This window comes from Ursus arctos, unplaced genomic scaffold, assembly GCF_023065955.2.
Source record: "Ursus arctos isolate Adak ecotype North America unplaced genomic scaffold, UrsArc2.0 scaffold_19, whole genome shotgun sequence".
NCBI classification, from domain to species: domain Eukaryota; kingdom Metazoa; phylum Chordata; class Mammalia; order Carnivora; family Ursidae; genus Ursus; species Ursus arctos.
The window spans coordinates 14,614,958-14,753,337 of NW_026622863.1; the positions used below are offsets into that span (position 1 = coordinate 14,614,958).

Below are 138,380 nucleotides of genomic sequence, written 5' to 3' on the forward strand. Positions count from 1 at the left end.
AACGATAAAGTTAATGTAGTAAAATATTTTTGTGACCTAAGGACAAGAAAGGACTTCTCAAACAAAAAATCATAAGCACAAAACATCAGAACAAAAGCTGGTAAGTTTAATTACTTCAAAATTAAAGTCTTCTGTTCCATGGAAGACACCAGAGGCAACGTTAGAAGGCATGGGACAGGAGGGGGGAAGGTATTTGCAACACCTGAAACCAGGGATTAACATCTGGAAGCCCTGAAAATCAAAACAAGGATACTTCCCTAATAGAGAAAAATGGGCTGGGGTTTCGAATGGCAATTTCAGAGAAGAAACTATCTAAACCTAACGAGCTAGCCCATGAAGACACATTTAAAATCATCAGTGATCACAGAGTCGCCCTTTAAGATGACAGGGGGACCTCACTGTACCCTCATTGTATGAAACTGGCCAAGGGCCAAGGATAGGAAGCTAGATAAATGTCAACTGCTGGGTGGGGGGCAAGGGTACAAGGCTCTCTCGGGCCTTGTGGAAGCCGGGGAGAGTGTAGGTTTTGTGGCCTGGAGAAAAATGGGGTGCTGTCCCTCATTTAGCAATCCTACTCCTGGTTCTTTACCCGCGAGGAACACTCCTACAGGTCTAGCAGGGACACGGCTGATGATGTGTGTGGCGTTATCTGTAGTAGACAAGAAGAGGTTGGTGGCAAAGAGGGTTGGGGTGGGGTCTCTCATTGGGAGAATAGAGCGGATCCCTATTGTGGACACACAGCACCATGGATGGGTCTAAAAACACTTTTCTCAGTGAGAACAGAAGAGACAGAGGAGATATTAACCCCGTATCATGGACATGAGTTAACAGCAGCATGCAAAACAGTGCTCATTTTGGGGGAAAAAATGGATCAGAAGGGGAGCTTACGAAGATCAGAGAATGAGATTGGGTGTAGGGATAAAAGGGAGTAAATAAATACACAGAAGAAATGAGATCAGCCTGACACACCACCCGTTTACCTTTCCCTCCTCCTCGCTCACCCTCAGCCCAGGCAAAGTCCCCAGAAGTAATTGCAGGACATGCTGCCCCCATGACCTTTCCCTCAGTGTAATTTATCCTTCACACTGTATTTTTCATGACTGAGTAATATTCTGGCCGGAATTTAAAATCATTACTTATTGTTGAGAATTGAGGTGATTGCTCTGTCTCCCCCAAGTAGCAGCAACTGACCAACTTAGGATGGTGTTTCTCCAAACCCCCCCCCCCCGCCGTACCCCACAGGGCTGCTTTATGACATTCATGGGCCCTTCCTCCAATAGCAAAAAAGTAAAAATATCTGTTTTGACTGCATTGGTACGAAGACGAATATAAGCTGGGGTGGACTCGTAATTATGTACTTATCATTAGTCTATTCATTTATTTCTTCTGAATTTGAAAGATTAAAATTAATTTCCATGGGCCACTAACCTTCTGGATAAGTTTTCCTGTCTCGTGAATTATAGATGAAATCAGAGGCCCAGTCTGGACGAGAACCCAAGACTCGGTTAGGCAGCCTGGTACCGTCCACCATGATAAGCAGACATGCTAGGACCCACACTGGTTTCCATCTGTCTTGATGAAGGCCACGTGGACCATGCACGGGGCAGAGGTCCCCAGGCTGTCCTGGTAAGTGCTTAACAACAAGTTCACTGGTCTGGGGGGGGGGGGGGCGGAGCCCTGGTCTATAACATTTGCCTATTTTATTTTATTTTATTTTATTTTATTTTATTTCATTTTTAAGTAGGCTCTATGTCTACTGTGGAGCCCAATGTGGGGCTTGAACTCACAACCCTGAGATCAAGACCCGAGCTGAGAGCAAGAGCCAGACCCCCAACCAACTGAGCCACCCCGGCACCCCAACATTTACCAATTTTAAGTTAATGACATGACTACACTGAAGAGAAGCTGGGAAGAAATTCAGAGCAGCTCGCCGTTATATAACATTTCCATTATACAGGTAAAGTAGTCGTAAGAACATACGTGCTAGTAAAACGTAGTCCAATAGTCAAAAAGGGACGAGTTTTAATTACCTTTGCTTTTAACATCATCTATTTATTTATGTTTTTATAATTTAGTGTATAATCATGGCAGTTTGTCAACTGGCTTGCAAACATTTCCGAAATTTTAACAATCAGCTCTTGCGAGTTGGCACAAACTGCCTCCAGCCTGTCACTTGCTAAGGGACCTACCACAGAGGGTCTTCTGGGCCCAGACCTGGACTGTGACAGAAGACTACATTTCCCAGAAGCCTCCTTTCCCAGAACCACCCTCCACTTGGAAAGCTGTTACCATGGAGATGGGCTAACAGATGACACTGGCTGTCCTCAGAGGGGTGAGAAGGGAGCAGAGGAGCTGAGGTAGCTGGTGGCAGGGTAAGAAGTAGGGTGGAGGTGGGAAGGGGGCTTTTTCTGCTTGAGGGTTTCCAGCCCTGATCTTTCTGGGGATGGAGTGGGGGGGGGCGTGGGGGGTTTGCTACCAAGGAGGGGAGCAGAAAAGGGCCTGTGGGGTGAGGAGGGCCTCTGGGCAGGGCTGCCCTCCCCAAACTGGCCTGTAGCGGACAGGGCAGCCTGGCGTGGGGAATATGTGTGGCAGGTTCTGGCCTGTCTCAGTGCCTGTCACAGCTCTAACCCCCTGCTGCCTACAGACACCTTGGCCTTCTCTCCACTTCCTTCTTTACTTACCTCTCCACCCCCACCCATTCCTTATGTCAGTAGGCCCTGAAGTGTGTGGTTTTCAGAGCCAGAAATATACGGGCTCAAACCCCAGATCTGCTACTAACTAGCTCTGTGACCTTAGGGCTGCACTTAACCTCTCTAGGTCTCCATTTGCTCCTCTGCAAAGTGGGTACCAAAGCAGTGAGTGCCTCTTAGAGTCTGTAATGGAAAAACTCAGTTCGATGTCCTGTCTCCTTTACTTCTCACACGGGACAATTCAGCCCTGACACTTCTGGTCACCAAATGTGTGGGGGGTTCTCCCTACACCGAGCCATGCTCTGCGCGCTCCATCCTGTGGACCCACGTGGGCTTGGCCTGACAGGCTGTGTCACCCCCGCACACCTGCCGCTCGTCCAGGGGCCTGGTGGCGGCTTGCCCTCGCCTTCTCGGTGCCTGGGCTCCAAGTCTGGTGATGTTACCTTTCTTTCCTTCCTTTTCTCTCTAATCCCCACCACATTCGCATCACTTGCCACAAAGAGAAGATACTGTTGAAAGTAAAATAAATAAAGCAGCATTGGTAAGTTTGGGCCACCTGCTCCGGCCCTGACCACAATTTTCAACCTGCAGCCTGCTCTGTCTTTGTCTTAGAGGGAGATCTGCAAAGGTTAGAAAGGTGTTACAGACGTGCTGGCACCAAGCAAGCCTTTCTCCTTGATGGAAGGGAAGTTTAAGAGGGGCTCGCTTCCCCCCTCTAAATCACCTCCCAGAGACACAGGTGGTCTTGGTGGCAGGAGTGGGCCATTCTGAGTGCATCTATCCCTCCCACGGGGACTATCTCTAGACAGCCAGAGACGTGCCAGGATGGAAGTCCTGAAGGAGAAAGTGGAGGAGGAGGAGGAGGCCGAGCGGGAAGAGGCAGCTGAGAGGGGCAAGAAGATGATGAGGCCTGTGGAGATGCGGAGGGAGGAACCGCCCATGACGCAGGAGATGCTCAGAGACCTGGAGAAGAAGCTGTCAGAGATTGAGATCGTCATCCCGGAGCAGCCCTCGTGCGTGTCGGGGTGGGGGCTCTGGGCCTGGCAGCCCTGGCGAGGGTCAGACCAGGGCCGGGCAAAAGAAGAGCCAGACGGGGTAGGGGCTCTAGGGTTGGGAGGCAGGACCAGATGTAGAGGGAAGCAGATACAAGTGAGGGCTCTGCTTTCCACCTGCCTGGTCCTAGTCCCCTCTCTGCCCCTCATGAGCTGTGTGACCCTGGGCAAGTCACTCAGCCTCTCTGGGCCTCCGTTTCCTTCTCTATTTAAAATTGCGCATGATAATGATATCCCTTCTGGGCAGTTGTGAGGATGACACGAGGAAGGGATAGAGCCAACTATGGTGGGCAGATGGCCGGCTCCCTGTGGGCCAGGCCTAGCTTCACATGGTCTAATGCCTCCCCTCTTGTGGGCACAGGATCATTACCAAGGACACTATCGACATCTCCAAGCTCCCCCTCTCCTACCAAAGCAACACGCTCAAGGAGGAACACTTGCTGGAGGTAGCAGACAACTTCGCCCGTCAGTACAGCCACCTGTGCCCGGACCGCGTGCCCCTCTTCCTGCACCCGCTGAATGAGTGCGGAGTGCCGGTAAGGCCGGGTTTTGGAGGGAAGGGCAGAGGCTGGAGAGCGGAGGGCGGAGGGAGGTGAGCCAAAGCTCCCGGGTCAGAGCTTATATCTGGGGACAGTATAAACTCGAATGCCAGCGGGCCCCAGCAGCCTCGATGTGAATCACCCCAGGGGGCTTGTGCTGGCCAGGAGACCCCACACCCAACTAAAGGGCCGCTGGACCACTGGTGCGGTCTCCAACCCCAGACACCAGCTCTGTCCCAGGAAGGGCAGAGAAATAAGATGAAATGGACCAGGACCTCCTGGCCTCCTTCCTTCCAGCCCTGTGACCCAGGCATGTCCTGAGTCTTTCCCGGCCTCATTTCTCCGTCAGTAGATGGAATGGCAGAGGATGAACACAAAGGTTGCAAAACAGCAGCCCATGGAATGACAGGGTCTCACTGACTGTTTTATTTGGTCCACGTGGTGATTTTTAACATTTGTATGAGTCGCCAGCATGTGGAACTCAGTGATTCCCATACAGATCCCTGCTCCCTGCTTCTCTTGAGCTGGTAATCCTGGGCATGCATTTCCCCTGCTGAGTCATGGGATAGCCTGTGCTGGCAGGCCCTCCTCACATCTACAGGAAGACCCCAGAGGTGCCGTTTGGGACCCCAATCACGGGCCCCGGGGGGACAGCAGCCCCTCGAGGGCCCTGGCAGCACTAGTTCCCCCACACTGGCTGGTGGTCGAGAGCCAGACAGACCAGCGCTGCTACTGCCTGTCAACCTGAGCACGTCAGCTCGCCTCCCAGAGCCTCAGTTTCCCCACCTGCCAGTGGTCTGGCAGCTCTCAGTGGGGCACAAGCGTATTCTACATCTGAGCTGGAAGGGCGTTGAGGGACCCCTTTCTCCAACTTCTGAGGCACTGAGGGGAGCCTCAGAGGAAGCGTAGAGAGCCTTCCCCACTCCCTCCCCACCCAGGGTTCCAGCTTCCGGGGAGCGCAGGCCTCCCCCAGGTCAAATGCGCTCTCTGGGGCCTGTGGTCTCTCCCCTTGCAGAAGTTCGTCAGCACAACCATCCGGCCCACGCTGATGCCCTACCCCGAGCTCTACAACTGGGACAGCTGTGCCCAGTTTGTCTCAGACTTCCTCTCCATGGTGCCCCTGCCTGACCCCCTCCAGCCGGTAAGTGCCACCCCACGCTGCACTCTTAGGCCCTTGAGGCTTAGGATGGGAAGCCAGGGAGAAGGAGACTCAGTGAGGTCAGGCCACGGCCCATAGTCTATCTGGTCTGAGTCCCTCAGAGCTCACCCCCACCCCGGGGTGGGGTGGGGAAATGGGCCCAGAGAGGGATGGCCATTTGCCTGAGGTCACACAGCAAGCCTGGTCTCCTGGCTCCTACCTCTGCACCTCCTTCTGCCTTCAGAGTCTTCCTTTCAAGACTTCAGGAGATGGGGAAAAGAGAGAGGGGGAGGGCCCTGCTGCCCGTGACCCCCAGCCCCATCTTTGGACTTCTGTCCAGCTCAGTCTGTTTCCCAACTGAGAATGGAGGGAGCGAGGCAGAAAGGGCTAGGTACACAGTGGAGAACCGAGAAAGGGAAGAGAAGGAAAGATCAGAAGAAAAGGTGAGGAGAACTTTGGGATAAAAGCCATTAAATGACCGATCAGAGAGCATTAGACCAGAAGCTTCCATCATCCAGAGGGTCTTTCCCATCAGGAAGTCCACAGCCACTTAAAATTACAGGCAAATGTGGATTGCACTTTCTACACACCGGTCCGGCCGTGGCTTCCATCCCATTCTCAGCAGGCTCCCCAACCTGACAGCAGGGAAGCCCGAGTGGAGGTGGGGGGATCCAGCCTGCTCACTGGCCCAGCTGCTGGCCGTATGGAGGACAGGTCGGGAGGGTGGGTGGAGGGCTGAGGGGCCGGCTGTGCTGACCAGTCCTCTGCGGCCAGCCCTCGCACCTGTACTCCTCGACCACGGTGCTCAAGCACCAGAAGGGGAACTGCTTCGACTTCAGCACGCTGCTCTGCTCCATGCTCATCGGCGCCGGCTACGATGCCTACTGCGTCAACGGCTACGGCTCGCAGGACCTGTGTCACATGGACCTGACGCGGGACGTGTGCCCGCTCACCATGAAGCACAAGGAGGTACGAGGGGTTCGTGCCGCCCTGGGCGTCACGCAAGATGCGCTCTCCCTAACGCAGTGCGCCTCCACGGCTCCCGGCCCCTCCCCGGCCCCTCCCGGCCCTACCCCGGCCATGCACCAGGCAGCTGCCCACCGCCCCGCAGTCCATTTCAGCCGCGGTCGGTCTGTCCCTGGCACCTAGAACACACAGCCCAGTTCTCCAAACCGCTGTCCCCTCTTCCCTTGTCAAAACTCACTTTCAGCTACTGTTCCCCACGGGGTCAACTCTGTGACTGCTGCACGGTTTCTGTCTTACTCTCAGTCTCCCCCAGGTTTACCGGTCACGCGTGATTAAATTCACCCAGCCGCTTGCATGTAATGTAAAACCAGATAAAGCACAGAAGTTTTTGTTTGCTCTTTTTTCCCTCCACCCCCTCAATTCAAAAGGCCCCCCTTTTAAAATAGATTTTATTTATTTATTTATTTGAGAGAGAGAGTGGGGGGAGGGGCAGAGGGAGAGAGAGAATCCCAAACGGACTCCCCACTGAGCACAGAGCCTGATGTGAGGCTTGATCAGGACCCTGAGATCATGACCTGGGCCAAAAACAAGATTCGGAGGCTTAACCCCCCCAGGCGCCCCCTCAAAAGGCCCCTTTTTATTTATTTATTTATTTTTTTGTCTTTATTTTTTTATAATAATTTTTTATTATATTATGTTAGTCACCATACAGTACATCCCTAGTTTTTGATGTAAAGTTCCATGATTCATTACTTGTGTATAAGGGCCCCTTTTTAAATTTAAATTTAAAATTATCGCCAACCCTCCAGCAGGTGGTGGTCCTGGTTTTCTCTCTGCTGACAGCCCCCAAATGGCCAGAGGCTGCTGTGGACACAGGAAACACTTTTTTAAAAAAAGATTTCATTTATTCATTTGAGAGAGAGAAAAAGAGCTCATAAGCAGGGGGAGAGGCAGAGGGAGAGAGAGAAGCAGACTCCCCACTGAGCTGGGGCTCGATCCCAGGACCTGGAGATCATGACCTGAGCCGAAGGCAGATGCTTAACCATCTGAGCCACCAGGCGCCCCAAGAAACACTCGTAAATGAATTTAATTTTAGGAATCAAAAAGCATCTTTTTGCATTTGAGAAACAGCTACAATACAGACAAAATGCTGTTCGTGGACTGGACTGACTCCAGGACTCTGATCAGAGCCAAGTCCCTGGGCGTGTCTGCTGCTTACAGCCGGTGACCCAGGGGCCTAGGGCGTCAGCAGGATGCGGGTGCAACTGCGTCACACCGGGGCGGGCACCCGGGGGGGCCCTGGCGCAGGTGCTCTGGTGGAGGGAGGCACCAGGTGGGAGTCTTGCTCCCTCAGGTCTGCCTCCCCTGGGAAGACGGAACAAAAGCCTCTTACTTTTGGCTGCACAGTCCTGTGAGCTCACATAGGGACCTCTTGCCTCTGCCAAAATGCTAATAATTAAAATGATATAATCTCCACTAGATGCCGAGAGCTTTCGGGTTTATAAACCACTGTCATGTCCATTGACTTGGTTTCTCCTCCCAATAGCATTGCGTGGTGGTATTATCACGCCTATTTTACAGACGAGTAAGTAGAGATGAACAGAGAGTTGGGACCATGTGGCCAAAGCCGCCCGGCTGGTCAGTGGAGACCCAGGGTCCTCGGCCCCACCGGGCTGACTCTAAGCTTTGGCGATTCACCATTTCCCCTCCCGCTGTCACAGGCCCCCGTGACATCTGCAGCCTCTGAGGTGTTCTACCCCGGACACTTTTCTTGCCACCTAACACACATTCGTACGACATGCACGCACGCACGCACGGGGGCTTCCTTCTCCTTCCTAGCCCAGCAGACTCTAAGTCAGCATGTGAACCCTGCGGTGACAGAATCTGCAAAATCCACCCCCCCGACATTTCGCCCGCTTTCTATGTCAGATCCAGATCGTAGTCAGGAAGGGCCGTGGGGGCGAAAGGACGGCGAGAAAATCGCACCCCCTGATCTCTGCGGGGCCTGGCACCTCACATGGCCATTTTCCTGCCTTTGCTTCTCAGAACAAGCCTGGGGAGAAGGTTCTTACTGTTCCCGTCGTCCCACTCTACAGAAGGGCCTGAAGTTAGGGATGGGGGAGCTGAGGCACCTGCATTTGGGGCCAGAAAGCCTGTCGGGGACTGGGGAGGTGGTGGTTCCAGAGCGGCTGTGACCTCCCGGTCCGAGGGGCGGATGATGCAGGGCGGCTGATCCTTCTTCTCTCCTCGGGGGACAGGTGGTCCAGGAGGAAGAAAAGGTACCACCTAAGAAGTACACCATTAAACCACCCAGAGACCTGAACAGCAGGTTCGAGCAGGAGCAGGAGATGAAGAAGCAGGAGGAGCTCCAAGGGGAAGAGGAGAGGCGGCGGAAGGAGGAGGAACAACGCCTCCTGGTGGGTCCGCATCCCTAGCCCCTGTGCTCCGCCCTCCAGGAGAGGCTGCTAGCGACTGAGAGCTGACACAGGTCGGGGAGGGGATGTGTTCATGGGCCCCAGGTCCAAATCCGCTCCTCCGTGCCCTGCCATCCCCCACCTCTGCCCAGCGACGTAGGAATCGCTCACTGGTGGTCAGCCAGCTTCTGCGATGGATTTCTAATATCAGAGAGCTCTGCTGCCTGAGGCCACCCATTCATTCTATGCTGCGCTCTGATACTCTCCTGGTTCCAGACTCTTTCCCTAAAGACCTACCTGCAAACACTCCCCATCCATCCTCCTTGCTCTTCATCCTCCCATCCATCCTCCCATCCATCCTCCCAGCTCTCCTTTCATCCATCCATACTCTCATCTCTCCCCTACTCCCACTCTTTTCCTCCCTCCCTCCCCTTCTTTTCCTTCCATGTAGTATTTGCTGAGGGTCTCCTCTCGTCCAGGCTCTGTGGATGCAGTAATGAACATGACACAGTCACCCTTCCTCCAGAGGGAAGCAGACAAGGAAGCCACACAGTGCCCCTACCTTCCTTTGGATGAAATCTCACCCAGAATCGCAATGCAGAAAGCCAGTAAATGCCAGACACCCTAGGGCTCCAAAGGGCCCAGTTTGTAAACTACAGATAAACTCAGACTCTCCTATTGGATCTGTAAGAAACAGGCTCAGAAGTGGGGTGATGTCCTCAAGGTTATGCAGCCAGCCAAAGCTGCACTCTGGACCAGAACTCAGCTCTCCCGCTGGTTCCCCAGCCCTGGGGAGATGTTTGGGCCCCTGACACCCCCTTTTCTACCCATCGGCCCATGCTCACCCACCTTTCCTGTACAGGAGGTAGAGAAAGCAAAGACTGACCCCCTGCATGGCCTACGGGTGCACTCCTGGGTCTTGGTGCTGTCAGGGAAGCGTGAGGTGCCTGAGAGCTTTTACATTGACCCGTTCACGGCGCGCAGCTACAGCACCCAGGATGACCACTTCCTGGGCATCGAGAGCCTCTGGAACCATAAGAACTATTGGGTCAACATGCAGGACTGTTGGAACGGCTGCAAGGTACTGGGCCCGGGCCGGGGCAGGCGTGACAGGCAGTTCTGGGGTGGGGGTGGGGTGGGGGTGACCTGTGCGGCGAGCTGGCTGCCACAGTGTTCCAGACTTTCCCCAGAGCTGAGTGCCCATAGCCCACTCCTTTGTCCATACATAACCTTTCTAATATGGTTAGTGTCTCTCTTTTGATGTGTGTATCCTTATAAAATGTGGATTGTTAGTTTGTATGAATGATTTTTTAAAAAACAATGTATTGAAGTGCAACATATGTTCAGAAAAGGGCACTCATCCTAAGCGTACAGTTCAGCGAGTTCCCACAAATCTATATAAGCATATGCACATACGTACACGTGTGTGTTTGTGGGTACATATGTATAAAGCTCGGTGCCACTTAACATAAGTTAGAAACACAGGCACACATTTAGGGGAGGGTCATAACGACACAAGAGGGCTCTCTGGAGTGTGGGCAATGTGTTATTGCTTGGGCTGGGCGCAGGGAACCAGGCTGTGTCCAGTTTATGGAAATTCATTGAGCCCTACGCCTGAGCTCAGGTAGGCTGGACAAAAAACAGGTGGGAGCCCCACCCCACAGAAGAGAAATTCCCACCAGCTGCCTGTGCCACTCCTCGTGGGCCTGCCTCGTTCCCTTCTCCCCGGTACGGGTGAAAGCCGTGAGGCGGCCCTTGCTCAGACCCACCGTTTCCCTGTCCCGTAAAAGCCTGCCAGCTTGCACCTGCTCCGAGCACGCCTTAGGACGCCCCGCCGACAGTGCAGGATAACCTCCACATCCAGGCCTGTCCCAGGCCGGAGAGTTGCCCAGTGTCACGGAGAGCAACAGCGGGATTTCTTCATGGGGAGTCTGGACGATGGGGAGGGCCTTGGTTTCCCTGCTGAAAGGAGGAGGATGGGCGTGGACTCTCAGAGGCTGCCGGGAGCCGACATGCGACCCCTCTGAGACCCTGGCCCCGGTCCCTCCTCTGCTGTGGCTGCAGCTGCTCCCCACCATCCTGTGGAACAGGAGGGGGCATGCCGGCTGCGGGGTGCGCTCAGCTGATCCTTCCCCCATCAGGACTTGGTCTTTGACCTGGGAGACCCCGTGCGGTGGGAGTACCTGCTCTTGGGGACTGATAAGGCTCCCCTGTCTGTGGCCGAGGAAGAGGACGACACGATGAATGATGATGATAATGATGATGTGGAGAACCTGGTGGGTCTCAGAGGCGTGGGCCTGGGCGGAGGGATGGGGCTTCCTACCCTGTCTTGCTTTAGGCCAACGTGGCCAATGTCCCCACCACAAGTATGTGTTTTTTGGAGGGGGGGGATGGGCCAGAGAGACCGAGTGTAGATTCCCCAAAGCAGAGGGGCCTGGACCATGCTCTCATTTTATAAATGGGCAAACTAAGACCCAGATGGGTCCACTGACCTGCCCAGGACCCCCCAGTGCGGTAGGGAAAGGCTGGGACTTTCAACTGGGTCTCCTGGCTCACATACAGTCCACCCTGATCGGTGGTTGCCCTGTTTCTGTAAAGAGCATGTCCCCAGCAATAGGGGTGATAAGACCTTGACCACAAGCCCTGGGCTCACTTCCAGGCCTTCCTGCATAGCCCCCATGATCGCCCTCACGTGCTTCCAGGCCTTTCTTGTCCGTCCTATCAGCCTTTCATTGGCCTGGGGCCTTCCCCCGCAGCATCAGCATCCTTCTCCCACCTCCTAGTCGGGGGCCCTTCTAGGCAGGTCTCCATGAGGACCTGTGCCTGGGGGTCAGGGGCCCAGAGACCTTAGCTCTTGGCTGTGACATCTTGGGCAAATTTCCCAACCATGGAGAGCTTCAGTGTCATCATCTGTGGGTAAAATGGGGGTGTGGGGGTCAGTTATACCCGCAGTAACAGGACTAGGGGTATTAGGTGGCGGGAGTTTCCATAACAGAGCATCGCACACTGAGGGACTAAACAGCAACTGATTTTCTCATAGTTCTGGAGCCTGGAGGTCCAAGATCGAGGTGTCAGCATGTTGGCTTCTTCTGAGGCCCCTCTCCTTGGCTTGTAGATGGCTGTCCTCTCTCTGCGTCTTCACATGGTCTTTCTGTGTCAAGGACACCAGTCACACTGGATTATGGCCCACCCTAATGACCTCATTTTAACTTAACTACCTCTTGAAAGATCCTATCTCCAAATATAGTCACCTTCTGAGGTGCTGGGGGTCAGGACATGATTAGGGGGACACAACTCAACCCATCACAGTAACACTCCCATGGCCCTAAGTGCCAGTAGGCACTTAACCTGAATTAGCAGGTGCTTAACCTGAATTAACTTGTCCAAATCTTTACAACCCCCTGGTGAGGTGGGTGGTAGCGTTATCGTTTATGATTATCATCATCCCGTTTTCAGATGGGAAGAGTTACACGCAGGGGGGTTAAGTAACCTAACGGCCAGTGAGTGGCCAAGCTGGGGCTTGAGACTGAGATCTGACAGTCTGGCTCCTAAGTCTGGGTTCTGAACAGTGACTCTGTTCTATATCCTTCGGACAGCTTGGGAATAAAATGAGACCATTGCTATGAGGAGCTTGATACAGGGTCCTCATCTCTGGAGACCAGAGAGCCTCCCTGGCAGTAAATCTTGGGGCACAGGCGCCCCCTGCTGGCCTCCAGCTGTGAGCAATGTTTGTGGAACAGTTTTCAATTGGGAAACCGTCTTCGAGTTTCTGGGGTTACCTAGCTGGAGGACCGTTTGTGTAAACCAGGCCTTATTCTACAGATGGGGAAACTAAGGCTCAAAAAGGAAAACAAAAACAAAAACAGCAGCTAGGCAGTATCTCAAGTGGTTTATATACGTTCTATCAGTTAATCCTCCCCTGGGGTCTGGTTAACAGTGAGGAAACAGGCTCAGAGCGGCCAGGACCCCTAGCTGGTGTGGGCTGGGTCCCAGAGGCTGGGGCTTGGGTCCACCTGACTCCAGAAGCCCCTCGCTTAAGGAAGGACCTGTGGCTGTGCCTGGTGCCCACGCTGGCTGACCAAAGTTTGGGCACGCAGGGCAGGGGATTGCTGTCCTAGTTGGGTGGGTGAAGGGAGGGCTCCTGAGCCACCTCCTCTTCCCCTCTACCAGGTCAGAACTGCTTGTGACCTCTGGCTCCCCTGGGGGAGCTGAAAGCCACTGTGGCTTGGCCCGGGTTGTGGGGGTGGGGGGCAAGACAGAGGCTCTGCCTCTAGCTTCTGCTTCAAGGCCCAGCCCTGACCAGAGCCTGCCCCCCACCCCCCCACTTCTCCCAACAGGGCAAGGAGGATGAGGATAAGAGTTTCGACATGCCTTCCTCCTGGGTGGAGCAGATCGAGATCTCCCCGGAAGGTAGAGGAGCGTTTGTGTTCACCCACTTCCCCAGGGCCAGTTCAGGGGGAGCCAGCAGAAGCTGCCCCAGCCCCTCATTTCCACCCCTCCTGCCTTCTGTTGCACCCTGGTCGGAGCAGTGACTCTGTTCCACCTCCTTCCTGCCTCATGTACTCAGCTGTGTGGCCTAGGGCCCGACACCAGTCTGGCGTGCAGGAGGGGCCTTGGTTAACCTGTGCTGGGTGATGGAGTGTGCGTAACAAAGGACGGAGGACCAGGACACAGTCGTTTCCCTCCCTCAGCCACCCCGCCAGGAGGAGGCCAGGCAGCATAGTACCCAGACGGCACAGGGGAGTGGAGGTGTCAGGACCAGGGAGGAGCGGGCAGAGAAAGCAGCAGGGCAGGGACGCTGGAGTTCCACACCAACCTCTACTGGCTGTTGAGGGTGCTGTCTGGGAGTGCCCAGGCCCGCAGGGAGGGCAAAGGCTATTCCAACAGAATGGGAAGGGCTGGAGAGGGCATTATGGGAACCAGGGGAGGAGCACCCAGTCCAGCCCCCTGGCTCGGGGCTGGGAGTAGGTGGACAGGAAGGGCTTCCAGGAGGAGGAGGAGGAGTCCTCTGAGCTAAGTTTTGAGGGATCCGAAGTCAGCCCAGTAAGGGCAGGAGGGGATGGTGTTTCCGGCAGGCAGAGAGAGCTGCGCGGACAGAGGCCTGGCCGTGAGTGAGTGGCCCGGTTGGCCCGGCTCCTGTGGTCAGGCTCAAACCTGAGAACTGCTGCGGGGCGGGAGCTACCCGCTCACTACTTCCCTCTGCCGCCCTGGAGCGGGCTTGGAGCCTGGAGTTTAGCTCAGTGACCGGAGGAGTGGCTGGGTGGGGTTGGCCCTCCCACCACCCCCCCCCCCATCTGGGGAGGAGGGACCCCAGCCCACTCTGCATCTGCAGCGTTCGAGACCCGCTGCCCAAATGGGAAGAAGGTGATCCAGTACAAGAGGGCGAAGCTGGAGAAGTGGGCCCCGTATCTCAACAGCAACGGCCTCGTGTGCCGCCTCACCACCTACGAGGACTTGGAGTGTAAGGCGGGCAGCCCCGGCTGCGGGGGCAGGAGAGCTGGGTTCCCCAGCACTCTGTGTGACCTTGGGCACGTCACTGCCAGTCTCTTGGTGTGAGTGTGGGCCCCGCTGGCCTCTGTGTGCCGGGAAGGGGGGGGGACGGAGACTGGGGGAGTCTGCCTGGCTGCAGCAAGCACCGATGGGGCCCCGCAGGTACCATGACTTTGGAGATAAAGGAGTGGTTCCAGAACCGGGAGGACACGCTACAGCTGAGACACATCAACAAGAGCACAGGCCTGAATATTGACTACTTCAAGCCGGGCCATCCCCAGGCTCTGCGTGGTGAGCGGACCCCACTGCCAGGCCGGCTGGACCCCAGGGTGTGGCAAGCAACAGAACCCGTCCCTGCCTCCCTAAGCAAATCAGATGTGTGGAAGGTGAGGGGAAGTGCAGAAGATCCAGGGAAATGTGACAAATGTCCCTCCAGGAAAGTAAAAAACCAGGGCCACCTGCCTATTCTGTGGTTAGGGCTGGGCACACAGTGGGGGCCACATTTCCAAGGGGTCAGAATGCTGAGCAACAAAACCAACAACTGTCCCCACAAGGGCAATGCAGACGGCGGGATTGTGGCCATGAGCCCAAGAGGCTGGGAAGTGAGGGAAGGACATGCCTTTAGAATCAACAGCCTTAACCAAGGATGCACAAAAGAAAAACATAGTGTCAATATATACCTAAAAAAATGATCCATCTCGGTGGTTGAAATAAAAGGAAAGGAAGGAAGGAAGGAAGGAAGGAAGGAAGGAAGGAAGGAAGGAAGGAAATCAATAAGGGGCTGTCTCACAAGCCTCATGTTGCAAAGATGACAAAAATGGTCCCACCAGGCATGAGCAAAGCAGTAGACAGTTGCTTCCTGTCACTGCTGGTAGGACAGCAAATTGGTGCAACTTTTCTGGAAAGCAGTTGGGCAAAATAATAATAGCTTTAAAATATGTATGCTTTGGGGCTCCTGGGTGGCTCAGGTCATGATCCCAGAGTCGCGGGATCAAGCCCCACATCAGGTTCCCTGCTCAGCGGAGAGTCTGCTTCTCCCTCTGCCCCTCACCCTGCTTGTGCTCTCCCTCTCTCTCTCTCTCTCAAATAAATAAATAAAATCTTTAAAAAAATATGTACACTTTTTGACCAGCAGTGCTACTGCTGAGAATTCGTCCTGAGCAAATACTGGGCACGAATTCCAAAAATGCATACTGCAGATGTTCACCACAGTGTTGTTTATAATACCAGAAATAACCTAAACACCAGGAGTGGGGCATTGGTTACATAACTCATGCTCACCCATGAGCATTCACGGACATGCCTTTTCCCTGGGGCCTGGGGTCGGGCTCTGCAGCCAGGGGCCAGTGCGCCTGGTCTCACCCCGCTGACGCCCGGGACCCCGCCTCCCACCGCAGTGCACGCGTACAAGTCCATGCAACCTGAGATGGACCGCGTCATGGAGTTTTACGAAACAGCCCGTGTGGACGGCCTGATAAAGCGGGAGGAGACGCCCAAGACAATGACGGAGTACTACCGGGGACGGTCTGACTTCCTCTCCTACCGCCACGTGGATTTCGGGGACAGGGTCAAGAAGTTGGCTCTGAACAGCGCGGAGTCAAACCCCCGGCCGATGGTGGTGAGCTCTCATTGGGCCTGGGGACAGGGGTCCCGCTCTCTCCAACAGGCTAAGGTCACCCTGGGATGGGGACAGCTCCAACTTCGGAGCCGCATCTTTCCCAAGGGCCCTGTCCTGTTTTACAATCCCCAGGCTGCCTGATGCCAGGCCGTGCCCTCTGCCACTGGGCCAAGAATGTGTCGATTTCCTTACTATTCTAATAAGTGCGCGCTTAGAATGGTGTCTCTCAGATATTACCATGTGTTACTAGGTTTGGTTTGGGGAGCCTTTTCTAACTTACTTGAAATGTGTGTGTGTGTGTGCATGTGTGTGTGTGTGTGTGTGTGTCTGTGTGGAGGTAGAATCCCTGTATCACTCACTTAACGTTAAATTGTGCACTTTTTCCTCCACGTCATTACAAATGACTTGACAACTGTGTTTAATGGCTCCTGTATACCAAAGGAGCTCTTCCTAGCAGTAAGAGATGTTTAGTGATAAAGCAGGGTGCCTGGAGAGGTGGTGAGCTCCCCGTCTCTGGAGGTGAGCAGACAGATTCTCGTGGAGAGAGCTGGAGAAGAAAGGCAGCACCATACCGGGCGAGGTGGCCTGGCACCGAGAACCCCTGGGGCCACGGGAGCCACTGTCTGGCTAGGAAGGGCTGCTCCACACCAACTCCCCCAAAGACCCCAGAGCCCAGCGTCCCCGAGTGTCCTTTACTTCCGCCCTCAGGGGCACGCACAGAAATCCCCTTTCCCACCCCCCCTCCTGTGATGTGCCGGCCTCTCAGAAAATCACAGAGCGGTTCTCCCGCAACCCCGAGAAGCCTGCGGATGAGGACGTGGCGGAGCGCGTGTTCCTGATCCCGGAGGAGCGCACCCAGCTGCGCTACCACTGCCGGGACGACCACATCACGGCCTCCAGGCGCGAGTTCCTGCGGCGCACGGAGGTGGACAGCAAGGGCAACAAGATCATCATGACACCCGACATGTGTATCAATTTCGAGGTGGGCCCGGAGGGCGTGGCTGGCGGGGGGCGGGGAGGGTCCCCGCAGCTTGGGAACGCACTGGGAGGGTCACTCATGGTTCCCAGCCCGGAAGTTCGTCTCCGCTCCTGGGAAAATCAAGAGCTCCCATCTGGGGACCCTCGGCTTTGCAGCTCCTCTGAAAATCTTCCCCTTTCCCACCAAGAAAGACCACCCAGCAGGCCAAGACTACTCGTTATTGTCCTTTTCCCCCAGTCCGGGACAGAGCCGACCCCAGATCCCGGGGAACCCACACTGGAGTAGGAGAGGGTCCTACCACCTCTGCGGGGCTGGCTTTCCTCGTTTAAACCCTCACTCTCCTGGCGCATTCCTTAGTCCCTCTGGCCCCCAGTTCGTCTTCTTTTATTATCTGTGTTTTATAGATGAAGAAACTGAGGCCCAGAGAGGTTAAGCTAGTTGCATGTTGTCACACAGCTAGAAAATGGCAGGGGAAGATTTGAACCAAGCAGGCTGGCTCCAGAGTCTGCCACTGCTGCCTCTCCTTGTCACTGTGCTTGTTGCCGTCCCAGGTGGAGCCCGTGGAGCACACCAAGAAGCTTCTCTACCAGTACGAGGCCATGATGAAGCTGAAGAACGAGGAGAAGTTGTCCAGACATCAGGCCTGGGAGTCGGAGCTGGAGGTGGTCCCATGGGAGCATGGGCAGGTGGGAGGCGGCCAGGGTGGAGGGTGTCTTAACCATGCCCTCCCCCACTTCCCAATTCAGGTGCTGGAGATCCTGAAGCTTCGAGAGGAGGAGGAGGGGGCTCACACCCTGACCATCTCCATCTATGACACCAAGCGCAACGAGAAGAGCAAAGAGTATCGGGAGGCCATGGTGAGTCTTGCTCCCTGGCCCCGACCCTGGCTTTTCCTGGACGCCCCCCTCCCCCAGGCCTCCAGGGTGGTGAGGATGATTAAGGGCTGTGCCAGGAAGCCCATTATAGGGGAAGACGTTACTGACGTCATCATGGTTAGCCTTGCTGCTGAGCTGGCCATTTCTATGATGAACACCAAAGAGCACGCAGGATCCAGACCAGGTCTCCCTACCTCCAGGGGTTATGGCCAAGCCAAGGCCTCTACTGCATGGGGACAGAAGGAAAGTCCTGTACCCACCTCCACCTAGGGTTCCCCTCAAGGTCAGGACCTGGGCCCGTACCCCAGCGAGCGGACTCTGGCCACAGCCTGAGTTCTCGCGCACCTGCTGCATAGGACACCCGGGCTACACCCTCAGACTGCAAGGCCCAGCTGGGGTTTTCAAGGCCAGCTTCTAAATCCCCTACACCCACCAAGTGGAGATTTCTAAAAATAGCTTGGGGTTGGCGAGGCAGGACAGGGCATTAGATCACTGGTTCTCAGACTCCCGGGGATGGCTGCTGACCCCCATATCTCCAACCTCACTGGCCCCCATATGCCAACACAGGCCATAAGACCCGGGGTGAAAAAGGGAGGGCGTTACTAGCAGCTTTCGATGTAACATTACTATAATCGCCGTTTATTACAATTTACTGCAAGCATCTGCCGAGCTGGAGTGACGGGCTGAGGCTCAGGCAGAGAGATGTGAGTTCACGTAAGACAGAGTCGAGGGCTGTGAGGGACAGCACAGAGCTCCCCTCTGATGCCTCAGTCCCAGGGGTGCCCGGCTCCGGGACTTTACGGCCTCGTGCTGGGTCCTCACGCGCTGCTCAGAGCTGGTCGGGCAGTCTCTGCGGCCCGGCCCAGCTGAATCCCACCAACACGGCCCGCAGGAGCACGTGATGCACGAGGAGCGCCTGCGGCAGGTGGAGGCCCAGCTGGACTACCTGGCCCCGTTCCTGGCCCCTTTCCCCCCGGGCGAGAAGCTGACACACTGGCAAGCCGTGCAGGTCAGGGACGAGTGCCTCAGCGACTTCAAGCAGAGGCTCATCGACAAGGCCAACCTCATCCAGGCCCGTTTCGAGAAGGTGCAGCTGGGTTCCCCCACCCCCACCCCCGGGGTCCGAGTCCAGAAAATGGACGCAGGGCTGTCTGCTCACCATCTCCAACACTTGGGAGGGCCCGGTGAGGGGATGAGTATCATCGATGCTTAGAGTTTCCCAAAGGCGGAGCTGTCCTTCCTCGTTCTTGCTTGTTGGGCGGAAAGGTGGATGGAGGGGTGGAGGGGATGCGGGGGTGGATGGAAGGGGGTGCGTTACAGTGACTCCTAGTCCTTGTCCCTCTTCTTTCCGCTATATACCGTGCAGTTTGCGTGCATGGTCCCGCCTAATCCCCACGGCAGGCTCTACGCTGTGCACAGGGGCGTGTAATGCTCTTCATGTGCAGACAAGCTCTGGAAACTTGTTCACAAGGCTGTCTCTGTCTTGAGCCCTGCTCCTCCTGGACACACTGTCCCTCTAAATGTCTCCCCACTGGCTCCCACGCGAGACATTTTGTGGCCCCCGCCTCTGCAGCTCTGGCTTCTGGGGGTGGTGGCGGAGGGGCCAGCCCTCCTGAGGCTGTCAGGGGACCAGGGGGATTTCAGCATTTCAGCGGGCAGCCTGGGTAAGTGCCAGCCCTCTTCACACACCCCCTCCCCCGCCCCCTGCTCTAACCTCCCTGTGCCGCCCCGCAGGAGACCCAGGAGCTGCAGAAGCAGCAGCAGTGGTACCAGGAGAACCAGGTGACCTTGACGGCCGAGGACAAGGCCTGGTACCTGAGTTACTACTCTCAGGCCGTGTTCCGCATGCGCATCCTGGAGCAGCGGCTTAACCGGTGAGGGGGTGGGGAGCCGGAGAGAACCCTGGGAGGGGGGGCTGGGGCAGAGCTTCGTGAGCCCTCACCACCTCCTGTTCCTCTGTCTGATTTCAGCCACAGGGAGCTGGCCCCGCTCAAGTACCTGGCCCTGGAGGAAAAGCTCCACAAGGACCCACGCCTGGTGGAGTTCCTCGAAGTCTTCATTTGACACCCGGCATGGGGCCTCGGCCAAAGCTGCCAGAGCAAGAAACCGCCCACGGGCTGGCCCCTGTGCTCCCTACAGCCAGCACAGGACCGTCCCCTGGGGCGCCCGACCTCACTGCCACACCACCTTCCTGCAGCCCCGTCTGCTCCTGCTTCTCAGGACTTTCCTGTAAATAAATACACTTTTCTTTCCTTTATTATGTTCAATTAGCCAACATATAGTACATCATTAGTTTCTGATGTAGCGTTCAACGATTCATCAGTTGCGTATAAACACACTTTTCATTTGCAGCCCATACCTCATGTTCCACAAGTTCTGGCAGAGCCTTTTTCTCCCTCCCTTCCTTACCTATAGCCTGAGACTCCCCCCTCCCCACCCGCCTTGCCCTCTTTCAAGTGCTTCCTCTCCTCCTCTCAGTTGGAATGTTACGTCTTTGCCCACCTCTGCAGAGGGTCCCACAGCCACCTGCAAACAAGTGCTTAGATGTCGACGACGGGGCTAGGGTGGCCCAGCTGACAGAGTGACGGTGGCCGGGCCAAGGTGCATGCTCCGGAACCTGGGCTCCACATTAGACTGCAAAGAACAGCATCCCAGCTCTGTTTCTTACCAGCCACTATGTAGCCATCTGTGAAATGGGATGGCACTGCTGGTGTCTTAGATAAGACTGGTGAAGCAGAGAGGACCGGAAGTGGCACATAGAAAGCACTCAGTGTTGGGGCGCCTGGGTGGCATAGCGGTTAAGCGTCTGCCTTCGGCTCAGGGCGTGATCCCGGCGTTATGGGATCGAGCCCCGCATCAGGCTCCTCCGTTAGGAGCCTGCTTCTTCCTCTCCCACTCCCCCTGCTTGTGTTCCCTCTCTCGCTGGCTGTCTCTATCTGTGTTAAATAAATAAATAAAATCTTTAAAAAAAAAAAAAAAAAAAAAAAAAAGCACTCAGTGTTAGCTTTAAAAAATGGCCAATCAACACATGAAAGTGTCAAATTCATTAGTCACCAGGGTTATGAAATGCCACCACACACCCACTAGTAGGCATAAAATAAGAGTTGGGAGGATGAGAAGCCACTGGAACTCTCAAATAGCTTCCCCAGTGGCAGAGGCAACCTGTACAACCACTTTGGAAAACTGGCCGTATCTAGTAAAACTAAACTTTGGCTCAACGATTCTGCTCCTAGGTTCTGCTCCATCCACCCATCCGTCCACCCTCCCCCATCCATCTGTTCATCCACCCGGTGAACAAGAACGATGAACAACTCAATCAAGATGCACATATACATCCACTAAAAGGCATGTACTAGAATGTTCGTGGCAGCGGTAGTATTAGTACTAAGCTGGAAACCCAGATGCCCATCAAGAGCAGAATGGAGACATAAGTTGTGGTCTTGAGACATTTTTGGTTGTCACAACTGGTATGAGAGTGGGACTAGCATCTAGTGTGCAGAGGCCAGGCGTGCTACTAACCCCCCCGCAAACATCTACGATGCACAGGACAGCTCCCTGCAGCAAAGAATGACCCAGCCCAAAATATCAGTAACAGGTTACGAATCTCTACTTAGGCTCAGGGCACACGAATGAACTATAACCACATGGAACACATCAGATTCCTCATACGCAATATTCAAAGATCCCAGGTACAAAAAAGTACATGCTGCATGATTCCATTTATATAGAAAAAAAAAACCAGGCAAATTAATCCATGGCATCCAAACAGGTGTCGCTCTTGGGGTGTAACGGAGCACCACGGGGGCTTCTGGGATGCTAGGAATGTTCTTCTGGACCTGAGCGTGTTCAGTTTGTGAAAAACTCACATGCCTTTGGGGTCGGTGTATTACACTTCAATACGAAGGGTTTTAAAATGCTGATCCCGAATCTAATCCAGCTTTAACTTCCATTGAACAAAAAATTCAGAAGAAAAGAAACAAGCCCGAACTAAACGACACTAGCAGGAAACAGACAAAATCATAATACTGGGCAATCTACAAGGTAAAAGGCCCAATCAATCTCTTCAAAAGATCAATGTCATTTTTTTAAAAATGGGGGACTAAAACAGAATGAGCTTGGAAGAGCCAAGTGTGGTGAATCTTGTTTGTTTCCTACTTAGAAAGAAAAGCTTTATATAGCCCTTGGGGTTGACTGGGGAAATCTGAACCGGATGTTAGAGAATTGTTTTCTTTGGTGTAGGGATACGATGGTTGTGTAGGACCAGGGCCTGATTTTTAAGAGGTACGTGCTCAGTATTTCATGTCATTTAGGGTAAAATGTCTTGATGTTGACAACTTTCAAATCGCTCAGAGAAAACACCTACATGAGCAAAGAAAATATGGAAAACCTTAGCAAGTGTTGGGTTATCCACCAGGTGGACTGTGCTATTATATATCGTAAAATTCTTTCAAGTTTTCTCTATGGAGCTTTTCATTATAAAAAGTTGAGGGGAAATACAGAGTGGACAGTTTTGATCGGATTTTATTCTACTCATCTAGTCTTCTTTTGATAGCGCCCATATTCGTCTCTCGACCCACGCCCCAAAAGCACAATGTGAGGGGTGGACCCTCTGCCTCTCTCTGGCAGTGGGTGCAATTTCAGTGGAGAAACCCACAGACTTTGCTTTAACAAGGGTTCAAGTCCGACACCATTCTTTCCGGTCGTGTGGCCTATTACAAGCGCTTTAAACTAGGCCTCAGTTTCCTTATCCGTAAATGGGAACAGGAATTCCCATCTCTGAAGGTTGTAGGAGGCGTTCCGAGAGATCAGGTCGCCCAGAGCTGCAGCGAGCGGCTACCGGATAAAAGGGGAGATTCGGGGCACCAGGCCCTGAGCACCTCCTGTGGGATCCAGTCCCTCCTAAGCGGCTCCCGGGCGGCCCGGCCACGCGGGGGGCCCATGATCCGGCGGGTTACGGCCCTTCCCTAAGCCCGCCCTACCCACGAGTCCAATAAAGCCGGCCTTCCTCGGATTTCTAGTTGGTCGTCCCTTTAAGGCAGCAGCCCACTCATCCATTCACCAACGCCGCAGCCGTGGGACAGCGCTTCGGGTCTCCGCTCCCGGCTCGGACCCGGGATCAGGCACCGTCTCCCTGTAGGTCTCCTGTCCGAGCCAAAGACGAGGGGCAACGTCCTGAAACCATTGCAGCACCGCTCCCTACTGAAGGGATGAAGTAGGAACTGGGGCAGAGGGGAAAGACCTCGTCTCCGCCTCGCCCCACTCCAAGATGGAAAGTCCGCAGCTTCACTCTGCTCCTGATGGTCCCTTCCCATTGGCTACTTGGGAATTGGTTTTCCAATAAGGCGGGTGCTTATTGGTTAAATTGGGCCGGTTGCTTAAAGGGATTGGCTCAGACGTCATTGGAGGGTCGTCTGGCAATGTTTTCAACGTGATCCAAAAGGGTGAAGAAGGAAAGGGAAACTTGAGGCGGAGGAGGGACCAAGGAAATGGCAGCCCTCATTGGTTCATTAGAAGCTGAGGGGCGGCTCTTGAATTCTCCTTCCTCGTGATTAGTCCAATTCAGGAAAAGGAGGCGGGAACTTAGGAAGAGCGGCAGAAGCTCCTGTTTCGATTGGTCAAACCTGGCGGGAGGTGGAGCGCTCGCGGCGGCTGATTGGTGCTGGACGTGAGGAGGGCGGGGCTATGAGCCGGAGGTTTTGTTGTGAGGGTCGGTTGTCAAGCAGCGGCCAATCAGGGCAGGGGATGGAGGCAAGTGGGGGTCGCGCCTGGAGCAGATCCTCGGCCTCCGGAGCCTCAGCTGCAGGTGGAGTGGGCCAGGGGCCGATGAGGCGAGGGGGATTGTGGGCCTAGTACTGGGCCGAGCCAGGCGGGGCCAGGCCGGGCTGTGGCGGAGAGGGCTCCGGGCGGGGGAAAGTTGGAGCCCGTGCCCCGCGAGCTGAGAGAAGTGGGAGGATCAGGCGAGGCCGAGGGACCAGCCCCAGCCTCGGGACGGGCGAGACGGGCGGGACGGGCGTGGGGGCCGGAGGGGAAAACCGGGAAGCAGGAAGCGGAGCCGGGGGTCTGCGGGTGGCTGAGTGATGAATAGGGACACTGGAAGCAGAAGAGTGAATGAATGGGCGATACTGATAGCAGAAGGGGAAGGGGAATAAAGGGGGTCTGGTGAGGCAAGGGCCAAAGTAAGGAGCCCAGGAGACAGGATGTGCACGAATGGGGAACACAGGCGGCAAGGAGAAGGGGAATGAACGGAGGACTAGAGAGGCAGAACTGGGGAACCCAGGAGAGAGGGGGCGGAGAGGAGAGCGTTCATGGGAAAAAGGCTTGGAAAAGGGGGTAGAGGCTTCATGAGGTGGCCTTTTAGAGTTGGGGAGGCATACCGACTCATGCCCGGACTGGAGACCTAGTTCCCAGTACTGTCCTTGGGAATTGCGGGGACCAGGAGTAGTTCCCTTGCCACCAACGGAGGGATGGGACCTTCAGGGCCCTTTTTGACATTCTCCCCAGTGAAGACTCAAATGCCTGCCTCTGGAGTGCCTCTCCTGGGCCCCGAAGCTTTGCCTCTGACTCCACCCCCTTCCTATAGCGTCAGACGAAACAGTGACTCCCAGAAATCTACGTGAACTGCAGACATGTGGTCTTCCCCGCCCCACTGCGGCTGCTGCCGCACTTCAGGCAGCCAGCCTCCTGGAACAGAGCTCCTCCCATCCCATCATCCTGGCCTCTGGGAGGACCTTTCTTTCCCTGTGTTCCAAGTCACCCTGCCTGAGGTGCCCCCTCCAGACTCTCAAACCCGATTTGCAGTGCAGCTCCCGGCTCTGGTGGCTCTGGTGGGCGTCTCTCTATCCAGTAGCCTTGGTGATCTGGGGTGCTGCGGCTGTAGTGCAGAGCCCCCCGAACCCTCACCAAGTGTTTTCTGACAAGCCATCCCCTCTGTTTGTGTTCCAGCCCAGTGTTGAACTGACATGGCTCGAGCCTGACCTTCCATAATCCGGGATCCTGACGGGCACACACAGGCCGTTGCTGTGGCTGCTGTGAATGATCTAAAACCAGGAGGCAGTCCGGGGCTGAGAGAGGAGGCATTCCCTCTGCCTGGATGTGTGGGAACTCCCTGCCAACTTGATTGGCGGATCTGGGGGGGATCCACCCCCACCCCAGGAGCAAAGTGCCGTCTATTTAGTGGGTGGAGCTTCAGGTGCCAGCCAACTGAAGGATGGCCACCCCTGTGGTCACCAAGACGGCCTGGAAATTACGTGAGTGGTTTTCTTTCTTTTCCTTTCTCACCCCATTTATCCTGTTAGCTGCTTGTTGCTGGATGGCCTGAACCCCTGACTTTGTCTTCTGTTCTTGTCTCTGAGGGAGACTCCCAGCCTTGGAGTAAGATAGACCAGGATGAAAAATCATGACTTTGGCACTTCTTAGTGGGGTGACACTGGGCAGGTGACTTAACCTCTCTGAGGCTCAATTTCCTGTCTGTAAACGAGCTAATCCCACCTGCATTGTAGAGCTGCTGAGAGACCCAGGCGGGGTGGTGAACACAGAGAAGCACTTAGTGCAGTTAGGCTGATGGGCGGTACTGGGGGAGAGATGCTGAGAGGTGTTCCTGGCATTTGCAGACCTCTCATGAGTCAGGCTTCCCCCGCGAGATGGGGGCATCTTGGGGAGGGGGGGTTGGTGGTGAGAGGGTAGGCCGAGAGATGTTGGCGGCGCTCTGGAATGTCCCTGAGCACAAGCACCACCCACCCTCACATTATTCTCCACTAGCAGCTCTAAACTTTCTGATCGTAGGACCTCTTTATACTTTGAAAAATGGTTGAGGACCCCAACGAGGTTTTTGTTCATGGGGGTTATCAAAATTTACATGTTAGAAGTCAATACTCAGGTGTTTTAAAACACAGGAGTGTGAAGTCAAACATACCATTAGTGATGGTGTCATCACATGTCTTGTATCTTCCTGAAAAACCCCGTCTATGCTTGTGAGCAAACAAGAGTGTAAAAGTCAAATAGTGTCTTGGTGTTAGTATGAAAATGGTTTTGTTCTCTTGGACTCCCAGAAAGGATCCTGAGGATCCCAAGGCCCCCCAGATCATATTTTGGGAACTGCCTTACCCCCCCTATAATAACTGATTGGCGTAGATTCAGTGTGTCCAAACTGGTCACTTTCTGCTATGAGCTGTCCCTGAGCTGTTCTCAGAAGCTGGGCAAGGCTCCTCCACTTTTTAACTGTGAGAACCTGGGCAAAGCCCTTCGCTGGATGTCAGTGTCCTCATAAGTAAAATGAGAGGTTTGGGTAGTTTCAAATTGTTTCTTAGCCCTAGGGTTCTAAGAGAACCCTGTTATGGGCTCCCAAGGAGGGTACACTTTGGACAGAGTGGCTTTGTATTTATTGGGGTTATGTATTCCCTCAATAGCTCATCTTTCCTGAGCATAGAACCAGGCACTGGGGAGATAGTTGGTCGGGGTGGGGGGAGGTTGCAAAATAGATGAGGTCCCTCTGCAATGGGGATCAGAGGCTGGGGAGAGCAAGAGGCAGAAGCAGGTAACCACACCCTTCCATTTCTCCTTGTCTGATTCCAAGCTGGGACATGTACTTTGAATCAATTAACTAGATGCTGGCCGGTGGGGTAGGGGAGTGCTGTAGGCTGCCTAAATAGCACATGCAAAGGCCCTGGGGCAGGAAGCTCAGCATTTTGGAAGGGCTCAAAGGAGCCTATGGGGTGCCACACAGCAGTGGAGAGGATGTGCCACATGAGGCTGTTGGGGTCTTCGGGGGCATTTGTCCACAGGACCCTAGCCCTTCTGAGGCCTTGGCTTTATCTTAAAGGCAAAGTCAAGCCATCGAAGTCTTCAAACAAGAGGTTGATATGATCAGGCATGTTGGGCTCTGTGGACAAGTTCATGTGCATAGCAGTCTTCCTGACTATAAGCTGTCTGCAGAGCCCAAAGACAAATGACCCCTGACTCCTTATGGCTAGAGAGTCCAGCAAGGATCAGAAGGTGCTAGGCCAGCTTGGGTCTTTGAAGCCTGGTTCTCTGCTGCTTCCACTGAGGATGCAAATCCTCAACACCTCTGACCGAATGCAGTGTCGCCAGCTCTGGCTGGGACGTGGGGCCCAGGTTGTGCCCGCTGAGCTTGGGAAGCTGGCACAGGCCTGCAGCCGTCAGCTCGGCCTGCCAAGAGATGCTGTGAGGAATTGTGTTTGTTTGCACTCGAATTCGGTACCCAGGCCTGGGCCACCGGTGGACGCCTCCTCTGCCTGGTGTCCGTGGCATACCTCCCTCTTCCTGCAGCCCCTGGCCCCTCCACGGGCTTTAGTCAGGCTGGAGGACCTAGGCAGGCTGCTTAGAGGGGAGTGATCTGAGCCCCGCCAGAAGGGCCCAACCTCCAAATCCTTCTCACCCCCACGTCTGGGTCTTCAGCTAGATGCCCTGTGTCAGGACCCATCTGATCAGGCTGTAGCATGAACACAGGAACCTTCTCGCTGTCCTTCCCCACTCTCTCCCCAGTGCTGGGCCTAGAGCAAGCACCCAGGAAACATTTATATTATGAATTAAGGGCTGTCCCCGGGGGCAGTGGTCCTGAGGCCCAGAGATGGGTAGCAGTGTGCCCAAGGAGGCCTGGTGAGGTAGGGCCCAGCTGGAACTTTCCCTGGGAAGGGTGAGAGCCAGGGTGGACACCCAGGCCATATAGGTAGGTCACAAGTGGGGGGCAGTGCATGCAGGGAGTGTTTTCAGAGAAGGGGAGAAGGCGCAAGGCTTGGGAGAGAAGGTGGTTTGCCCTCTTTCTGAGTTGGCCAGTCATTAGGGCCCAAAAGAAGCTCTTGAACAGACAAGAGTCTATGGCCAAAGCCCCAGAGCACCCCAGGCACCTATCCCTACAGTGTCAGGAGGACAGAAGGCTTCATGGTTGGGATGAGAACTACGGAGGGGCTCAGCTCCCTTGGGTCTAGTGATGGGGTCCCCGAGGCCCCCACTGACGTTTGGGCCTGCAGGAGACTCTCGCCTCTGCTGGGGCTGGGCACTGCCCATCCCTGGCTTTGGCCAGGCCGGGCCCTGAAGTGGGGTGTCATCTGTGAGATCGAGCCTGGGGTCTGGCCCCCCCAGGCAGTTTTGACAGCCCCTGAGCCATGCTGTCTGACAAACAGCCTTTCTGGGCCCCGTTTCCCAATCGCCCTCCGGTCTGAAGCCCATGCCACAGAGACCCCCAGGCAGGGTGGAGGCCAGAGCTGGCGCGCAGGAGAGGCCCTCTGCTGATCGAGTGCAAGCCCTTTTCCTCAGCGTCACCCAAGCCAGCCTCCCAGTAGCCTCACGGTGTCAGCTATTAGGGGTCTTCCTTTTGCAGGGGTAGGGAGACCTATCTTTTCTCCTCCTTGCTCCCAGGAGGAGCTCACTGAGGGCCTGGCTCGGTGCCCTGGGCTGCCTCTTGGTTCCTTGCTCTCGTTTGTTCTCTTCGGAGCCCTGACGAGACCCTCCGTGGTCCGTGTCTGCCACGCCGCTGCTTCCCCAGTAGCCCGGGCCAGGGGCCCGCATGGCTGCCCACCATGGCCATGCCACCCGCCCTGTCTGGTCAGCCCTCACTCGCACCCCTCATGCGGGCCTCTCAGTCCGTTGCCTCCTGCCTCCCACCCCAAGCAGTCCACCCTCCCGTGCCTGCCGGGGTCCCCACCGTCCGCCGTCCGTGCCTTGGCCTTACTAACAACCACCGAGCCTAGCTTACAGCGTGTTCTCAGTGGCTCCTCAGCAACTCAGTGAAGCAGGCAGTGTTCTTGTCCCATTTACCAGATGAGGAACCCAGCGCTCAGAGAGGGTGAGTGACCGGTCTGAGGCCACACAGCCTGCAGTAGCAGAGCTCAGACCAGACCCTGGTCCTTGATTCTGAAGCTGTGGGCTGAAGCCCTGGGTGAGCTCACTTGGAGACAGCTTGTCTAGAGTTGACCTGAATGGTTCTCAAAGTGTGTTCCCCAAAGTGGGTTTACATGTATAGCAAGCAGCAGCAGAGAGATGCTTAGGTGGTTACATGGGTCAATATTTTTCATTTTAATAATAGTTTTTCGTTTTGTATTCTAGAAAAAGCATAATGAACATATCAGTCTTGTAACTTTATGGATTTTATTGCTTAATTATCTTTACGTAGACAGAGCTAAATACAGAAGGCAAGTCACTGTTTTAAATTGAGCAGAGGAAGCATGGTAATTTTACTAGTTGATGTGCAGAAAAAAGAGCAAACCTTGCGGCCTGCGGGTGGGACAGGAATACCCGAAGTTGGGAAATAGTCATTCCTGCCTCAGGGGCAAGGCCTGCCCTTGCAGCCAGGCTTCTGGGTCGTGCCGGGGTGTCTGGCCCCAGAGGGGAGCCAAAGCGGGTGGACCCTTCCACCTGGGCTTCGGGTGCCAGGCCCAGGGGCCTTGCTGGGCAGGGCCCGGCCCTCCTCCCCATGGCCGAGACTAGCCCTCTGACTGCCTTCTCCTCCTGTCCTTCCTTGTATAGAGGAGATTGTCGCCCACGCCAGCAATGTGTCCTCGCTGGTGCTGGGCAAGGCCTCCGGGCGGCTGCTGGCTACTGGTGGGGATGACTGCCGTGTCAACCTGTGGTCCATCAACAAACCCAACTGCATCATGGTGAGCCTCGCCGGCCGGTGGGGAACAGGACAGAGGCCCAGGGAGGGGACTGTGGGAGGGGCGGGGGCGGGGTGGGGGGCAGGTTGCTGTATGGGCTCTGCCAGGCCCAGGGCACCCAGCGGGAGGCTAGGCGGACACAGCACAGCATCCGTGCCCCCGGGATGGCTGGGACCGTGGCTGGCCCTCAGGAGTGGGGAAGTCCCCTAGTGGTGGACAGAGTTCCGGGGAACCTATATGAGAAAGCTAAAATAAGCCCATGGGCCCGAGATGGAGGCTTGCCCACGGGCCCATCCGCCCACCTGTCAGCTGCCCTTGGAGGTCGCTTTGAATCCTCCCCTGGCTGGTTCCACGGAACGGATTTGAGGGCACCTGGCTGAAGCTGGTTGGAGAGCTGGTTCTTTAATAGCACTTTCCCCCGGTCACACGACGAGTTCCTTGCCAAAACCTGTCTTCCAAAACAGCAAAATATAAAGAAGGAAAAAGTACAAAAATGAATTCTACCTATTTCCATCATCCGAAGACCACTCCAGTTGGTGTTTTGGTCTGTGTCCTTCTAGGTGCTGGTGCAGATCCGTGCACACGCGCGGGTACACGTACACGTGTGCAAACACGCTCCCACGTGCACCACATGAGCACAGAACATGTATTTTTGGAGCACTGTCTTATTCTCCTGTAGCCTGGGTTTTGAAGAGAACAATCTTTATTGTTCGCGAACATTTTCTGATGTCAACAAATACCCTTCTACTGCATGGGTTTTAATGGCTTCGTGGTGTTGCCTCGTAGGGATGCGCCGGAAGCGCTTAGCCATGCCCGTTCCCAGCATAAACGTCATTGCCAGCGATTTGGCTCTGCTCAGCCACGGAGGTGAACGTCCCCATTCCCGATCGTGGGGCAGATCTGTGATGGTTGCATTATCGGAGGGTGTGCCCTTTTTAAAAAGCTTTCAAAACATTGCCAAATTGCCCTCCAGAAATCAATGTGTATTCTCTGCAGCAGCCTAGGGACCTGCCCTCTCCCCCTTCATGACCTTGCCAGCACTGGGTATTACCATTCTTTTGATTCTTGGCCACGGAAAGGTAAAGATAAAAAGGGATGGGAAGTGATTTTTTTTTTTTTCTTTTCAGTAGAAACTTAATCACCTCAGTATCTCTGTGAGACGCAGCCAAGGGCTGCGATCCGAGCTGAGCCAGGGCCCGGGTGAAGAACAGACTTGAAATTGCTTTGTTTTGTTTCACTTTGTTTTCAGGGTTCCAATGTGTCCCGCCCCCAAAATGCCAAAGTAACACATACAGATGGAAAACAAGCCAGCAAACACTGGGCAAAACGGGCCTGAGGGGACCCCGTGCTCTCGTCCTGCTTCCTACTCTGGGGGCAGCCTGCAGGCCTCAGCCGGGGCGGGGGGAGGGAGGGCACCCCGCTGACGCACCGCGGACCCGGCGACGACGGCCTGCTCAGCCCCACGTTTAGACGTGCGCGGCCCCCTCGTGCGCGCTCGCTCCTGCCGGTCCCTATGTGTTCTGAGCACGCGCGGGCTCGTACAGCTCGGTGTCCAAGGGACACCAAGGGTAAGAAGTGAGAAGTCTGCTTTTCTCCCCTGACCCCTACATCCCTTCCTGGGGACAACCATGGCCCCTGATTACCCTGTGTCCTTCCAGAATTATTTTCTACGTTTGCGAGCAAATATGTATGTCTCTTCCCTTCTCCTTTTTTTTTTTGTTTTTTTTTTTTTCCATAAACCGTATCTATATACACCGTTCTCCACCTTTTTTCACCTAAAAGTGCCATGGAGGTTAGTCTTTATCATATTTAGATGGTCGCCTCGTTCATTTTTACAGCTGGATAGTATTGTGTTGCGAGGGTGACCGCAGCTTAGCGGACCAGCTTCCCCTGGTGGGCATGTATTCCTAGGCTTCTGGTCTTCTGTGAAAGAGATTGGCTGTGGTGAATGACCTCGGGTCTGTTCGGTTGGCCGTGTGCTCGAGCGCGTGCGGGAGAGGCTCCGGGGGGGGGGGGGGGTTCGCCGCTGGTGTACAGAGGATGTGCATTTCTAAATGTGGACAGATTTTTGCCCACTTGCCCCCCATGGAGTTTATACCCATTTATACTCCTGCCAGCGGTGGCTGGGAGTCACACAAGCTGCTTGTGACTGCCTGGCCTTTGGACAGTTCTGCTGGGGAGTGGTTCCCCCCCCACCCCCCACCCCCCGAACGTTGTCTTAACAAACAATGATGGAGTCACCGCTGAGCTTTGGGGTGACCAGTGCTGGGCGGGGAGTGACAGATGCCATGGACTTCAGATTCTGGCCTTCTCTCCAGAAAGCTGGAAATGCCAGCACCTCCCACCTCTCTCAGGGGCTGGGCCAGGACCTGGCTCAGCCCTGCTCCGGCTCTGGCCTGCACTGAGTTGGGTGACAGTTTTTTCAGTAAAGTCACTGTAGGCTCTCTCTGGGAACATGGCAGGGTCCTCCACCAGGGGCAGCCCCCGGGGACCCAGGCATTCCAGAGGGGTGAGATGTGTGCCATTGATGAGCCAGGCCTCGGTTCTGTCAGGGTCCTCCCCCAGCGAGGGGCTTGGCCAGGCAGAGTAGAGACAGAAGCAGAACCTAGATGGACGGTGGTTTGGACTCAGGGCTGGAGGGTCAGCCGCTCCCCACTCCAAGGGGCCCAGGGCCGTTTTGGCAAATGCTGCCCGCATCAGGGGCACAGAGGGCCATGGGATGGGGTTAGAGCAAGACAGGGGCCTGGCCCATGTTTAGCTCTGGAAGCCGAGGCCAAGAGACGCGGCTGCCCAGCCCGTCCGCAGGAAAGCCTAGGCGTGGCCCCACGGAGCATGGCCTCTCTGCTGAGCCACTTCTTGCTGATGCCCTTTCCAGGGAGCCAGAATGTGGGGGTTTCTCCGCACAAGGCACTGAAGCTGCTACCCTCTCTCCACAGAGCCTGACGGGTCACACGTCCCCAGTGGAGAGTGTCCGACTCAACACCCCGGAGGAGCTCATCGTGGCCGGCTCCCAGTCGGGCTCCATCCGCGTCTGGGACCTAGAAGCCGCCAAAAGTAGGCATCTGCGCTCACCTTCCCCAAATCGTGCCAGTGGCGGTGTTTTCTCAGGCTTTGCTATTGAGCTACTTCCTCCAGGAAGCCTGTCCTGACTGCATTGGGTCACTTCACCCCTTGAGCCTAGCAGCAGTGACATGCTCTTGTTGTCTGGGCGCTGACGCTCAGGAGGCACCAGGAGGGTCCAGATGGACCACTGTGGATGTGTGGGTGGGTGTCTGTGGATTCAGAGTCTGGAAGAACAACACGTGCCACCAGGGGCCACACAGGACAGGTAAACAATGGGGGGGCCTGTGGGGAGAACTGGGGAGGGGGTGCCCTGACTTGGGGGCGGCCGCCTCTTAGCCTCGGCTGTTACCTGCAGGAATGGGGCCTAGGGTGGCCAGGTCCTCTGTCTCTGAGCTTTGTTTTCGTTTGGTTTTCAACTTTATAGAAGTTATACATAGTTAAAAAGTTAAATGCGGGTCGTTCTACAGATAACCACAGTGGAAACGAGGAGCCTTCATCCCACCCCTTCCCATTCTCCAGACGCCTCAACCTTCTGTCCTTCGACCTGGTGTCTTGCTCCCTCCCCTTTCCAAAGCAGCATGGTACTATGGCAATGCCTGTCTCTTGCTGCCTTCCTCCCGTGCAAGACAAGAAGTTAGCTCTCCTGGGGCGCCCGGCTGGCTCTGTCAGTGGAGCGTGTGACTCTTGATCTCGGGGTTATGAGTTTGAGCCCCGTGTTGGGTGTGGAGATTACTTAAAAAAAATAAAATCTTAAACAACAAAGAAGTTAGTTCTCTTAGAGCTGCCAGCCCACGCTCGTCGCTCCCAGCGTTGCCCCTCTGCTCTCCTAAGTCCCCGTGTAAACGGCCAGCATTTAGAGCAGCAGGCCCGCAGGGCTGTTCCTCACAGCGGACTGTTTCTCCCGGGGTCCATAGCTGTCCTTCCTCCATCAGTGTGTGGTTTACGTCCGTGTTACTAATTCGTCCTCAGATTCCCTGCCGGAAGCCTAGGCTGCCCCCTTGAGCTACCCTCAAAGCCATCCCATAATCGGGGTGTCTCTTCTCAGAGAGTCTGTCCCCCGGGTCCCAGTGGCGGGGGAGCACCCGGGCCTGCAGCCCAGCCGGCATCTTGGGGCCGCCTTGTCTTCGGGGAGCTCTCTCGACTCTGCTGTGCCGGAGTCCGAGTTACCATCTGTCTTGGTTTTCTGTCTCTTTGCTGGAGCACAGTCTTTCACAGCTTACTGAGAAAGGGTGCGTGACAGGCACGGTTTTAGAGACCATCTGTGGCTGAAAATGACTTTTTCTACCCTGCTCCTTTCTTTACTTTTCTTTGGAGTCTGTGGGAGTCTAGATTGGAAATTGTGTTCCCTCCGAAGCTTGCAGGTGCAGCTGCGTTGCCTGTGAGGTTCCTGTTTGGTGGCTGTTGGGAGGTCCGTGCTCTCTCCTCCTGGGTCCCTCGCGTGGGACCTGCTGCTCTCGTCTCCCTGCAGGCTCGTAGGCTGTCCCAGTGTCCCGGGGTTTTGCAGTCATGACCCGCAGTCCTATGCTAGATCCTAACTGGGTTCTCTCAGTGTGTCAGCCCGTGCCTTTTGTTCCGGGCCACATGGGGAGTCTCGCCTTCCCAAAAAGGGGGGGCTCTCAGCTTTTGTGGGTGCGGCCACACGGTAGTGTGGACCCAGTGTCGCCAGCCGTACAGAGTTTTCAAGAGAAGCTTGGAATCTGGACATTGAAGTGGAAATTTCCACACACACACCCCGCCCCGTTTCTAAGTGTTGACAGCTAGTTCAACATCGTTTCCAGAACACGATGCAGCGCAGCCTGGAGAGGTCAAGCAGAGCCTGCTTGCTCGCTGCTTTTGCCAGCGTCTAGCCTGGACGTGCCAGCATGCCAGGCCGGAGGCCCTCCGCCACCCGAAGGACAGGAGAGGGAGCAGCGGCGTGGGCTTTGCTGAGGCTGCTTTTCCCGAAAGAGAGCCCCTTGCCTGGTTGAGACCCAGAGGGCTCTCCGGGCCTGTGTGCTCTCCTGCCACGACAGGACGGTGGCCGGCAGCCACGCATGCCCGCCGGCCGGGTTCTCTGCTCGAGGACGGTGCTCTGCTCGCGTAGATGGTCCTCAAGAGAGAGGTTGCCGCCGGGCCTCTCAGGGGAGCCCTGCCTGCCCGGTGATGGGTGCACGTGCCAGACAGAGCCCGGGACGTGACCCGCCGGGGCCACGTGCTTAGCGTCTCAGCGTGTGTTCCCGCTGCCTGGCTGCACGCAGGAGCCGGGGCGTTGCTGGACTCCAGGGCCTGGCGGGGAGCAAGCCCTGGCTGGCTGGGCTCCGGCCAATGGAGCAGAAAGGCTCGGGCAGAAGGTGGTTTGCTTCCTGGGATGCCTCTGCCGGGATCTGAGTCTCAGTGGATGGCAGCAGCCATTCCCCACTCACTGAGGAGCCAGGGACAGGAGAGAGAAGCCGAGGGCGCCACTTTCTCAGCCATGACTGCTTCACACACAAGGGAAACGTGAGGAGCTCCCTGAGGCGGGCAAAGAACGAAAACCGACCACGTGTGGAATTCCCGGGCCCTGGCGTCTCGGGGTTGGCTGCTCTGCAAGGAGCTCTTCCCAAACACGTGGCCCCGGCCCCGCGCCCAGGGAACCGGAATCAGTAGTGGCGGAGGCCCCGAATCCAGCTTTCAGGAAGCTTCCCGGTGATTCTGATGCAGAGCCATGTTGGCAGGGCCCCCTTATTTGACACATGGGCAAACTGGCGCCCAAGGAGGGCCCCAGAACTTGATAAAGACCCCATGGCTAGAGTGGTGGAACCCGGGACTGAAATCCTGGCGTCAAGACTCCCATCCCAGTGCTGTTCACTCTGCCTCTCGAGGGTTCAGTGATGGAACAGAAACGTGCCTGCAGCAGCCTTGGTGGGAAGAGCTGAGACCACAAGCTGACCTCCACCCCCACCCGCCACAGCTTGAGTGAAAATGAGGGGCAGCTTGGCACCCAGATGCAGAGGGGTTTCTAAAAGGGCTGTCCGCTCATCACGTGGGTTGCACTGAAAGGCAGCCCACAGTTGAGAGTTTGGGCGGAGGTCGAACAGCTATCAGCGGGGAGGGCTTGGAGGTTCCTGCACGGGGCGGACGGATCCAGGACGCCCTCCAGCCTGCAACTCCTGGATCCTGTGGCTGAGTCCGGCAGTAGGACGCCTTCCGAGGGCCCTCCCGGGACAGAAGAGCAAGGGCAGAAGTCACGCTGGAAGAATGTGGTCCTGCCTGCTTTCCACAGCGCAGTCAGAGGGCAGGGGTGGGTCAGCCCAGCCATCCCACAGGAAGGTAGCCTGCGTTTTATGAATCTGGCCCACGCAGGGGTGGAACCGGCCACGTCCTCTCGGGGCAGGGCGGGATTTTGGAAGCCTTGCTGTGGGATGCCAGGCCAGTGGGCTGGGAGGCAGGCACAGACTAGAGCAGAGCCAGCACGTGTCTGGCCCCTCTGGGCCCTGGACTTGGGCGGCACAGCGGTGCGGGAGCCCCAGCGGCGTCTGACCGCTGCAAGGTGTGGGGGAGGAGCGGCTGAGGTTTTGGCGTGGTTGAATTCGCTACTCGACAGACGTGGCGGGCACCTTGTCCCACTCTGTGAAGGATGGGAGGGTGGCTCAGGCCTGCCGCAGCGTGGCCCCAAGGAGGCTGTGTGGCTGTGGTAGGCCGTGGTCAGAGGGATGCACTTTGTCCTCGAGGCAGATAACCGCCAGAGCAGCTCACATTTCCTGCCCCTACTGTCGCAGGAGCCCTAGACAGATGAGCTCCCTTGACTCAGGTAAAGGGTCACATGGTAAAGCCTGTTTCTCGGGACTCCGATGCCTGCTCTAACTTCCGGCTGTGTGCCCTGCTGACCAGCCTGAGGCTCTTGCCTGCCTCCTGGTGCTGTTTGCAGGGGAGCTAGTGTGCTGAAGTCATTCAGGCTGTCCTCGGCACACCACACCCCCTCAGCAGCCATCCTGGGGACGAGGGAGGCGCCCGAATGGCCATGGCACTGAGTAGTGGTCATCATGGGTGCCAGAAGACCGAGAACCAGGACAGGTGCTCTGAGGCCGGAGGAGAGGAGAAGGTTCGCTTTGGGGGACGGAGGAAGCAGCTGTCATGCAGAAAGGAGTAACTAAGTGGTATTCATTGAGCACTGACCTGGTGCACGCCCATGCTAAGCACCTTCTGTCCCATTGTCTTAACTCTGATCGAGACCCATTGTGAGGCTCGGAGAGGGTAAGGGATTGCCCAGGGTCCCATAGCAAGCAAGGAGCAGAGCCTGGACCTGGACCTGGAGGGATGGAGACAGTCGTACAGTAGAGTTTATTTAAATCACTCAGTGCCTGGAGTTCAACTCTCTTGTCCCTAAAGCACTACATTCGGAGTCTGCTTGAACACCTCCTCCAGTGGAGAGCTCATTGCCTCGCAAGGCAACTGTTTCACCTGGGCTCAAGGATGACCAACCTAAGGATGGCTGGATCCCCACGCGCCTCGGCCCCCACACGTACGGGACGATCCGTTTCATTCAGACAGCCGAGTTATAGATCTTCCAAAAAGCGAGACACTTGAGGCCAGAGAGAAGAGGCGAATTCTCAGGGAATACTCTGAGATGGAAAGCCAAGGTTTGCTTGCAGGCCAGGCCGGCCACAGAGCTGCAAGCAAAACCATGAGGGAAGGGAGCTGAGGCTTCCCAGGGCAGCAGGAGGTGACTGGCCCTGGTCATGTCCTCTGTGTGTTCTCTCGGTTCGCATAGCACCTCGTCTCATCCTCGCAGCTACCCTCAAGATCCCCTTGGACAGCGGGCTGGTGTGGGCACCACGGCCACTCTAGGCACGTTGCCGTCTTTGGCACCTTTGCCCATCATTTCCCTCTGCCTAATATCCTCCCTCATCCTCCACTCACTGACGTCCTGTTTAAATACCCCCTCCTCCAAAAAGCCTTCCTGGATTTCTCTTTTTCAACCAAGCAGCTTCTCCCCCAGCATGGACCTCTCCTACCTCCCAATTCTTTTTTTTTTTTTTAAAGATTTTATTTATTTATTTGACAGAGATAGAGATAGCCAGCGAGAGAGGGAACACAGGCAGGGGGAGTGGGAGAGGAAGAAGCAGGCTCACAGTGGAGGAGCCTGACGTGGGGCTCGATCCCATAACGCCGGGATCACGCCCTGAGCCGAAGGCAGACGCTTAACCGCTGTGCCACCCAGGCGCCCCTCTACCTCCCTCTTCTGTCTCAGCTATGGCGGGATGCCCAGCAGAATATAAGCTGTCTGGCTGTCCATGAACTGAGTGCAGTAGTTTTCCAGCTCTGCTGCCTCTAGGGCAGCGCCCTTGCAAGAGCACGCTGGGACAAGCCCCAGGGCACAAGCTACAGGGGCCTTAGGTCCTGACAGAAATGGCTGTCCTCTCTCGGGACAAAAACAGGAAGGTCAGATGTTGGGGTGGCAGGACTCCCTGTTTTTAAAATCGCCGCTGCTTTGGTTCTCTGTGCAGTCACCATGGAAGCACGCGCGCATGCCCACCGCGGCCCTTCCTCTGCCGGGTGCCTGGCTTGCCCCTCACGTCCCTGTCTCTGCTCTCTTCCTTGCAGTTCTGCGTACGCTTATGGGCCACAAAGCCAACATCTGCAGCTTGGACTTCCACCCGTACGGCGAGTTCGTAGCCTCGGGCTCCCAGGACACGAACATCAAGGTGAGACGCTGTCTGTGCCCTCTGTCCCCCGCGGGGCTGGCAGCGGGCCCTGGGCCAGGTGTCCGACCTGAGGAGTGGGGCTCTGGGCGCTGGGGAAGGGCCTCTTCCCTCTGTGGCCGTGTCCACAGCCCCCGAGAGACGTGGAAACGTTCGCCAGACGTTTCTGCCCAGAATGCCCAGCTTCCACGAGCAGTTTGCAGATTCCTGTCATTTTGGGGTGCCCAGAACGCTTCTCTGCTTGTGGCCACATACCACCCTCTGACCCGGGCTCCTGGATGGGGCATGGTGAGGCCTCTGCAGCCTCAGCCCCCTGGTCGTGACCTGTCCTCACTCTGCGCCCTGCTCTTCTCCCCGCAGCTCTGGGACATCAGGAGGAAAGGCTGCGTCTTCCGATACAGGGTAAGGAAGGCGCCCTTTGTCAGTCATTCCGTGAGCACCACGCAGGTGTGGAGGCTGGGGTAGTGCCCGGACCCTGGCGGGGGCTGGAAGGGATTGCCATGCCACGTGGGGGAGAGTGTGAGAAATGCGAGTCCAGCTGAGAAGCTGGAATGTCTAGCAGAACCAGAAGCACTGGGCGGGGCGGGGGGCTCCACCTGGATCCCCGCTTTCCATGAATCCTCCCAGCGCCCTGTTTGCGGAACTGTGCTCCATGCTCTGGTTCCGTAGGCAGATAACTGGCGTCCGTAGTAAAGGGGGTTCCTGTTCATCCGTGTTTGGAAGCACTGAGCTGAAATGTAATTCTGGAGGTTTTTAGATCCTTGATGTTAAGGAAAGACCCCTAACTCCAAAAAGAGGCATAAGATACGTCACTTCCCAAACTATCTGACCGGAAATCCGGATTTCCCAGAGCATCTTGCAGCACTGGGAAGCATGCCTGCATGGGAGGTGTCCCTCTGGGACATCTCTGGCACACGGCCGTCTGGCTCTGCCTCGCCTGCTGGTCAAGGACAGGGTGGACCAGGCTGGGTGAGCTCAGGGCTCTGTCCTCTCCTCAGGGACACAGCCAGGCCGTGCGGTGCCTCCGGTTCAGCCCCGACGGGAAGTGGCTGGCGTCGGCCGCCGATGACCACACAGTGAAGGTAGCTCCTGGCCTGACCTGGGCCCGGGGCTGGGGCCTGGGGTCTGCTGAGCGCACTCAGGCCGGGTCCGCGCCTCCCACCTGATCGGGCTCGCGTATCCCAGGCCTGTCTGGAGCGGAAGGTGGCTTGGACATCAAGAGCGGGGGGAGCGGGAGTTGAGGGAGAGCGGGCAGCCGAGCTCCCGGGCCCGGTCCTGACCTCCAGCCCACCCTGCCCCAGCTCTGGGATCTGACTGCTGGCAAGATGATGTCCGAGTTCCCTGGCCACACAGGGCCTGTCAACGTGGTGGAGTTTCACCCCAATGAGTACCTCCTGGCTTCTGGCGGCTCAGACAGGTGAGGGGGAGGGGCATGGCCTGTCGCCGTCTCTCGAGTCTCTGTCCTCTGCGTGTGTCTAGCTTCCCAGTCTGTGTCTGTCCTGAGTGTTCTCTGCCCAATGATGCTATGCAGACTGACCTGACTTCCAGCCAAGCCAGGATGGGGCCCTGGTCCCATCTCTCCCCCAACCCTGGTTCCCCGGCCCCAGTGTCCTGGGCTGTCAGGGTGTGTCCAAATCCAAAGCCCATGCTCACCTCCCACCAGCCAAGTCCCTCCGCCTGCTGCGCGGGGTCAGCCCCTGGCCCAAGGCATTGCTCTTAGTGGCCACAACCCAGGGAGACAGGCGTTTGCTGAGAAGTAGGCTTCCCAGGCCACAGGCCGGTGTGGAGGCCAGCACAGGGACACTGGCTTCCCAGCACAGCCTGACTGCCTTTGCAGGACCATCCGGTTCTGGGATCTGGAGAAGTTCCAGGTGGTGAGCTGCATCGAAGGAGAGCCAGGGCCCGTCAGGTACGCAGGCAGCTGGGTGGCGGCTCTGGACCCTCCTCCCGGGCGGTTGGATGTGGGTATGGGGTATGGGCGGGCCTCTCCCATCGCCGCTCCCGCTCCCTCTGTCCGGGGCTCCCCACGGCCTCCCTGGATTTCTCGGGACCCACGGCCCACTCTCTCCTGGCCCAGGAGTGTCCTCTTCAACCCCGATGGCTGCTGTCTGTATAGCGGCTGCCAGGACTCGCTGCGCGTCTACGGCTGGGAGCCCGAGCGCTGCTTTGACGTGGTCCTAGTCAGCTGGGGCAAGGTGGCCGACCTGGCCGTCTGCAACGATCAGCTGGTGAGAGAGCCTCCACCTGCCCTTCCCCTGGCCGCCCACCGCCTCCCCCTCAGGCCCCACTCCCCCCCCCCAAGCCCTGGGGTCCTGCCCACCTATACCCCACCTCTGCCGCTTCCTGCAGATAGGCGTGGCCTTCTCCCAGAGCAACGTCTCCTCTTATGTGGTGGACCTGACGCGGGTCACCAGGACAGGCACGGTGGCCCAGGACCCCGTGCAGGACAGCCGGCCCCTGGCGCAGCAGCCAGCCCACCCCAGTGCCCCTCTTCGGCGCATCTATGAGCGGCCCAGCACAGCCTGCAGCAAGCCTCAGAGGTGGGGTGCTCAGGGCCCCAGAGGGCTCAGGAGGTGGGCGGGCACTGGGAAGGCTTTGGGGGGCCCACCCCCGGCTCACCCGGCTGGCCTCCCGTTGGCTTGGTCCCGCCCCACAGGGTGAAGCAGAATTCTGAGAGCGAGCGCCGCAGCCCCAGCAGCGAGGACGACCGGGATGAGCGGGAGTCTCGGGCCGAGATCCAGAACGCTGAGGAGTACAACGAGATCTTCCAGCCCAAGAACAGCATCAGTGAGGCCTGCCCCCTGCCCCCGACCCAGCCCGGCATCCCCACCTGTGCATGGAGGCAGACGGTGCTTTATGGGGACGGTGTCCAGGTCGTTGTGCTTCCGTGGCTGGATTCCCAGCTCATACCTGGGCCCTAGCAGAGGCGCGGGAGCCGCTCAGTGCCCCAGCCCACCCTGAGCGAAGGAAGGCCGCACCGGGGCAAGTAGATGGGAGAGGGCAGGCCTTGAGGGTTCCTGAAACCAGGAACAAGGTCGCGGGTCTGCAGCTACGTGTGCACCTGGGAACCCCCTTCCACCCGCACCACCCCCCGCCCCCAGTGCCCAGGCCAGGCCAGCGTGAGTCCCCATCCTCCTTTGCCTCTGCAGGTCGGACACCACCCCGAAGAAGTGAGCCCTTCCCGGCACCACCCGAGGACGGTGAGTTAGGGAGCAGAGCCTGGCCTCTCAGGGTCACCAGCTCCCCAGGGCTCCCCTGCCCTGGCACCATCTGCAGCCTCTCTCCCACTCGATCTCTTCCCTGTGCTCACCCAAAAGTACGTGCTGTGCTCCGGGCCCATACAAGGTGCTGGTGATGCAGCCTGAGCAAAGTGCTCCCCTCAGGAGCCCGCAGCCTGGTGAGCAGGGACGTGGCAGCCAGCTGCGTCTGCAGAGGGGACAGCGCTGTGGAGGCGAGGGCGCGCCACAGGGAGAGAGGGCCTCGGAGGGCCTGCGGGAGACAGGGGAGCTGGGAATAGCTGCAGGGGGGAAGGGGTGGGAGGAGGAGGCCAAGCCCTAGCTGGGGGTTTGGGTTTTGCTGCTGGGAGAAAACATGATCTGCTTTATGATTGGAGAAGCCAGGGTGGGGCACCCTTGTCCTGTAGACTGTCCCTCCCCTCCACCTGGCTTTCTCTTCAAGGGCCATTTTATCATTCTCCTCCTGGTGGGGTTTCCTGTGCTTCCCACTCACCGTCCTCTCACTGCCAGCCTTCCCCTTCTCCCCCCCCCCCCCGCCCCCGCCAGCACACACTCCATTCCCAGCGAGGTGATGGGGTGGCCACTCCTGGGAGCTTCCCGGGTTCCATCCACACGCAGTGCTTGACACCTGCTTGGTGCCAGACTTGTGGTTGAGTGGGTGGAAAGGGAAGGGGCAGGTCCAGCCCACACCCTCAGGCCTCCCCAGGAGTCCCCCTCACCCCCCATACACACTGGTGATGTCTCCTTCCTCAGTTGCCCCACCGGCTCCTGCTCCGTCCCCCCCAATTACAAGTGCCACCCAGAGGCCCACCACAAGCCCTCCTTCTGCCCGCCAGTCCCTTCTGGCCTGATCTGATGCAGAGGTCTTTCCCTTTTGCTTCCAGACATGGTCTCAGCCAAGGAGGCAGCCAAGCCCAGCCCAGCCATGGACTTGCAGTTCCCGGTGCCAAATGTAAGTCTAGGTGGAGAGGGCACGGTGTGCGGCTGGGAGTGGGGCCACCATCCTGAACCCAGGTTGGGGCCCTCCATGCCAGGGTGGTTAGAGAGGGTGGCCTTGGGCTGGCTCCCCACTGAGCTCCAGACTCCACTAGCTCGAGGTCCCACCCCGGCCCCCGGCTGTCACTTCCACTCCTGCGCCCAAGGCCGAGCCTGCCATCATCCCTGCCACCCGGAACGAGCCCATTGGGCTGAAGGCTTCCGACTTCCTGCCCGTGAGTGGGGACCCAGCCTGAGGGTAGGGTGGAGGCCCAGAGGCCAAGGGCGGAACTTGACCACCAGCACCTGGGCACTCGTTCCACACAGGCTGTGAAGATCCCGCAGCAGGTGGAGCTGGTCGACGAGGACGCCATGTCACAGATCCGCAAAGGCCATGACACCATGTGCGTGGTACTCACCAGCCGTCACAAGAACCTGGACACTGTGCGGGCCGTGTGGACCACGGGCGACATCAAGGCAAGCCCTTGCCCCCCAGGCTTTGGGCTGACCCCAGAAGAAAGCTGCACTAGGGCGGGCCATGGGGCTGGGTGGCCCGTCACCACACGGTAGCTGCCTCATGTCCGTTTCTGTAGTCATCATCCTCACGAGCTGCCATTAATTGGGCGCCTCTTTACGGGCCTGGCCTCACATTATTTTAGTTGCAGTCTTGTTAACAGACCCCAACAAAGCCCATCATCACGTTGCACCGGGCAGGGGCTACTCTGTCCCCGTCCCCTCTGACAGGCGCTCTGTTTGCACAGACGTCGGTGGACTCGGCTGTGGCCATCAATGACCTGTCGGTGGTAGTGGACCTCCTGAACATTGTCAACCAGAAAGCGTGAGTAGTCGTCATGGGCGGAGCTGGCCCGGTGGGTGGAGCTGGCCCGGTGGGCGGAGCCAGCTACTTAAGGGTACCTGCCACTGGTCCTCTCCCCAGCTCCCTATGGAAGCTGGACTTGTGCACCACGGTCTTGCCACAGATTGAGAAGCTTCTGCAGAGCAAGTATGAGAGGTACGTGTGGGGAAGCCATACCGGCCTCAGGGCAGGGACGGGGAGGGGCAGGAGGCTCCTCAGGGAGAATGAGGACCCCCCAGGGCCAGCGCCCCTGGGAGTGTGTGGCACCACGGTTCCTGCCAAGTTGGAGAGGCCATGGTGAAAACGAGCCCGTGCTGCCCCCGGCCCTCTGCCTACCCCGTCTTTGTGTATCTTGCTGTTTATCCTTCTATCTGGGGCTCTGTCTGTCCGCCTCTGAAGCTATGTGCAGACTGGCTGCACCTCGCTGAAGCTGATCCTGCAGCGTTTTCTGCCCCTGATCACGGACATCCTGGCGGCGCCCCCCTCTGTGGGTGTGGACATCAGCCGGGAGGAGAGGTGAGGGGCCAGTGTTGGAGTTTGGGGGTACACAGGCCTGAGGGCCCAGCCTGCTTGTTGATGGCCCCAGCCCAGAGAGGAGGTTGTGCCTGGGACAGTAGCTCGGGACCTGGGATGTGGGTGGCTGAAGCCAGGGCTCTTCGGGGCCAGGGTGGGCTGCATCCGGGGCCTCGGCCTGTCTCCCAGAGGAGGGCGGGAGTGGTGTGGCAGGAAAGGCCCTAGCACGTCGTGCGGACCTCTCTGCCCACAGGCTACACAAGTGCCGGCTCTGCTACAAGCAGCTTAAGAGCATCAGTGGCCTCGTCAAGAGCAAGTCGGGTTTGAGTGGCCGCCACGGCAGTGCCTTCCGAGAACTGCACCTGCTCATGGCCAGTTTGGACTGAGGAGCTCTCGGGCCTGGCCTCAGCCTCCACTCCTGTTCCCTGTGCGCTCCTGGGCCCGTGAGCCTCTGCCCGGCCCCCTCTGCAGCCCTGTGGCCATCCTGGAGGTGGCCGCTCTGGCCCACTGGCCACCTGCACAGCCCTGCTCTCAGACATCTTCTCCCTGGCAGTGGCTGCCCAGCTTGGCCAACTCCCGCTTCTTGGGGCAGCAAAGAGCACCCTAGGGCTGCTGCTGTAATTTATAAGGCGAATTTTATTAAATTTGTAACTATTCCCTGGTTTGTTTGCCTGGAGGGGCATTCTCTGGCCATGCGGCTCTCTCAGGCCCAGGACTGCCTGCCTGGGCCCCTCAGAGCCAGATGGCTCCCCTTCCAGGCCGGAGGCAGGGTGGCCAGCAGGGGGCAGCAGAGTGCCAGGCCTGCAGGAAGGGGCAAGTGGGAGAAGGTGGCAGCAACTCCCCCTTTCGTGGCTAGGGGAGACAGGTGAGGGGTGGGCCCCACCAGCCCATCCCTTCTGCCTCAGCCACACTCCCAGCTGTTCTATGGATGCCTGCAGGGCCAGCGACAGCTGTACACTTCCTGCTGACAGGACCTCAGCCTCGCAGGCTCGGCCACCAGAGCCCACCACCCTCTCCGACGCCCTCCAGCAGGCCTCCGAGGACAGGGCTGGAAGGGCAGTGGCCCTCGTCAGTGAGGGCTCTGACCAGCTTTCCTTCCCCGCAGGATCGCCCAGGGCTGATCCTTTCTGTTCCTGTGGCAGCAGCTGCTAGGTTTGCCGCAGTTGGCAAGAGGGCCCCTCTGAGCCCCTGTGCACATTCCCCGCCAAGACCAGGTGCAGGCCAGCACAACCCCCATGGGGGGGGGGGCTCACTGAGCTTGTGGTTGGGGGTCTTGTAGCACTGGGAGGGTGGGGCTCACCTACAGCCAGTTCACCTAGGGGGCAAGGCCAGGGCCTCGGGCAGACAGGTAAGCCAGGCCAGCCCAGCCCTGCTGGCTGTGGTTCTCAAGCCAGTTTCCCATCTATAGGATAGTGTGTTGCTGGGTGGGTCAGTCTGATGGGGGGGGGGGGGGGGAGGCTGGGGGTGATCAGCCAGCAGCGGGGGAGCCCAAGGCAAGGGCTCGTCCCGGTGGTCTGACCAGGGGTCCCTGAGACCAACTCTTACAGACCACACTTGTGTAAAAAAGTTTTTATTTTAATAAGTAAAAATGGCTAAGCTTCCAAAAGTTCTTAAATAGGATTTCAGAGGGGGAAATGTCAAGAGGCCAGGGAGTAAGGAGAGAGCCTGGGGCCAGGCAGGTGAGCAGCAGAATCCCCACCCCCTGGCCTCCCGCCAGCCATAAATACAGCCCAGCCCTCGGCAGGGCGGGCCGCGCTCCTATGTACACCTAGGAACACTATATACACACCCGGCACAGGGCCCGCCTCGGGGGGAGTGAGGCCAGGGCTGCCCCAGGATGCCTGCCAGCTGCCCAGATCCCATGGTTCCTGTGCCTTCTGGGGGCTCCTCAGCCCACCCCTTACACACAGGGCCTGGCAGGCTGGGGAAGAGGCTAACCAGGCCAGGCAAGCGGCCTACCCTCCCCCCTACTCCTGCCCTCCCCACAAGGGCTCACTGTTGGCCCGGGCCTGCCAGGCAGAGTGGGCCATCCCTGCCCTTCCAGCCCATGCCTTTTGCACCCATAGCCACGGCCAGGAGACACCATTTCCTTCTGAACATGTTTTCTCATCTCTGAGCAGATACAAGGCAGGAGGGCTGCCTCCACTCCAGCCTCCGCCTCCCGGGCTCCCGGTGCTACAGCAGGAGCAGGCCAGCGAGGCCTCAGGCCCCAGTCCCTGAGTCCCCGGGCTGGCAGGGTGGACACGTCCGTCACACAGGCACCGGCCTGGACTTCCCTGCAGGAGGGGAAGAGAGGTTTCGTCAGCCTCGGGGTATGCGGATGGGAGGGAGCCAGGCAGAAGCACACAGACAGCGGGCGGCAGCAGGACAGGCCCAGCCTTGAGCAGCCCTCTCCCCGGCACAGCCCTGCAACCCAAGGTGGCCAGGCGGGTGGGTGGGCAGGCCCAGGCCGCTGGCCCCACACTCACCTGGAGACTCTGCAGCCCCAGCCGTCAGGCTGCAATCAAAGTGACAGGTGTCTCACTGGTGGGCTTGCCTGGGGCTGGGACCCCCCAGGACCCTGCGGCCCCTACCTCCTTGGATCCAGCCCTCCCAGGCCCCTCTGTGAGTGGGGCCACGTAGGGGGCTGGGGCTCTGGCTTCCAGTCCCGTGCCTGCGCTCACTCCTCACCTGGGAAATGGGTGAGCCCTGCCCCCACCCTCCCCAGGAGCCAAGGCCCATGGCAGGGGTGCCTGGCCGGCTTTGGCAGATGTATGGCTTGAGCCCAGCCTCAGAGAATTGTGTCCTAGGCCTCAAACCACCAGCCCTGCTAGGAGCCCCAAGGGCTAGCTTCCTCCTTACACTACCCCCTCTCCAAGGGCCTTTGATTTCCCATCTGTAAAATGGGCCTAGCACTGCCTGCCCTGACTACTTCCCGGCACCCGAAAAGGTTGTAAAACAGGTTCTGCATGAGTTTTATGAACTTAGAAAAACAAAAAGTCCATTCAGGCAAGGGCAATCCAGTGGCTATCCACCCACACACCCCCCAATGGCCCACTCCCCAAAGGCTCACCCAAGGGCTGGAGCTTCCTCCGGATAGAGCCGGGGCGGCTGGTGGTCCCAGAGCCAGGGGCTGAGTGTGCTCGTGCTGAGGGCTGTGGGGTCTGGCAGGCTGGCTCCCACTGCGGGCAGATGTGAGAGGTGGGTGGGTGCCATGCTGCCCTGGCTCCCCATCTTCACCGTGCTTCCCCCCACCCCCCACCATTCCCCTCCCCCGCCTCCTGAAACTCTGCTCATCTGCACAATGGGCATGAGGACAGCCCCACCTCAGTTACTGCGAGAACTACCTGACATAACGTATGTAAAAAAGGGCAGGAGTTACTCCTGAGCACCGGAGTGCCAGCCTGCAACCCGCCCGCCCCCAGCCAGCTGAGATGGCCACAGGTAGTTCTGAGGCCAAGAAGTATCTAGACCAAAGAGGCTCCTGGCCGGGATGCTTGGGTGGCTCAGTTGGTTAAATGTCTGCCTTTGGCTCAGGTCACGATCCCAGGACCCTGGGACCGAGCCCCGTGTCAGGCTCTCCGCTCAGCAGGGAGTCTCCTTCTCCCTCTTGCACCCCTTTGGCATCTTCCCCTCGTCCGTCCCCCATCCCAGACCCTCCTTCCTGCCCATGACCTGGACATGCCAGCCCAAGGTGCCTCGATGGCAGTCACCATACCTCCAGATGCTCCTGGCTGGACCAGGACCCGAGCTCTGCCCTGCGGGACCCGGGGCCCAGCTCCACAGAGCGCACCCTCTCCGCAAACTTCAGCGAGTACAGAGTCTCACTGGTGTTCTTCTCCACGGGGGACACCTAGGGGACACGAGAGCTCATTCCCCCTCAGAACTGGAGGGGGCAGCGTGCGCACTGACTTTGGAGCTGCTGAGGATAAGGGTCCCTTCCCTGCACGGCCCGGGGTTCCTGGGCCACAGGGGCAGGGGGTCCGCGGTCGTGGTGCCGGCCAAGCCCCGCACGCTGACGGCCAGCCCGCCTGGCCCACTGGAGGCCCTCACCTGCACCACCATGAGCGTCTTGCTGTCCCCGCTGAGCGAGTCCTGCAGCAGGTAGGTGAGCTTGGAGTTGCGGAAGGGCACATGGCCCTGGCGGGAGCGCAGCGCAGCAATGACATCCCCCAGGGCCGACAGCGACTTGTTGATGTGCTGTGCCTCCCTCAGGCGACTGCCCTCGGCCCCCGACTTGCCCACGCGCTCCGAGCCAGCCAGGTCCACCAGGTTCAGCTTCCCTGCGGGGAGGGCGCCCGGGCAGGTCAAGGCCGCCTGGGGGGCCGGGGGTCCTCCAAGCAGGCTGCCCGCGGCCCTTACTCACCCGTGGTGCGGAGGCCCGTGCTGCAGTCCACCCCGCGCACCGTCACGATGAGCAGGGCGTGCGAGCGGGAGCTGTGCTCGTTCAGGTTCGTGAACTCGGTCGTGCGGTTAGTGTGGCCAAACTCAAACACCTGGCGGGGAGCAGGGAGGGCAGAAGCGCAGGGTTTGTAGGGAGGGCTCTGGAATCACCCCATCCCTGAGGACTGCTGGGAGGGGGTGTCCCCAGGGCCTGAGGACCTGGCAAAGGCTGCGTCGGAAACCCACATGTCCTGTTCAGCTCCGCGTGGCTTGTGGGCGGGTCTCCCCAGCGCTTCCCCGCCCCCCAGGCCCCCCAGGCTTGCACCTTGTTGATGTCGTCCACACTCTGCACCTGGAACTCCGTCAGCCCCGGCACGTACAGCTGCCCGCTGCCGTCTGGGCACAGCCGGATCTCCAGCTTCTCCTGGGGCTCCTGCCCCAGCAGGTCCCTGCACGGACAGGCCAGATGGTCACTCCCTCCTCCCACTTCTGCCTCTGCTTGCACTGCTCCCCGCGCCGCCCCCACCTGGAATGTTCTCCCACCACATCACACCTTCAGGAAGCCTTCCTTAACTGCTAAGCCCCTCTCCCCTCCAGGTCCTCCCCTACACTCAGTCTGCTGAGGGCCAGAGACTGACTGTTCCCCAAAAGTCTCATGGTAGTGCTACTCCTGCCTCCACGGTGCACTGAGCTCATGTGGGCAGCGCCCCCCAAATCCCCGCTCTCATTTCTCACCACCTGGTGTAGCCTACAGGGAGAACGGGTAGACTTGGAGGGAAAAGGAGCACCTGGGTGTCCCACGTGGACTCAGAGCGAGCCCTCCTCCCCACCGCCCACCGGTTTGGGGCAGGACATGGGGCCCCGACTCCGAGCTTCATTCCGCATGGCTCCGCACGGCCACGAGGACCACAAAGCCAGCCCAGAGGCCCGTGCCGCGTGCAGGGCCCCCCACCTGAGGACCTCGTTGTAGATCTCGGCCGCGCTGACTGTAATGGTGTACTCCCAGTCAGGTGCCTTCTCCTGCACCTCGGAGAAGAGCAGCTGCAGGGCCCGCTGGTTGATGCCTGGGTTCTCAGGGGTTCCCTGGGGGCAGAAGCAAGGCCCTGGTGAGCCAGGCCTCTCCCGACCACAAGGGGTGGGCCATGCAGATGCTTGTGTGGGGTCTGTGGCCCCCTCCCCCCTGGCGACCACTCACAGGCCAGCCTTTCTGCCCAAAGCTTCGGCCTGCCTACTGGTCTGCCCCCAAACAGCCTCCCCTAGTTGCAAGTGACATCACCTTCTTGGGCCTCAGTTTCCTCCACCTTTCCAGGGCACTGCCCTGCCAGGACTAGCCTGAGACTTAAAGCAAAGGGCTGGGTGAAGTGTTGGCGCAGGCCAGCACATGGGGGCTGCTGAGCACCAGGTGCATACCCGCTCCTGGGGGCCCCCTGGGAACCGATCATCTCCCTGCCACTGCCCAGAGGGTGGCTCATGTCAGGGAGGCCAGGAGCAGGGCTCTGTCAGTGGTGGAAGGGAGGCACAGGCAGAGCCGCAAGTGCCCTGGGGCCAGATGGGCTGGCCAGCCCTTCTAGAAAGAAATTTGGAGTCCTCGCCTGAGCTGTCTCCTCCCCTTATGTAGCCCGCCCCCCCGCCCCGCCTTCTGGGGCTCGGGCCTCCCTGCCAGGCCTCACTACCCCTAGCATGCTCTGGCCTTGTGGCCTCAGCCCTGCTGATCCCTGTGCCTGGAATGCTCTTCCCCACACGCCCCCACGGCTGGCTCCAGTGTCACCTCCTAGGGCAGGTGGCTTCATCCTCCCTTCAAAGGCCTGATCCCTCCCTCACTACTGATTCCCCCCTGGCACCTGACAGGACACAGCCAGATTTGCTGTGGGCACTGCTGTCTCCCCACTGGCGGGCTGGCTTGGGGTGGGGGGGTGACACTTTGGTCACAGCTGTGCCCGGCCCCCAGAACGTGCCCGGTGTACATGGGCCTCGGCAGGTATTGGAGGAGAGATGCTCCAGCTCTGAGCACCCAAACAGAGTTAGGAGTCCACCCCAACCCCCTCACCCCCCACCCCCTTGCTTGGCCTGCCCCCCACTAAGCGGTCTCATCAGTCCCAGAAGTAGCGCAACAGCAGGGTCCACACAGGGAAGAGCGAGCCACCACGGCAGCCTCCCTGAAAGGTGCCTGTCCAGACGCTGGGACACCTGTCCTCACCCCTTCCAGAGAACCCCACGGCACCCCCTCAAGAGCTGGGGGAAATGCTAACGCATGGAAGACACCCCCAGGGGCCACCTTCCATTTTTATGTAGAGTTGCGATTCTTCCTCCTCTTAATGCTCCCCTCTCCCGCCCCTCTGCACCGTGGGGGCTCTGCCGCCAGCCGGGAGATGAGGCCCCACCCTGGCAGCAGAGACTGCCCTCATTCACCCTAACACCCCAGGGCCCAGAGCAGGGCAGCCAAACAGCAGGAGCGCCGTAAGTCCTTGGAGGCGAAATGAAAGCCCCTCCTGAGAGACCTCCAGGCGGTCTGGCCTAGACTCCGGCATCAGAGGGATCTCTGCCTGAGGTCTGAGTGTTGGCAGGGCCCCTGCCCACCCCATACCCACCGGGACCGTCTCAGGTCCTCCTGGGCAAGGTGCCCCCCTCTTCAGGCCTGGTGCCTTGGGGCTAACGCAGCAGATGACCGGCTCTGCTCCTGTGCCACCTGAAACCTGAAAGCGCGAGGGTGGCAAGGGGGTGGTTCTCGCCGGCGGAACCCCTGCCCTGCAGCGGGCACCCACCTCCATCGTGTATGTCTTGCCGGCACCCGTCTGGCCGTAGGCGAAGATGCAGACGTTGAAACCGTCGATGCAGGAGGTGATCAGGGCTTGTACCTCCTGGAACACCTGGGGAGGGGACGCAGGATGGAGATGGCAAGCCCCCGGTGCGCCCCCCACCAGCTCTAAGTCCAGCCACCTCCCCCGAGCACGCTCTCCTTCAGCAGTAACATGGCGTGTACTGGTACTGGCAAGCGGCTTACTGTGGAAGAATTTACGACTAATAGGTCACAACAGACATCAGTGGGCAATCGGGTAGCCAAGACCGAAGGGAAGACAGGACGGTGCCTCCCGCCCACCAGCACCCGAGGAAGGGCTGCCCGGCCCTGGAGCTCAGGGGCCCCCACCTCTAGCTTCTACCACACTAAGGGACAGCTCAGCAAAACGAAGGAGGAGGCCAGCACGTGCCTGGCGCCTCCTGCAGCCTGTCTGCCTGCCAGCAGAGGACTGGGCAGAGGTGGGGCCAAGCGCAGGGACAGGAGGGTACAGGCAGGACAGGCCTGGCCAGTCAGCCCTGGCAGAGACAAGAACGCTGCCGAGACCACGTGGCTCTCACAGGCTGAGGGCTCTGCAGGGCAGCGGGAGAGTCCTAGGAAGACCTGTGGGACTGAGCCCGGTGCTCTGCTCCGCTAGAGAAGCAACGCCGCCAGGGTCAGGTGGGTGGGCGGGACTGAGTGTAGGAGGGACTGCGCGGGTGGGAGGGGCCCTGTGGGTACACAGGGACACGTGCGTGGGAGGGGCCTAAGCGTGGGCGGGGCTGTAAGGGTGGGCAGGGCCGCGTAGGTGGCCTAGGCTGTCCTTGAATCTCCTCCCCGCAGAGGCTTCTCATCGTGTCTTAGCTTCCCACTCTCTCCTCTCCTCGGGTGGAAGGAGCGAGGCATGCCAGCACCCCAAGCTTCTCCATTTTGTCTCTCCCATTCTTATATTTCTTTCTGGCCATGCCCCCATCATCTCTCCCTGCGTGTCCCCTCCCCCCACCAACTGCTCTATCCCTTTCCCCCCAGGGCCACACTCACGTCCTGCTGTGAGGCCCTCGGGGAGAAGACCTTGTCCAGCTCAAAGGATACAGGCTTTCCTTTGTGCAGCAGATGGATGATGGAGTCATCATCAGCATCGAAGGTCACAGCATTGGTCGCATCAGGTCCTTCCCCGTCCTCTTTGGTGACTGGCCGGACACGAGCAATCACCCGGATGTTCCCTGGGTTGTGTAGGGGAGGACAGAAGGGTACATACAGGCTTGGCCAAGATCAGACTGCCTCCCCACTGGCGTCCTTTGGTGTCCTGAGCAGCCTGGTGGCTCAGGAACCCCCAGCCTTCTGAGCAAGGCCACCCACAACGCTGTTATCAGTCACTCACACTGTCATGAATTCATGTATCAGTACACTTTCTTCCTGGGCAAACCGGCTAAGAGTGGGAGCTTCACGCTGGGGACAGGGAGGAAAGGTCAATTGTGGGGCTCGGGCACTGCACCCAGTCCGGTTGGGATACCAAATGGACACTCTGTATCTCTGGACTTCAGTTTCCTCTATACAGTGAGGGGCATGGGTCCCAGTAAGCCAAGGGACTTGTTCTGTCATTCTGAAAGGGCTTTCCGAATGCCCGGACAGGGCTTGGGAATGAGATGGGCAAAGAGAACCAGACAGCAGGTGGACAAACAGCACAGGGAATGGGGACGGGCAACCAGGCAGCTCTGAGGTGACTGGGGGCATAGAGTGTGCCATCCCCTTGCTTCAAGCCCTTCCGTGGGAGCTCAGTGCTCCTGAATGAAAAACTCACCCACAACAGCCAGCATGTCCCCACCTTCCCCTTCACCTGTACAAGCCAACTCACTATCCAGGCCTCAGCTGCGGCTTTGCCTCCTCCAGGAAGCCCAGCAACACCCCTGACTGTCAGACACCGAGCGGATCTTAGAGCCCCTCCCCGCCCGATAACAAAGGCAGTGTCTCCGTTCTCTGGGTGATTACTGATCACCGTGTGCCCCCTGCCCCAGCTGCAGTGAGCACTGTAGCCACAGCACCTGTGGACCCATGGCCACGTCTCAGCATCTGGAACAGCACTGGCCAGAGCAACCCTCCTTCACCCGTTGTGCGGTGGACAGGCAGTCTCAAGCCCCACCAGGCCCTCGGTCAGAACAAGCCACCTGCCAGCCACCCACCGCCCAGGGCTTCCCTACCCCAGCTGGGGCTGCCACGGGCAAGGGGGGAGGGCTTCAAAGGTGGACGGATCCAAGTCCAGGTCCAGGGTGGACCATTTAGTAGCCATGCAGGTTTGAGCCAGTTCCCCGACTTCTCTGGGCCCGGGGTCTCCATATCCAGAGAGCGGGACCCACAGTAGCCCCTCAGGGACCGGGCACAGGCCCCAAGGCGTGGTGCTGGGCTGGGGCGAAGGGCAGCATCGGCTCCGAGCCAGGTCGGGACCCCCATGCCCGGGCGCCCCGCTTCCCCCCGGCAGTTACCTTTCAGCCGCACGAGCTCGTTGTGACACTTCTTCCGCAGCTGCAACTCCCGGCGGTACTTGCGCAGCAGCTCCTGGTTGTTGCTGTTGGCCTCCTCGATGGCCTGGCCGATCTGGCGGGGGCCGCACAGTGCTGTCGGGGGCTGGCTCCACCACCCGGCTTACGGCGCGGCCTGCGCCCGCCTCCCACCCCGGGCTGAGGACGTGGCGTGGGCTGTCCCACGTCAACTCCTTCCAACAGCCCCCGCAGGGAGGTGCGGCTGCCGGGCCCCCTTGACAGAGGAATAAACCGAGCCTCAAAGAGACGAAGCTCCAGGTTGCCCTGCTGCTACAGCAACAGCCGGGCCTCCGCCCTCACTCCCCAGGACTAGCACCTAACCATCATATGAGTCAGCCGGGGCCAAATTCCAGCTCTACCCCTGAGCAGCTGGGGGACCTAAGGCAGCCAGCTCAGTCATCAGGTCTCATTGTTCTCATCTGTAAAATGGGAATAACGCCCTCTCGTCTGCAGATCTGTAGCACCAGGGAGGTAACGATCTCCAAGTCACACTTCATTAGGGGCAGAAGCAAAATGCAGACCACGCATGCAGATGTTCCCCTTTGCTGGGTAGAAGGGAAGAGTGTCTGTGCACCCAAAGACATCCGCGGGCTTCAGGAGCTCAGAAGGCTGGGGCAGGCGGGCGGCGGAGGGGGGGGCGCCGGCCAGGGTGCCGGAGAAGGGCCCTTCCTTTTCATCCGATGCCCTTCTGCACACCTTGAACTTTCTACTGTGTCCATGTGTTAGTGACATAATTTTTGTCACTAAAAATTTGTCACTAAAAAACCATTTTACAGAAGAACTATTTTCTATTCCCAAAATATATCAGCCTCTCTACCCTGCAGGGCTGTGGTGCCGATTCAAGGAGCTGACAGCTATAAAAGGCTTAGCACGTAGGAGGCACTTAAGAGACACTGGCTGTTCTCATACTATACAAATACAGCTTAAGAAAATGAAAACTAACAGATGTAAGAATATATGTAGTACGTGTGAAATATAAGGATATATGTTGCATGCTTGGTTTAAAGAGTCATAATAAGGGCGCCTCGGTAGCTCAGTCGGTTAAGCGTCTGACTCTTGATTTCGACTCAGGTCCTGATCTCACGGTCGTGAGATCGAGCCCCGTGTTGGACTCTGTGCTGGGCATGGAGTCTGCTTAAGATTCTCCCTCTGCCTCTCCTCCCCCCTACTCTAAAAAATTAAAATAAAAAATAAAGAGTCATAAGACAAATACCAAACACCCGCCCCTGACCAGTCTGTTTCTCAGCCCGTGTGAGTGGGGGAGGAGAGCTGTTGCCTGGGGGGTTTGCAGCATTTTGCAACGGAGCCCTGGGCTCCAGGGCCTCTGCGAGCCTCCCTGTCCGCGCAGCACTCACCTCGGCCTTGACGCTCTTGAGGGCCTCCTGCAGGAGCAGGGGGAAGCCGCGCACCTGCCGCTTGAGCCCATTGTAGTCGTTGGTGAGGGTCCGCAGCGCCGGCTGCAGCGTCAACAGGTTGGTCCGGACACCTTGGGGGACGCGAGAGGTGTCAGGCGGACAGGGGGAGGGGCTGCGGGGGGTGGGGGGCCCAGCCAGCCAGCTCACCTGCCAGGTTCTCGTGCACAGCCTTCATCTCCACCTGGGCTCTGGCAAAGGCCTCCTCGATGGCCCGGTTCTTGTCTTCCTCCAGGGACTGCATCTCCTCCAGCATCTGCCCGTGCGCCCGCTCCAGCTCTGACTCGTACATGGCAATCTGACGGCCCAGGCCAGAAACTCAACGTGGGGCTCGGGAGGGAGAGGGGTGGGTGCCAGAAAGAAGCCCTGCGCCCTACTCCACACACGCACGTGAGTGAACAGCGCCCCCGACAGGTCCGCACAAACACACACGCAGGAGAGGAGCGGATGGTCATCTCGCTCCCCGAAAGGCCAGTGAGCTCCATGCAGCTACTCCCTTCATTAGCTCCAACACCTGCCCCAGCACAAGCCACAGGCCCGAGGAGAGCAGGGGAGAGCATTTGTTAGAATAGTGACCAGGACCCCTTTCCAAGAACGTGTGTGCTGGGCCCTGTGTGAGGACACTCTTGGAATTATGTCCCTGAGCAACCCCCGGGGAGGTGGGTTCTGCGAGCGCATCATTTTACAGAAGAGGAAACAGAGACATAGACAAAACCAGGGAGAGAAGGGACTAGAACCCAGGTCTGTGCCCCCCCCCCCCCCGAGTGCTGACCCGCTGCACTGTACTGAAGGCCCGCCTCTGGCTCTGCAGCCCGGTGTGCCCCCGCTCTCTCCCAGCCCCGCCCCCAGCCTGTGCACCTGCGCCCGGAGCTGCGCGGTCAGCTGGTGTGAGCTCTGCAGCTGCTGCTCCATCTCCTTCAGCACCTGCCTCTGCATGGCCACCTGCTCCTGCAGGTGCTGGTTCCGGGCCTGGGACTCGCTGAGGGCCTGCTTGGTCTTGGACGACTCCACCTCCACGGTCCTGATGACGTACTGCGGGGGGAGGGAGAGACAGGCGTGTGGAGGTGCGAGGGTGCCTCAGCCTCACTCTGGGGGCCCTGAGACGCAGCTGGCCTTGGGAGGGGATCCTCAGGGACATCCCACCCAGAGCCGCTGGAAAAAACTAGAGGAGCTTCAAGGTGCTGGCTTTCCAGGGAATCCTCTCATTTCAGTAAGCCCACCAAGAGCCTGGCTGTGGCCCCAGCCCGGGCACAGAACAGACAAGAAGGGCCAAGATGAGGGCAGACTCTCAGATGCGCCACACCCGTGCCTGGCACGCGTGGGCGCCTCAAGCCTCGGGTGCCGGATGCCTACTGTGTGCCTGGCCCTGGACGGCAAGTGGGGGGGGGGGGGGGGGCGGAGACTGAGCGCAGACCTGGAATGATTCTTCCAAACACTTGCTGTTACTCATTCACCAAGACAAGCCCCTCGTCAGTGCGGCCCTGCCCTGGGCACCAGGGGCCAAGAGAGCAAGGGCCACCGCCAGAGGCTCACCTTGATGGGCGGCGACTGGGCCCGCAGGCTGGCGATGGTCTCATGGCTGTCTCGCAGGCGCCGGCTCAGCCGCTCCTCCTCCTGCGCCTTCTCGGCCAGGCAGTCCTTGAGCCGCAGCTCGACCTCCGCCAGCCGGTCGGTCTTCTGCTGCACCTCCAGGTTCAGCTCGGACAGCATGCCCTTGTTCTCGGCCACCTCCAGCTGCAGCTGCGACAGCTTGTCCCGGAGCTGGGCGCTCTCCTGCAGGCAGGCGGGCGGGAGCGGCGGCCGGGACAAGCGTGCGACAGAGGGAAGGACAGACAAGCAGGCAGGGGTCACTGCGAGGGACCGGGGTCACCGTTAGGGACCCGGCCCTCCGGGAGCAGATGGGGCCAGGCTAGCCCGCTCACCTGGCTGTGCTCGCAGCCCACGCAGGGGGCCGCCGGCTTGCCCCGCAGCTCTTGCAACTCGGCCTCGAAGCGCCGCATCTCCTGCCTCAGCCGCTCATTCTCCACCACCAGCAGGTCACGGTGCTTCTCCAAGTCCGTGCCCCCCTGCAGAGAGCCGGGGCACAGGGGGCGCATGTGGCCAGGGCAGACCCGGGAAGCAAAGAGTGAGGAGGCCAAGGGGGGACAAGGGCAGGGGAGAGAGCAGGAGAGAAAGAAAAAGGCGGGCGAGGGAGGGAGGCGAGCAGGAGCTCAAGAGGGACATAAGGAGAAGACAGGAGAGAAGGGGAGCCAGAGGGACGGCCTTCACCCGCCCCTCTCATTCTATTTTCCTGAGTGTGAAAGTAACAAGAGAGTCGTATTTATACACAGAGTTCACACTCCTACTTTACATCAGCAGACGAGAATTAACCTCTCTCCGTTTGGGGGTCACACAGCCTCTGAGGGCCTAGTGAGTGGTGACAGGTATTCAGGGAGCATCTCCCCGGCTGAATGGCAGTCTGCTGGGCGCAGATGCGGCCCCCACTTGGGCTGGACATGAGGGCTCTGGATAGGGTCCCGCACCCATGTGGAAGCGCCAGTCTGCACAAGGCCGGGCCAGCCCCCCGCAGCCCCCACCTTAGGACGGCATGTTGAGCCTCACCAGCTCAGATCGAAGGCGGCTCACTTCCTGGGCCTGGCTAATGAGCTTCTCCTTCAGGTTTTCCACCTGCCGGCACAAAGCCACGGTCACGGTGAGCCTGGTTCCTCACCTCCAGCCCCCGCCCTCCCTGTGCGCAAGCATCAGGGCACACCTGGGACTCCGGGCGAGACACCTGCCCCGTCCCAACAGCCTTCAGCACACTCGCCCACCACAAGACCCAGGTAGCCCAGGCTCTCGGGAAAGTCTGGGGAGCAAGCACACCAGAGGTGACCCCTGCACCCCTCTGAGGCCACGCCAGACTCAGGAAGCTGACCCTCAGGACCTCTGCCTTGCACGCGCCCTTGCCATGGCCTGTGTCTACTTAGATATTTGTAATTTCATATTCTTTTTTTTTTAAAGGGCTCCCAAATTGTATAAACTCCAGACACGACAAAACCTACATCAGTCTTTGCCCAGTCCCTAGATTCTTCCATTCATGGGGTGCCTGGCAAGTCAGCCTGTGCAGACAGGTCTACCAGCGACAGGGCACATCTCAGACCTGTGTGTCCCCCCCCACCCCCAGCTCCCACTCTGCCTTGCTGGAGAGTTGGGCCAGCAGAGAAGGGGGTGCGCACCCCATCAGGAAGCAAAGGTGGCCTGGCTCAGCCAGAGCCTGGGGAAGGGGAAGCCACCAAGATGCCAGCTCTGAGAGTGCACATCCCAGGACGGCGACACTCCCCTTGAGCTGTCCTCTAGGTGGCCACCCCTCCTGCAGGCCCCAGACCCCAATTCCACATTAGCCCCCCTCCAGGAACCTCCTGGGAAGTAACCCAAAAATACAGCCTATCACTTTGGCACCAGTGTTCCTCAGAGCATTTGGGGGTCTTCTCACAGAACATTCTGTGAATGACCGTACTTGACTGCACCTCACCTTGAGAAGGCCCAGTGAGAGTCAGACTCACTCTGTGGGGGGCTAGGAAGTGGCTTTTACCCAAGCAGGCCACAAAGCACTAGGTTCTTATTGCTAAGTGACAGCTGAGCGAGTCTGCTGCCTGCAGGGGCCAGGCCAGCCAGGTAAGGCGGGTGAGGGGCAGCGCAGGTCCACCCGGAGGAAGCATCCACGGCGCCCTCCCTGCAGGCCACGGCCAGGAACACGCAGGCCCACGTCTCCAAACTTCTGACCTTTCAAGAGAGGCCAGATGTTGGGATGTCGGGGTGTGTCAGAGCTCCCCATTTTACATGGCTGATGTCATCCGCAGTCTGTGGCAGCATGCAGACATGCACATAGGAGCTCGGGCTCCCGGAGCTGGAGAGGGCAGCTGGTGGGGGAGCAAATGGACCGAAGACCAGGCCTGTGCCTCTTCTCTGCCCGCTGCAGCACCCCTTCCCTTGAGAGCCTGGCCTGAGCAGCGCTCCGTTCCTCTGGCCTTAGCGCCGAGCGAGGGACATCTCGCAGAAGGCAGCCTGTTACTCCCTGGCCGCGGAGCTGGGCGTAACCTCCCCACCCAGCATCAGGGGAATGGTCAGGTAAGTCACGGCGAGTGCTGGCGCGGCTATGGTTACCGCCGTGTTTGTCAGAAGTTTTAAGTGACCTGGAGGAAGACTCCTCAACATACTAAGTCAAAAACCCAAAAACAAAACTGGGCCTGCAACACCAAAAAGTGGAGGTCTCTGGACTACAGGATTATGCCCGACAAATTCTTGGTGCTTTCAGGCAATTTTTAAGTCTCAAATAATATGTATTCCTCTCACACTCCCCCATCCTGAAATAGGTGGGTCTACCTCCCTTGGAAAGGTTGGGGTGTCCCCGCCCCCCTTCCTTCCCTCAGAAATCACCCCGGGAAGACCCACTTGCACTGAGCAGGTGCCCCAGACAGGCTGCTTCCTCAGCACCGAGCTGGGTGTGCTCTGACCTCGCTTGTCCCTAATGCCACCGGGGCTCCGAGCCGGATGCAGCGAAAGCGGGGTTTTCCAGTGCTTACTCGGGGGGTCGGGATGCCCGCCCGCCACTGGCCTGCAGCCCAGGCTCCTGCTCCCTTCTTGCATCACAATCAGAACTCTGGGTGCTCCTGGGCTCTGCCTGGAATCTCTGAGGGGTGCCCCAAAAGGAAGTGGCTGCAAAAGGGGGCAGGCTGGGGGTGTGGGTGGGGGGTTGAGGAAGAGCTGCAAGAGACTCTTTTCGTCAGAGATATCAGTCATCTCCTGGTTCGCCTGGGACAGCGGGGTGGGACACAGGCCACCAACACTGCGGGGGGGCCCATCAGGCCCAAGCCACTCCGTGGAGCATGGGGACGGTGCCCGGCAGGCCAGCTGCATTTGGGGTTGGGGAGTGAAAATGTGTGCTGCTCAGGAGCGGGACGGTCGCCCTCCACCCAGAGGACTCTGCTTCAGGAGCGGGGAGGGCAGAAAGTGGGGTGCTGGGGGTGAACCGGACCAGAGAGCAAGGCCTTCCAGGGGAGAGAGCTCCTGTAGGCATCCCTTCGCACACCCGCCCCATCCTGGAGTCAGGGTGGTGCTTGCACCTGGAGGCATAGAGGGCAGGGACCTTCCCTATCACCCCTGAGACACCTGGCCCCAGCAGGTGACCCCAGCAGGTGACCAGCACCCGGTAGATACTCAATAAGCACTTGAAGTAGCAGCGGACAAGCAGCACGCACACTCCTGCGTACAAAGAGCCAGGCCAAAGGAGAAGCAGGCTCCTGGCAGGCTGCCGATGTCAACCCCAGGGCCGAGGAAGGGACCAGGCTGGGTTTGTGCCCCATCCCTGCCCAGGCTCAGGCTCCCCGGCAGCCGGAGAAACTGGGTCATGGGCCTGGCGCAGAGGGCCTCCGTGGGAGCGGGAGCCGGGGCCTGTCTGACACAAACCCGCATTTGCATCTCTCCGCAGAAGCAGGCTCCGAAGAGGGCGGGGCTGCCGTGCACAGGTCTGTGTTCTCAGCTGTCTGCTCCCATCAGTGCAGACAACCTGCTGATTACCTCCCCACCTCCCACCAAGACTGGCTCACGATCACCAGCTCTCTTCGGAGGAAAAGAGGGCTCTCCCAACAGCAGGACCAAGGCGTTGCTGAGCTGAAAAGGCAAGAGGTCCTGGGATCCAGAACACCTCAAGGAAACAGAGGCCAGAGGGGCAGCCCTGGGAAGCACTCCATCCTGTCCCCACACACGCCCCCTCGCAGGACACCTGACTCCTGGCCACACGACCGCTGACTGTGCCTATCTAGCCGCATCCACCCTGCCCTGCCCACGGCCAAGTTTTCACATTCGAGTCCTTCTGCCGCTGAGCAACAGTTGAGCACGTGGGTTCTCAGGCCAGACAGCCCAGCTTTCTAACACAGACATCACCCCCCCCCCCATGACCTTGGAGAAGTCTCAACATGGCCTTGCCTCTTGCTTTCCTCCTTGGGATAATGAGGCTACCCCTGGGAGAATGTCTGCAGGATTAAGTGAGATTAAATGAGATAATACACGTAAAGCACTTAATGAGTTCTATTGTTAGAATGAAGGCCCCTAAAGGCAGGGATATTTGTCTCTTGAGTGGGTGCCCCACTCCCGCGCCTAGGACGGCAGCTGGTACACAGCAGGTGCTCAGTAAATGCACGTAGAAAGAATGCTGACTGAACAACGGCCAGGTAGAGCAGGGTCTCTGAGGGAGGCTGCCAGGCAGGCCGTGGGGCAGGAGGGCTGCTGGAGGCCGGGGCCCCGCTGGGGCGCCAGAGGAAGGACGCTCACTTCTGGCAAAGGCAGGAGCTGCTCCAAGGCTCCAGGCCGCGGGTGCCACGTGGGAATGGCAGCCCAGAGATGCCTCGTCTTCCAATATTTTCTGACAAAATAGGAAGTCCAGATTTTTATGTGAACTTAACTAAGGTTTAAAAATTCACAACTAGGGCACCTGGGTGGCTCAGTCGGTTAAGCGTCTGCCTTTGGCTCAGGTCATGATCCCGGGGTCCTGGGATCCAGCCCCACATGGGGCTCCCTGCTCCACAGGGAGTCTGCTTCTCCCTCTCCCTCTGCCTGCTGCTCCCCCTGCTTGTGCTCGCTCTCTCCCCCTCTGTCAAATAAATAAATAAAACCTTTTTTAAAAAATCTTTAAAAAAAAAACCAGTTGTGCTTCTACACACTAACAATGAACAATCCCGAACGGAAATTTAGGAAAAATTTCCATTTACAATAGCATCAGAAAGAATAAAATAGGAATAACTAAATCAAGGAGGCAAAAGATTTGTACATTGAAAACTATAAAATGTTGCTGGAATCGATTAAAGAAGACACTGGTAAATGAAGACATCCCGGGGCGTCTGGGTGGCTCAGTCCGTTCGGTGTCTGCCTTTGGCTCAGGTTGTGATCTCGGGGTCCTGGGATCGGGCCCCACGTCAGGATCCCTGCTCAGTGGGGAGCCTGCTTCTCCCTCTCCCTCTGTCCCTCTCCCTTCTCGTTCTCTTTCTCTCAAATAAATAAATAAAAATCTTAAGAGAAAAGACATCTCCTGTTCATGGATTGTCATATTCTGAAGATGTCAGTATCACCCAAAGGGATCATCAGACTCAATGTAACCCCCATCAAAGTCCCAATGACATTTTTTTCAGAAATAGAAAAATCCATCCTAAAATTCATATGAAATTTCAAAGGACCCCAAATAGCCAAAATATACTTGCAAAAGAAGAGAAAGTTGGAGATCTTACACTTCCTGATTTCAAAAGTTACTACAAAGCTAAAGCAACGAAAATAATGAAGTACTGGCATGAAGACAGACATAGAGACCCGTGGAATAGAATAGACAACCCAGAAATAAACCTTCACATATGTGGTCAAGTGCTTTTTGACAAGGGTACCAAGACCATTCAATGGGGAAAGGACAGTCTTTCCAACAAACGGTGTTGGGAAACCGTACGTTCACATGCAAAAGAATGGACCCTTGCCTTACACCACAGACAAAATTAACTCAAAACAGAGCAAAGACCTAAACGTAAAATCTAAAACTATAGAATTCTTAGAAGAAAACATAGAGGAAAACCTTCACGGCACTGGATTTGGCAGTGCTGTCTTGGATGGGACACCAACGACACAGGCAACAAAAGACAAAATAGATAAGCTGGACTTTATCACAATAAAACTTTTTGTGCATCAAAAGACACCAAAAACAGGGCAGAAAGGCGACCCATGAAATGGGAGAAACTATCTGCAAATCATATACTGATAAGGGGTTAATATTCAGAATATAGAGAGAACTACAACTCAACCACAAAAAAACAAAACAAAAACAAACAAAAAAGCAATCAGATGGGCAAAGGACTTGAATGGACATTTCTCCAATGAAGACCGACACATGGCCAATAAGCACATGAAAAGATGCTCGATGTCATTAGTCATTAGGGAGCTACAAACCAAAGCCACAATAAGAGACCACTTCACACCCATTATGATGGCTAGGATTTTAAAAAACCCTCAGAAAATAACAGATATTGCTGGGAATGTGGAGAAACTGGGACCTTTGTGCACTGCTGGTGGGAATGTAAAATGGCGTACCCAGTGTGGAGGACAAAACGGTAGATTACTCAAACAATTTTAACTAGAACTACCCTATGATCCAGCAATTGCACTTTGGCGTATTTACCAAAAAAGGAATTAAAATATCTCGAAGCAATATCTGCACACCCATGGTCGTAGCAGCATTATTCATAATAGCTAAAATGTGGAAGCAACCCAGTGTCCACTGACGAATGAATGGATAAGCGAAGTGCGTGTATCCATACAATGGAATATTATTTTGCCTTAAAAAAAGAAGGAAATCCTGGGGCGCCTGGGTGGCTCCGGTCATGATCCTGGGGTCCTGGGATCGAGCTCTGTGCTGGGCTCCCTGATCAGCAGGGAGTCAGCTTCTTCTCCTCCCTCTGCTCCCCCCACACCCCGCTCATGCTCTCTCTCTCTCAAATAAATAAATAAAATCTTAAAAAAAAAAGAAGAAGAAGAAGGAAATCCTGCCATTTGCAACAGCATGGATGAACTTGGAAAGCATTATGGTGAGTGAACTAAGCCGGTCACAGAAGACAGATACTGCGATCCCACTTACACAAAGCACCAGGAGTGGCTGAATTCACAGAGACAGAGAGCAGAACGGTGGGTGGCAGGGGCTGGGGGAGCGGGGTGGGGGATTGGCTGGTTAGTATTTAATGGGAACAGTCTCAGGTTTGCGAGGTGAAGAGTTCTGGGGCTGACGGTGGTGATGGCTGCACAGCAGCGTGGATATACTTAATACCACTGCGCTGTACACTTCAAAACGGTTGAAATGGTAAATTTTATGTTATGTATAATCACAATGTTTCTAATGGTTAAAAAAAAAAAAGAAACAAAGCAGGCAAACAAGACCCATTTGAAGGCTGGATCTAGTCTGCCAGTCTGTGGCCTCTGGGCATGACTTTTTAAGGCACTATCTTGAGGTTCAGGGGCAATGAGGGGGGAGTGCAGTCCGCGCACGTGGAACACTCGCAGGAGCCTTGGGAGTGGGCAGCGCGCTGCTCCAGGGACATCCACAAAGGAGAGGGGAGCTCGAGGCCACCAGGATGTGGCCCGGGGCTGTTGTTGCCAATGTCGGGGAGGGTCATCCAGACCAGCCACAGCCACACCAACACCAGTGGCCTCCGTGGCCTATGTCAGCTGGATGCCTGAAGACTGAGGACTTTGGTCCGACTGCTCCCCGCAAGGAGCGCGCTGGGCCCCCCGGTCAGTACAAATATCTCCATCTGACATTTATCAGTGGGTACGCCTCCAAAGACTCCCGCCGCCCCCACAAGCCCAGGTCCCAGCGGGGATAACAGCAGCCCCCTTTACTGAGTCAGCTTTGCCAGCAGGGCACGGGGGCTTCCTAAGATCATCACTTTGAACCCCCCAATTCTGGGGGGTAGGTACATTATCCCCACTTTCCGGGAAGAAAAACTGAGATTCCAAGAGATTAAGCCTTAGTTGAGCAACTCGCTCAAGGGCACCTGACAGCGAAGTGGTGGCCGTCGGACTGAAGCTCAGGTCTGTGGGACCCCCACAGGGCCCTCAAATGCAACTACCAGGGCTACCCTGCCCTTCAGGAAGCGCGGCACGGGAAGGCAGCCGCATTCAGAGGGCGAGTCTAGACGAGGCTGGGAACAAGGCACCGAGAGCATGAAGCAGCCTGTCCGTTCCTTTTCTTAAATGAGCAACATTCAGAAGAGCAGGAAGGTCGATCTGGGTCAAACCACAGTGAGCCCGACAGGCGACCAGAGCACGCAGAAGCGATAGCTCACGAGGCATGGCACTTTACAGTCTGCCACCCGTTTTTCTGTCCAGTCTCACGACTGATCTGTCCAATAACCACGAAGCAACAGGTATCAGCCCCGGTTCAGAGAATGGTACATGAAGGCTCAGGGACGCAGTGACTTCCCACAGCTGCCCAGCGAGCACACGGCGCGGCCAGGACTAGAATCCACGTGATTCCAAATCCAAAGCTCTTCCCAGTACAGATGGTGGTGGTGGCAGCAACACCAACACTATTGGCTCATCTCATCAGGTGCTATGATGCCCATTTCACAGATGAGGAAACTGAGGTGAAGAGTGGTAATTAACCAGCCCAAGGTCACACAGCTAACTGAGTAGTGCCCAAAGTCAGGATTCGAACCCGGCTCCTGGCCCATGTGGTCGGACACCGCTCTACAGTGTTGGACCCTCCGAAGAGGAGCCCAAAGACCCGGAGCTCCAGGTGCATCCCCCGAGATTTTCAGGAAAGAACTGGCAGTGAGCAAGTTCAAGGGTAAAACACGAGCAAAGATGAGGAACCATCTGAAATTCTCCCAATCGTCCAGGGGAGCCGGGGATGGGAGAGGACAGGGGCTGGGATGGTCTGGAAAGCCGGGGCACAAAGACCCCAAAAAAGCTGAGATGCCTCACCTTCAACTTCCCCTGTAAAAAGCAAGTAGATTTTGCTAAGTGGTGCACCTGGGTGGCTCAATCCGCTACGCATCTGCCTTCGGCTCAGGTCACGATGTCAGGGTCTGGGGCTCGAGGTCCGCACTAGGCTCCCTGCTCAGTGGGGAGTCTGCTTCTCCCTCTGCCTCCCCAGTCTCACCTGCTCTCACTCTCTCTCTCAAATAAATACATTAAAATCTTTGCAAAAAATAAAAAAGTAAAAGAAAAAATTTTTTGAAAATTTGTTCAAAGTCATGAAAGGCCACGTATTGTTATGACTTTGTTTCTATGAAATGTTCAGGAAAGGCAAACCCATACAGACAGAGAGCAGACCCCTGGTTGCCAGGGGTTGTGGGGGGAAGGGGCGGGGGAGTGACTAAACAGGCCTGTTGAGGGGGATGAAAACGTTCTGAAATTAGATGGCGGTGATGGCCACATCACCGTCCTAATATACTTAAGAACTTTAAATTGTATACCTCAAAGGGGTGAATTTTATGGTATGTGAATTATATTTCAGTAAAGCCCTTAAAAAAAGACTTTTAAAGACTTTTTCAAAAATGAAGTGCCAGGACAGCCTAACCTGGAGAAGGTCAGGGAAAGAAGAGCTGCTGCTAAGCTCTTGCCACGGACCAGGCACGTGCTGCAGGGTGTGAGCCCTGGACCAGCCCCCAGCCCCACAGGGCTACCCAAACCTTTGTTCTGCCCCTATACTCATCTTGCTCCTCCTGCCACAGTCCCTTTGCACAGACTGTTCTCTCAGCTTAGAACCCACTTCCTCTGCTTTGCTCCAGCACTACTTTCTCAAGGAGGCTGTCCCTGACCTCCCTGAAAGGTCCCGATGTCCCGGACAAAGGCCTTGGTACAAGCCCTCATGCCCTGTGTGTGCCCACCTGCACAGCCCTCGTTACTCTTTTAACTTAACACGGGTGCATATACCAAATGTCTGTTCTCGCCTAGACCCTAGGCCAGGGCGTGCCTGCGCACCTGGACGTCCCCAGTGGTTAGCTTGGTGCCCAGTGCATACCAGGCCCTCTGCAAACATCTGAGAGAGTGAGGCAGAGGGGCGCTGCAGGAGGCAACAGAGACACAAAACTGGTGTGTTACCCCGCGGTGGAGAGGAGCCCCTGACAGTGAGGCAGACAGGCCTGGAGGCAGCAAATAATGGCGTCAGTGTCTCAGAGGGAGACAGGGGCACTAGGGACACCTCAAGGAGGCCCACCTAACTCAGCAAGGGCCAGGCAGTCAAAACAGGTAGTTCTTGAGAAAAGGACACACCTGTACGCTGGAAGAAAACGCATGAAAGTAATCTGCGGCTCCCTGGAAGCGAGAACAAGTCACGCTATTCAGTGATGTTCCCCCAAGCAGAAGGCCGGCATGCTGGGGCGCCACAGAGAAGAGCTAGGCCCCGCCTGAAGACAGGGCTTTCAGCACAGAACCCTAGGCCCTGAGTTCAGGGCACGGATCCGAGGCAGAGATGATGTAGAGACAGGGTGGGGGGCCTTGGGGAAGTGGGGAAGGCCAGACAGACACAAAAGACAGACACTGACCATGGCTGGGGGGAGCTGAGCCCCCAGACAGGGGCCTCAGGGCCCACATGCAGGTGGGGGAGGAGGACCCATGGTCAGCCCCAGAGGGCATGCAGCTCCGAGTCGGCACCTGTCCTTCTGGACAAGCGAGGAAGGTGACAGCGCTTGCCAGCACACACCTGAGGCTCTCCCTGGCTTCCAGAAGTCTGAGAGCTCCTCCTCCCACGCGCACTCCCACCAGCCTCTCCTCTCCTACCAGCCTTCTCTGGGGTGACCTCTGCAGTGACTTTTGTCTACTCGGACTGCCTGGTAGTGCGACAGGGTAGACCCCGCAGCAGCCGTAGGGCTGGCAGCATGCCAGAACCTCCCCGCTCCACTCACATCTGCACACGCAGCCTGCACTTCGGGAGAGGTCGGTTCGGGCACCTGGGAAGCACGAGGAATGGGGCACGAGGAGGAGCAGAAGGGGAGACCCAGGCCTCTGACTCTTGCCACCTTGCCCTCTCGTGCGTCCCTGAGCCAAGGGAGGGGACCCTATCTGTTCCAAGTGCCAGTGGCCCGGTGGGTTCGTTCCAGGGGCCCCAAGCAGTGCCCTCTGACCTGCTCCACGATGGGCAGTGGCCTCTGCCCGTCCCCTCCTCCCCAGGTACCTGGTTCTGCAGCTGGGTGGATGTGGCTTGCTGGTCACTGTCTCGGAGAGCCAGCCTCTCCTGCAGGGCTGCCAGCTCCTCCTGCAGCCGGGCTTTCTCCTCCTGCAGCTGGGACATGGCCTCCACCATCCTATGCACCATGGGGGCCGCACCTGGTGACCCCGCCAGGCTCGAACACCTCCCGCTGCCAAAGAGCCGCCCACCTATGAGCAAAGTAGTGGCCAATCAGCGGAACAGCAGAGGAGCCACCCCGGATGAGGAGAGGGGGCCATCAGGGCAGGGCAGACCATCGGGGATGGGGTGGGAGTGCAAGCCGAGGCCAGCAGCAGCGTGTGTGAGCCAGGGGCTCCAGGCCTGCCCTAGAGGGAGCCACGTCCGCGGGCAGCTTCTGGGACACACAATCGCGTGGATTAGGACTGAGGAAAGCAACTTTCACCCTATACCCCTCAAAGCCTGTGCCCTAGGTCTGATGGGCTGTCCCCTCTCCACAGCCAGGCCGCAAGGAATCACAGCTGAGAGAGACACGGCTTCTGGCAACATCTGATGAAGAGTCTGGGGTTCTCTCCCCCAGAAAACACTATTCTTGGGAGAATACGATTTCTTTAACCCCAAACCCCCTCTAGAGACAGAGGCTCCCCAGCCCGTCCCCTGACATCCACAGGGAGTGGTCACCGCGCACAGAGAAGGGGCGAGGGGTGGGTATGAGGGTGCAAAGGACAGCCAGACCAGGACACACGGACACAGACACAGCGTGTGAGCAGAACACAGCCAGGCCCGCTCCAGGGCCGACACCTGCGCTGAGCACAGGGACCGCACGGGCACGAGGAATGATAAATACCAGGGGGGGCGGTGCCTCAGCCTGAGTCCTCCTCCTCTCACGGCCTTCCACTGTCCTGTCACCAGGAGCAGGAGAGAGACAGACAGACGGACGGAAGGACAAAGACACAGAATCAAGGGCCATGACCTGCTCATAGGGCCTGGGATGCGTGTCACAGCTTGCTTGGAGGACACCAAGAATGGTCACCGTCTCCGCAGGAGGGGAGCTGGCAAGGAGCTGGGGGCGGGGGGCGGGGTTGGGGCAGAGGAGAGGGTGTAAGGGCAGGAGATTTGCCTCTCCCCTCGGGTAGCCCAAAGGGGGACCTGGCCAAAGCCCCAGGAGGCAGAAAGGTGCTTCCAAGAGTTTAGTGTGACAAGTGGCACCTGCTGACTCCAGGCCTCCACTCAGAGCAGCAGGGCTTCCGGGCTCCCCCACACTACCCCCCAGGAGCCACGGCTGGGAGGCAGGACTCCCGGAGGCTCCCAGACTCTGTGCCTGAAGTCACACACCCCACTGGCAGCTTCGACCCACCAGGAGGCAGCAAGTGCGCTCACTGAGACTCCAGAGAGGCCAAAACAGAGCTTTCGGGCTGGGTGGGTGTATCAGCCCTTTCCCCAGGACGGTGGAGCCGATGAAGCCGAAGGTGCCACTCTCAAGAGAGCAGGTGAAGCACACACAGGCTGGCCTTTCCCTTTCTCGCAGGCCCTTGGAATAGCTGCGACTCGAGCCCCTGCAGGGAGCTGGGGTGGGCGCGTCACCGGCTGGCTAGTGGCCCCGGCCGTGGGGCCTATGTGTGACGAAGCAGGTGTTGTATCACACACAGCTGGCCAAGCTTCTGCTCTGTTCCAGAGACAGTGAGGTCGGACGGATGCTTCCAGGCCTGCACACGGGGCTGCCATGAGCAGCATGTGACCAGCATGGCCCTCAGCCCTTTGCAGACTGCCATGGCGTGGTAGGGAACACACTAGACTCCAGTCCCGAGAGCTAGTTCTGCCGCCTACGAGATGGGAGGGCGGGGCCCCTGGGGTCCTCCTATGCAAAATGGGGACATTGGTCCTTGCCCACAGAGGCAACCTTGGAAAAGGAGCCTGGAATCCATGAGGGATGCATAGAAGGGAGTGTCATTCAACAGGCCACAGGGCTGGGATGTGACATGGAATCGTTTTTCTTGTCCAGGACACTGAGAAGGTTCTGAGACACCCCTGGAGCCCACACAGGGCTTCAACCTGACCTCAGCACAGGGGCGCAGCCAGGGGTGCTGAAACGAGGCCTAGAGAGCACTTGCTGGGGGAGAAAGGACCTTGAAGAAGTTAGGGAGTTCAGAGGAGCAGGGAAAGGTGAGATCAAAGGGCACTTGGGGACGAGGGACTGGACGGGCTTGGCGCTGAGAAGGCTGCGTGCCTCTCTTAGTGAGGCAGTTGTCAGTGCAAGTTTTCAAAAGACAGTGTGCCTCAGAGACCCCGCCTGCTCACTGCCCCTCACGGCCACTCAGGCACAGGGACACTGAGGTCCGGCCCTGGCCCCACTGACAAGACTCAGTCCCCACTCTTCACAGGAGCTGCTCTCTCTGTTCTCCACAAATTAGGAGAGCCAACCTGACTGGCTGGACGGTGCACCCCTTCCCAAGGCCCGTCTGCCCACACCTCGGCCAGACCCCGGCACCTGCCCCTGAATGCCAGACAGGCAACCATAGCTCTGGGACAACCCCAGAGAAGGCACTGGCTCCTTCCACCACACAGAAGGTTCAGAAACACCAATTAACCCGTGGTGACGGGAGGAAGAAAGCAAGAGAAAGCTTTTTCTCCACATGTTCTTGGCCGTCCCCTTGGGCTCCTTGAGGATGCTTTTTCCCAAGTACTGCTGGGCTCAGGCTTCCCACTAGGGAACCCCACAAAGGGGGCCCATAGAATCTTCCAGAACCAGTCATCCTGGCTAGAGAAGAATGGAGCCACCAGCTCCTCTATCCCAGCCTTGCGGCAGCAGGGTAAAACCCTGTCCTAGAGCTTCTGGGTCCCCGGTGGATCCACAGAAAAGGGGCTGTGTTCAGGCTTCTCTCTGCGGGCTGTGGCGTCTTAGAGGCTGCCACCCCTGGCCTGCTTTTGACAGGCACTGGGAAAAGACAAAAAGCAGGGAAATTCAACCCCAGCCCACATGGGCCTCTCATCACTGGGTGGGGCCCTGGTGGCACTGGGACGGGGATATCCCTGGAGTGGGGGTGGGCAGCTGGGGTCTCTGAGTTCCAAGTCCAGGTGGCCAGGATCTGGCTGGGCCACCTCCAGGTGCAGAGGACAGCATATGGGGACCACTCAAATGCCACAGCAGCCTCCCTTCCACTGCCAGCTTCAGCGAGGGCTGTTCCAGGTTGGTGGGCAGGCCTCCTTTACCTGTTTTCTCTACATTCATGGTGCCACCAGCTTCCTGGGCCTCCCGGTCCCGCCTGGGGGCCGGCGCCTGCCTCTTCACGAGCTTCTCTTCTTTCGTCCCCTGACTCTTGTTCTCGCACCCCTTGTCCAGCAGGGCTTGCTGCCAAGACACAACCAGAATCCTCACGTGAAGGGGACTGCAGTGGGGAGGGGACCCCCCCGAGCCTGAAGATGGTGTGCTCCTGGAGCTGGTGAGCACCCCGGGCCCACGGATCCATCGCTCGCTGTGTGAGTGGGTGAGGACAATGAGGCCTGGGGTCTGGAAGAAATGTGCCCAGAGGTCATGACAAGACAGTGGCGGTGCATTTTCTTGGCCCCCGTTGGCAGCCAGCCATCTGCACCAGAGAAGAAGGTTCTCGGGCACTTAGACGTCCTCACGTGAAGCTCACTGGGCTGTCCCTGCGGGCTCTGTGAGGTGTGAGTCACCAGGGCAGCGACCTGCTTGTTTCAGGCCCATGGGCCCACCGTTCACAGGGCTGTCCGGCCCCACCAGGCACAACTTTCCCCATGATGTCAGCTGCCCCACCTACAGATGGCACCAGCTCGGGACTGCCAGGAGCGGGGCACACGGATGCACATGAGCAGGGGAAGGCCAGGCCCCACCCCCCATCTCCTGGTCAAGGAGAAACCGAGGCACAGAAGGCTGAGGTAGAACAGGCCAGCGGACAGGCCCGGAGAGAGAGGGGGAGGGACAGAAAGAATCATCCAGAGAAAATCACCTGCAGCGCACACAGACATCCAAAGTAAGCTGCAGAAGCAGATGTAGAGGGCAATACCATCTGATGATAAGACAAATAAAACAGGCCTCAAAAAAACCCAAAATCTGGGGAACTATATAGACAATGGTTCTCTCTGGGAGGTCAGGTGACACAGCAGCGAGGAGGAGAAACGTGCCTCATTTAAACTTTTGAGCAAGTAAAAAGAAAGTCAACCGTGACAATGTGGGGGAAAAGGGAAAGGAGTCTTGACATTTCATTTTGAACCTTTTCTTGGCATTTGTATTTTCAGCCTTATAAGCATCTACAGTGTTCTATTTTTTAATGTCAATGGAAATTATCCGGGAAGGGGGATTACAGACATATTTTATTTTATTTTTTTACGTTTTATTTAAGTAATCTTTACACCCAACATGGGGCTCGAACTCATGACCCCGAGATCAAGAGTCGCATGCTCTTCCGACTGAGCCAGCCAGGCGCCCCTACAGACATTTCTGCGCGTCTTTGTGCCTGCTGTATCTGAGACAAAAGACAAACGCTCTGTTTAAAAGAATGCTCCGAGAAAGGGGAACCCTCTTAACACTGTTGGTGGGAACGCAAGCTGGTGCAGCCACTCTGGAAAACAGAATGGAGGTTCCTCAAAAAGCTAAAAATAGAGCTACCCTACGACCCAGCAATTGCACTACCAGGTATTTACCCAAACGATACAAACATAGTGATCTGAAGGGGCTCCTACACCCCAATGTTTACAGCAGCAATGTCCACAATAGCCAAACTATGGAAAGAGCCCAGGCGTCCATCCACGGAAGAATGGATAAAGATGTGGGGGGGGGGGTGCGTGTGCGTAATGGAATATTACTCAGCCATCAAAAAACGAAATCTTACAATTTGCAATGAGGTGGACGGAACTAGAGGGTATTATGCTGAGTGGAATAAGTCAGAGAAAGTCAGAGAAAGACAATGATCATAGGATCTCACTCATAAGTGGAATTTAAGAAACAAAACAGGATCATAGAGGAAGGGAGGGAAAAATAAAATAAGATGAAATCAGAGAGGGAGACAAACCATAAGACTCTGAACTATGGGAAACAAACTGAGGGTTGCTGGAGGGGAGGGGGTGGGGGGATGGGGTAACTGGGTGACGGGCATGAAGGAGGGCTCCTGGGGTGATGAGCACTGGGTGTTACATACAGCCGATGAATCACTGAACTCTACCTCTGAAACCAATAATACGCTATATGTTAATTCATTGAATGTGAATAAAATTTAAAGAAAAATAAAAATTAAAAAAAATTATAACAGAATGCTCCGAGTCTGGAGTCGGAAAGGGCCGGGCATGAAGCCTGGCTGTGCCTCGTGTGAGCTGTGCGGCTCTGGGCGAGTTCCTGTCCCTCCCTGAAGCTTCATTCTCCCCATTCTTAAAATAGAAATGTTATCAGCCCCCTGATGCCGCCGGCCTGAAGGGTAACTGCTGGAACGTGTGCAAAGTTCTCAAAGCGGCTGGCGCACAGTAAGAACCCAATGGCAGAGAGCCCTCAGCACTATATTCTTTCTGTACTTTTCCTTGTTGCTGTTTTTTTCATTATTACTTTTGTAACCCAAACAAACAGAGAAAAGAAAGAGAAAGCCACATCAGTTGTTCACGTGTGACTCCCTCTTTCGACCTCACGTTCTACTTGAGAGGGACGGTGGTGAGCACAATCTCTATGTAGGAAAACTAACCCCCCGACTTTATTTGGTCCCCACCCTTTGACCAACTGCCACTCCATCACAAGCAGGCTTGTCAGCGGTGGCGGCAATGGCAGCAGCTGGGAGTTTCCAATTGCCGACCAGAGCAAAGGTTACACTATTTCTGGCCTGTTGGCCAAGCCACAGGAAGGGCAGCCGGGTGGGGGGGGGGGGGGTGTTGGGAATTTCTGCAGTGCCTCCAGAAGGAGCATCTCAGGTTTTAACTACTTGAGAGGCTGGGGCAGGGGGGAGGTTCCCTAAGCCTACCAGGTCACCCCACGGTGCCTAGGGCCCTCCTTCAGCCCCACAGCCCTGACCTCCAAGCGCCTATAAACATAATGCAGCTTCGCAGGGGCCCAGAAGAACACCAACATGGAAACTGGTTGCTGACAGGAGCTTCTCAGAGATTCCCAGCAGATCTGCTGACCCCAGGACTCGGCAGCAACCACAACCCAACACCCCATAATCAAAATTCAAGAAGAGAGCCACCACCCAACTCAAGGCAGCCGGTTTCTGACCACCTCCCGATTTAACTACCAATGGCTCAAGTCAGAGAAAAAAAAAATGGGTCCTCTGGTTTCTTTAACTGTTCTCACACCAGACCTGCTTTTCTTGCAGACCGTAAGATAAAAGAAGGACCGTTTGGCTCAGTTTGCACATGAACCACACGAGAAGGGCCGAGAAAAGCCTTGGAGCCCAAGACGGCCTCTGAAGCAACATGAAACCCTGGGCCATGTTCAGATCAGGACTTGGGGCCACACACCGCCTGGGCCCACGACTTCCATCTGCATGAAGGAGGATATGCCCTGAAAGGGCACTTGGATTTCCCACACTCCGTCCTGCCCCCCATTTGCCCATGTCCCTTCAACGTGAGCCCTCTCATGTACCATCCTTCTTGGGCAGGGGGCCTTCACAGCACCCCCAAATAACTCTGGTCCTTCATCCAGACTGTCAGGTCTATTTCTCCGCTTTGTTTGGGCCAGCACCTGGCACAGAGGCACTCTGTAAATATCGGTTAACAAATGTATTCATTTAAAATGTGCAGCGCCTGAACTGTCCTGACATCGCTCCAAGCCATAGCTGCGTGGATGCGTAGATATTTAAGGAGCTCATCGCAATCAGAAAGGATACAGAGGACCGGTTAGATAATTTATGGTAAACCCTGAAGCGGAATATGCTGCAGCAGTTTAAGAGAATGAGCGAGTTCTCCGTCTAGTGACATGCATGAAGAAATCACCAAGAGGTACTCCTGAAAGAGCTAGTCACAGAACAGTATGTACAGACAAATAATACAATTTGTATATAAATAAATATACTTCAGTGGTTACATAGGAAAAATACATAAACACCCAACTCTTATTAGTGGATTTCTCCAAGACACAGGACTATGGGAGGCATTCGGTTTCTCTCTGAGCCTCCTTCATCCACACAACCCGATAAAACAGTAACCATATCTTGAGATTGCTGAGTACTGATGTGAGACATATAACACATGGCACCAGTGTCTGGTAGAAAGTCCGTGTCCAGCAAACAGTAGTTCTTCTTACTATCATGTTTTACCTCTATGACCAAGTACACAAATATATGTAAAATTTGTCTTAGTGTTGCCCCATGGGCAAACATGCTCGAGTGGGAATTAACAGCTTCTCAGCGAAGGTCCCACAGTTCTCACTTTAACACCTCAGCCGGGGTGTGGCTGAAAAGTCTCTGTCATCTCCTGTGAGATTCTCCCCGAGATAACCTAATAAAGCAAATTGCTCCATCCGCGCAGGCTCAGGGCGGATGTGCCGTGAGGCGCGCAGCAAAGAGGCACAAGGCAGGTCCCCGGCTCTCTCTGTGCTTTCCTCCCCACACGGCCTGCTGGGGGCCCGGCCGCAGAGCTCAGAGAGCTGAGGCCCGCCAGCCCGGCCCGGCCCGTGAAGATCAGAAGGCTCCGAAGGCCCCGGTGCTTACCTGCACGGTCAGGTAGAGCCTGTGGGGGCTCCCAGGGCCAGCCCAGTCCACGCTGAGGGCTCGGCACTGAGCTAGGGCCGGTCGAGCGGCACTTCGGACGCCAGAGTCCTCGTCACTGCTGACTGGGGTGTCTTTTCCACGCCCTGTCCCAGGACAGAGAATACAGGTAAGATGCTAGGCCCCTGGCTGAAGGCTGCCGGCCAGGACCCCTGGCTGGGGCCGTGGCTGAGCCCTGCTTCCCCACACTCCGGGCCGGCCCAGGCGCAGCCAGGAGGGACTCACACGCCCTCACACGCCTGACCGCCTCGGAGGGAAGGCCTGGCACCAGGCAGGGGCTGTGCTCCCCTCTTCCCAAAAGCCACCCGAGCTTCTCTTTGGGAAGGCACCCGAGGCCTCTGAGGCGGGGGGGGGGGTGCTCCCCGCCCTCCACAGTGGCTTTTGGGGCTGGCACTTGCTCATGAACACCCTCTCCAGAGAGCAGCAAAGGGAAGCCTATGCCAACCTGGCTGCGTTCATCTTCACAGGAGCCCCAGGGCCATGGCTTTATTACCAAGGCCGCCTCTAGGTGGCAACTGCTCCCCTGCCTTCCTAAACACCAACCCTGTGCTGGGAGGCCTGGTCCCTGCAGCCTCCAAAAGCATACTGAGGATCAGCTAAAGCACATCCCCTCGAGCCTCTGACACACTGTCTCCCTCACTGGAGCGGGGAGAGAGCTGACCGTGGTATGGATATCCCATGCACCCCACTTCAACCCCCCAGCAGGGCCTTACTGCCCTGCCCGATCCTCAGTTTCCTTGTCGATAGTGTGGGGATAAGGAACCAAGCTCCTAGTTCTGGGGTGAGGGTTCCATGGAAGGACACATGTTAACACGCTCACTCTGTGCCGGGCACACAGAAAGTGGCCACTGATGCAGGCCCTTAGGACCACAACCGAGGAGGGTGAATAATGTGCCCAGGGTCACACTGAGCCGGGACCGCAATCCCATGGGCTAACCTACCCTCTGCTCGCCTGTCCCTCTGAAGGCAGAGCTAAGAGTGGGGGTGGGGGCGGAGGGGCCAGGGGTGACCAAGCTGGCTGAAACCCTACGCAGTGTTAGGCACTCTGCTTAGCATTTCACCCACGGGATTTCATTTGACCTTTGTCTTAAATTGTAAAAGTGGGTAAGTCTGTATGGTCACATAATCTTCATAATACTCATGGAACAGACCGATGCGCGCGCGTGCCCACATACACAAGATCAGAAGGAGCACAGAAAGTGTCCAGTAACAAGCCTATAGGTGATCTTTATTTTCTTTTTTATACTTTTCTGTGTTTTCTATTGAGTGGCTTTTTTTTTTAGTTTTTTGAAAATTTTTTTAGTTTTTTAGTTTTGAGTGTTTTTTTTTTTTAGTTTTCCAAACGAACACTTTTGTCTTTTGCTTGTTTTTTTCCCTCTTTTCTTTCTTTTTTTTCTTTCCTTTTTTCTTTCTTTCTTTCTCTCTTTCTTTTTTTTCCTCAGAAAAGCAATACCCATTCATATTACATCTGTAATCTTAGGAAAACCTTGTGGTGTAGAGGCCATCTTCATCCCCTTCCAGACAATTGAGGCTACTCGACCTAAAAGCCCAAGCTTTTCCCAGAGACTCCAGGCCATCCCCAGCCTCACCTGTCCTCTGCAGAGAGACTTTGGAGGGTACCGCTCTGGCGGCCACCAGTGGCACAAATGTGGGAGAGAAGGAACTGAAGTTTGCTGTGTGCCCTTTCTGGGCCTCAGTTTCCCCTTCTGTACATGGGGGGGGGCTTGAATCTGATGGCCCAAAGGGACTCTGCTAGCTCAGACAGGGTGGTAATCTAAACCCCTTTCTCTGTAGGTCAAGGAATAACAGACAGCAAGCTCCTCAACACATTTTGACTGAAGACCCCTCTCTCCCTCCATACTTCCAGACTTCCCCAAGCTCAGCTTGGGAGACAGTCATGGGGCAGCTCCCCGGACCCGATGATACAGCTCGCACCGGAAATCAGATGTGCCACTCACTTCTTGGCGTGTGAGGTAGCAGGGGACATGACCCAGAAAGGAGAGCTGGTGTTGACAGCTCCCCGGGGGGGGGGGGGGACAGCGAGGGTCCGCACTCAGGGACTCCTTCACTGCCCACCTGCTGTCGGGACCTTACAGGAGCCGCCCCGGATGGCACCTGAAACCAAGCGCAGGGCACCCAAACTCGGCTAAGCTACGCTCCGTGGCAGCCTGGGTCGGCTCCTCGTGTCCCCCGCGAGCCGGCCGGCAGATCAAGTGTCAGTGCCGCGCAGGGCACCGGGCGGCCACTTCACCTACCTTGTTTACCAACCGCGGGCAGAAACCGGAGCGAGACCGCGAGCGCTCGGCCAGGGACCAAGGACGCGCCGCCGCGGAGCGCCCCCCGCCCGGCCGGGTGGAGATCGCGTGGTTTGGGCGGCGTTGTCCCCCTGCTCCAGAAACCGCGTTGAAGTTTAACTCGGCGTCCGGGACCTCTCTTTACGGGCGAGCGCGGGGCAAGAGCGCCGGCGAGATTGACGCCCCGACTGCGACTCCGCGCCGGCCCGCGGGCTGCCCGGCACCCTGTAATTACCTGACAGCTCTGACTGAGCCTAGGAACTTGCGAGAAAGCCCGGCCTCATCTCTGCTATCTGGAGGAAGGAAGGGAAATAAAGAGGCATTTTAAAAATGCGGACTCACCAGTTCTCAACCTCCCCGGGCCGGTGTATGGGAAAGGGCGGGCAGCCGGGCTGGCGGGGGCGGGGCGAGCCATCCCCGGCTCGGGCTCCCCGGCCCGGCCCACTCTCCACAGGCCGCGCAGCGAGGGCGTGGCTCCCAGGTTCCACGGCCGGCGAGACGGGACCATGGCCCGGGGCTCAGGGGCCTCCTCCGGGCGCCGGGCGGCCTGCGGACAGAACAGGGGAGGCGAGGCTGAGCCGGCTGCAGCTGGGGGACAGATCAGAGCCTGCCTGCAACAGGGTCACCTGTTACCCGGAGCGGCAGCCCCAACTCCAATGCCACCTCCACCCCCCAGCAAAGGTCCCTGAGCTTGCGGGATGACACAGAGCCCCTCACCGTTTCAAGGTGCTTTTACCCAAGTAAGGAGGCTCAGAAGTGGGTGAGGAGCCCATCAGGTGCATCTGCAGCACGCTGTGGAGCCCTCACATCTCAGCCCCTCCCCTGGAAGCCTGGCAGCCTGAAGACGTGCCAGGTCACAGCCCCATAGGGAGGCAGCCCAAGTCAACAGCATCTCCATAACTCTAATCAGAAGGGGCCTGACTGTGGCCAGTGACAAGAAAGACATATATATCAAATTCTCTTAAAGTCCACTCTATCTAGTCTATTCAACTAGCCTCCACTCTGTGCCTACAACTTGGCAGGCAGTAAGATACAACGATTCATTGCTTCTTCATCTAATAATTATTTATCTGGCATCTGCTGTGTGCCAGGCACCTGCGAGGGGTCCTCTTTGATCAAGAGAGATGGGGCCTCAGAGCTCCCTGTCAGGAGGGAGGTAAGCACTTCAGCAAACCTTCATGATCTGAACAGGATACAGGGAGGCACCAGGTGGTATGGGAGGAGAGGGTGGGGTGGGGGTGGGGAGCACTGGTCTGAATAGAAAGCCCCATGGCGGGGGCACCTGGGTAGTGCAGTGGGTTAAGTGGCTGACTCTTGGTTTTGGCTTAGGGTCGTGAAATCAGAACCCGCCTGGGGCTCCACACTTAGCATAGAGTCTGCTTGAGATTTTCTCTCCCTCTCCCTCTGTCCTTCCTGCTTGAGCTCTCTCTAAAATAAATTTTTAGAATATTTTTTTAAAAAGCAAGCAAGCAAGCAAGCTGCATAGGTCCCTCATGAACTGAGCAGACGAATAGAACAGATTTTAAGCATTCCCTACACGAGTCTTTATTGAACACCTATGGTGTGTAAAGCAGCTGTGAGGGCATTTAAAGTACCCGGCTACAGTCCCAGACTCAGACAGTGATGCCAGGAACAGAGGACGCCAAGTCAGCTCAGAGAGGCAATGCGGACTTTGCTTTTGGGTTTTTTTTTTTCTAAAGATTTTATTTATTTATTTGATAGAGAGAGACAGCCAGCGAGAGAGGGAACACAAGCAGGGGGAGTGGGAGAAGAAGCAGGCTCTTAGTGGAGGAGCCTGATGTGGGGCTCGATCCCATAACGCCGGGATCACGCCCTGAGCCGAAGGCAGACGCTTAACCACTGCGCTACCCAGGCGCCCCTGCTTTTGGTTTTAAAATGGAGTTCGAGGCACCCAGGAACTTCCTGATGGCGCCACCTGGGCCGCAGACTGCTTTCTACCAGACAGGAAAGATTACCTATTTGAACAGTGTCCACTCCCCTGACCCGCTCTGGTTCTCCATGGTGGGGCCCACAGCACAGTCATTGGTGCAGCCCCCTCCCCCCCAGCCTGGTGCTGGAACAACACCCACACCAGACCCCTGGCAATGGCTTGACAGGTGAAGGCCCTGAAACACATGTACACACGAGCCTGGGCCGAAGCCTGGCAAAGAGCAGGGCTGGGGATTCAGAGCTGGGAGGCTAACGACAGTCCAAGTGCCACAGGTGAGGATCCAATCACCAAAGATAACCAAGCACAGAGCTCACTCTGGGTGGTAAGGAAAGCTGGAGAAGGACGGTCAGAGGTGTCGACACCACCAGGCAGGTGCAGAGTCCTCACACGTGACCGGACGGTGAGGGGGGAAGGAGAGGATGGTCAGTTTCCAGCTAACAAGGCCATGGGGAGGTCAAACTGGAAGAAAGCCCTGGGGGCTCTAGAAGGGAGCCCATCAATGGAGCTGGGCAGAGGGCAGACCTGGGTAGGCCCAAGAGGTGCACAGGGCTAAAGGAAGCAGCTGCTTCCTTCTCCGTGGGGAAGTTGGGCTAGGGTGAGGAGGGGAGGCTGATTGAGAAGATATGGTACGTAGGATAGGAGGGATCCGAGCTTGCTGGGTGGACAGGGCCAGGAATGACTGAATCAGGGAGAGGCAAAAGAAGTCTGAGTACAGGGATGGGTAGCGGAAGATCTGGTGATCACAGTTCACACAGCGAAGCTCTGGAAGAATGCCAGGCTTACTGGCCAAGGATTCATGCACTCTGCCTTCCCTGACTGAGGAAGACAACTTGGAGGAGGCTTCTGGGTACAGTGTTACTGGACTGTGGGCCAAAGGATGGGACAGAGGCTAATCCAAATATGTGGGCCAGCTCCACTGAGGAAACAAAGATGGACCAGTATGGAGCAGAAGGAACCAGGGGGAAGAGCCAGATGCCCTTTCCTCCAGGTTGCTTGGCACGGAGCTGGGCACACGACCATCCCCGAAGACCAATGGCCTAATGGGGCAAAGAGGGAGAGAGACAGTCTCCACCTGCATGCCAAGCTCCTGGAAAGGTGAGAAGGGCATTGAAGGTTGATTCCACGTTTGAGAGAGAAGACTGTTAAAGAGATCAGTCAAGTCTGAGGGACAGAGACAGGAGGAGACAATACTTTTGTGACTTTCTGGAAGGGAAGTTGGAGAGGCAGCCAGGAAGATAGCAGGAAGAAAGAGGAAGGGTGTGTGCAAGATCCTGAAGAGGAAAAAGCAGCTGAATTTAGCAGCCAGTAGGGTGGGAAGGTCAAAGAATCCAGGACTCAAACAAGCCCAAGGCTGGGGCTTCTGCCAACTTAGGACTCACGGGGTGGGACAATGGGGACGGGGTGGGACAATGGGGACGTGGAGTGGAGTGGCTATGACCCAGCTCTGCCACTTACTGGATGTGTGACCTTGGGAGAATTATTTTGTCTCCCTGTGCCTCATTATCTCCATCTGAAAGTGGGGAGAACTCCACCTTACAGGGTTGGTACAAGAATTAGACAGGGCATATATAAAGTGTTCAGAACAATGCTGGCGTATATAAGGAGCTCAAAGTTTTTATTTTTCAGTGATCTCCCTCCCTCCAGTGGTGAGTGAGTGCAGAGGGGCTGGCTTGGAGAGGAAGACAGATTTGCCCCTTTGTCTAGGCCAGGGCAATAGGACTGCAGCGCTCCCTCCCCCCCAACCTCTGCTCTCCCCCAGACCAGAGATATTGCAATGATTGAAGGACAGATTTGACAAGTACCCAGATATTGCTGCTGGGGAGGCCTTAAGTCTCCCTGGGAGAGAAGGTCAGGGAGGCCGGACAGGGGCTTGGCCCTCCCCTGCACAGTCACAGGTCCTGGCTCTTCCAGGACAACCCAGACTTCAAAAACCTCCGCTCCCACAAGAGCAGCAGAACTCATCACCCTAAGTCCCTAAAGTCCAAACACTGCAAATACAGGGCCCCATTCCGAGGCTGCATTCCTTGCCAATGACTCTCCCTGGCCAAGGAGACGGCTACTTTATCAAGGGCATGGGGAGTGCGCCTGGGCAAGGAGAGCTGCTCACCCAGCCTCGTGGCCCAGGGAAGGTGAAAGGTCAGGGACGGCCAGGACCCACAACCTTGAGACAAGATATGCTGGGGGTGGGGGGAGTACTTGAGAATTTAAATACAGCTTCCTCTTTAAAATCTCCCAGGACCAGGCCCTTCACTGCACCAGAGTTCTGCTCTAACTCACAACAGGGGGTTGAAGGAGGTGGCTTCTGGCTTGCCCTCCCTGCTGGGATCCCCCAGACGGCTGCTGTCACTGGCTTAATTTCCTACTGCCCAGGACGGCACCGGCCCAGGCCCTCCTTCCAACCTCAGGGCCGGCCTACCCACCCCTGCCCTGCGAGGGGGAAAGCGAACTGCCCAGGGAACATATGTGGTGGGAGGCTCAAAACTGCAGCCTTCAAGGGATCCCTGGGGGGTGAGGGGGAATCTCTGCAAGGGGAGGGGGAGGCCCTAATGGACATGAGGTTCCCAGGTCTGTTTCTGCTCTCCCGGGCCAAAAAGATCGGAAAGGGGGTCCCGACGCTGCTGCGACCCCAGGGGACGTGCCGCCCCAAGCCGTGCTGTGGGCAAGGTCCTCGGCTCCGGCTGATCGGCGCAGGGGGGCGGCGGGCGACCACGGAGGGCTGCTTCTCCCGGGCCCGGCCTTCCCCGCGCCCCGCAGCGGTCCGGGCAGGGGCGGGGGTCCTGCGGGCAGGGCGGGCCCGGACGCGGCACCCGGAACGGTGGGCCGGGCGGACCCCGAGAGCCCAGCCCGCCCCCCGCCCGCCCCGGTCCCCGACTCACCGGCCTGGCGAAGGCAGGATCCCGGCGTCGCCGCAGAGCCCGGGGCTCGGCCGACCCGGCCCGCCGGCGGGAGGCAGCTCCACGCCGCCGCCTCCTCGGCCCGCCCCGCTCCCGCCCCTCCCGCACACTTTCCACAGGAAATGATTAACTCGGGCCGCGGCGCGTTCTCATGGCAACCGGCTCCTGCCCAGGCGGGGGGTCGGCGGCGCGCCCGCGCTCCCGCGCACTCTCCCGCGCGCTCACACTCACACGCGGGGCCGCCCACTCTGCGGCCTCCCCGCTCCGCACAGATGTTCCCGCTGGGCCCCGGGGCCGGGGGCCCACGCCCCACACACGCTAGTGCACACGTGCTCGCACACCCACTGGTGCACACACAGCGTCATACATGCTCATTTTTCGTGTATGGGCTCTCGCAGGCCAGTACACACGTCCCTCACACATGCCTTCACACATGCTCTAGTCCGCACACACGAACACATCCAGTGTTCACACACGTGCTTTTGCTCTTTACACTCCCAGGCGCACATCCGCTAACCCTCGTACCGAACTTTCACACACGCTCGTTACTCCTCACACACGCTTCTCCCATGCTGTCCTTCACACGCTCTCACACACCAGCTCGTTTTCTTGACCATCTAACACACGCTTTCACACACGCTCTCTATATACAGATAACATGTATACACTTCCACATTCTCACACACTTTACACAGGCACTCACGGTATCGTCAGGCGCTCTCACACGTGCTTCCCCACACACGGTCCACGTGCAATGGCTCCCATGCACCTTGGGGCATACATACACTTGCTCTCCCTCACACACGTTCTCGCACACCCTCCACACCTCGTTCTCTGACACTCTAGTATACACATCCTTTGAAACCCAAGTCCACACTCTCACTCACGCGCTCTCACACTCCAGGTATCATGTACACACACACGTGTGTCACACGTTATCACTATGTTTACACACACACATGCTCTCACTAGCTCTAGTAGGAATACACAGGCCGGGTTGCCTCCCCAGCCACGGCACCACCCCCGGAATTTGCATCTTCCAGGGCTTAGGGTTTTTTAAGGTAAAATACTCCTTCAAGCTCCAGTGCAACAAGCGCAGAGTGCAACCGCTCAGGAGCAGGCAGCAGCTCCCGGTACAGCCCAAAGTCCCTCCTGGGGGGACGTCTCAGAAGAGGCACAGGGGAGGCCAGGGAGCCGGCGGCCAAGGAGAGACAGCTGACCCAGAGGAGCCACTCTGTTCTTTGTCTCCCAAACAGAGGTGGCATTTTACTCCAGAGCCGGCAGCCATCGTCCCCTCCAGGCTGCAGGAGGACAAGAAGGAAGCTCAGAAGCCCGCCCAGTGCAGGCTGATGGCTCCGCAGACAGTCCGAGAAGGGTGGGCACCTGACTCTTCCCCAGAGGTGCAAGGAGGGGACTGCAGGGGGACATGCAGATCAACAAAGGTTCTATCTCCTGTCTCGGCCCAGGCACTAGGCCAAGGCCCTGGGCCTCTCATTGTTCTGGATGCCAGAACAGGACACTCCACAAGCCCCCCGCTGGAAGTGGGCTAATGTGTGTTTTATTTTCTGAGATGCTCAAGTGAAGGCCCAGTAGAGGGTAAATGTCCCTCTCCTGGAATGGTTCCTTGGAGAGTTACAGATTTCCAACTAAGAACCCCAGATAACCCTCTCAACGGGAGAGAAGGCCGTAATTTGAGAGTTCCCTTCTCTGAACCCCCCGCCTGCTCTCCAGACAAGAGCGGTCAAGGGGACTACAGGGTTGGATGAGGGCAGAATGTCTCTAGAATCCTGACCAAGTATCACGCTATTATTCGATTGAGGCAAGTTGTTTGTCTGCAAAGTCCTGGTAGAGAGAACTGGAGGCCTTGTCTTACTTGCCGGCTGGTACAGTGACATTAACCGCAGGTTCCTTCCGACGAAGGCAAAGCCAGATTTTTAAATTAATAATAACATTTATTGTTCGTTTTCTCTGATTACAAAAGTAATAGATGTTCATTGTAACCATAATCCCACCCACTTGAGATAAATGCTGCCAACATTTTAGTACAGTCTTTTTTTTTGTATGCACATAATAGCTACCATTTATCCAAAGTTAACACTGCCAGGCACTGCACTAAACTCTTTATAAACAAGATCCCATTTAACCCTGAACACCCTGAGGTGGACACCAGTGTATCTCCGGTTTTTAGGAGAAGAAACTGATCCTCCCACAGTTCATTCATAAACCCAGTGTGTGACAGAGCTGAGCTATGAACCCAATGGGTGTGAGCGTGTGTGTATGTGCACAATGTACACGCAGACAGTCCTATCCTATGTAATGAGTTGCGGTCCCAGATGCAAGCGTTTATTAAGATCAAAGCATTAGTGGAGAAAAAAAGAAAACTGAGGTGTTAGATGGAGACAATTTTTAGGTTCTTGCAGAACTCCGACTTGAAATATAAAAGCAAATTGCTTTATGATTGTTGGAATTTAGTTTAAGAATGTACAATGCCACCAAGGAACTACAGACTAATGACTCCAAGGTCATTTCTATCCCAGAAACTTCACTGATGGTTTGATATGGAGGCTGCCAACTGTCTCCTGGCTACAGGGAAGGTAGAGATTGGCCAGAGACCTGGCCATTCCAACACTGAGGTCCTGAATCCGTAAGTGAGGACACTTCGGTTCAGCCTTTGGCCTTGACCTCTTGCCCACCTTCTAGCAGAAGTATAGAAATGTCGGGAGGGCTACACAAGAGGCAGTGGCCAGAGCACTGCAGCTTCTTAACTATATCCACCCTATCCCCGAGACGGGGGTTCAAAGAGCCTGAAACCCCTTCACTTTAAGGTGTCCATCCGAGAGGTAGCCAGGGGCCCAAGAAGTCTATCACCCAGAGGGAAGTAAAGAGGGGAGAAATAACACGGATTATGTTTGATCTGATTCTCACAGTAACCTAGAGTAAAGCACCACATAAGATTTACATGATTTTCCAGTTTTAATGATTTAACTTGAGATCTGATCACCTCTAGGCCTTTGCAATGCTGTGTTCCCTGCCCAGAAAGCCTCTCTCCTTTCCCCACTCCCACCTGCCTCCACCCACCTTGACCTGGCTGACTCCTGCTTGTTCTTCAAGTCCTTCAAGCTTAGAGGTCATGCTCCTTGACCCACCCAGGCACCATCGTTCCCTGTCCCCCCCACACCCCCACACTGGATTGTAATGGCCTCTCCTGTCTACACCAACAGCTCTTGGAGGACAGGGCACTTTCCTGACTCGATCACAAGGAAATCCTCTGCAAGTGCCCGGAATCATTCAAGTTTCCATTGACTAAATAAATCACGTATAATTCAGAGGGGGAAGAACAGGTACATTAAAGCATATCCAAACAGACTTTCTTCTTTCTTTTTTTAAAGAATTCATTCATTCATTCATGAGAGAGAGAGCATGAGCAGTGGGGAGGGGCAGAAGGAGAGGGAGACAAGCAGACTCGGCACTGAGCTCCAGGGAGCACAACTCGGGGCTTGATCCCAGGACCCTGAGATCATGACCTGAGCCGAAGGCAGACACTTAGCCAAATGAGCCACCCAGGCGTCCCCAAAGAGACTTTCTTCTTGTGTAAGTTAATGATAATTCTTATCAAAAGGAGGTAAGAAACGGGTCCTTAAGCAATTATTTCAATGTGGTCACGAAGGGGCACCCTGCAGTCATGAAAATTACATATCGTTGCACGATCCTGGGTAACAGTGTCTTGAAGTTAGAGAGCAACATTCTGGGGGTAGGAGTCAAATATTAAGTAATTCTGACTCAATGAGCCACTGTTTTGAATCCACATACTCCAACACTCCTGCAATAGTTCATTATGGACAGCGCAGAAAGCGCTGGGGAGGATCCCATGGAGGGAACAGGCAGGATTCTGAGCTCAGCCCTGCAAGCATGCGATTGACTCCCAGCTGCAGGACTTGGCAGCTAAACCTCTGAGCGTGTTGGGGGTGGGAAAGAAGGGGGGGCACTGGCTCTTGGCTCACACCTGCCAGCTTTCAGGAAACCATGCTCCTCAGTGGACATGAAGGGGTGGGGCCTCGGACAACCCTTGGCTGGTGTGTAAGTTCCTGTCATTCTCATCTGCTACACACTCCGCTCTTCAAGCGCTGGTGCTCAACAGATAAATGAACAAATGATACCCGTCTCTCCTCTCCCTTCCAGCTCCCTCTGTGCCTTCCCATCCCTGCCCAAGGGTGCCTGCCTCCTTTCTAAAACTCTATTGAAACAGTTCTCCTATTTACAAAGGGCCTTGCAGGGAACCAAGCAACCCTCCCCTCAATAAAACTACCTTGCCCTAAAATCTCTACACAGTGATACCTTTCTGCCTTTGCCAGGGAGATTGGACTCCGCAGTGCTTCCCTGGGCTCTCAGGTGAGGGAAACCTGAAACCTCTTCATGACCTGAGAAAGAATTTGGCAGATAACTCTCCTAGCACTCCAGGGTAGAAAGCAAACAGAGGGTTTTTTTTCTCTCCTGTTGTCATTTCCTGTAGTCTAAAAAATGAGAGGAATGCAAACACTGAGAAGATATGTACTCAGGCACCAGGTAATAAAAAGATTTAGTAAGAATGGCCATGGGGATAAGCCCTACCCCTGCCCCTCCTCCCTGAGTCACAGCGTCCCACCAGCTTACCATCCAGAAGCTCCCCGGGCTCCTTCACCCAAACACTCCCTCCCCAGCTTCACTTCTTGCTCCTAAATCATTCTAGCTCCTTGTTCTAAGCCAAGGCATGCATTATTAACATCGTTCCCACTTTTTTTCAACTTCCCCATTCATTTCTGCCCATCTGCTGCAAATTCTAGGTGGCTGGGGTGGGTTTTTTTTAACTTCAATTTTTTTTTCTGCACAAATGTAGTAGAAACCAAAAGAGGGGGGAGAAAACAAAACCCAGATCCCACCACCCTTATCTTACTGTCACTGGCCCAGATTTTCTTTTCAGTATTTGACCTTGAACAGACATGATTTCTATATTAAGGAGAGACAGTATAGGACAATGGTTGAAACTGGGTTTAGGGGTCCAGCGGCCCTGGATTTGAACCCTGGCTCAATCCCTTCCTCCGTGCTCAGTGTCTTCCTGTGACAATGGGAATAGCCCTAGTTCCTAACCCATTGGGTTGCTATGAGAGGTAAATATGAGCCCAGCAGCCGACACAGGGTCAGTCATCCACAAACACTAGCTTGGGCATAGTGGGAGTCAGAGAGTGAGTGCAATTTTCAACTCTGCCTTTTCTCACTTTAAATCGTATAAAAACCATTTTTCCAAGTTACTTTTTTCTGCTCTATCCTGTTCTTTTCTGAACGGTAGGCCCCAGACTGAGGATAAAGCCAGGTCCCATTCAGCTTTGGGATTCCAGTCTCTAGGGACACACCCAGTGCTGAGTAAAAATTACTGGAAAGAATAATCATTCTCCTTTTTTCTTTTCATTCTTTTTTTTTAACAAATTTTAAAAAAGATTTTATTTATTTATTTGACAGAGAGAGAGACAGCCAGCGAGAGAGGGAACACAAGCAGGGGGAGTGGGAGAGGAAGAAGCAGGCTTCCAGCGGAGGAGCCTGATGTGGGGCTCGATCCCAGAATGCCGGGATCACACCCTGAGCTGAAGGCAGATGCTTAACGACTCAGCCACCCAGGCGCCCCCCCCCCCTTTTTAAAGAATTTTTATGTATTCATTTGAGACACAGAGAAAGCATAAGCAGGGGAGAGCGGCAGAGGGAGAAGCAGAAGCAGACTCCCCACTGAGCAGGGAGCCCAACGAGTGGGGCTCGATCCCAGGACCCTGAGATCATGACCTGAGCCGAAGGCATATGCGCAACCCACTGAGCCACCCAGGCGCCCATCTTCCATCCTTCCTTCCTTTCTCCCTTCCTCCCTTCCTTCCTTTCTTCCTTCCTTCCTCCCTCCCTCCCTCCCTTCATCTGTACACCCAACGTGGGATTCAAACTCACAACCCCAAGATCAAGAGTTGCATCCTCTACCAACTGAGCCAACCAGGAGCCCCAAAAGAATAATTATTTTAAACAGCTCTGCCCTGACTGAGCTAACCATTCGATGAGGTCAGACATGTGCGTAGGTCCCATTTCTTCACTTTTATAAACAGCATGGCTGTTGACATCTCCCCACACACAGCCTGTTCATTCCCAGGGGAAGGGAGTGTTGTTAATTTCATAAATCCTTTCTGAATAAAGAATCTGAACATTTTTTTACACTCTCTAAACATGTTGCCAGATTGCCATCAGAAGGGCTGTACCAAATTTACACTTTACACTGTCGCTGGTAACAATTTCGATGAGAACGACTTCTTGTGTTGATTTACAGTTTTTCTCTTGGATCTGGAATCCTGGCCCCGGCTGGCTCCCCTGCGCGGCAGGAGGCATATAAAAAGATAGTCTGAGTGATGGCTGTCATAGAGGGAGGAGTGTCTGGTTTGTTTGTCGGTGTTGCTGTCGACTGGGCTAGGCCGGGTGCGGCTGGGAGCACTGAGTCAGTGCACCCTCTCCCTGCCTGCTCTTTGGCCCCCAGATACCTTCCCAGGTGGGTTCTGGAATATTCCACAACCCTGGAAGATTCTCCTCCAGTGACCATTAGTGTTACTAAGGTTATCCCTGCCCTGACACCAGACAGGCACCTCATTCCGGCTTCTTGCAGTCACTCCATCAGTCACTCCTGGAAAGAGAATCCCTCAAGAGTCTCTAGCATCAGTAGTCGGCTTTCTGTTCTGGGGGGGATGAGGGGGGGTTACAGAGCAGCCTCCAAGTCAGAGAAGCCACGTGCCGCGGCTCTGGACCACCCACTCTGCCAGCCTCTTGGCACTGCCTGCATCACTCATCCAGCTTCTGCGACAGCCCCAAGGCCTCTCCCCCTGCCCCCTCGACTCTGGCCCTCCTCCTCTGGGGGTGGCCCGTGTTTGCAAACAGCCACGGGAAGTTTTGACGCTGCTGATTAACCAGACTCCCACGGCTCTGGGTTCTTAGTCATCATGGCAAGTCTCAACCTTCTGCCTGCCCGGCCAACATCACCAGCTTCCAGGTGACAGGGAAGAAGTGACTAGGAGCTGCCTAGTTTCAGTGGCTTCCATCCGTCATCCTGGTGGGGGCGGGCGTGGAGGGGGTGAGAACCTCCGCCCATCCCAAATGACTGGAAATCCACATAGGGCCTGAATGCCACAGCAGGAATTTAAGCTGATTTAGCTTGCCCTTGCTGAGAGAAGCTATGTGTGATTAAAATGAAAATAAGGCCAAAATGCAGTCACTCGGGTCAGGGGCCCCAGATCAGTAAACCACGACTTAAACCTGATCGAGTTATAGTTTCAACCCTCCCACCCAAAAATGTAATCTTTAACCAGTCAATGTGGGAATTTCCTGGTCTGCACTAGATTTACTGAGAGACCCCTTCTGTATACGTCAGAAGGCTGACCTTGCCTAAAACAGCACTCTTTGCTAATAATTTCCTTGTCTCTCATTACCTCTCTACCTTTAAAAACCTTTCTTATCTATAGCTCGATGGAGTTCATTTCTACTTGCTAGGTGGAACACTGCCTGATCCACAGATCATTAAATAAAGCCTCTTTGATCTTTAAATTTACTCAGATGAATTTTGCTTTTTAACGCCAAGCACTGGGCTAACTCTTTACATGCAGGGTTGGTTGCCTTGGGTTTCATTTAATCCTCTCAACCACATGTGCAATGTTATAATCCCATTTTACAGATGGAGAAACTGAGGCACTATGTTTTAAGAACGGCTAAGGGGAGGCCCCTGAACGAGTAGGGGGCAGCTGGGGGAAGACGGCTTTGGGGTGCTGGAAAAGGCGGATGCTCCAGGCCAGGAGCCCTGTTCCCAACCACTGAGTGACCTTGGGCAGATGTCTTCCCCTCTCTGGGTCTCCTGTCCCTCCCTGGGTAAATGAGGGGGGTGGGCTGGTGACCTTTCCAGCACCAAAGCCACAAGGGAGTGAGTGGGCAAGATGCAAGGGATGTCTCTTGAGATTCTGCCTGCTGAAGGCCTGGGCCAGGAGGGGCTAATTCCAGCCGGATGGCTCTGGCTTCACTGTTCACAAGTCACATCGCAAGTGAGTGCCCCAAAAGTAAAGAGATTAGTGGTTGGGGGCAGGGGTGGGGATGGGGAGTGACTGCTAATGGGCTTTCTTTTGGGGGTGATGAAATATTCTATAATTAGATTATGGTTATGGTTGCATAATTCTGCAAATATACTAAAAACCATTGTGTTGTACACTTTTTTTTTTTTTAAGATTTATCTATTTTAGAGAGAGAGAGAGAGCATGAGCAAGAGGGGCAGAGGGAGAGGGAGAGAGAAACAGACTCTGGGCTGAGCTTGGAACCTGCCTTGGGACTCAATCCCAGGAGCCCGAGATCACAACCAGAGCCAAAACCGAAAATTGGACCCCCAGGTGCCCCAAGTTGTACACTTTAAATGGGTGAATGTTATGGTATGTTAATTATCTCTCAATAAAGCTGTTTAATAGAGAAAGGAAGAAAGGAAAGTAGGAAGGAAGGAAAGAGGGAGGGAGGGAAGGAGGGAAGGAGGGAAGGGGGAGGGAGGGAAGAGGGAGGGACGGAAGGAGACCTGCATAACGGTTGGGCCAGAGCTGCCTTTGGGACTGGCCTCCTGGGAGTGTGACCCTCGGCACCCAGCCCTTTTCCGATTCTCTCTCCTCCAAGCACCCACACTTCAGAGCCTAGGGAGGGTGTCTGGGAAGTCAGACACCCAAGTGGCAGGCAACGGCTCCAGATTCTGACCAGAAGTGTCAGGAGCTCCTGGCCCCTTGAAGGCCCAAGGACCCAGGAATCAAAGGAGGAATGGGGAAGAGGGGTGGGGGTGGCAAGAAAATGGATGAAGGCCAAAGCAGGGCGAGTGTCCAGGAGGAGGCCCTGAGCTGGGGCCCAGTGTTGCTCCGATTGGGGGGGCCTGGGAACAGACCCTGGCTGGCAAACACGGGGCCGGCCAGCGGCTCTCTCGGTTGCTTGGAGACACCATTGCACTCCAGAAAGCCCACACAAGAAATCCCTGCCTCTCCTGAGGGCACCCCCCACCAAACTGGTACAGCTGTCTTCTTGGCAGCAGTGGGGGACACAGACAGATGCAGCTGTCCCAGAGGCCATGTCAGCCCAGACTTGACCCCAAGCCAGGTGCACAGGTGCAAGGGACCCAAAATGAGGGCCAAATTGGCCAGTAAGAGGCAGGAGCTCAATCCACTCCTGCTGTTGGGCAACTTACTGTTGAAAGAGGAGACGCCCAGCGGGTCTGGGAGGCACGGCTTCCCTGTCTGAATCTCCCCCGGCAAGCGCCTCTCCCAGACTAACCTCACCCAGTGCACACCCTCTTCACATGAGCCTCCTGGGGCAAATGGCCCAGGATAGCCCAACCATAAGGGAGCCAAGGGAGCCAATCTCAGAGACTATAACCACCTCTGAGAGCCCTAGCTTTCAGGTCACACCCGAGTGCCTGCCAAGCACTTGCTTGTCAAGAATTAGGATTTTGCTCTGCTCGGAAGCAGACCTCCAGGCTGGCATCCCGCTTGTGACCAGCAGCTGCTGGCAGCTGGGAACCTCTTCCCCGGGTGGGCTCAGTGCTCTGCAGTGAACTTCTTCACAGGAAAGAGACCCGAATGCTTCCTTGGCATAAAAACCATGCTGTGCCTGGCATACAGGCTGGCAGAGGCCGAGGGCTCTTGCCTTCTTCTTCCTACTAAGGGCTGCATGTGCTACTGGCCCCGCTCTGTAGCGTTGACCCCAGGCAGCCTGGCTCTAGAGTCCAGGTCTTGAACACCGCACCATACTGCCTCTCAAGGGGACGCCAGTGGGCTCCTCGTCACTCTCAGCATGCATTCAATGCTCTTCAGCATCCGCCGGCAGTGATCTGCCCAGCCTTCTCTCTTATTCACACCCCAAAGCACCTGTCTCTGTTCCTTCAGTTTACCACGTGTCTGGGCCTTCTCACCTTTGTACCACCATGATGACAGCTCATTCTCCTTGGGAGCCTCAATGGAAAGGGTCCTCCATCGGGTCTTCCTGACTCTACTCAGCCAGAAATACCCCGGGGCCACCGACCCTTCCTTTAACTCACTTAGTACCCTGGATGGGGGACTTATCAGTCTCCTCCATTAGACTGGAGCTCCCAGATTCAGGCTCCCATGCTGTGTGACCTTAGGTAAGGCATTTGACCTCTCTGAGCCTCCACGTCCTCATAAATGGCAGCCATTATGGCTAATATTAATGAAGCATTACTGTGTTCCAGACACTACGTGCCAAGTACTTTATGTACGTGATCTCATGTAGTCCTTACAGCACCTTGGGAGGTGGCTACTACTCGCCCATTTTACAGACGCAGAAACCATGGCTGTTGTCAGGATCACCACTATTAACACGATTGCCATGCTTTGTCCCGAAGCCTAGCACGCAGCAGATGCTCAGATCCTGTTCTTTAAGGCCCGATGTGGTAAAACTGGGAGGGGAGTTGGATAGAAGAGAGTTCCAGCAGAAACAGCGCCATGCCTGCGCTCCAGAGTGCTCAGGCCCAGCCAGGGATGGTAGGGGGTGATACCATCTGTGGAGGCTGACGCCAGCAGACAGTTGAGGCGGGGGACCGGGGCCGGCCTGCTTTACGCTTCTGCCATCAACCCTGCCTTTACCCACAGAAGCAGACTCTGCCCAAACCAGCCGTGCAGTGTTCAGAGCCCCTCAGGTAACAGGCCTCCTGGGCGGACGGCGACGGAGGCTCTGAGGGTCCGAGGAGGTGACCAGGGGCAGAAATTGTACACGTTTGTAACCAGAATAGCTTCAGGGTTGGTTTTGCCAGCTCACAGAATGCCCTGTGTCTTCATGCTCCAAGCTCAAACCCCCCAGTGAATTCTAGGACCCACCCCCCCAACATTTCTCGGAAGCCCAAGGGTCTACTTTGCAAGGGTCTTCGCCCTTCACCCCCACCGGCTGAGCTGCGACCGCATCAGTGCTCCTGGCGTGGCTGTCCAACACGAATGCCTGAACCCCCTCACCGGAGGAGCTGGGGTGCCCCCCAAATGGGTGCTCTCCCTGATGTTGGAAACACCAGTTGCTCGAGTGAAAGTGAGGAGCTCACTCCAAAGAAACACTCCATTTGCCGCAGGGAAGAAGGGGGAATCGTCCACGGTCTCCATGGTGCCCGGCCTGGCTTGTCCCACATTAGGGCTGCCTGGGTTCACGGTGTCCCAGTGCTCTGGCTTACACCCTCAAGACCCCCACCCCCCTTTGCTGCCCACTTCCCACTCGGGCACACAGGCTGTGCTTGGCACGTGGGTTGAGTCTGTACCCCATGGCCCGGGCGTCCACTCGTGTGACAGACTCGGCGGGGCTGCCCCTGTCCAGCAGACTGGCTTTTACATCCTTGAACTTCAACTGGGGTGGTCAGGAGTCCTGTCCGCTCTTCCCCCTGGGCCTCCAAGCCCCCCGATGTACATGACCAGACACAAACAGAAAGGAGGTGGTCAAATTCTGTCACCAGCCATTTGACGTGCTACTAATAGTCATTCACAGGTGTGCCTGGCGCTGTGGGGCAGAAGGGAGGGAGGGCACCCGCCACTTCCCAGACATAGCTCCTCAAGTCCTCAAAACATCCCCATTTACAGGTGGGAAAACTGAGGCCCTCAAAGATAAAGCGGCCGGTCTAAGGAAAGTGCCAGAACCAGGCATCCTGAGGCCACTTCTCTCCCCTGCCCACCTGAAATGCAAAGCCTGACTCTCCTTGCCCCGAACTCCAAAGCCGTGCCAAGCCCCCAGGGAAGGCAGGGTCCTCATCCCAGAGGCCTGTCTTGCCCTCGATTCCTTCCAAAGGAGGCCTCAGAGGACCTGCCTCCAGTCACTGAACAGAAGCTGGGCAGAAAGCAAGGGTTCTGCCTGCCAGGGGGAACCTCTGGGCTCATTGAGTCACAGCTGACATTCTTCATCTACGAGTTACAAAACCACAGGGGGCTGTGGAGTGACAGCCGGCTGCTCTGTCTGTCGGAAGAATGTTGTTGCCAGACAGGTTCGTGAGGCATCTGCCGAGCTGGGCTCCAGAAACCAGACCTGGGCTCTTGCCACACTAGGTGACTCCCAGAAGGCCATGGCCATGGGGCAGCCATCACCCCTCCCCACAACAAGCGCTCAGGGAGACCCACCCCCAAACCTCGTTATAACCCAAGATGCACGGGAGCCAGCCTCCCCCTGCCTCCCCCCCCACCGCAGGCAGCCAACCCATCCAGGCAAGGGCTTTCGGGGACGTAGCCCAGACAAGCACCCCACCGCACCCCACCCAAGGCTGGAGGGCAGAGGGGTGGCAGGCTCTCCCCCAGTCAAGTCTGTGGCCAGCACAGAGCCTACCTTGAACCACTACTACAGAAGTAAGAATGACAACAACACTACATTGCCCAGATGCCGGGGACTGCCCTGGACACTTTTTTCTGGATTATCCCATGTGTGGATTTTCCAGTGGCTGCTGTGACAAAGGACCACAATCTGGACGGCTTGAACAACAGCAGTGTAGTCCCTCATAGTCCCAGAGACTAGAGGTCCAAATTCAAGGTGTCGGCAGAGCCACACCTCCTCTGAAGGCTGTAGGGAGACCCTTCCTTGCCTCTTGCAGCATTGGTGTTCCTTGGCTTGTACAGAGATCACGCCAAATCTCCGTCTCTGTCTACATGCTCTTCTCCTCTTTGTGCGTCTGTGTCTTTGTCCAAATTTGTCTTTTCTTTTAAAGGCATCAGTCCTATTGGATTAGGGCCCATTCTAATCTTGTATGATCTCATCTTAACTGGATTACCTCTGCAAACACCCTATTTCTAAAGAAGGTCACATTCACATTCACGGTTCCAAAGGGACGTGAATTTGTAAGAGAAACTATTCAACCCAGTATATCACATGTAATTCTCCCAACAACCCCGATACTGCTCTTACCACCATCTTACAAGCAATAAAACTGAGGCTCAGAGAGATTGAGTAACTTGCCCAAGGTCACACAGAACCAGACCGGAACCCAGTCTCTCTGATTCTACAACTCACACTACACTGTGCCAGACATCACCCTCACTGGGGCCCGCAGTTCTGTGGGCACAAGGGCTCTGCTGGACGTCATCACACTTCCTTCTTGCCACAGCCTTGAGGGGCCTGGCTTATAGTTTACAGAGGAAACAAAGCCTCCGTTAGTTAACTCGACCGAGGTCGCACAGCTACAGGGTGGCCGATCTCTTGAGCCCAGGTCTAGCACACTCCACTAGAGAGGCTCCAAATGGGGTTCTAACAGGGACATTCCAAGGCTCTGCCAAGCCGGTGGGGGCTATTTACCTAGCGTGACCAGTGCCCGCGCTGTGTTTACTTCAGCCACACTTGCCAAGCCCAGAAAATGTACTGTAAATCTGTGGTTTAAATTCACCTCCTCAGGTTTCAGCCCCTCATCCCAGACTGTTCTCTGCCAGCAGCAAGGCCAGCTGTTCGAGCGGTTACCAAGCGGAGGAAAACCAGGTCAAGACCGCAGAAGGGCCTCAGAGCCCGCAGGTGAGCCGCGGAGCCCGGCAGAGAAACAGACGACAACACAGTGGGCGCCGTGCCCCCAGTCGCTCCCAGACAAGAGGGGTCACGACGCGGACACAGCCCACCGTTGTTGACCCCGTGCCAGGCACTGCACCAGGCACAGTCTAGCACTTTCTGATAATCCTCACAAATGCCCCCATGAAGTAGGCACTATTGGTTTCCCCACTTTCCAGAGGAGGAGACTGAGGCTCAGAGGAAGGTCACTCTGCTGGCTAGTGGCCAAGGCAGGACTCAGTCCCAGGCCTGCCTGGGTCCAGAGCCCCGTCTTGGTCGCTGCAGAAAGTGCGCTCAGGGGCCGTCCAAGGCTGCGAGTGTGGCCACTGTGAGGGGAGCACCTTAGAGCATGACAGGGATGCGGAGGGACTGGAGAAGGATTCGAGAGAGGTAGGACAGACTGAGGACTAGAGGCCAGGGGAGCCAGTGTGCTCTGGGCCATACAGGGCAAGGGGGAGGACATGGCTTGGCACAGGCAGGAAGGTGGGAGCCCGGGGGGGCCTCTCCTCTGATCCACCATGACAGCCAGAAAGGTACTAACATGAAAAGCAGACCACATCACCTTCTGACTTTAAAAGCCCCAGTGGCTTCCCATGGAGCTCACAACAGATCCGAACTCCTTCCTGTGGTCAACAAGGCCCTGCAGGGCTGGCTCCGTTGACCTGCTTCAGCTCAGCTCAAATCTGGCTGAGAGGTTCCTTCTTGGTCCCCAAACATGCCACGGGGCCTTTGCACGTACTGTTCCCGCTGCCTAGAATGCCATTCTGCCAACTCTGTGCATGCTGGCTCCTCATCCTTAGAATCGCAGCTCTGCTGTGCCCTCCTCCGGGTGGCCTTCCCTGGCCACCAATCCAGCATCAAAGGTCCCATTATTGTCTACGTAATCCCCCTGTTATCTGTCCTTCATAGCACTTGACACAACCTGCAATTGTCCTGTTTATTTATTGTACGTTCCTTAATTGTCTTTCTCCTGTCAAGGTAAGGACTTTGTCTTGCTCCCTGCTGACCCCAGCACTTAGCACGGTGTCTCCTGTGCAGGTGCTCAGCGAGTATTTGTCGAATGAAAAAAATGAATGAATTCAACAGAGATATAAAGCCACAGATGGATCACTTAAAGAAAGCTTGGGAAAAGACCAGACTGGCAGTGGGGATGGCCCGGGAGCGAACCGAGAGGCCAAGGCCTGAGCGGAAGCTGCTGGGGAAATCCTGGGGAGGTGAGGAGTGTGTGAGCCTGTCTGCAAACAAGGGCGGAAATGGGCAGAAAGGAGGCTGTTTTCTCAAAAGCAGTGCAGACCAGACCTCATGGCCAACCAGTGGGCAGAGGAGACCACAGAGAGCCCGATAAGAGCTTAAAGGCTGCTTGCCAGGGTGACAAGCAAAAGGTAGGCCCCAAGGCAGGCCCCCCGCTTTTACTCATTCATTTGTCCAGGTGCGGCCAGTGAGGAGAGCTGCTCTGGGGAGGGGGGGGCAGGGACCGGGACAGGGCGAAGGAGGGCGAAGGAGGAGATAGGGGGTGCCTGGGGCTGCTGGGCCGCAAGCCAGGAGGACTTACCAGAGGAGAGTGACCAGACCCCCCGAGAGGATGCAGCTCCGGGCAGAGTCAGGAAGGGGAGCTAGGTGTCCGTCTGTTGCTTCAGCTGTGGCCACAGACTCGGAGACCTGGCCAGGGAGGGTTCCTTAGTGCAGGCCCTCCTCCAGCCGGGAAGGAGGACTTGGATCGGGACTTGTTTAGACTCAAAGGCGAACTTTCACCCTGCAATCCTCTGCACTCCTCTGCCTGCAATCTCTCCAAGGCTCTGAAAGCTAATTGCCCCCTTGTGTCGCGGGGAAGTGCAAGGGTCAGTCTTCCTATCTCTATAGGTGCGTGGGGGAGGGTTCCAGGTAGGGGATGACTGGGGATCTTGACAGTAACTTGCTGACCTCAGTGCTCCAGAAGTTCAACAAAAACAGCATCAGCAAATAAAAGACCGAGGAAATTCCCGCAAGGCACAATGTCCCAGTGGTTAGAAGCACGGGCTCTGGAATTAAAATGCCCGTCCACCTATCAGCAGCTGAATGACCTCAGGCGAGCGCCTGAACCTCCCTGAGCCTGTTTCCCTTTGTGCAAAATGGGGATAATTATACCACGTGTCTTTCAAAGGGTTGTTGAAGAGATGAATGAGATCGTACTTGAAGAGCAGGGTACACATTAGGTGCTCAATACATGGTAGCACTTACACTGGGCCAATTACGTGCCCCGCATTGCTGGAGGGTCCTTCATTCTACAGAAGAACTGGCTTATCCTCTTCAAAAATGTCAACGTCATGAAATACAATGAAAAACTCTGGAGTTACTTGGAATTGAAAGGAGTCCCAGGGACCTGCCCCCCCCCCCCAAAGGCCACACCCAAGCGCAGTTTCCTTTGACCATAAAGGGCATTATTGGGACAATAGACGAAATCCAGTACAGCCTGTAGATGAGACAGTAGTACTGTCTCAGCATTAATTGGCTCGAGGTGATCGTCACACAGTGGTTATAAAGGAGAACTTCTTGTTTTTAGGAACTATACACTAAAGTATTTAGAAGTAAAGAGGTGGCATGTCTGCAACTTTCTCTTAAATTTCAGAGAGAGAGAGAAGGATAAAGCAAATGTAAAGGGTTAACACCCGAGGGATCTAGGTGGAGGGTACCTCGGAATTCTTTGGATTATTCTTGCAACTCTTCTGTAAAGTCTGTAATTATGAAAGGAAAAAAAGAAGAAATGCATGGTCCTTGCGCTTGAAAGGATGCATGGTTCTGGCATATTCCCCTGCCAGAGGAAAGCACGTCCGTCTGGTGGCAGGCTTCCAGGGAGGGTGACCAGCCATCCGGGAGTGCTGGGGACTCCTGGCTTTAGCACTGAAAATCGGCATCCTGTGTGAACTTCGATGGGGGGCGGGGGAGGGAGACACCCTGTTTCTGGGCCAACCTTGTGGGTGCATGACGATCCTCTCTGTGGGTCCAGTGAGCCTCCCTGCAGCAGCGGGGGCCCCAAGGCAGCCTCTGCAGCCAAGGCCATAGTGGCTGTGAGCGGACAGAATGCAGGCCGGACGGCTCGTCTCACCCAACGAGAGCTGGGCCAGAGACTTCACTGGCAAAATCGGGCATTTCACCTCACAACAAGATCTCAAAGTGGCCACGTCGCCTTTTGCCTGGGTCACAACCGAGGCCCCAAGAGTAAACTGAAGCCTACGGGGAGGCCAGCCCTGCCCCACTGATGCCTCTTGACCAGGCCCTTGCTCGGCCTCAGGCAAATAGTTAGCTTGCCTCTGAAGCCGGTTCAGCTGTCACTGGGACCAGCCGGAACCCAACATGTGGAGGATGGATGGCTGTCAGTAACCCGAGCTCTGGCCCTGTCAACAGGGCACCTCATGGCTGAGGAATGTGGCCTACAGCACAGCCCGCCCCAGCCCGGCCTGCCTGGCAGGTTGATGGCTGCCTGGTGCTGGCCCCATGGCAATCCCAGACTGCTCCCCCACGGATGACCTCCTGGGGACTTGCCACCTGAGGGAGGTGGCAATCCTCCAGGATCACAGGACCATCCCCTCTCTCCTGTCCTTCCCTCCCTGACAGATGCCGAGTGCCTGTGCTGTGGCCTCCCAGCCTCGAAGGGCTCCGAGGAGGGTAAGTGGGGTCTGCGCACGGGCTTTGGGCCCGACCCACGAAAGCCGAGATGCTGTGATTAAGACCAGGATACGAGCTTGCATGCATTGGGCTGTTAAAGGCGGTGCAAGGAGGACGCCACTCCACTCAGCTCCCTGGGCCCCCGCGGAACCAGCTGTGAGTCAGGCTTTGACCTCGGCCACCTTCCTAATTTAGAGGAGCGGCTGCTGCCCACCCAAATTAGCCGCCCCTTGTCGGGCCTGGAGTCCGCCGTTCACTTGCCCCTCTCTGCTCAGGTTCTTTTGAAAGCCGCGTTGGCACGTTGCCTGGTGGGGCTGTATTTTTGTTGGACTGCTTTAATACATGCACACAGGTTCAAACAGCACGAACTCCGGGAAAAGGAAGAGTCCCCCTCACGCCTGATCTCTGTCCCCCCATCTGCCTCCTCTGAGACAATCATGGCAACCACGGCTGGGGGATCCCTGCCCAGGATAGTTCCCATACACAAGCGCACACGAAGGAATGCCCTCCCGCAAAGGTTAGCACAGCACACGTATCGCTCTGTGTGGGGGAAAGGAAAAAAAAAGCACACATACTTTGCTTTTCTTACTTAACCCTCCCGGAGAGTCCTCCACATCCCACAGAGACTTGACCCCCTAGGGCTGTGTATCCTCCAAAGGGCGAATGGACCCAACTGATTTAACCAGTCTCTATCGACGGGTAACAGCGTCATTTCTAGTCTTTTACAACCACAAACGGTGCTTCCAAAGGAAGGTCCTTGTAGCTGGATCTTTGCTCTCACAAGGAGTCATAGGTATTCCTAGAACTGCTAGCGTTTTAAATTTGGGGTAGGAGCCAGCAACCCCTTTGAGAATCTGATGAAAAAGACTCCTTTCTCCAAAAAATTAAAAAAAAAAATCCATGCAATTATTTTGCATCAAATTTCTGGAGGGAAGCTCACAGACCCCACAGTAAGAAGTCTTGGTACAGGGGAAAAGAAGACGCGTAAGAAAATTGCTTCTGACCACCACCTCTGTGTGGGTGGGTGGGTGGGTGGGTGTGTGTGTGTGTGTGTGTGTGTGTGTGTGTGTGTGTGTTCGCGCTCTTTGATTCCGTCCTTATACAGGAAGCAACCCGTTTGTTCCGCTGACAGCCGCTGAGACAGCCCGCACAGTTCAGTTCGGATTCCAGAAGTCAGATTCTTTATCTCGCTCCATCCACCAGGGTACATACCTCTCACGATCGTTGTCATGCTCCTTGACCTCAGATTTCCAGAACGCGGCTGTTGAGCGGGAGTGCTGGGCCGGGGCTGCTCCATACAGGGGCCGCCCGCGGAGGTGCTGGGGCCCGGGCCTCGCTGCTGCCCCCGCCTGCAGCTGCCGCCTCAGGGCTGTGAAACCAGACCCCGTGTCTGGAAGGCTCCGGGGCTCACACGCTCAGTTAGGTATGAATATTTGATGGCAGCAGCCAATAAGGACTCGGGGTAACAACAGTGTCCTCAGGAAAGCACCGTGCAGAGAGCACACGGCGCACTGTCTCTCGTTCAGGACCCTCATCGAACGGAAGGGACTCCACGAGAGAAGAGCTAAAGGGAACGGGAACTGGGAACAGCCTGTGGCAGGTCGGAGTCTGGCGTCCACATGCTCGGGGGCTGCCGTTGGTGCCCTTGGGAGACGGGGGTTCCCGTGGGCAATGACCACAGGCCACAGCTTGGTGTCTAACTGGCTCTACGCCGGAGGGCACTACCCACAGAGACGACGCAGCAAGTGCCAAGGCCAGGGAGCCAAGGACCCTGACTGACGGTCCCCCGGGCCACTCGGCTCCCACGGGGCCATATCCACAAAGCCGGAGCCGAGCCAAAGAGCCACTCCATGCCTGACAGGGAGGAGACACTCGACACCCGTTATCCCTTCCCTTTCTTCCCCCTTCCCCTCAAAGCGCCCGGAGCTCGCCTCTCCAGAGCCTCTGCTGCCTGTACAACACCTCACAGGGATGTTCACGTCGGCAGCCTCCGTGGTAACATGGCTCTTTTTGGAGGCTGAGGAGTCATCAGCTTGGATCTTAGCAACAACGAAGCCATGGATGGTCAGAAACTCCCCTCCATTCCCTGAGCTACAAACCATGTCGTGGGTAGAAAACATGTCTCTCATAATTTGGAGAAGGAAATGAGAACTCTCATTTCTGGAACCCCGCATAAGTTCTGGAAAGTTCCATCCTGAAAGTGAAAGCCATTCTGTCATCTGTGGCTTGTGTACCAACAACAACAAAATACCCAACATCTACTGAGCACTCACTACATACCAGGTAGCAATGTAAGCCTCTTAGATGTGTTAACTCATTTATCCCCTCCTGATAACCCCTCAAGGTAAGTTCTAGGAATATTTCATTTTTGAGGTAAGGAAACTGAGGCACAGAAAGGTGAAGTACTTGCTTGATGTCACACTCCTGGCAAATAGTAGGCCTATGACTTTACCCATGGACCCCATGAGCAGCCTTTTAAGGATAATGGAGGAGAAAACAGTTCTGTGTCCCTCCCTCCTCCCCGTTACCCCCATCCTCACGATGGAGCCCCCACCTGGGCCTGTCACTGAGCAAGGGCTTTCCCTGCGTCATCTCATGTCGCTTTTGCAACTGCCCTATGAGGTAGGAAGCATGGTTACGTCCCTGTCCCAGGGGAGGATGCTGACAGGAAGCAACCTGCCCAGCAACTCAGTGGTAGAGCCAGGATCTGGCCCAGGGCTGCACCATCTTTCAAGGCCAGGCCCTCGCTGGGCACTGCACAAGGCAGCCCACGTGCAGATGTGGCCGTGAGGAAATGGAGTGAGCGGGGGAGTGGGATGGCCAAGGAGCCATCGTGGGCGGCAGGAGGGAGGTTTGCGGCAAAGTCTTGTCGATGTCTCTGCCAAGAAGATGTGCTGGTAATTGTCTATCTGAGGGTGGCACCCTGAACAGGCAGCCTCGGGTGGGGCCCGATGGCTCTGGGCTGGGGTCCAAGCCTGGGTTCTCGTCCCAGCTCTGCCCGGACAGATCCAGCCTCTTCCCGGGGCTGAGCAGAGGGCAGGCTCTGCAGACCCTCCTGGCCTTAATACTTTGTGCTGCGGGAGCGGGAAGCAGGGTGGACGGCATAAACTGTTACCCTCACTAGCCTTTCAGGGAACACCTGAGAGGCAGCCCACTCCCCAGGCTTGTGGCTCAGCGCCCCTCCACCGCAAGCCCCACGGCAGAGGGCAGGGACAGCAACACCTCTGAGCACCAACCAGACACCAGGTGCCATGGGGCGGCCTCTACGCAAGCTACTTGCTATGGATTAAAGCAGACACTGCTGCTACACCCATTTTATGGATGAGGAAACCGAGACGCAGGAAAGTCAAACAACTTGCTCAAGGTCACCACAAACCCAGTAAGCCCAAGGCCAACTTATCCACCAGAGCCCATGGGCACTGTGCTGAGGGCCCACAGTACTTTTCCGGGGGCCCATGAAGATATTTTAATTTCAGTTAAAAATCAGAAGGACAAAATAATCTTTCAGGATAAAGAAAATGTTTTAAAGTATAACATTAATATATTCATCTCTATATCAATATAGTAGTAGATATATTTTTAGATTTTCCTTGGAGAAAGGGACCCATAAAGGCAAAAGTGCCTAGGGCTCATGAAAGTCATCAAGGCTCTCTGCGTAAGCGGCACTTGAATCCAGATCTGTTCCCCTCCCGAGGCCAGAACTGTCAAAGAAATGCCCCAGCCTCTTTCCTGATGTCAAAGGAATAGCACCCACAGCAATCTGGGAGTTGTGATGTGCACCTGTCCCTGGGAGGGCCTCAGTCAGAATGGCCACCTGGCCATGGATGCTCACTCCACTGGCCACCCCCCTGGCGGGCAAGCTTCCCCGGGCTCAATTCCTGGCAAGAAATTGTTGGGGCAGAGGAATCACACCGCAGGGGCGAGTCATCCACGAGGAGAAGTTGAGGAACAAGGTGATCCGCTGGAGGTTCCTGCCTGGGAGAAGCAGGAGAAGAATGACAAAGATCATCCAGAAGAACATTCTAGCTTCTCTTCTTCATCTGACAGAAAACAAAAAAACAGCCTGGACCAATGGCAGAAATTCTGTCTCTGAAAGTCCAGGTATATCCCAGGTAGACAGACGGCCTTAGCTTTGGAGTCACACAACCTCGGTTCTGGTTCCCACTCTACCACTTAGTTTGCTGTGTGACCTTAAGAACGTTGCTTTACCTCTCTGACTCTGATTTCCCTTCTGGAAAATGGTAATAGGAACAACGCTTCATCCCCATAGGGTTGCAATGAGAATGCTTCCGGTATAGAAAATGCTTGCCGTATAGAAAAGCAGTTGCGACTAAAAGCCAGAGGAATATTTATTTTGGGGGGAAAGAAAAAAATTGATCCCAACATCCCTAGGGCCTTGGGTAATTGGTATGCTGTGGGCTTGCTCAAGACATTGATATATTTGGAAAAGCCTGCAAAGCTGCCATTACTACGAGGTCAGCCTCATTTTCTCTCCAAGTCTTTGAGGGGATGGTTTAGACACCTTGGTAACGAGAGAGGAGTGTCACCTCCAATTAAAGCGTCACCAGAGTTGGAAATTCATCAGCCCCGGTGACTTGAGCCTTGCGAGCCACACTTGAGCCTCACGAGTCCAGGATTGCACAATGTCAGGCAGAAACCATGAAACAGAACAGAGGTTTGAATAATGAGCAGACCTAAGGGTTCCTTCCAGATGAGCAGCATTGTCGCCCAGCAGGTGAACCTGTCTTACACCAGGCTCGGTGCTATAGTTAGAACCGCATCTGCACATGCCAGGGAGGCTGAACCCTGCTAACCCAACAAGGGAGCGCCTCCAGGTGTTCCCCAAAGCCCGAAGTGCTTGGCAGCAGGCAGCCTCCTCTGATGACAGCACCCCCAGCCCCCTCCCCCAGAGCAGTGCTTCTCAAATTGCACTCGAATCACCTGGGATGTTGTCAAAATGCAGCTTAAGATTCAGTGGGGCTTGAGATTCTGCATCTCTGACCAGCTCCCAGGTGATGCGCGAGGGCAAGACATTCCTCTGGGGCTGTCCTTCACGTGGTAGACCAGGGAGCCCTGAGCGCTCTGCACTCCAGAACTTGGCATTTGAGGAACCAGCTGCTCTACTATAAACTAGATCCTCACGATTTCCTTTTTTTGGTGGGGGATGGGGCACAAGATAAATTAAATAGAAATATCTGTGGCAGGATAATTAATTGAACGTTCATTTTCGCCCTTCCAGCAAACCCACTTCCCAACACACACACCCATTTCAGGTAGAAAGACCCCTTGGAGCTGTCTTGCACAGAGATTTTAAAATTACAACTAGTAGGGAGTAGTCACATGCTTTCCTTTTAAAAAGAAAAGGCTCTGGATAAAGCCAAACCCTCTGCTATCACCTCTTTTCCTAGCCCCCCCCCACCTGTTCATGCTTATGGAAAGGTATTTTTAAAGAGGGATTTTTGCAGAATCATCTTGGAGTGGCTTTTCTTTTCTTTTATAAAAATATAAGCCCAGGGACGCTTGGCTGGCTCAGTGGATGGAGCAGGCAACTCTTGATCTTGGGGTTGTGGGTTCAAGCCCCACGTTGGGTGTAGAGATTACTTAAAAATAAAATCTTAAAATATATATAGGGGCACCAGGGTGGCTCAGTCTGTTAAGTGTCTGCCTTGGGCTCAGGTCATGATCTCAGGGTCCTGCTCAATCTGCTTCTCCCTCTTCCTCTGTCCCTCTGCCCCACTCGTGCTCTCTCTCTCAAATAAACAAAATCTTAAAAAAAAAAAAAAAATCTTAAAATATATATAAGCTCAGAGGCCCAGAATGGGGGAGGGGACAGTGGCTCCCCCTTCCCATCTGTGCAAGATGTGCTGGTGGCAGGTAGTGATGGTGCCACAGGGGGGTTCAGGCCCTTCAGCCACCCTATCAACTCCGCCAGGACCCCTCCGGAATTCCCGAACATAGCTCAGCCACAGTACTCTGGGGATGCTGGGGCCAAGCACCTTAGGGGATTCCCTGCACTGGGGAGGAAGGCTATGCACAGGCTAAGGCAACCAGGCAGAGCTGAGCCTCAGAAGTTTCCAGCCACATCCCAGGCTCTCCCACCGCAGCCTTGCTGCACCGGGAAACAGCCCCCACCCGCGCAGAGGACCCAAAGGCTGGGACAGTTATGATGCCAGCATCAGAAATGACAACATAGACGTACAGAGCTCCTACCCTTGGCTCTGGGGAGTTCCTGCTCTAGAGACATCCGGAAGGGGAAGGGCTCCAAAATTATTGAAAAGGAATTCATGGCCACCCCTCTCCAGGGGAGCTGGGAAACAGAACTAGACACCATCAATGACAATGTTTAATTCTTTTTCTTTTAAGTGTTTTGTTTTTTTTTAAGTAATTTCTACACCCAACGTGGGGCTCAAACTCAGGACCCTGAGATCAAGAGTTTCATGCTTTTCCAGCTGAGCCAGCCGGGTGACCCTTTCCATAACAATTTTTAAAGTGGTTTCATAACCCCGGCACAGATTTAATTTAATGATACTCAATATTTAGGAAAGCAGTTACCATTTTACGTTGAAAGTGAGAAGCGAACCGTGGCTTAGAAACATATTATTGACTATACCGTTTGATAAAAAAAAAAAAAAATTGCTAAAGGTTACCATCTGTTAAACTAATCTCTCAGTGCCGTGTCTCGGTGGAGCTCTCCTTGTTTCAACTATTCCACACCATCAGTTTAGTTGCTCCCTGAGCAAACTGCACTCCCTGACATTATTTAAACATAGGAACAAATAAGTGAATAAATGAATGAGTGAATGAGGGAATGAATAAAGCAAAGGTTATACACACTATAAGTTCAGTCCTTATTTAGTAAAACAATCACCTTGATCCTTTTTTTTGTTTTAAGTGTTAAAATTCTGAAATCCCTGTGACATCAGAATACCCATAAGGTGCCATGGAGACGGGCCATTCCTTTCCAGTGTCTCGGGACGGCACTGCTCTCCACAGAAGCAACGGTTAATAAGCAACGCTCGGGCCTCCTCTGCCTCCCATTCTTCCCCCAAGGAAGTCCATCTAGGAAACGGTAGGAGATACCTGCCTGGGATAGTAAAGCTCAGGAGGATTAAAAAAAAAAAAAAAGGCAGCAGAAAAGCGTCCTCTTTCCTTTCCTCTTTGCCAGGACTGACTGACTGGATCCCTGCAGGGCCCCTCCGCCCTCTGAGTAAGACCGAGGAAGATTCCCTCTTTTGTTCTAGCCACAGTCATGGGAGAAATGCTGCCTCTTCCCTCAAGGCACTCTGGCACCAATATCTGAGTAGATGATAGGCGATTTCATCATCAGAAGGTTTTGGCAACAGAAAAAAAAATATTTTAAAAACAAAACAAAATTTAAAAATATCAAAATCACATCAGCTGCTTTATCAACAGGGAGGGAGGAAAAGAAAGTTTATTGCACCCCAGCCTGTTCTGCAAGAGGAAGCTGGAACACGTTCCAGAGAGCAGCGAACACGAGTATGGAAAGTCAAAGTGCGTATCTTCCAATGATGACGAGTTGACGGTACAATTTTCCTTTGTGGATTTTCTGAAGTCTCCAGCATGAATATAATAAGAACTATCATCGACCGGGTACTGACTACATGCCAGCATTTTCCATGGCCTTTCCTTAAACTCTGAGAACAGCCCAATGAGGTCACATTATTCAGCCTGTTTTATACTAACCGAAGGAGTAAGTGCCCAGCTCAAAGTTTCATGGCTAATAAAATGCGATTCCAAACCAGGCAACTGGGCTGCTCTGGATGCCAGAGTGCAACCCAGCCCGGACCCGTGGGCAGGTCACTCCTCTCCAGGGAACACGAAAGTTGCAGACAGAGCCCCCCTGGTAGGGCTAAGAGCATTCTTTTTTCTTGATAGAGAGCTAAAGCTCCTGCTCAAACAGTTGAATTCATGCAAAGTCAAAAAAGGAATTCGTGGTAGTTTTCTATTCTTGGGCTGAAAACTCCCTCTCATTGAACTACCCCAAAAGGGCACAGAATGATCACAAAAATGTGTACTCTTGCTCCAAAAGCATTCTCCCGACTTTCCTCTCAGCCCTTTAAAGATACGTCATCTGGGTGTATAGTGTGTGAGTACTTGTGAGTGTGTGTCTGTGTGTATTTGGAGAGGGTGACAGAGTTGGGCAAGCAGGCAACAACTGAGGAATTCAATCAACTCCGTAGGAAAGAAACCATCACAGCCCTGAAAATGTAGCAGCAAATGGGAGACCATGTTGCCATAGCAACCATGTAATTGCCATTTTCATTTTCCCAGCATCTGTTCCGGGCAGGTGTGGGCAGTTAGGTGTCCTGGGGTGTGCGAGTATGAGGGTGTGCCCATTTGCCATGGTCAGGGTTCGTAATTGGGGGGGCTGGTGCTGCCCCCAGAGATGGTCCTTGGAATCGGGGTCTTGGACAGTCAGTGCACGGAGAACCCTGTGTCTCTGAGCATCCATGCCACGCATCGCATCATCACCATGTCACAGAGGCGAAGGCGATGGTACCCTTGAACGTCTTTGCTGCATGGATGCCACGCTGAGGTTCAGGCGGAGGATCATACAGAGCAGCCAAGGCAGAGCCTGGTTCGGACTCAGGTCCACCGCTCCCGGCGGCTATTCCACAGTGGCTTGCTGAACCAGGGCCAATTAGGAGGGGTTGGGCGGAAACATGAGGCAAGGAGGCAGCACAGCTCAGCCTAAACCCATCGACAGAACAGGGCTGTCTTTTATATATTTTCTGCACCAGGTGATGAGTTGCCTGCAAATCTGCTGCCAGGGAACAAAGAACGGAGACAGGGGAGCATCTTTGAGCTCAGCAACCGGAGACGAATCAAAGGCAGATTACTTGCAAGAGCAGCTGACGTGTTGACTACAAACCTCGTGTGAGATTCGGAGTGCACATGCTCTGCAAGGTGCATAAGCAATCCTGGAGGCGGCCCCGCCAGCCTCCACGCACACGGAATGCTAAACACAGCCCGGGAGCTGCCGCTGCGGCCACCTGGTTCCCGCCCTGCCCAAGCTTGTCTGCAGCAACTGCTCTCCAGGATGAGGCTTCCTGCGTGTCTGTTCTGAGCATCCACAGACAGCATTCAGAAAGCACAGCTCCGTGGGGGAAAATAGGAACCGTCAGCAAATCATCATTGTGGGGGCAGGAACGTCTTCAGGTGGAAAATACTGCTCTGATGACTTCCCCGTAAGGAAAGAACGGGCTGAAATCACTATGGTGCTGCAGCTTCCATTTTCCAAAAAAGCAAAATAATTTCAAGAAGCCCCTCCAGGTTGGACCGGATCAGAGCTTGGCTTAATCCATTCCTTCACGGGTTTGGCGTCGTTTTCCTGGCCTCCGGAACCACTCCTGCACTTTATAGTGACTGCAAAATCTCATCCTAAAGAGGTCTGTAGCGTCAGTAGTGTCGTTTGAAAACCAAACATCAAAAAGGCAGGTGCATGAAGCACTTGGTGGGATGGGTGACTTCGGTTAAAGTGGCCCCTGGGAAATGTGGGGGTGGCCTGAAAAACTCAGTGGGGCTCCTCCTAAAAACTGAGAGCAGGGGCGCCTGGCTGGCCCAGTCAGTAGAGCATGTGAGTCTTGATCTCAGGGTGGTGAGTTCAAGCCCCACATTGGGCCTAGAGCTTACTTTAAAACTGAGAAGGGCATTCTGGGAAATAACCCTTATTCTGGGTGGTACCCCTCTTCTAAAATATTAAAAGTTATTTGTAAAAGGCCAAAACACACACACACACACACACACACTATAAATTGGAGACCTTCCCCTATTTTATCTTAAATTCCATTGAAATTTATTTTAAGCCCTTTCTGTGACTTGAAATTGTAGGCATTTTGGCTAACATTATTTGATGATTTGTACTCAAATGTAATCAAAGTGACAGGTTTATGTACCCAAACTTACTTAGGTCTAGGTCTTGGATTTTTTTTTTTTTTGGATCTAAAATTACATGATACTTGAGTAACACCCATTTGTCCATCGACAGTTTCTCCACGGTTTTAAGCACTTTCTTGATCCTCACCATCTTATTCCATTGACAAAGCCCTCTTAGCTGTCTTACAGACATCTCAAGTTGACTCCCCACAGCCGGATTGCCCCCTCCCCGATCTATGTCCCCTCAGCCTTCCCAGTCTCTGTAAATGGTCACAATTGCTCAAATCTAAACCCTAGAGTGAGTCGTCATTACTCAAACCCCCACCCTAGTTGTTAGCAAGTTCAGTGGGCCCTGAATGCCGGATAATGTCAAACCAGACCACCTCCCACCCTCCTCATCCTAGAGGGCTTCAGAAGTCCCCTCACCAGCCCTCCTATGTCCCCAGTCCTCCCTCTACGAGGTAACCCGGGGGACCTGGTAAAAAGATAACCTACAACATGTCACTTTATTCAGACTCGCGTTCGACAAATATTTGCACACTTACTCTGGGCCAGCACTGTTCTAGCAATTTCTTGACCTTGCATGCTTGTCAGGCAGGGGGCGAGCACACAAATTAAAGAATGAAATGTAGAAATTTGCTCTGGGTGCTCCCCAATCCGGGCCACCCCCTTCCTTCCTCCCTGCACACACACCTGTCCTTCAATCTCCTTTTCTCAAGGCTGGCTCCTGCCCTTTGCCAGGTCTTGGAGATGTCACTTCCTCGGAGAGACCTTTCCTGACCAGCCCAGCCTCCCGTTACCTGCCTTCTTCCTGGGTTTTATTCTCATCAAGGGTCTTGTCACCACCCAAAATCTGTTTTGGGTCTGCCTCAGCTACAGGGAACGCAAGCTCGGAGAGAATCATGCTGGCCCATCCACGGCCTGCAACCGGGCCTGGCTCGGAGCAAACGTTCGATACATATTTGCTGAATGAAGCAAGCAATCAATCAAGTAGAACTAGTTAACAAACTTGTAAATAATTAATGTGATCAGGGCCGCAAATCAGGCATCGCTCAAAAACTAATCAAGCCCCGTCTCAGGCTCTGCCGTTTTATCAACATTAAGACAACAACAACAATAGTAATAAAACCAATTCAATAATTCCATTTCATAATTTGATTCCCTAGAAACAGTCCAATAACACTTATACTTGGGCCTTTATTCAAAGCCCTCAGCATTTACCATCTCTCTTCATCTAGTGACAGCCCAATGAGAGACAGTCCATCCTTCCCATTTGAATAGGTCCAATCACTGAGGTGTCAGAGATGTTTTGTGACTTGCCCAAGGTCACACAGCCAGTAAGGGCAGAGCCAACACCTTCACGCCAGGTCACACAAATGTATTCAAATTCCTCTCAAATTAACATCATGGAGCACTTATTATGTACAAGAAACCCTGTAAGAAAATGTTTCAAAGATAGATGATCTCAAAGGCAAACGGAGATCTTTTAGATAAAAGGTTTTTCAAGGAATTCTGAATGACTTGGCAGAGATCCAACCATAGTATAGTCAGAATGTGATACAAACCACTTACTGAGTGCTTCTTCTCAACCAGGCCTGGGCTATGACCTCGCATGGATGACCTCATCGCTATGTATTATTATCCCCACTTTACAAACAAGCAAACTGAGGCATGGCATGAGTAAGTAACTTGCTCAAGGTCCTATGGACAGGAAGCGACGGAGCTGGGTGCTGAACGCAGCGCTGACTACGGAGATACTGACCACAAGAAAAACCTAGTACTCTGTGTGAAATCTGGTCGTTGGCAGGAGTTTCTGAGTACAGAAGATACTAGAAATGCCAGAATCTGGCAACCTTGAGACATGTTTGCAGGACTTGAAGGAAAATATCCATGCTCCTTCCTGGAGAAGTTTCTTATCTTTATCTAAAGACAATATAAGCCCCTCGGCAACATCTGGTAGTCATCCCTTTGTTCCTTACCTGTAAGCCATGGCCAGTTGTCTCTGAGACCAGGACGCTTCCTAGGGAGGGGGCTTGGAGTTTGGCAAGAAGAGCTCTGTTGGAGATGCCTGGGCCAGGCCAATGCCCGCCGTGACAGCCAGAGGCCTCCTCCTGGCCTGTGCTGGGGTCTCTCTCCCCCTCTCCCCGCCGCCCCCTCCGCAGGACCCAGCTGTTCGAGCTCAGCCACACCAGGACTGGAACCACAAACATGGCAGCCTATGGCCTGGCTCCCTCAGTCAGGCTGTGGGAGCAGAAGCTTCCAAACTGGAGCCTGGAATGGCTGGTGCCCTGGAATTTTCTGCTTGGTTCACCAATTCCTAGCTGGACCAGACGTGGATTTGGTGCTGAACAAGGCAGCCATTCAGTCTTTAGTCGGCAATTAAAAGGCTTTGAGGGCAGGATCTCCTTTGGCTTCCAGAGACTGAATGGGGCCGCAGCTAGGGTCCTGAAATACTGTCTTCTGGGTTTCCTAGCCCGTGTGTCTCCTCTGCGGTCCATTCGGTTTTCAGAAGAGTTGAAATTGTGACAGAATGAGGGGTAAGAATAAAATTAATTAGGCTCTCCTGACATTCAGGTGGGAACTCAAGATGTCCACAACAGAACCTTGATTTTCCTCTCCCCTCAAATCCTGCTTCACTCCCAGCCTTCCTGTCTGAGCTAAGACTAGCCACATCCCTCCCATGTCTTGTGGGCTCTTCCTCTCTTTCACACTCCACCTCCTATCCATCATACCTCCTTGGGCCCCACCTTCGAGTATTATCCAGAATCTGACTGCTTCACACAGCCTCGGGCGGCTCCCACCATCTCTGCCTGGCACCTGCAGTAGGCTCCCACCGGTCTCCCCGCTCCAGCCCCTGACTCCGACTCGCTGCTATTACTTTTCAACTCAGCAGCCAGAACGTCCTGTTTAAATCAGAGTCAAATCAACTCACTCCTGTGCAGAGCCTTTGGTGGCTTCCATTGCCCTTGGAGTAAAAGCCCCAGTCTTACAGGGGCATTCGAGGCCTCTCTGCTCTGAACCTGCCACCACTGGCCAGGCTCCACGCTGCTCCTGACACCCACCAGACACCCCTAGGGCCTTTGCACTGGCTGTTTTCTCAACCTGGATGCTCTTTCCCCAGATACCCACATGGCTCCCACTCTCCCCACCTGCACACCTGCTCAGATGTCTTCTCTTAAGGAGGTGCACCCTGACCACCTTATTGAAAATGACAGCTCATTCCTCACCCCCACTTCTTCCACCGCTGCCCCCCCACCCCATCCCTCACCATGCCCTGGTTTTTCTTTTCCCCTTCATAGCACTCAACACCCCCAGCATGCTAAATGATGTACTTATTGTCTGCATCTATTGTTCAGTATCTGTTCTCCTCTATGAGGGGGAGTGAGCCCAATGGGACAGGGATCTTTGTCTATTTTGTTTGCCCCATGTATCTCAGACAGCTGGACAGAGCCTGGCACATGGAGGGGGCCCAGGAAAGATGTGAAATGAAGGGGAAGCCCTTCAACGTACAGAATTTCTGTCAAACCAGGATAAGAAAGAGCACTTGGCTTTTCCAGCCCCTCGTGGAGCTTAGAAGGGGAAGAGGAAGTGGGGGAGGGGGAGAGGCTGGAGACCAGGTAGGGACCCTCCCACACACACAGCGACTTGCAAGCCTATGCCTACTCCCACCCCAACAGAGAAGGGAGGTCCTTGACCTCTAGAGCCCCTAGCTAGGTGCAGGGAGAGCTCCGCCCTTGTCTCTGGGTGGGGCTGGGCCTTGGAGGACCCCCACCCACTGGGTCCTCAGCTGGCGGGGCTCCTGGCTCCAAACCCCAGATCAGGCTGAGAGAAGCAGACAGAGCTGTAGGGTACATCTTTCCCTACCTGTGGCCTCCCGGCTGCCTCCAACCTGGATGTCAGATGCTCAGCTTTCTAAATAAAAATGTTGATTGCTGAAGAAAGAGAAGGGTACAGAATGATCCTAACAGAAGTAAGCTCTCTGCAGATGCCGGGAGGAAGTGTCCTGCTGGGAACTGTAGCCATCCGAAAGGGTGCAGCCCCTTCTCTTGTCAAACCCAGCCTGGCCCCAACTCTTTAATGAATCTGGTCACAGACAGCCGGGCTCCCTCCTCTCGCTCCCTCTCCATCTGGGTGTTAAGGCGAAAAGCAGATTAGAAATGTCACTCCCGTGGCTGGCTCAGAGCTGCACCATCGGTTCACCTTCGCTCCGTGCCGACAGGTCCAATTTCCTTCCCCAGACAAACACTCAGGTGTGGGGTTTTGAGAAATCTTCTCCTTAGAGGAATTTCATGAGCCCGACTATGACCTGGGGTAACTCTTTTATGAGCAAACAAAGAAGTGATCAATAACAAGGAGTTTGCTCTCCTTCATGACTCCAGTAGAGCTCACACAGGGCTTGCCCGATTTTCTGTTGTAGGCGGGGGGGGGGGGGGGGGGGGGGGGTGGTCCTGTAAAGGGGTCTGCCGAAGATATGAGCATATGAGAGATTTTAGGCTTCTTTTCCTTCATCTTATCATTCAGGAGTATAGGCTTTCAGATTAAGGCCAGATGCTAGAAGAGTCCTTGGCAAAGCAATTTTGAAATACTCTGGAAAATGATTGTTGGAACATCTTTGTCTTTGATTAAAAATAAACCAGAAGCCAAAGTTTTAATATGAAGTCATTATTTTATATCTAATGCTTTGAAATTGCCATGCATTTGGGGGAGTCAATTAAAGATATAAGCTCGTTTTTGTCCACTTGGGTGTTCATGTGTTATTATGACGCCCTTGGGAAGTAAGAGGTGTCCTGGAGTCATTGATACTTAGGTCATTGTTTTCTTTAGCATAAAGCTGGAAGTGAACAAGGTATGATTTATCTGATTGAAGCAGGACCACACAGAGAGATGAATTGAGGACCCATGTTAAGATGCCTCGTGAATCTCATTTTCTATTCTGTGTGTAGACCACCAAGGCATCTCTCTTACTAAACAGAAGCCCTAAGGATCACTACATAGCATTTTTAACAAAAAGATGTACCATGCCTTAGGATTTTATGCTCGTGATACCTTCTGGCAGCTTTAAAACAACAACAACAACAACACATTATAGAAGTTCAGATGTAATTTTTCAAGCTTGTGAAAATTCTGTTAGAAAAGAAAAAAATCTGGGGTAACTGGGTGGCTCAGACGTTAAGCATCTGCCTTCGGCTCAGGACGTGATCCCGGAGTTCTGGGATTGAGCCCCACGTCAGGCTCTTCTGTTGGGAGCCTGCTTCTTCCTCTCCCACTCCCCCTGCTTGTGTTCCCTCTCTCGCTGGCTGTCTCTCTCTCTCTCTCAAATAAATAAAATCTTTAAAAAAAAATAAAGAAAGAAAGGAAAAAAAAAAAGAAAAGAAAAAATCTAAGGGCGCCTGGCTGGCTCAGTCTGTTAAGCGTCTGCCTTTGGCTCAGGTCAGGATCTCAGGGTCCTGGGATTAAGCCCTGCAGCAGGCTCCTTGCTCAGCAGGGACTCTGCTTCTCCCTCTCCTTCTGTTCCTCCCCCCTGCTTGTGCTCTCTCTCGCTCTCTATCAAATAAATAAATAAAATCTTCAAAAAGGAAAAAATCTAAAGAATTTAGATTCCCTGGAGGCAGTGATCTTAAACTTTGTTTTGTGTGTGGAAAATAGTCACATAAAATTAAGCTTTGTGAAAGAAGTTCTATGATGATTTCATTTCGCCTCTCTTTTTCTCCCCTCAATGAAACATGAATCCCCAAATCCCAAACTTGTTCTCCCTCAGATGTCATGATAAGTAACCCAGTTTTTATGTGCTTTGTAGCAAGCAGAAAACCATAACACTGAGTGATCAGATGGTACAACGGATTAGCACAGAGGTCAGCCATAAGCTTTAGGGGTTTACACCTGTAACTCCATTAGTCTAAAACTGGGTCCCCTACAGGTGGAGACAGGAATCCTATTAACCAATTCAGGGCAACTACCATGACAATTCCTTGGTAGTTGGTGGTCCCAGCAGAAAGGGTATATTGTAAATAAGCACAGAAATGAAACCCAGTTTTCACTTATCAGTTGATTCCCTATAGGTCAGCTTCATTGAGATAAATTACCTTGTAAATAATGACAGTGCAAACTTACACCCTATCAACTGAGACACACTTCTCTGTGTGTCTGTGGAGCCTTTTCGGTTACTGACGGGATTATTTTAAAGCACTTACGTGCTCTGTGGGTATGTGGTGGTCTTCAAGAATCCGCAAGTCAGTAGAGTCTTTTAAACTACAGTTACTACCCTTTGTTTTGTGAAGGGAAGGACACAAATTTGATGCTTCTGGAACAGGAGATGCTGGGTAGAGGTGGGTAGGATGAGGTTTTCATGTTCCTTCACAACACAATGTTAAAATTCAAAGGATTTCCAACGGCTCACTTTTATTTGTAATGGGAAAATTTTAAGGTGGGAAACTTTATTAAGGGAGAGAGAAATTTATTTTCCTCCTTCGCTTAGCCATGAAAATCTCTCAGTAAAACACCCTGGGAAAATACCAGGACACACCTGAGATTTGTGACTTCTTTTAAGAATGAGTCATCTGTTGTGCTGGCACTCAGCAAGGCATTTTCCATCTAGAAATTCATATGCTTTGGTTTCAGAAAATTTCCTGTTATTTCTCTGATATTGTCCTTCCCTCCATTGTCTTGGTTCTCTCCAGAATTCCTTTGGATCCATTTTTTGGAATTCCTAATTTAATTCTACCTTTCTTTTCTCTTCTCGGCATCATCTTTTTGTTCTAGCTCCTGAGACATTTCCTCAGCTATAGCTTCCAACACCCCACCTATTGATCTCCCCCCTCACATATTTTTAACTCCCCAGCGATTTTTCTTATTTTTGAATATTTACTCTGGGACTACTAATTATAGGGTTTGGGTTTTTCTTCTTTTTCTCTTCTGCTGTCTAGATTGCCTGTTTTCTCTTTCTCTTTTCCTGTTTGCTTTGTGTTGGTATCTAGTTTTCAGCTAGAGACCTCCTATTAGATTCCTCTTGACTTCTGTTCAGATTTAAGGATGGGGCACTACAAAGGCAATTGGAAATGCTTGTGTGCGTGGAGCTTGTGGTTGGAGGACTTCCTGCTGGGGATGGAGTGGGACCGGGACGTTTCACTGGAAAGCCTCCATTTCCGGTTTTATTAGGTCCTTTCTCTTGAACTGGTCAGTTTCCCCACAAGTGAATAGTCCTCTCTCCTGCTAAGGTTGGGCATAATCCTGGCTGCCACTATTCTGAGACCTACGAGAGAGCAGGAGGCCGGCGGTCTCATTGTTCAGAGTCAGAGTTAGACTTAGTCCCTGTATGGGGTTCCATGACTCATCAGCCCACACCTCCGTGCCGTGCCGGGTCTTCCTAAGTCCAGGTTTTTTGACACCTTTTGTCTGATGTTTTTCCCCCTTCTATTATCTTTATCCTTATTGGTTTTTACTTTTAAACCCTTTACAGTCATTTCTCTTTTTTTCAAAGATTTTATTTATTTATTTATTTATTTTAAAGATTTTATTTATTTGACAGAGAGAGAGACAGCCAGCGAGAGAGGGAACACAAGCAGGGGGAGTGGGAGAGGAAGAAGCAGGCTCATGGTGGAAGAGCCTGATGTGGGGCTCGATCCCAGATTGCCGGGATCACGCCCTGAGCCGAAGGCAGACGCTTAACCACTGTGCCACCCAGGTGCCCCAGATTTTATTTTTTTATTTGACAGAGAGAGCCAGAGAGCACAAGCAAGGGGAGGGGCAGAGGGAGAGGGAGAAGCAGGCTCCCCGTGGAGCAGGGAGCCTGATGGGGAGCTCGATCCCAGGACCTGAGCCCAAGGCAGACGCTTAACGCTTGACCGACTAAGCCACCCATGCGCCCCCTTTACAGTCATTTCATTTGGGTTCAGGAAGGGATGAAAATAAATTCGTATGCTCAAGCCTTCATGCTTAACTAGAAGTCTAACACATTCATATTTTATCTTGAGAGGATTAGTGCAGAGTACATTCATATTAGGAGGAATAATTGTTACATCAGATCCAGTGAGCCCAAGTGGGAAAGAGTAAAGAAAACATATGTGCCAAAAAGATGTCTACATTCCACTTGGAGTGGTGGAATATGAATTCTAAGTAGACTGTGCAAAGTTAGATACATATATTGTAGTTTCCAGAGCAATTTTTTAAAAAATTTGTAAAATATTTCTTTGAATAGAAAAGCTAGAACTTTTTTTTTTTTAAAGGTTTTTGTTTATTTATTTGACAGAGAGAGAGCACAAGCAGGGGGAGCAGAAGGCAGAGAGAAAAGGAGAAGCAGACTCCCTGCTGAGCAGGGAGCCCAATGTGGGGCTCATTCTCAGGACCCTGGGATCATGACCTGAGCTGAAGGCAGATGCTTAACTGACTGAGCTACCCAGGCACCCCTAGGACTTTTTTGTATAGAACTAAAACTAGTATGCCCTAGTTTATAAATAAAAAATTTCTTTGTATAGAAGAACTATGCAAAGAAATATAATGAAATGCCCAATAGATAAATTAAAATAGTACGCAAAAAATGTCTAAACTACCTAAAAGAGGACAAGGAAGGGCAAATAAAGAAACAAAAAAATGGAGAGGACAAACAGCAAGTAATAAAATGGTAGACCTAAATTCAAAGATATTAATAATTACATTAAATGTAAATAGTCTCAACATACCAATTAAAAGACAGAAATTGTTAAATTGGAGTTTTAAAAAGATCCAACGTTATGCTGCCTATAAGAAACCTACTTTAGGGGCGCCTGGGTGGCGCAGTCGTTAAGCGTCTGCCTTCGGCCCAGGGCGTGATCCCAGAGTTCTGGGATGGAGCCCCAGATCAGGCTCCTCCACTAGGAGCCTGCTTCTTCCTCTCCCACTCCCCCTGCTTGTGTTCCCTCTCTCGCTGGCTGTCTCTGTCTCTCTCGAATAAATAAATAAAATCTTAAAAAAAAAAAAAGAAAGAAAGAAACGTACTTTATGTTCAGTGGTGCAGGTATATTAAAAGCATAAAGATGGAAAAATATATACCATGCTAACAAAAAGCTGGAATGGCTATAGCAATATCAGACAAAGTAAATTTCGGAGCAAGGAAATTACCAGGGATAAAGAAGATGGACATTACATAATGATAAGAGGGTCAACTCACCAAGAAGACATAACAGTACTAAATGTATAGGCATCTAAGAACAGAGCTTCAAAATGCATGCAGCAAAAAGTGGTAGAAATAAAAGAAAAAAATAGACAACTCCACAATTAGTTGGAGAATTCACCATGCCTCTCTCAGGAATTAACAGAACAGGTAGGCAGAAAATCATCCAGGATGTAGAAGTGAATATCACCATCATTCAAATGAATCTAATGAACATTTATGGAATATTCTACCCAGTAACAGCAGAACACATATTCTTTTCAAGTGCACATAGAACAGTCACCATGATAGACCATATTCTGGGTCATAAAGCAAACCCTAGTAATTGTAAAAGAATTTAAATCCCATAAACTATGTTTTCTGACCATATAGGAATTAAACTAGAAATCAATAGAAAAATACCTGGAAGATCTCCAAGTATGTGGAAATTAAGCGACACATTTCTGAATAATCCAGGAATCAAAACAGAAGTCTCGACAGAAATTTGAAAATATTTTAAACTGAGTGAAAATGGAAATACAAGAGGGGTGCCTGGGTGGCTCAGCTGGTTAAGCATTTGCTTTGGGGTCAGGTCATGATCTCAGGATCCTGGGATGGAGCCCTGCATCACGTTGGGCTTCCTGCCCAGTGGGGAGTCTGCTTCTCCCTCTGTCCCTTCCCCCACTCGTGCTCTGTCTCTCTCTCTCAAATAAATAAAATCTTTAAAAAAAATGGAAATACAACATATGAAAATTTGTGGGATGCAAGTAAGAAGTAGAAGAAAATGTATTACATTAAATGCTTATATTAGAAAAGGTCTCGACCCAAAAAGCTAAGCTTCCACCTTAAACTAGGATAAGAATAAAATAAACCCAAAGCAAGCAGAAGCAAGAAAATAATAAAGAGCAGAAACCAATACAATTTAAAATGGGGAAGTGACAGAGAAAAAACAATAAAACCAAAAGTTAGTTCTTTGAAAAGATCAATAAAACTGATAAACCTCTAGCCAGACAAAGAAAAAAAGAGTGAAGACAGAAATCACCAATACCAGAAATGAAAGAGTAAATATAATGAAAGACTTTCACTGACATTTACGGGATAATGTTAAGGAAATATTACAAACAACTCTACACACTTAAGTTTGACAACTTAGACGAAACAGTCTGATTCCTTAAAGCCACAAACTACCAAAACTGACCCAAGAAGAAATGGACAGACTAAATAGTTCTATATCTGTTATAAGAAATTGAATTTATAGGGGCACCTGAGTGGTTCAGTTGATTAAGTGTCCAGCTCTTGGTTTCAGCTCAGGTCATGATCTCACGGTTGTGGAATTGAGCCCCACATTGGGCTCTGCACTCATCCCCGAGTCTGCTTGTCCCTCTCCCTCTGCTCCTCCTTCTGTTCCTCCCCCTGCTTTTTCTCTCTCTCTCTTTCTTATAAATAAAATCTTGAAACGAATTTAAAAAATTGAATTTATAGTCAAATCCTTCTGGAAAAACAAAACTCCAGGCCCAGATGGTTTCACTGATAAATTCCACCAAACATTTAGAGAAGATATAACACCAGCTCTTCATAATCTCTTCCTGAAAATAGACGAGAGATACCTCCCACCTCCTGTTATGAGACCAGCATCACCGATACCAATGAGCCCAAAATTTTGGTGGCAGTAATGGTGGTGACTTCTCATAGATCATAAAATCCATTTTCTACAGATACGTCAAGGCTTTACTTCCAAGGTAGAATGGCACAGACCCACCCTCCCTGGGTACTGTGTGTCTTTCTAAGGCGCTCTAGAGGGAAGCACATATGATACTTGGTTGTTGCCAGCCTCCCCAGGAAACAGAGTGAACTTGAAGGTCAGGCATCACCATCCCTAAGATGCCAGCCCCTCCTCCTTGGGAAAGTCTCTTCTCTTCTTTCCTTTCTTTCTTCCTTCCCTTCCTTCCCTTCTCTTTCTTCCCTGCCTTCCTCTCCCTTCTTTCCCTTCCCTTCCTTCCTTCCTTCCTTTCAGATTGATTTATTTTAGAAAGAGAGAGAGCATGAGCAGGGGGAGGGACAGAGAGAGAGAATCTTCAGCAGACTCCCTGCTGAGTGCAGGGGGGCTCCATCTCACGACCCTGAGATCATGACCTGAGCCAAAATCAAGATCAGATGCTCAACCAACTGAGCCACCTGGGTGCCCCAGAAAAGCTTATTTCTGAACCTTGCTCCTGGTCCCCTAACTTCAGGCTGGCCTCCTGAGATTCTTCTCTCATTTTTTACTTGTCAGAGTCTCCTAGGATCCCCCCCCACCAATAAACTTCCTTTCTCTCCCTTTTCAAATTTCCTAATACTCAACAAGCAGAGAAATTTAGTTTATTTGAATCCCTAAGCCTCATTGCACAACCCGAAAGTTCGTCAATAAAATGTCCCCAGGATGAAGAGCACTTTGCCCCTTGATGAAGATTTCTTTGCCCCAGAATGCAGAAGCTTTGTTTTTGTCTCATTTGTTTTTAGTTTTCACTTCCTGTCCCGCTTCAGTAGTAGAAAGACGCACAGTGTAAGTTTTGCACACTACTCGTCAAAAAACCAAGTGCACAACACGACAGCCCACCTTGCCTTTCTTTGGGGTTCTGCTCCAGGTGTATTGTTAAATGCCCTTTATCTTCTACTGTTCACTAGTTCACAAGCACACCTTTTTTTTTTTTTTACCCCCCACTCCCTTGAAAATCTTAAGAAAAAAATATACATAATTGAATTCTCAAAACCAACTTAATGTCCATTTGTATCAAGACAGACAAATGCACACAAAAATTGACGAAGTACTCTTCGGTTTTATGAAAAAGAAGGTAAACAAAAAGACACTTCTACTTAGCATTCTTGTAGTCTCAAAATAACGTATAGGACCGTGGCCACTTCCGAGTTAGATTTCCTTCAAGCCATGGTTACGCCACAATTTTATACTGTGATGGGCAGTGAAGATCCAAAGGGGAGAGACAAAGCCTTTCCAGAAAGGTCTTCACTAAAGACACTTACTTTCCACACACCCAAAATAGTTTACTAATGCATTCTCTTTGCTTATTTTCCCTGCCTCCATTTCCAAGTCTGAGAAAAGGCTTGCCCTCCCTTCCCGAAATTCAGTTTTGCAGTTAAACCGCATGAATGACTCTAGCTGGGAATAAAAAGGGTAGTAGTGAAAGAGGTACTAATTATCTTCTCACCAAGCTTTCAGAAACTCCACCGGGGGGCTCATCCCTCCCTACTGAGCTGCCACAGACCCCAAGATTATGTTGTGGACGCTGGCCTCAGAAATTCCCTCACACGGTTCCCCTCCCGCACCCCCTGGGTAACAGCAACGATGGGACGGAAGCTGTGTAGGCAACTAAAAACCCCGACCTACTGGTTTCATTTCAAAACACATGACCCACAAAACAACAAACCATGCACGAGTGCGGCAGATGAGGGCTCCTCATGCCTTCCAAGGAAATTACATAAAGATAGAGGAAAGCATGGAAAATCGAATCCGACACACCAATGAAATTACACACTGGCACTCATCACCACGATCAACCTTCTGTCTCGATGTCCTTCCCTCTAATTCGAACACCACGACTCCTCCCACAACTAGTTTACTGGTCTCCTACATCACACGGGGTTGGCCTGGCGCGGAAGCTCTCAAGGAGACGGTGCCAGTGGCAGGAAGAACTGCGGACCAGTTCGCTGGCACTTCCTCAGCGGACACTGGTGTCGCGGCGGTCACGTGGCACGGAGGGGCGGGAGGGCAGAAGGGGGCCGTGTGAGCAACATAACCTTTTCCTGCGGGTAAAATCGTCTCAAGCTCGGGGCATCGGAGTACTGGTCAGGGGTGTGTAAGACCATCAAAGAGGGAGGACAAGCTTCTGGGTGCAAACCCTTGCAGGTTGGGTTTTCTCGGAGCGCCTGTGTCTGGAAGCGCTTCTGCTCCTTCTCTTGTGTCACCTTCTCGGAGAGACCTTCCTTAGCCTCTCTTTCTAAACTCAGTACTTAGTTAATGCATGCAGGAATCAAGAAATGGAGCCCACACCTGAGCAGAGTTTCCTCCTTTGTCATGGGGAGAGCCACTGGTCTCCACAGACCTTCCCTCAGCCCCCATGATGTGCTGGCTCAGAGAGGAGTTCTGGGGGTGCAGTGCGGAGCCAAAGAGGGGAGCCGAGGTGAACTTTCCGGGAAGGAGAGGATCCCAGAGGATTAGAGATAAAATACTAAAAATACCTGACATGGAATAACGCCTCGATAAGATAAATAGGAGTCTTTATTACCTCTTAAGGGAAAGCCCGAGCCTGGAAATCTACGCAAATGAAACAAAGAAATTATCTTGTGCATAGAACATCTCAAGGGTCCTCATTTTGCCCAGGACTCTGCTTTTCCTCTTTCCATGCACAGCCCCTCCTACCCCATCTTCACCCCCGGACACATTTGAAGTATGATTCCGTTCATAGAACTTCCAATTCAGGGTACCAAGTAATGTTAATAGTAAGAGTAAACATAATTAGTGCCTGAGGAGGACAAAAGGAAAACAGGATGGCTCTGGCCTTGAAGATTCTCTTTTTAAAAAGATTCTTTAAAAAGCCCCTCTGGCGGAAAGCAGCAGCTCAGAGGCTCCCCAGAGCAGCTCCCATCAATGGCCCCCAAAGTTCTGCCCCTCCAACTACAGGGAGAGGCCCTGCAACCCACCAATAGGCCACTTCAGGCTGGTCTTGGTGATGATGGGTCCAGGAGAGAGAAATGATGTCCTCAGCCATCAGTGGTGGTAGACAGAAGACAAAAGCTTTGGTGGAAGAATTTGGACAACTAAAAGGAAAACATCAGTGGCATGTTACAGAAGAGAAAGGAGAGGACAAATGGGGCCTGGAGAGGTCTGTTTGTCTCTCTCTCTCTCTTTTTTTTTTTTTTTTGGTCGGAGAGAGCGTGTGAACACAAGCAGGGGGAGCAGTAGGCAGAAGGAGAAGCAGACTCCCTGCCGAACAGGGAGCCTGACGCAGGACTTGAGCCCAGGACCCTGGGATCATGACCCGAGAAGAAGGCAGACTCTCAACCGATGGAGCTACCCAGGAGCCCCCAAATAAACTCCATTTTTAAAATAATTTCAAGTATGTCATCTAAGTAGTACATGCATTTAATTAAAACTTAATTCTGTCAGTGCTTTGTAAGTAACTCAAGCACTAGACTTGTAACAACCCTCTAAGGATATTGGTTACAACCTGGATCACCGTTTTCCAAAGAGAAGACCGCGGGTTCCATGCCGGAGATCTCTCTCCAACACCCTTCTCCTCCCGTCCCTGCTGCAACACCCCCAGTCAGGCGGCCACCTGGCACTGCCCTGGGACCCGGGTTTCCTAGCCTTCAGCAGCTGCCAGCGTGCTCTTTCTGCAAAGCAGATCTGTCCAGGCCATTCCCTGAGCTATACTCCTTCCTGGGCTGTCCCGCTGCCTCCAGGATCAAGGGCACATTCTAAGCATAACACTTGGGATGAGGCCTTCAGAGTGTGTTCCCTGCTTCCAGGACTGCCAGCCACCGCTTTGCCTGGTGCCCTCTGGGGTCAGCCACAACCTGCAGCTCTCCAGCAAGCCTCCCCACCTTCCCCCATGCTCTTCCCTATCTGGAAGTTTCTGCCTCCTGTTTCTCGGCCTACAAGCCCCCGTGTCCTTCATCCTCAAAGGTAATGTCACCAAAATCTTCCCTTTATTTTTTAAAGAGTTTATTTATTTGAGAGAGAGAGAGAGCATGAGCAGGGGGAAGGGGGAAAGGGAGAAGCAGACTCCCCACTGAGCAGGGAGCCCAAGTGCCCCTTCCCCCTGGGGCTTGATTCCAGGACCCTGAGATCATGACCTGAGCTGAAGGCAGAGGCTTAACCGACTGAGCCACCCAGGCGCCCCCCAAATCTTCCCTTTAAATTCTTCAAGCAGCTGGTTGCAAATTCCTCTGAGTGACCCGAGTGTGCTGCAATCCCTTCTAATACAGCATCTTTGGTTTAGGGTGTGATTTTTCATTTTATTTCTGTATTTCTTAAGAGAATGTGAGTTCCTAGAAACCTCATCTCATTTTTTTTTTTTTACTTTCCAGTGCCTAGCAATGTGCAAAGCAAAAAGTAAGTATTCAGTAGCTTCTTCCTCAGTGAACGAGTGAGGGCACGGTCGGGACCCTGCAGGTGCCGCAGTGCTCTTTCTGCAAAGTGAACCAGACCGCATCTCTCTCTGAGCAGCAGTTCTTCCTGGAATCCTCCTCTGGTGATGATATTACAAACAAGAAACAAACAAAAACGAAGTAGCAGCAGAAGGGGAAAGTGAGGGACTCTGACAAATTACTTATTTGCACTGAGTTTCTGTTTCCTCATTCGTGAAACACAGGTGCTGCCCGGTGAGCTCTGAAGGAATCTTCCAGTTCTCAATTTCCAGCTTGGCGGGGCTCCAGGAACCACAGGTTTCCGGAGTCCTGGCGACTATAACCTGAGTCTTAGCACCATCTAGTGATAAACAGGCCCAGTAGCAGCGGGGACGAAGGCTGGGGAACCGGGACCATAGGCATGAGAAGGAAACCCCGAGCTTAAATATTGCAGGAGGCAGCAAGAAATTAGGTCAAATGTGAAGTTAAGCCAAGAGGCCTAACTCGGGTGACTCTGAGTCCTTTCCCCGGGTGATGGAATAACTAATAAGCCTCGGAACATGGGAGAAGCAGCCAGTCAGGATCCTTAAAACACGAAAAAGGCTACAAAACAACTCCTGTGTGCTAGGGTCCTCTTGTTCTTTTAAGTTACTGCTTGCTGTCCCAATTAAATCTTTTCCTTGGGAGGAAATGTACTTTTGAAGCACCTATGGTGTGGAACTCTAAAACCCCCCAAAAAGTACAAATTATTCAATTAAGTGTTTGTATGTATTTTTTAAATGTCTTTTACCTTCATCAGAGTATGACAAGAAATGTGAGGGGCAGCTGGGTGGCTCAGTCGGTTAAGCAGCTGCCTTCGGCTCAGGTCATGATCTCAGGGTCCGGGGATCAAGGCCCGCGTCAGGCTCCCTGCTCAGTGGGGAGTCTGCTTCTCCCTCTGCCTCTCACCCCTGCTTGTGCACGCGCGATCTCTCTCTCTCTCTCTCAAATAAATAAATAAAATCTTAAAAAAATATGGTAAAAATCCAAATATGGCCAACTAACATTACAGAAAATATTAAAGACAATCCTGAGAGAAACAAAACAATCACAAGAACACTAGTGCGTACGTCATGCTCGTGCACACGGTCCCATTTCACCACCCTGATCTTTGTTTTCTAAATTACCTTAGAAATTGGTCAAGAGCAAGACTCAACCACCCGACTGAATAAATAAACACAGTTTTAAAAAAAAAATAGAAACCTGACTGATGAAGGATGACGCCGGGTCTTTGCTGTAGGCTGTGTCCCCGCGGCCAGGCTCCCCAGAAGGCCTTCTGGGCAAAGCAAACCATGGGAAGTTGCTTTACAGACACGTGAGGAAAGCGGGGCCTCTGAGTGGAGAGCAAGATGCATCGGCCCTACATTTAAACCATCTCTGAAGGCAGAGCCCGTTGGACAGCATAATCACATTCGCGAAAAATAACCAACATCTGCAGAGCGCCTGATTCTAGAAACCTGTTCTTAATACATCCTCCCTCAATGGGGTTTGGTAGAAGCCCACCCACTGCTTATTGACTGGTACCAACTTACCTCACTGATACGCAGTAATGAGTATTACACGACACTCGAATCCACATGGGATGACGTTGAACCTGGACCATTCCGAGTGTGTGCACACAGACGCAGAGGGGAAGGGGGGCTGCCGGTGCATATCACCTCTGGGTCCCTCCTTGGGAAATGTATCATCTAGAAGCGTCTGGAAAAGACAAAAATTGCACACAGAAAACCGAGTTGACCTTCTGCGTGGAATCGGATGAAAAGGGCAGGATTTGGAGGCAGCTTTGAAGAAAGGGGGTGACTGGCTGGGTGCAGTTGGTTCAGGCATTAACAACATAAAGGAATGTAACAGGAGTGACGGACTCAGGAGGCAGTTCTGGGCCTGATTTTTGTGTTCTACCTGCCATCGAACATATGCCCTAACCTGCAAGCTTGCTGGAGGTACCTCTCTTATGTCTAATACGGTTACACTAAAGACGATGTGTTCTCCTTGGACCAGCTCAAGTCTACCTGATAAATTCAAAAAGAGTTTCACACATAGAGGCTTGGAAAACAGACTCCGGATAAATAAAAATTTTAAATTCAGAAGTGGTCAAATAGGTTCCCTGAGCACTGGAGGGGGGGAGGTCCATTAGCTCGAGGCCATCATCAGCTTCCTCATAAATTCCGAATCAGGGAAACCCTTGCAATTAATTTCATGGGGATTTAACATATATTAGGTGATTGTGAATCGCTGGTTACCTTCCTTCCAAACGCGCACCCTTTGAAATGTAAATGTGTTCTTTATCCTCCCAACTCCCCCATTGTTTTCCTCCTGAAATTCCATTTGGAAACAGTGTCTATCCGCAGACGCGCCATCATTACCTCTTTTTTTGGTGGTAAGTACGCTCTGCTTAGAGGCTGTTACAAGAGTTATCTTCCCTGTAATGAATACTCAGCGATTCAAGCCTGTCTTTTCAGCTTGCTGGATGCAAGTGTCCCTTGATTAATGGACCTGTCAGCTCCATCAGCAGCTATCATACAACAAAGGCTCGGCCTGAAAAATGTCACTTCTTATCCTGGTTGTCCAAGCACTTCTGGGTTATGGGCGCTTGTGCACCCACCGGACGTCCCCAGGATTTCATCTTGGGTTTGGCTAATCATAAGGGAAGTTACATTTAGATAGATAATTGAATTATTTAATGCAATAGGAAGAATTTCTTTTGTTCAAACAATGGGCTTCACAGGATGGAGGGTCTTCTTTTTCTATTTTCTCATTTCTGTCAGCTGAACTGTTGCCTGTTTAGATCAATGTATAGATCGATATACACAGCACACGTTTCTCTTTCTTCTCCTCCATTCTGCCTGGAGTTAAAGCCTTGCAAGAATAGAGCTGCTTGGGAGGAAAAAAAAAATCAAGTCCTTAAATGAAATTATTCTGCGTTAGTGAGTCAAAGCCATGGAATCAGTAAAAATTAAGGCTGTATGCTTTGAAAGTCAATTTTGCCTGTGCTTTTATGTTGTTGGGTTCCATTTCAACGTGGGAATCAGCTCTTAGATTATAAAGGAGCAGAGGTATGGGTGACTCTGAGCTTCTAGACAGACAATATTGTTTTTATATTTTTCTCAAAGATTTTATTTTTAAGTAATCTCTGCACCCAACGTGGGGCTCGAACTCACAACCCCGAGATCAAGAGTCACGTGCTCTAGCAACTGAACCAGCCAGGCGCCCCTAGATAGACAATATTCTTGAACAATTATGTAACTGTCTGGGTAGAATACATTTCAAGGGGATTATGAAGACCAGTGGTCCCAAAGTTATAAAACAGTGGACTACCTCCATGTGTTCCACACTATACTTAGTAAAGAAAAGTAACAAATGCCATGCTGGGGCCCCGATATAACAAGGAAAGCAAAAAACACTTTCTTTCGGGGCGCCTGGGTAGTGCAGTCGTTAAAAGCATCTGCCTTCGGCTCAGGGCGTGATCCCGGCGTTCCGGGATCGAGTCCCACATCGGGCTCCTCTGCTGGGAGCCTGCTTCTTTCTCTCTCACTCGCCTGCTCTGTTCCCTCTCTCGCTGGCTGTCTCTCTGTCACATAAATAAATAAAAAAAAAATCTTAAAAAAAAAAAAAAACACTTTCTTTCAATGTCTGGGGAGGGGGGGATAGAAATATAAAATGCAGGTCTCAAAAGAAACAAGGACTAGAGGGGCGCCTGGGTGGCTCAGTTTGGTTGAGCTTCTGCCTTCGGCTCAGGTCATGATCTCAGGGTTGGAATCGAGTCCCGTATCAGGCTCTCTGCTCAGCAGGGAGTCTGCTTCTCCCTCTCACTCTCCCTCTGTTCTCTCTCTCTCTTTCTCTCTAATAAATCAATAATATATTTTAAAAAAAGAAACAGGGGCATCTGTCTTTCGCTCAGGTCGTGATCCCAGGATCTTGGGATCGAGTCCCGTGTCAGGCTCCCTGCTCAGTGGGGAATCTGCTTCTCCCTCTCCCACTGCTGCTCCCCCTCCTCGTAATCTCTCTCTCTCTCTCTCTCTCTCTCTCTCTCTCGCAAAAGAATAAAAATCTAAAAAAAAAAAAAAGGAAACAAAGACTAGAGTAGGATACATAATTTCCATAACTATAAAAATCTAAAATGTCCTTAAATAATAAGAAAGGGAATGTAAGCCTCGAGCCAAGACGGCTAAACACAGCAGCTCATGGAAAGTAAACGCAGGGCTGGCAGGGGCTGGATCAGCCTGGCCAAGCTCAAGGACTAGCAGACTGGGACAGAGCAGGGACATCTAGGTCTTATACACACCAAATTTGAGCAACATCAAGACGAATGGTCAAAAACCCGATAAAGAACTGAGGACAACATAAGGGCACTGCAGACGTCATTCACAGACATTCAAATGGCGTTGAGTACAGTGGTTCTGCACTAACTACAAATAAGAAGACCCTCAACTGAATACAATAGAAGGCAGCTCATTGAAGATACTGCAAATACACAGCTTACATGGAGTATGAAGAGATTTACACATGCTTTCAAGTTTATGCTAAAATAAAACCTTAGAGAAATCCATAAAGTCTCTGTAGCTGACATTTTTGTTACATTTCTGTTCATAGTTTGTTACGCCATTCTAAAAGAGCAGCTGTCTCTTCTGCTAGATATTATACAATACCATCAAGAAACTGCCAGGGGGACACCTCTAAATCTACAAGCACACAACACGGAGTACTGCCTGCTGACTGTGCCATTCAACGTCCTACCGTCTGCTGACAACTTAAGAGGACTATTCCTATTTTCTTTCATATTAGCAACCTCATGCAGATACTGTTAGGCTTCTGCTGTTTCCAGTGGGTGGATGCCCTCTGGTTTCCCGGCAAGCCGGTCTGAGAAATTCTGTAATTCAGCAAGCGTTATTCCTGGTTTCAGTTTACTGTCTTCGGGGGCATTACTCACATCTGGAAGAATTACCCCAGGTTGCAATGGATAATTCAAATCTGAGTCATACAAAGTTTCTAATCTCCTTGTTAGTCTTCAAAAATTTCTTCTCCATAACTACCATGTAATGTTCCTAAGGGGTAATTTAAAAGGGGATCTAGCTGTATCCTCAGTTCTATCCTTTCTTTTTTTTTTTTTTTAATGATTTTATTATTATTATTATTATTATATTATGTTAGTCACCATACAGTACATCCCCGGTTTCCGATGTAAGGCTCGATGATTCATTAGTTGTGTATAACACCCAGTGCACCATGCAATACGTGCCCTCCTTACTACCCATCACCGGTCTATCCCATTCCCCCACCTCCCTCCCCTCTGAAGTCCTCAGTTTGTTTCTCATAGTCCATAGTCTCTCATGTTTCATTCCCCCTTCTGATTACCCCCCCTTTCTTTATCCCTTTCTTCCCCTACCGATCATCCTAGTTCTTATGTTCCATAGATGAGAGAAATCATATGATAGTTGTCTTTCTCTGCTTGACTTATTTCACTTAGCATTATCTCCTCCAGTGCTGTCCATGTTGTAGCAAATGTTGAGAACTCGTTCTTTCTGATAGCTGAGTAATATTCCATCGTATATATGGACCACAACTTCTTAATCCAGTCATCTGTTGAAGGGCATCTCGGCTCCTTCCACAATTTAGCTATTGTGGACATTGCTGCTATGAACATTGGGGTGCATATGGCCCTTCTCTTCACTACGTCTGTATCTTTGGGGTAAATACCCAGTAGTGCAATGGCTGGGTCATAGGGTAGCTCAATTTTTAACTTTTTAAGGGACCTCCACACTGTTTTCCAGAGTGGCTGTACCAACTTGCATTCCCACCAACAATGTAGGAGGGATCCCCTTTCTCCACATCCTCTCCAACAATTGTTGTTTCTTGCCTTGTCTATTTTTGCCATTCTAACTGGCGTAAGGTGGTATCTCAGTGTGGTTTTGATTTGAATTTCTTTGATGGCTAATGATTTTGAACATTTTTTCATGTGTCTGTTAGCCATTTGTATGTCTTCATTGGAAAAGTGTCTGTTCATATCTTCTGCCCATTTTTTGATTTGTTTATTTGTTTCTCGTGTATTGAGTTTGAGAAGTTCTTTGTAGATCTTGGATACCAGTCCTTTATCTGTAGTGTCATTTGCAAATATATTCTCCCATTCCGTGGGCTGCCTCTTAGTTTTTCTGACTGCTTCCTTGGCTGTGCAGAAACTTTTAATCTTGATGAAGTCCCATAAGTTCATTTTATCTTTTGTTTCTCTTGCCTTTGGGGATGTGTCATGAAAAAGGTTGCTTTGGCCGATGTCGTAGAGGTTGTTGCCTATGTTCTCCTCTAGAATTTTGATGGATTCCTGTCTCACATCAAGGTCTTTCATCCATTTGGAGTTTATTTTTGTGTATGGTGTGAGATAGTGGTCAAGTTTCATTCTCTTGCATGTAGCTGTCCAATTTTCCCAGCACCACTTATTGAAGAGACTGTCTTTTTTCCACCGGATGTTTTTTCCTGCTTTATCAAAGATTAGTTGCCCAAAGAGCCGAGGGTCCATTTCTGGGCTCTCTATTCTGTTCCATTGGTCTATGTGTCTGTTTTTGTGCCAGTACCATGCTGTCTTTGTGATCACAGCTTTGTAGTACAGCTCGAAATCCGGCATTGTGATGCCCCCAGCTTTGTTTTTCCTTTTCAACAGTTCCTTGGAGATTCGGGGCCTTTTCTGTTTCCATACAAATTTAAGGACTGTTTGTTCCAGTTCTTTGAAAAATGTCCTTGGTATTTTGATCGGGATAGCATTGAAAGTGTAGATGGCTCTGGGTAGCATGGACATTTTAACTATGTTAATTCTTCCGATCCATGAGCATGGAATATCTTTCCATCTTTTTATGTCTTCCTCAATGTCTTTCAAGAGTAATTTATAGTTTCTAGAATATAGGTCCTTTACGTCTCTGGTTAAGTTAATTCCAAGGTAACGTATGGTTTTTGGTGCTATTGTAAATGGGATGGATTCCCTAATTTCTCTTTCTTCGGTCTCGTTATTCGTGTATAGAAATGCAACTGATTTCTGAGCATTTATTTTGTATCCTGCCACGTTACTGAATTGCTCTATAACTTCTAATAGTTTGGGAGTGGCTTCTTTTGGGTTTTGCATATAGAGTATCATGTCATCTGCAAAGAGAGACATTTTGACTTCTTCTTTGCCAATTTGAATACCTTTGATCCCTTTTTGTCGTCTGATTGCTGTTGCAAGGACTTCTAGTACTATGTTGAATAATAGTGGCGAGAGTGGGCATCCTTGTCGAGTTCCTGATCTTAAGGGAAAGGCTTCCAGCTTTTCCCCATTGAGAATAATATTTGCAGTAGGCTTTTCATAGATGGCTTTTATGAGATTGAGAAATGTACCTTCTATTCCTACACTCTGAAGGGTTTTAATCAGGAAAGGATGCTGTATTTTGTCAAATGCTTTTTCGGCATCGATTGAGAGGATCATATGGTTCCTGAGTCTTTTCTTGTTGATATGATGTATCACGCTGATTGATTTGCGAATATTAAACCACGCTTGCATCCCAGGTATGAATCCCACTTGATCGTGATGGATAATCCTTTTAATGTACTGTTGGATTCTATTAGCAAGTATCTTGTTGAGGATTTTGGCGTCCATATTCATTAGGGAAATCGGTCTGTAATTCTCCTTTTTGATGGGGTCTTTGCCTGGTTTGGGGATCAAGGTAATATTGGCCTCATAGAATGAGTTTGGTAGCTTTCCTTCTGTTTCTATTTTTTGAAATAGCTTTAGGAGAATAGGTATTATTTCTTCTTTGAACGTTTGGTAGAATTCCCCAGGAAAACCGTCCAGGCCTGGAGTTTTGTTATTTGGAAGGTTGTTTATCACTGACTCAATCTCTTCATAATTAATTGGCCTGTTTAAGGAATCAATTTCTTCCGGTTTCAATCTTGGTAGTTTATAGGTTTCCAGGAAGGATTCCATCTCTTCCAGATTGCTTAGTTTATTGGCATATAGCTGTTGATAAAAATTTCTAATAATCCTTCCAATTTCAATGGTGCTCGTCGTGACCTCTCCTTTTTCATTCATAATTTTAATAATCTGGGTCCTTTCTCTTTTCTTTTGGATAAGTCTTGCCAGTGGTCTGTCAATTTTATTGATTCTCTCCAAGAACCAGCTTCTAGTCCTGTTGATCTGCTCTACTGTACTTCTGGTTTCTGCTTGATTGATTTCAGCTCTAATTTTGGTCAACTGCTTCCTCGTGCGTGGATTAGGCCTGTCCCTCTGTTGCTGTTCCAGCTTCTTGAGGTGAGAATATAAAAACTGCATTTTAGATTTTTCTATTCTTTTGAGTGAGGCTTGGATGGCTATGTATTTCCCCCTTAGGACTGCCTTTGCAGTATCCCATAGGTTTTGGACTGTTGTATTTTCATTCTCATTGGTCTCCATAAATTGTTTAATTTGATTTTTGATTTCCTGGTTTATCGAGTCATTCCTGAGCAGGATGGTTCTTAGTCTCCAAGTGTTTGAGTTTCTTCCAAATTTTTCCTTGTGGTTGAGTTCCAATTTCAGAGCGTTGTGGTCTGAGAATATGCAGGGGATAATTTCAATCTTTTGGTATCGGCTGAGACCTGTTTTGTGTCCCAGAACATGGTCTATTCTTGAGAATGTTCCATGGGCATTAGAATAGAATGAGTATTCTTTGGTTCTGGGGTGTAGTGTTCTATATATATCTATGAGGTCCAACTCGTTGAGTATGGCATTCAAAGCCTTTGATTCTTTGCTTAGTTTTTGCCAGGGTGTTCTGTCTATTTCTGAGAGTGGAGTGTTGAGGTCCCCTACTATTAATGTATTTTTATTTATATGTCTCTTTATTCTGGTTAAGAGTTGGCTTGTGTATCTTGCTGCTCCCCTGTTGGGGGCATATATATTTATAATTGTCATATCCACTTGTTGAATACTTTCCTTAAGAATAATATAGTGCCCTTCTGCGTCTCTAACTATAGTCTGTAGTTTAAAATCCAATTTATCTGATATGAGAATTGCTACCCCAGCTTTCTTTTGAGGTCCATTTGCGTGAAAGATGGTACTCCATCCCCTTACTCTCAGTCTGAATGCATCTTTGGGTTTGAAATGAGTCTCTTGTAGACAGCAAATGGATGGGTCATTTCTTTTTATCCAATCTGCAACCCTGTGGCGTTTTATGGGATGGTTCAAACCATTTACATTAAGACTGAGTACTGAGAGATATGATTTTAATGTTGCCATGTTGCCAGTAAAGTCTTTGTTTGTATTGGCTGTGACTTTCTGTTCTGTATCACTCTTGGGGCCTTTTTACTTTTATAGAACCCCCCTTAATATCTCCTGTAGGGCTGGTTTCGTGGTTACGAAATTGGTTAGTGACTGGCGATTCTGAAATGTCTTTATTTCTCCATCAATTCTGAATGACAGCCTTGCTGGATAAAGGATCCTTGGCTGCATGTTTTTCTCTGAAAGAGCTTTAAAAATGCTCCCCCAACCCTTTCTCTCATTCCAGGTCTGTGTAGACAGGTCTGACGTAATTCTGATGCTTTTGCCTTGGTACGTGAGAAATTTCTTTGCCCTGGCCGCTTTCAATACTGTATCCTTGCATCTAATATTTGCGAATTGCACTATGACGTGACGTGGCGTAGGTTTGTCATGGTTGAGCTTGGGAGGGGTCCTCTCTGCCTCTTGGACACGAATGTTTGTTTCCCTTGCTAGATTAGGGAAGTTTTCAGCTACAATTTGTTCAAATATCTCTTCTAGACCTCTGTTTTTCTCCACCCCCTCGGGGATGCCGATGATTCTAACATTGGATCGTTTCATTGAGTCAGTAATCTCCCGTAACCTACATTCGTGGGCGTGGATTTTTTTAAGACCATCTTCTATTTTCATTTTTTCCTCTAATAACCCATCCTCCAATTCACTAACCCGTTCCTCTGCTTCTGCGACCCTGGCCGTCAGAGCCTCTAGTTTTGCCTGCATTTGGCTCATAGAATTTTTAATTTCTGTCAGATTCGCTCTCATTTCTGTCCTTAGGGATTCTATATTCTCAGTAACCTTTTCGTTAATAGTTTTTTCAATTCTACTCATCATTTTGACCATCGTTACTCTGAATTCCATTTCTGATAATTTGGTTACATCCATATCCATTATTTCTGTGGCAGAGGCCACAGACTCACTGTCTTTTCTTTGCTGGGGGGGGGGGGGCTTCTCCTTCTTGTCATTCTGATGAGGAGAAGTTGCGGGGTTGTCCAGAGCCCAAATTATTGACTGGGTCCCAGGCCGTGCCCCTTGTTTTATAGGGATCTTAGGGATATGGGCTTCTTCTTTAAAGATTTTATTTATTTATTTATGTGGCAGCCAACCAGCGAGAGAGGGAACAGAAGCAGGGGAGTGGGAGAGGAAGAAGCAGGCTCCCAGCGGAGGAGCCCGATGAGGGACTCCTTTCCGGAACGCAGGGATCACGACCTAAGCCGGAGACAGGCGCTCAATAACTGCACCACCCAGGCGCCCGGGTTGTGGGCTTCTTGATTTTTCAGTCTGCCTTCTGTGTTCTGGGGGAGGGGCCTGCCGCGCCGATACTCAGGCAGCCCTGTTTGGGTAGAGTCTCCGCGTCCCCTGCGAGGGGGGATGGGGATGGGCACTCCCTGAGCCGGTATTTCCAGGCTTTTGTTCTCTGGCGGCTTTCCCTGGCGGTTTGCTGTGCCTCTTCTGAGAGTCAGAGCAGCAGCGGCCGAATTTCAGCCTCTGTCACAGAACAGAGGGATTGCGGCCCGTTCTCTACTAATGTTCTGGCCACTTTAACTCTGTTTCTGTTGGTGCTGCTCAACCCTGCAGCGTCCCGGGATGTGCGCCCCACACCCGGCGTCCCAGCCCTCACTTCCAGGGCCGGCGCGTCTCTGTCCTTTGTGTTTCTAATGCCGCCAGCCGCCCCGCGCGCGCTCCCGGATCTCCCGGTCTCAGTCTGGATCCAGTGAGCGCACCGGGATTCCGGGGTTCCGCGAGATGCCTGGTGGCGCGCACCCGGCTCACGGTCTCAGTCTGCTGTTTTGCGGGTGCCGTCCGCGAGCCCCGCCCGCTCTCCCGTGCAAGTGGCTACCGCTTCCCGGCGCCCGAACGCGGCGGCTCCCTCCCCCTTCCGTTTATCTTCCGATATCTGTGCGCGGTTTCATGGCTCCCCGCTTCGTACCTCAATACTCAGCGCTGGAGATGTTCATTTGTAGAGATCCAGATGCGTCTTCCTGCGTCTCAGGCTGGTTCCGTGGTTGTTTAGGCTGGTCTGGTACCTATCCAGCTCGACTCGGGGGACCGGCTGAAAACGGTGTCTCCTACTCCTCCGCCATCTTAACTCCTGAGTTCTATCCTTTCAAGTAAATGTAGTTTCTGAGAGAATGCACAGTATTATTATTTGGTACGAACATTTGTGGCTCATACTCCTTCCTGGCAGCTTTCTTCCCTGGTAAGTGCTGTTCATTATAAATTTGCCCAAAGTCATTAATACATTTTCCTCTGTAGAGCTGAGGTGAATCTGATTTTAAAACCTTTTACTTTTAAACACTTTAGGCTCATCTGTGGAAGTTTTCAGTCTTATCTGAATTATTCTTTTGGACCTGCCTGGAAACACTTCAAGTTCTTTTTTCCCTTTCTTTAAGGAGTGAAACGCTTTGGTTTCAGAAATTTGGAAGTGTGAAAGGTGGGGCTGACCACAACAGTCTATATGCACATTTCTATATACATTGGCTATGGGGGGAATACAACTTCCCTGGATTTCTCGGGAGACCCTTCACACATCGTGATAATTAGATCTGTAGTCATTTATCTAGTTAATTGCTGTTCTCTGAAAGGATGCTGGAGTTCCTCTTATCTCAGGGAGGGAAAGGATCAAATGGCTCCAGCAGGGCCTAGGGCTCTGGGTTAAGCCCCAAGGTGCCGGAAGTCTGCAGTCCTATCTCGGTAGGTGGATATTCATATCAAAAGGAATGAACTCCCCCAAATTGCAGACTCTACAAGGGGGTAAAAGCAGAGACCCTGGGGGCCGTCTAGCTCTTGGAGAGACTATTTACATACCAAAAGTTTGGAGTTAGGTTTCAGACCCATTTGGTATCCAAGCAGTCTTTCAAGAAGGAAGGGGACTATCTACCTCCTTCCTCTTTATAAGCAAAGAAGCATTCTTTTTTCCTTGCATAGGCCATTGGACCCCTGGCCAGGGGTAAGATCTGGGGGATGTGGGGGTGGAGGTGATATACTTATTTCTTACTTCAAGGCAGTTAATAAGAAATCTGTCTCCGATCCAGAACACCTTGTCTGTACATTCAGGATACAATTAATAATAATGAACATTAAAAACCAATCACTGACAGACTGGGTGATCTGATTGGGGTGGGTCCTTTCCCTCCTTCTCCACCAATCACGATCAACTCTGGAGAAGGGAGGGAGTAAGGTGCCCAATCAAAAGCCTAGTCCTGCCTTTCCAGGCTGGGGGGTACCCCAGGTCAGCAGCGGAGCCTGCAGCCCTCTGGGGTGGATTTGGTCTGCACTGAGTGGATTGCCAGATAAGATTCAGGACCTCTGATTAAATGTGAATTTTGGATAAATAACAACTAATTAATAGCATAAGTATATCCCAAATATTGCATGGGCCATACTTATGATTAAAAAAAATAAAACCTTCATTCATTCTTTATCTGAAATTGAAACTTAACTGTACATCCTGTATTTTTATTTGCTAAATCTGGCACTCTATCTTGATGACAGTGACCTCCTAGAGGTGCCAACAACTCCTGTCCATTGAAAGAATAAATTAAAAAGGGCCGTTTTCATGAAGGGGGGCTTTCTCTTCACTTCTGAAGGGATGCTGGAGGGGACTGTGCTCAGATACTGAATCTGGTCAATACTGACATCCATAATTTTGTGTTATGGGCTGAACATGTCTCCCCAACAGTCCCTGTGAAGGCCTAACCCCCCGCCTCCACCAGCGTGGCTGTGTTTGGAGAGGAGGCCTTTGAAGACATACTTAAGGCTAAATGAGGTCATACGGTGGGGCCCTGAGCCGATAGGAGCAGTGACCCTCAAAGAAGGGACAGCAGAGAGCTGGAGCTCTCTCTCCGCACGCACAGAGGAAAGGCCTCGCAAGGACGGCGGGAAAGCAGCTACTTGCACCCTAGGAAGACAACCCAACCCTGCGATCTCGGACTTCCCAGCCTCCAGAACTGTGACAAAAATGTCTGTCCTCTAAGCCACCCCATCCGTGTTTTGTTACGCGGCGAGCCGACTGCGGCAACCTGGGCACCGTGAGCTTCCGAAGTGTCTCCTGAATCTTCATTACTACCACCCTGGAGGGATGGCCTCATTTCTCCCCGCTCAGAGCTACAACTCCCAAGGCCTGGAAAACGGAAGAACAGTGCTGGGCACACAGCAAGAAGTGTTAAAAATAGCTAATGAATGAAAGTTAGCCCGCGGAGGTGGCCCTGTCTGCGGTGGAGGCGGGCCAGCGGCCTCGGGGCTCCTTTCTCTTGGCCATTTCGGTCTCTGGCCCCGCGAGTCGAGTGCCCGAGGGTAAGTCCCGTTGCCTGTGGAGGTCTGGGTTTACTCATTCCGTCCCCGGCCCGCTCTCGGCAGCACGGGGGGGGCACGGCGAGCGCCCCGGGAAGCTCTCTGGGAAGCGCAGCGCACGAGCGCCGGGGCCCGAGCCTTACCTGCGGCGGCAGCGGCGGCAGAGCCGTCTAGGGC

General features: G+C 53.8%; 3 protein-coding genes across 7 annotated transcripts; 2 read left to right on the forward strand and 1 right to left on the reverse strand.

Moving 5' to 3' along the window:
* The first annotated feature begins 3,502 nt into the window (after positions 1-3,502).
* DRC7 (dynein regulatory complex subunit 7) lies at positions 3,503-20,751 on the forward strand. The gene is made up of 17 exons (XM_026494855.4): positions 3,503-3,703; positions 4,104-4,278; positions 5,297-5,422; positions 6,194-6,388; positions 8,644-8,802; positions 9,662-9,880; positions 10,941-11,075; positions 13,137-13,209; positions 14,132-14,260; positions 14,452-14,580; positions 15,687-15,907; positions 16,674-16,889; positions 17,438-17,548; positions 17,633-17,743; positions 18,654-18,848; positions 19,496-19,635; positions 19,732-20,751. Exons 1-17 carry the CDS (start codon positions 3,516-3,518, stop codon positions 19,823-19,825), a joined length of 2,616 nt encoding a protein of 871 aa, XP_026350640.3. The 5' UTR covers positions 3,503-3,515; the 3' UTR covers positions 19,826-20,751.
* A 2,671-nt stretch (positions 20,752-23,422) lies between these two features.
* Positions 23,423-44,329, forward strand: KATNB1 (katanin regulatory subunit B1). Its single transcript, XM_026494861.4, has 20 exons — positions 23,423-23,564; positions 24,704-25,008; positions 29,243-29,373; positions 32,307-32,424; positions 37,996-38,096; positions 38,454-38,495; positions 39,092-39,175; positions 39,395-39,510; positions 39,931-40,002; positions 40,171-40,321; positions 40,443-40,633; positions 40,750-40,880; positions 41,243-41,293; positions 42,214-42,281; positions 42,421-42,540; positions 42,632-42,781; positions 43,066-43,142; positions 43,242-43,316; positions 43,560-43,676; positions 43,927-44,329. The coding sequence occupies exons 2-20, from the start codon at positions 24,969-24,971 to the stop codon at positions 44,057-44,059; spliced, it is 1,968 nt and encodes a 655-aa protein (XP_026350646.1). The 5' UTR covers positions 23,423-23,564; positions 24,704-24,968; the 3' UTR covers positions 44,060-44,329.
* An 898-nt stretch (positions 44,330-45,227) lies between these two features.
* KIFC3 (kinesin family member C3) lies at positions 45,228-82,364 on the reverse strand. Of its 5 annotated transcripts, XM_026494858.4 has the most exons (22): positions 82,258-82,340; positions 77,773-77,977; positions 75,080-75,222; positions 70,644-70,782; positions 67,443-67,645; positions 57,359-57,424; positions 56,680-56,823; positions 56,291-56,530; positions 55,616-55,789; positions 54,908-55,055; positions 54,701-54,831; positions 53,289-53,400; positions 51,850-52,031; positions 50,798-50,902; positions 48,988-49,118; positions 48,361-48,484; positions 48,019-48,148; positions 47,706-47,935; positions 47,371-47,505; positions 46,726-46,834; positions 46,142-46,170; positions 45,228-45,949 (listed from the first exon to the last, which is right to left on the reverse strand). In XM_026494858.4, exons 2-21 carry the CDS (start codon positions 77,936-77,938, stop codon positions 46,166-46,168), a joined length of 2,817 nt encoding a protein of 938 aa, XP_026350643.1. In that variant the 5' UTR covers positions 77,939-77,977; positions 82,258-82,340; the 3' UTR covers positions 45,228-45,949; positions 46,142-46,165. The 5 variants fall into 5 exon arrangements, with proteins under 5 accessions (XP_026350643.1, XP_057170260.1, XP_057170261.1 ...); XM_057314277.1 differs by lacking the exon at positions 46,142-46,170 and having other exon boundaries at positions 82,258-82,364; XM_057314278.1 differs by lacking the exons at positions 46,142-46,170; positions 77,773-77,977; positions 82,258-82,340 and adding an exon at positions 77,392-77,669.
* Between the last annotated feature and the right edge of the window lie 56,016 nt (positions 82,365-138,380).

Coding starts and splice junctions, on each gene's coding strand:
- KIFC3 (XM_057314277.1), bottom strand. CDS start 77,938: ATGGTCCCGTCTCGCCGGCCGTGGAACCTGGGAGCCACGCCCTCGCTG. Junction 50,903..51,849: donor CGAGGGCCTCACAGCAGGAC/GTGAGTGTGGCC, acceptor TCCCCTCCCCAG/GTGTTCCAGGAGGTACAAGC. Junction 48,149..48,360: donor GTGTGGACGACATCAACAAG/GTGCAAGCCTGG, acceptor GCTCCCCGCCAG/GTGTTTGAGTTTGGCCACAC.
- KATNB1 (XM_026494861.4), top strand. CDS start 24,969: ATGGCCACCCCTGTGGTCACCAAGACGGCCTGGAAATTAC. Junction 43,143..43,241: donor AACATTGTCAACCAGAAAGC/GTGAGTAGTCGT, acceptor TCCTCTCCCCAG/CTCCCTATGGAAGCTGGACT. Junction 43,317..43,559: donor CTGCAGAGCAAGTATGAGAG/GTACGTGTGGGG, acceptor CCGCCTCTGAAG/CTATGTGCAGACTGGCTGCA.
- DRC7 (XM_026494855.4), top strand. CDS start 3,516: ATGGAAGTCCTGAAGGAGAAAGTGGAGGAGGAGGAGGAGGCCGAGCGG. Junction 14,581..15,686: donor CCATCCCCAGGCTCTGCGTG/GTGAGCGGACCC, acceptor CTCCCACCGCAG/TGCACGCGTACAAGTCCATG. Junction 17,549..17,632: donor CCTGGGAGTCGGAGCTGGAG/GTGGTCCCATGG, acceptor TTCCCAATTCAG/GTGCTGGAGATCCTGAAGCT.